The 121896-nt window shown below is 43.5% G+C and overlaps 1 protein-coding gene, 1 non-coding gene and 1 pseudogene across 2 annotated transcripts; 2 read left to right on the top strand and 1 right to left on the bottom strand.

Moving 5' to 3' along the window:
• The first annotated feature begins 12559 nt into the window (after positions 1 to 12559).
• Positions 12560 to 98071, top strand: KCNK13 (potassium two pore domain channel subfamily K member 13). Its single transcript, XM_045562109.1, has 2 exons — positions 12560 to 13069; positions 96391 to 98071. The coding sequence occupies exons 1-2, from the start codon at positions 12736 to 12738 to the stop codon at positions 97281 to 97283; spliced, it is 1227 nt and encodes a 408-aa protein (XP_045418065.1). The 5' UTR covers positions 12560 to 12735; the 3' UTR covers positions 97284 to 98071.
• On the bottom strand, positions 16808 to 17314 carry LOC123645668 (annotated as a pseudogene).
• A 2039-nt stretch (positions 98072 to 100110) lies between the features above and the next one.
• On the top strand, positions 100111 to 100214 carry LOC123631228. The gene has a single exon (XR_006733086.1). It is a non-coding gene; the product is annotated as a U6 spliceosomal RNA (small nuclear RNA).
• The last annotated feature ends 21682 nt before the right edge of the window (positions 100215 to 121896 follow it).

Here is a 121896-nt window from a genome sequence, read left to right as displayed (position 1 = left end):
TACAATGCCTGCTGCCTCCCAGAAAGGTAGGTCAGCTGGTGATTTTTTTTGGGGGGAGGGAGGTATTAGCGCATATTAATGCGAACCCTGAGAGTGAGTTTAGATAGCTGGTAAAGAGGGAGAAGGTGGAGGTGAGAGCCTTCAGTCTGGGGAGGGAACAGCTGGGCTTGCCTTGTAGTCATCATAAAGCCCCCTCATGCTGAGCTGTTCTTATGTCCTGCTGGGACTGGCTGAGCATTCAGTTTAAATGCCAGATGTAAACTCTCTGAGATGCTGAAGGAAGGATCTGAATGGGTGGGGAGGAAGCAAGGAGAGTTACTAGGCCAGCTGCCTTCTGAGGCTCGTCTGCAAGGGAGGGAGGAGCTGTGATGTGCTTGGGGTGGGGGGCTAAGGGAGTAGGGGAGGGCCATCAGGGCGTGAAGGATGGGCAGGCTAGTGGGTGCCCACTGAATGGCTTGGGGAGAAGTTGCTGGGAAGAGGGTCACCTGTGTGGAAGAAGGGGTTGGACAAGTGTTTTCAGGCATGAAAGTGTTTAAATTTGACATGAGTAGCTCCTAAATTTCCAAAGAAAGGATGTGTAACTACCTTCCTTCAATATCAGAAACCACATGGTGGGGATTAAAAATAATTACTTGGCCAAGGGCTTTACCATTTGCCAGATGCATTCATGCAGCAAATATCTGAGTGTCTATTATGTGCCAGGCATGCCCCATTTCACCTCTGGGAGGAAGTCCATTTTATAAGTGATAAAACAGGCTCAAAGAGATATGCAGACCTAAAATTTCATTCCTCTTAAAGACCAAGAGAGCAAGCTTCTGTATCCTGATATCATAACAGGCTCAAGAAATGGGCATCTTTATTAATAATTTGTGCTTGGATTGGCAGAATCTGCCTTTAGTTAAGGGAATGAGCCATGTAGCTTAATGAGCCACCTAATACTTTTCTAGAGACAACCCAGAGATACTTCTGAAGAACCCAGTCTGAGCCCTGTTCCCCTTTTCCATTCTTTCCCTCACTGGTGCCCCAGGACATATCTGGCAGTGAATAGCCTCTCCCCTGGTCTCTAATTCCTGTTATTGGGAGTGGCACCCTGGCTTCTCAGAGGAGAACTGAAGTGGCTTTAAAAAATAAATAAGGGCAGGGCTGGGGAGAAGGGCCTGACTGCATGAAGGGACTTTTGGGGGGCATAAAAAAATGTTTCTTTCATGGTTGTAGCATTGATTACATTTAACAAAACTTGAAATATATACCAAATTGATAATTTTTATTATACATAAATTATAGCTAAAGCTGATTTTTTAAAAATCCAAAAGAATGTACAGCTCTTATGTGTGCATCCATTGTATGTAAATTCTATATCAGAAAAAAAAAACTAGAGTTGTTGAACTCTAGCTAATGATATACATGAAGTATTTAGGGGCAAGTACGCTGATGTCTGTAGTTTAGGTTTTTATAACTTTTTTTTAATGCTTTGCCACACTAAAAAAAAATTTTTCCCTGAGGCCATAGTGTTTCATTAAAACGATCCTTTTAATTTGTTATTTTTTATTGTTTTCTGTGTGTGAGTTATATGCAAGCAATCCATATTTTTAGAATTAAATTGTCAATATTAATTGTAACAATAAGAACATCAACAAATAAGATTTTCACTTGTTGAAAATCTGCAGGGTTTTGCTTCATAAGGCCCCCAGGGTCAAAACTAGCCTGAGTTAAATACAATTCACATGGTAGTCAATGTGTTAAACACCACAGATTTTTACCAATGTAGTTTACTTTGAAATGCATAAAATGTAAGGTGTATTAATGGATGGGTAGATACATGATAAAGCAAGTATAGAAAAATTTGATCATACTATCTAGGTGGTGGATTTACAAGTTGCCACTGTAAAATTCTTCCAACTTTGATGTTTGAAAATTTCATTATAAAATGTTAGGGGGAAACCAAGTAACTTAAGGTTTCTAGTAGAGCCAAATAGTTCCTATTGGACCAACTCTTTAGCAAATAAAAACTATAAGTTCTGGGAAAAACACTTCTTTAAAAACCAACTTGTTAAAGGTACCGAAAGTAACCAAAAGCAGGTAGAAACTGGAGGGGAGTCAATACTGGAGGAAGGGCGCCATACTGGTGATTTCCTGTTTGTTTGTTTGAACCACTTTTAGCCTAAAGTCAGGTCTCAGTCTGCACCGTGCAGGACAGCTAAACCTCCAGTGTAAAATCTACAGTCTTGCTGGCCTGAAGAAAAAATAGAGAGTTCAGAACAACCGTGGCCTCTTGAGAGTAAAGGGAAATAACAGAGAAGAGGGTCAGAAAGGGGATTCCCAAATTCTGTATATAAACTCTGCTCAGATCTCTGGCTGATAACTGAACTATTCATGCACAGGTAGGACTAAAAGAACCCAACTAAAAGTTGAGCTACTCCCCACTGCAAAGGAGACCATCTGGCCATTGAGTTCAACCAAGTTAATTGCCTGTTTAAAAATAATAAATTCTTTTCAGAGGAATATAACAAAATCCAGAGTTTCTACAACACATCATAAATTATACACTAAACATAATGTCTAGGATACAATCCAAAATTATTCAGTATATGAATAAACAAAAAATCATGGCTGATTCTCAAGAGAAAAGACAATCAAAGGAGATCAACCCCAAGCTATGTTTAGCTTTGCTCCAGAGTGTAAAAAATATATATATATATTCTCATAATAAGTGAAAAGATAGAAGAAAATAAGGTACCTAAGAATATATTTAACTAGGGAGGTTAAAGACCTCTACAGGGAGAACTATGAAACCCTGAGGAAAGAGATAGCAGAGCACGTAAACAGGTGGAAAACCATACCGTGCTCATGGATCGGAGGAATCAACATTGTTAAATTGTCAATACTACCCAAAGAGATCTATAGATTCAATGCAATCCCTACTAAATTACCAACATCATTTTTCACAGATACAGAAAAAATAATTTTATGTTTTGTATGGAACCAGAGAAGACTCCATTTAGCAAAAGCAATTTTAGGCAATAAGAACAAAATGGGAGGTATTAATTTACCAGACTTCAAACTATACTACAAGGCTGTGGTTATTAAATCAGCTTGGTATTGGCACAAGAACAGAGACACAGACCAGTGGAAAAGAACTGAGAATCCAAATATAAAACCATCCTCATATAGCCATCTAATCTTTGACAAAGCAGACAAAAACATACACTGGGGAAAAGATTCCTTATTCAATAAATGGTGCTGGGAAAACTGGATAGCCACATGTAGAAGACTGAAACAAGACCCGCACTTTCACCTCTCACAAAAATCAAATCACGGTGGATAACAGACTTAAACCTAAGGTGTGAAACTATTAGAATTCTAGAAGAAAATGTGGGAAAAACTCTTATAGACATTGGCCTAGGCAAAGAATTTATGAAGAAGACCCCAAAGGCAATCACAGCAACAACAAAAATAAATAAATGGGACCTGATTAAATTAAAAAGCTTCTGCACAGCCAAAGAAACTGTCACGATAACAAACAACCTACAGAATGGGAAAAAAATTTCGCATGCTACACATCCAATAAAGGGCTGATAACTAGAATCTATTTAGAACTCAAGAAAACCAGCAAGAAAAAATCAAACAACACTATCAAAAAGTGGGCAAATAACATGAATAGAAATTTTTCAAAAGAAGACAGAAGTATGGCCAACAATCATATGAAAAAATGCTCAACATCTCTAATCATCAGGGAAATGCAAATCAAAACCACAATGAGATATCACTTATCTCCAGTGAGAATGGCCTTTATCAAAAAGTCCCAAAACAATAAATGTTGGCGTGAGTGCAGAGAGATAGGAACACTCATACACTGCTGGTGGGACTGCAAACTAGTGCAACCTCTGTGGAAAGCAATATGGAGATACCTTAAACAGATACAAGTAGACCTACCATTTGATCCAGCAATCCCATTATTAGGCATCTACCCAAAAGAACAAAAGACATTCTATAAAAAAGACATCTGCACCTGAATGTTTATAGCATCACAATTCACAATTGCAAAGATGTGGAAACAACCCAAGTGCTCATCAATACATGAGTGGATTAATAAAATGTGGTATATGTATACCATGGAGTACTACTCAGCTATAAGAAACAATGGTGATATAGCACCTCTTGTATTTTCCTGGATAGAGCTGGAACCCATTCTACTAGGTGACGTATCCCAAGAATGGAAAAATAAGCACCACATATACTCGCCATCAAATTGGTTTCACTGATCATCACCTAAGAGCACATTTAGGAATAACATTAATTGGGTGTTGGGCAGATGTGGGGGGGAGGGGATGGGTGTATCCATACATAATGAGTGCGATGCACACTGTCTGGGGGATGGACACGTTTGAAGCTCTGATTGGGGGGGCGGGGCAAGAGCAATATACGTAACCTAAACTTTTATACCCCCATAATATGCTGAAATAAAAAATAAAAAAATAAAAATAAAGAATGTACTGCCAGGAAAAATAAGAAAAACAAGATTGTTAATGAAATAAGAATAAAATATTTAACCAGGAAGATATAAAAAAGAAAGAAAAAAGGTAGGAGGCTGAGGTGGGAGGATTGCTTGAGACCAGGAATTGGAGACCAGCCTGGCAACATAGCAAGACTATGTCTCTTTAGGGGAAAAAAAAAAAAAAGTGCTATGGCACACACCTGTAATCCCAGCTACTTGGGAGGCTGAAGTGGGAGGATAGCTTGGGCCCAGTGCCATTGCACTCCAGCCCAGGCGACAGAACAAGACCCTCCCCCCACCAGTCTCTAAATGAATGAAGTGGTGGTAAACTGCAGCAGAGTAATAAAAATTATTTTGAAAGAACTGGAAATTTTAGAACTGAATATATCTGAAAAGCTTCACTAGATGACCTTAATAGAATGGATGTAACAGGGGTCAGGGAACTTGAAGATAGGTCAACAGAAATTATCCAGTCTCAAGAACAACAATGAAAAGATTCAAGACAAAATATAACGAAGGCAGTTATGGACCTGTGGGATAATATCAAAAGGTTTAACTTACACATAATTGCGGTCCCAGGAGAAATATTGGACAGAGAAAACAGTTGAAGAAATGTCTCAAAAATTCCCAAATTTGCCAACAGACATAAATGTACAGATTTATGAAGTTCAGTTAATAATAAGCAGATTAATACAAAGAAAACCCCAGCTAGGCATATTATAGTCCTACTAAAGACCAAACTTAGAGAAAATCTTGAAATCAACTAGAGGAAACTAGGGACCAATGATTTGAATGACTGCTGACCTCTCTCATCAGAAACACTGAAGACTAGAAGACGATGCAACATCATCTTTAACATCTGAACAGGAAAAAAAATGTCACCCCAGAAATCTATATCTAGTGAAAATATCCTTCAAGAATGAAGACCAAAAAAACCACATTTTCAGATAAAAGGAAACAAACTACAGACCTGAACTACAAGAAAGGCTGGAGGAAATTCTTCAGGCTAAAGGGAAATTATACCAGAGGAAAACTCAAATCTTTAGGAAGGGATAAAAGCCACTGAAAATAGTAAATACCTGAGTAAATACAAAGGGCTTCTTTTTTTCTCTTCTTTAAACTGTGTATTACTGTTTAAACAATAAAAACTTGTGGGGTTTCAGCATATGGAGATAGTGATTTGAATGACAACCATAGCATAATAGATGTGGAGAAGGTTGGTAGGAAATGAACTTATACAGTTGCAAGCATTCTGTATTTACCCAAAGTGATACAATATTACCTCTGAGAGGGCTGTGAAAACTTTATCCCTAGAGCAACCACTTAAAAAATAATCAAAGAGACAGAGCTAAAAAGTCAATAGATATTAAAAATTTCTGCTCTGAGGAAGACACTGTCAAGCAAATGAAAAGGCAAGCCACAGACTGGGAGAAAATACTTGCAAAACACCTATCTAATAAAGGCCTGTTATCCAAAATAAAGAATTCTTAAAACTCAACAAGAAAACGGTGTGAATAAAAAATGAGCTAACGACCTTAACAGACACCTCACCAAAGAAGATATACAGATGGCAAGAAAGCATATGAAAAGGTGCTCCACATCGTACGAAGTATAAATTAAAACAATGAGATACTAATACACACCTATTAGAGTGGCCAAAATCCAGAACACTGGCGGCACTACCAAATGCTAGCAAGGATATGGAGCAACAGGCATCATCATTGCTGGTGGAAATGCAAAATGTTACAGCCACTTTGTAAGACAGTTTGGCAGTTTCTTACAAAAGTAAATATAGCGACCATATGATCCCGCAGTTGCACTCCTTAATATTTACCCAAAGGAGCTGAAAACTTATGTCCACATAAAATGATTCTAGCTATGTGACATTCTGAAAGAGGCAGGACTATGGTGACAGTAAAAAGATCTGGGGTTGTTGGGGGTGGCAGGATGATTAGGCAGAACACAGAGAATTGTTAGGGCAGTGAAACTGTTCTATGTAATACTATAACGGTGAATACGTGTCATTATATATTTGTCCAAACCCATGGAATGTATAACATCAAAAGTTAAACCTAATATAAACTATGGACTTTGGGTAATAATGTATCAAGGTAGGTAATTAAGAAAAATATGTGTATACACAAACACTTAATTTCCTCTGGATTACAGATAGGGGTCAATAATTGACAACTTCAAGTTACAGTTCCTGAAATTCCAAATCAGTGTCCTTTGCCCACTGCTTCCATAAATAAATGTGTTTTTTTTCTCTCCTTTTTTAGAGACAGGGTCTCTCTGTCAACCAAGCTGGGGTGCAGTGGCCCCATCATAGCTCACTGTTACCTAGAATTCCTGGGCTCATGCAGTCCTCCCACCTCGGCCTCCTAAAGCACTGGGATTACAGGCGTGAGCCACTGTGCCTGGCCATAAATAAATGTGTTTTTTAAAAGTCAATACATAAAGTGGAATTCCAAAAAGTATTCAGTTAATCCAAAAGAAGATAAGAAAGGAGAAACAGAGAAACTAAAAACAGTGGGGACAAACAAAACAAATAGTAAAATGGCAGGGTTAAATCCAGTCATATAAATAACTACATTAAATGGTCTCAACCTACACTGATTGCCACACGTGATACTTAATTAATATTAAATAAAACTTAAAAGTTAGTACCTTAGTTGCACCATCCACATTTCAAGTGCTCAGTTGTCACCTTCATATTTCACTAGCATATTGAACAGCACAGATAAAAAATATTTGCATTATCACATTAGTTCTATTTGACAGTATTGGTCTGGTCAATCCCATTAAAACATGGAGATTGTCAGAACTGGCCCAGCCTCCATAAAAAGACCAAACTGTATGCTGTTCACAAAAATCTACTTCAAGTACATAAAGACACAGATAAGTTAAAAGTAGATGGATAAGAAAAGATACCAAGCAAATGTCAAGCAAAAGGTGGGTGTGGTGACTGGATTAATATCAGATAAAGTAGACTGTAAGGCAATGGGTATTACCAGAGACAAAGAGAGACATTTTATATAAACAAAATGGTCACTACACCAGGAAGATATAATAATTATAAATGCATATGTGTAATAGAGCTTCAAAGTACATGAAACAAAAATTGACATAATTAAAGGGAGAACTAGACAATTACACAATAATAGCTGGTGATTTTAAATACTCTCACCAATCAATAGAACAACTAGAACAAATGTCAGTAAAGACAGAAGATCTCAAAAACATTATCAGTTGTCTGTACCTAATTGACATTTATAGAACACTATAGCCAACAACTGCAGAATATACATTCTTTTCAAGTGCATATGGTACATTCACTAAGATAGACCATCTGGCTGGACCATAAAATAAGTTTCAGCAAATTTAGTAAAATTAAAAACATAATATGGTTCTCTGCAAAGGAAATAAGTTAGAAATAATGTCTTTTTCTTTAATTCCAGATATTTGGAAATTAAGCAGCATACTTCTAAATAATTGATAGGCCAAAGAAGAAAAAAATTAGAAAATATTTTGAACAAAATGATATGAAAATAAACATAACAAAATGTTTAGGATGCAGCTAGCACCAGACTAACAGGAAAATTTATAGCTTTAAAATGCTAACATTAGCAAAGAAGAAAGGTCTAAAATCAGTGATCTAAGCATCCACCAAAAGCAGCTAGAAAAAGAAGCAAAGTAAATCCTAAAAGAAGAAGAGTAAAAATAATAAAGAGTAAAAACCCCAAGTGAAATTTATCCCATAAATGCAAGGTTGGCTTAACATTAGAAAAGCAATCAATGAAATTTAACATGTAATAGAATAAAGGAAAAAACCATGATCATTGCAATAGATGCAGAGAAAGCATTTGACAAAATCCAAACTTTGTCAAGTACTCATTCATGCTTTATTTAAAAAAGAAAAACGTAGAAAAGTAGAAACAAAAATAAAAGGAAACTTCTTCAGCCTGATAAAGGATATCTGTGAGAAACCAACAGCTAACATCATGATAATGGTAAATCAAAGGTTTCCCCTAAGATCGTGAACAAGACAAGGATATCTGCTTCCACCTCTTCTATTCAATAATGTCCTGAGGTCCTAGCCATTGCAGTAAGATAAGAGGAAAAGAAAAAAGATCGGGAAGGAAGAAGCAAAATTCAGATAACATTATTTACATAGAAATTCCTAAAGGAATCAACAAAACAACTTCTACGACTAATAAGTAAATTTACCAAGGTTGCAGGATGCAAGTAAATTTGCAAAAATCATATATATTTTTATATACTACAGCAAACAATTGAAAAGTGAAACTTTGAAATTCCATTTACAATAACATCAAAAGAACATAAAATACATTAGAATGAATTTATAGCTGTGCAAGATCTCCACATGAAAACTTCATAAGAAGACTGAAATAAATGTAGGGATATACCTCATTCATGAAATGTCAAGATAGTCATGATTGTAAGGATCTGTTCTCCCCAAAATAGATTCGATACAATTTGAGATCTCACAAGGCTTTTTATGATTAAGATGATTCTATGATTTTTTAATGGAAATATAAAGGTTTTATAATACCCAAAGCTATCTCAAAAAGGAAGAACAAAGTTAGAGGATTCACACTTCCTGACTTCAAGACCTACTGTATAGTGAGTGGGGCAAAAAAAAAAAACCCTACTGTATAGCTACAAGTAACCTAAATACTGTGGTATTAGCATAAGAGTACACAAAAAAGTGAACAAAATACAGATTCCTGAAATAAAGTTCATTCATATTTATCTCTTCAACAATTGGCATTGGAATAACTGGATATCCACATGGACAAAATGACTAGACTCTTACACCATATGGAAACGAACTTAAAATGGATCATAGACCCAAATATAAAAGCTAAAACTACGAAACTTCTGGGGATTGGTGGGAAGCAGGGACAGGAAACCTATGCAATCTTGAGGGAGGTAATGATTCCTTAATATACAAAGGGTACCAAACATACATTCAGCTTCACCAAAACTAAAAACTTACATCTGTCAGAAAACAGAAAATATCTGTAAGAAAATAAACAGGCAAGCCAGAGGTAGAAAATATTTGCAAGGTAATGTATCTGACAAAGGACTGGTATCCTGCATACATAAAGGATTGCTATAATTCAACAATAGAAAAACCAGTTTTTTTAATGGGCAAAATATTTCAACGGAAAATTTACAAAGGAGGGCACACAAATGGCCAGTAGACTAATGGTATATTAGACATCAGGAAGTGCAAATTAAAATCACAATGAGATATCACTGTACATTCAACAGTATATTTAAATTAAAATGACTGATACTGCCAAATGTTCACAAGGATGTGGAGCATTCAGAACTATTGTACGTTGTCGGTTAGTACAGCTACTTCAGAAAAATGTCAGGCAGTTTCTTATAAAACTAAATATAATACATACCTACCCTATGACCCAGCGATTCCACTCCTAAGTATGTACCCAAGAGATATAAAAACATATCTACAGTTATACAAGAATGTTCCTAATAGTTTTATAACCAGAATATTCTAACAGCCCTGCTTCCTATCAATAGGAGAATGAATAAACAGTATATCCAAACACTGAAAAACTAGCAAAGAGAATAAGATTACTAAGACATATAACATCGATAAATCTCAAAAACATAATGCTTTACACAAAAGAGTGCATAACTGTATGGTTCCAATTATATGGAGATCTAGAACAAAGTAAGTTCTATAAAGGCAAAAGTAACCGATGGTAGAAAAATTCAGACTAGCAGGGAGGCAATACCACCTGTTGATCAGGCAACAGCTCACACCGCTGGAGCTGAGCTGGGCCCCGAGCGATTTCCTCTGAAGGAATGTGGGTGGAGATTTACTGGGAAGGGACCTATGGGAACTCTGACCTGTGGGCGATGTTTGGTTAATAGGTTGGATGGGTAGGTGTTTGATTTGCAGAGGTGTATGAATTTGTCAGAACTCACCTAAGGAGGCACTTAAGATTTGTGCATTTCGTTGTAAATTTCACCCCAAAAGAAAAAAAAATCTGTAAGTAAATATTGGACTCTATGCAATGATAATGCAGGCAGAGTGCCGGGTATGGGGGCGGAAGTGTACTGAGGGCTACACCCTACTTTGTTAATTGTAGAATCTCGGTGATGGGTATTTGGGTGTTCACTGTGAAATTCTTCCAACTTATGTTTGAAATTTTCCATAATATAATGGAAAAAAAGGATTGTGGTACTCATCCTGGGTGTATACACATGCCCTTATTCTCACTACCGCCTAAAGCTCTTGCCCAACACAAGGGTAGATAAAAGACGGGTCTTTGGGGAGTGAATAACGGAGCTGAGAGGAATAACAGCATCAGGGCCCCCGATCATACACACTGGCCAGAGCTGTTTATTCTCGATCAGGGCTTCCAGGTGTTCCTTCTGTGCTCCTGGTGAGCATAGGTGGGCGTGGGGGCTCAGCCTGGGACCGCTCTCTAGAAAGGCGGGGAAATTCGACTTGGTTCTAAGATGCCCACGTATCCATCCCTCTACGCATCCGTGTTCGCTGGCACCTGCCCGGGGCGGGTGATGTCGGAGGGGAGTGTGTGGCTGCGCACACGGGTGGGGGCGAGATGTGTCTGCAGGAGACAGAGCGCCCTCTCCTGGCCCCGGAAAGGCCCACGCAGGTCGGCCAAGCATCCCACCAGCCTCTTCAGCACCCACTCCCCAAATCTGCGGGCCCGGAGTAGAAGCGCTGCAGCCCCCAGGTTGGCCCGCCGAGCGCCGCGCCTCTGCCGACGGAGACCAGTGCAGGAGGTGGCCCAGTGCGGCCAGGAGGTGGGCGACAGGGTGGAGTCGCCGTCGCCGGCAGCCTCGCGGCTCCACCTGTTGCAGCGTCGGAGCGCGCCTGGCAGAGAAGGCAGAGCTTGGCGTGGACCTTTGGTCCCCACGCCGCTCATCAGGGCAGGGCCCGGCTAGAGGGGACAGTCCCTACGGAACGGCGCGCAGGGGGCGCTCCCCCGGAAGGTGAGACCTGAGCGCGGCCGCCAGCGCCCCTTACAAGGTGGGGTCTTGGGCGGGGGCCCCGGCGGTTGCTGGAGAGCTTTGCCGCTGGTCTGCAAGAGGTCGGGGAGAGCATCCTGCGTGGAGCCAGTATCCCTGCAAAAACTTTAGAGCGCACCGAGGCAGCCAAGCCGGGGTGGAAGAGATGGAACTCTCCAGGGGCAGGGTCTCTCGGCCAAGGGGCCCTTCCAGCCCCGGCTCCTTGGCCGCCTCTCCGGAAGCTGGGCTGGCTCGCCTGGCCAGCTTGGTCTGAGCCCAGCCGACACGTGGGGGCAGAGGGCGCCTTAGCGCAGGGCCCAGAGGCCAAGGGCGCTCTGGCGTGGGCAAGGCGAGGGAGGCTGCCAGGGGGGGATGCTAACTTCCTTCGCTCCCCCATTCCTACCTCCCTTTCTGGTCTCCTCTCTCCAGCTGGTCCGCCCGCCGGATGCCATGCAGCGTGGGGGCCGGGCAGGAGGTGGGAGTCGGCAGACGCCGCCCGTCACGGTCCCCTCTCTCTCTGCGCCCGCCCTGGACCCGCCCAGCCTCTCAGCCCTGGCAGCGGGGTCGGTGACTCGGGAGGCCAGAGGCTCGACGCGACACCGCAACTAGGACACACCGCCGCGGATCTATCTGGGGAAGCACCTCCAAAGCCAGCTGACACCCCGCGTCCTGGCCGTCGGCGGCTCGAGAAGTGATGGTCAAGACCGAGAGCCTGGGGATCCGCTTACCCGCTGGTCTCCGGGGCTCCCCGACCTTCGCTTCGGGGGAAGTTCAAGTCCATTGGAGTTTGTCCTGAAGGTACGCCACGCCCCCTCCCCAATCTGAGCCGGGCAGGGCGCGGGGTGGAAACTGCCCGCATCCACGTACCAAGCAGAAGTGGACTCAGCGCCCGGTCACTCGGACCTTCAGCGTTAAGGAGAACTCCAAGGCAGGCGCGGGACTGGGGAAAGGGAGCGGGGGCGACAAAGCGGATTTGAAACCAGTAGTCAAGGCGGACGTGGCGAGCTGGCACCGCCACAGCGGTCCAGGAGGCGGCCCCGGGAGCCGCGCGGCCTGCGGGAACGCCCGGCGGTCATGGGCAAGGCGGCCCGGGGCCGTCCGGGAGCCGGCTGAGCGCCGGGCCGAGGCGCGATCTCGCCGGGGCCGTGGGCGAGAGTCAGTCGGCGCCCTCGGCCGTGGAGCGAGGGGCTGCCCTCGGGGACCAGGCCATGGCCGGCCGGGGTTGCAGCTGGAGTCCGGGCCACCTGAACGAGGACAACGCGCGCTTCCTGCTGCTCGCCGCGCTCATTGTGCTCTACCTGCTGGGTGGCGCCGCCGTCTTCTCGGCGCTGGAGCTGGCGCACGAGCGCCAGGCCAGGCAGCGCTGGGAGGAGCGCCTGGCCAACTTCAGCCGCGGCCACAACCTGAGCCGCGACGAGCTGCGCGGCTTCCTACGCCACTACGAGGAGGCCACCAGGGCCGGCATCCGAGTGGACAACGTCCGCCCGCGTTGGGACTTCACCGGCGCCTTCTACTTCGTGGGCACCGTCGTGTCCACCATAGGTAAGTGTGCCAGCCGGGCTCACTGGCATCCTCTGGAGCCTCCACTGCACCCGCTGGTTGCCGGATGGGCAGAACCGACCCTCTCTGCCTTCGGTTCTTGCAGCTCGGCGCCCAGCTCTGCTCCACCGGTGTGAGCTGTTGCCTGATCAACAGGTGGTATTGCCTCCCTGCTACTCTAAATGTGGTCCGTGGACAGGAAGCATCAGCATCACCGGGAGCTAGTTAGAAATGCAATCTCAGTCCCTCCCCAGACCTCCTGAGTCAGAATCTGTGTGTTAACAAAGTCCCTGGGGCATTTGAATGAGCCTTAAAGTGGAGCCGCTCTGCTGTAGATTTTCAGTCTAATTAAGGAGATAGGGCTTCAGTTCAGGGAACTTTGGGGAGAAAGCTTACGAATAGGGACAGGAACCTAAAAACATTCACTGAGTTAGTGCTATGCACAAGCCACTGGTCAGAGGGGAAGTGCAAAGTTAAAGACTTCGCCTTTGACTTCAAACTTAGAAAAAATCGGATAGAATCCCAGATTGGAAGTGAGGAGGCAAAAGTACTAACGAGTCCAAAGGATGAAAAGTGTTGTCTACCATGAAGAACCAGGGAGGAAGTGACCTGTGGGCTGAGCCAGTTAGTGTTAGGCAGGATTGGGTTTGGGGATTGAAAGTGCACTGCACTCTGGAGGAGGAGAGAATTGCATTCAGGTGCCCCATGAGCCGGCTGGAGTGGTGGAAGGAATGCTAGGGCGGTCTGCTGGCTAATGGGATAGAGGCAGACCTATACTGCCAGACTAAGGAGCTAGAACTTACCTAGAGGCCATTGGGAGCCATTGAGAGTTTTTGAGCGAGGGTATGACATGGAAAAAGATTGAGAGTCTTTGCACCACAGCCCTAAAGACTGTTCACCCTTGAAGCATAATAAGTGATAAGAGGGTTGGGGAAGATGCGGTAGAAATTCTGAGAGGAAAAAAGGAGAGTTGGAGCAGGGAGGGGGGTTGAAAGTCTGGGCAGAGAGAGAGGAAGTGGCATCCACACTGCCGGAGCACCAGGAGCAGCAGAAAAAGCTCGAAGTGCCCACAGCACAGGGTGCGTGTGCTGGGTGCTCTGCAGTTGTGACCTCTGTGCTCTGTAGAAGAGCTTGCCAGTGATGCAGGGTGACAAGACCCGCCTCCTGGAGGCTCCCACACATGGTTGTGTCACATAGACGTTGTGCTGGGAGAAGAAGCACAAAGTACAGATGAGATCGGCCTCAGGCTAGACTAGCCAAGAAAGACTTCTCAAGGCTGGTCCAGGAACCCAGGGCTTCAGCTGGCAGGCGGGAGGCGAGGCAGAGGGGACCAGCATGCTCAGGGGCACACAGGCTCCATCCGAAGTGCTTTGTGCTAAACTGCCCAGCTGACAATGCCCAGCCCTTCCCAGGTGGCCCTGCCCCTCAGCGGGCCTTGATGTCACCACAATACTGGGCATCTGGCAAGAAAAGCTCTCACAGCAGCCCAGAACCTGGGCCCTGGGGACAGTGGAGGAGGAATGACACCCACCATGGCTCTCTGCTGGACTTTTTTAGCAGCATTCCACAAGCCCTTCATCCCATCACCTCCCGTGTCTCAGAAGACAGTTCCAAAATTTCTATGTGAGGGAGTCTTGGAGTGAACAAACTGATTAGGAGGTGTCACTTTGGAACTTACCTTGAATCTACTGTGTTTACTTAGCAAGTACAGGACTTTTACTTAGATTGAATGATTATTTGGGATGCTTTTGATGGGAGATTGGAGGGCAGAACCCTTCCCACCAGCATCAAAAACCACTTCTTGGCTCACGGTGTGGTGTGTGAGGCGTGAGGTGTGGTGGCTCATGCTGGTAATCCCAGCACTTTGGAAGGCTGAGGCGGAAGAATCTCTTGAGGCCAAGAGCTTGAGATCAGCCTGAGCAACATAGTGAGACCCCACCTCTACAAAAAATTTGGAAATTAGCTGGGTGTGCCAGTTCGTGTCTGTATTCCCAGCTACTTTGGAGGCTGAGGCAGGAGGATCACTTGAACCCAGGAGTTTGAGGTTGCAGCGAGCTATGATGAGGCCCTGGCAATAAAGCAAGACACTGTCTCAAAAAAAAACAAACAACAACAACAAAAAACCTGCCTCTTGGCACTCCCCATGGGCATGGAGGGAAGGAGCAGAATATGCATGTGGTCTGGTGAACGTGGGTACAGTAGGAACTGGGATTGTCATGGGCAGGTAGGTACCTAGGAACACAGGCTTCTGAGATGCAAATAGGACAATGTAGCATGGTAGAGTAGGAACCTGCATTAAAAGTCAGAGTTGGAGCTTTTGGTCCTGCCTCTGTATCTTGGGCAAGTTTCTTAACCACTGTGAGCCCCACCTTCCCAGCTAAGGTGTCTGCCCAGTGCCCACCTTGGTGTCTGGTGCATCCTAGAGGTTTGGTGAATATTAGTCCTGCTTACTGCCCACTCCCACCCCTCAAACAGAGTTCTTGTGAGGGACAATGAGATCATGTAAGTGAATGCATGTTAAAAAGTAAAAAACATTATATAACTGTGGGCTTACTTTTACTTCCTCATTTCTAACATTTTTTTTAAATTGTTTCATTAAGTGCTGTTGTAATAACAGCACATGCTACCCTTGATTTGCCACATTAGACACATATTGCGATGGTGTGATTATAATGTGAATGTGATGCAGCTTATTGCTGCATGACATCCACACTTGGGTCAACACAACTCCATGAGGCAGGTGTGATTATCCCCATTTTATAGATGAGGAAACTAAAGCTTCATGTTTTTTTATAAAATAAAATATAAAAAAGAAAAAGTTAAGCCATCTGCACTAATATCACCCAAATTAACCATTGTTAACATTTTGGTGCATTTCTTTCTAGTCTTTTTTTCTCTAGACACCTACATTTAATACAAATGTGTTTTTAAAAATTAGAATCATATTCTAGAAGCTATCATATATTGCATTTTGTATTATAATATTGTAATATTATATGATGATGTTATTCTTCTAAAAATTGATCCCACCATGCTCTATTCTGCAAAGACTTTGAGGTAGTAGACAACAAGAAAGTGTACAGTAAAATAATAATAAAATGAAACTAAAACTTCAGAACCAGGGAGAAGAAAAACAGAAATATGGAAAGCAAGTGGAGCTATGACATTGGTGGGAGCTTTGTCTTAGTTCAGATTCCCTTAGAAGCAGATCTTGAGCCAAGAATTTGCATGCAAGCAGTTTATTGGGCAGTGCAAGGACTACAGGTAGCTGAAAGAGGAAGTGAAACAACGAAGGGAAGTCAGTCAGTCCAGGGTATGCTATCAAGGCAGGTACCATAGTGGGCAACTGGTACTTAATCCCAAATGGAAGCTTGGAAACAATACAGACCTCAGAATTTTCCCAGGCAAAGAAGCTGGGTTATTTATTAACCCATACCTCTCAGTAATTGGTTTAAAGCTGTCTGGGGAGGGTTGGGGCGGCAGCACAGGTATGTAATTCCCAGGTACTTCTGGTCTCATTTTGAGGACAGCCCAAGGATACCCTCTGACAATGATATGCACACTGGATATTCAAAATCAGGCCAGTGTGCCCAGAAGTCGTAAAGGGACCCCAAGGAATGTAGGCAGAGAACCAACAGTGACTATTCAAGCTTTAAATATGGTTGCAAGCTTCATGGCAGACAGACCCATGCTAGAATTCTTTTTTTTTTAACTGTTATTTGCATTTATTTTATGTTGCATCTATTCCTGTACCATAAGTTTTTGTTTCTTCAGTTTCTTCTATGACATCTTTTTCTTCTTTGCGACCTCCTCTTCTGGTTTTGGAACAATTTGTTCCTTTTCAGTGAGGACCATCTCTACATGTGTTAGTCCAACCATGAGCTCTGTAAGTTCAGCGCCGCATTTTGGGTGCTTTGTTCACCAGGATATGATCAATGACCAGAGAATCTACATCTAAACCCTTAAGTTCAGCATTACTCTGTGCATTTTTAAGCATGTGCAGCAAAAATTCAGCACTCTTCTTGGGCCACTGTTTGGCCTGGGCACACCTACCACCTCCACCATTGTAACGTTGGAATGGTAAACATTGTTTCTTAGAGTGAAATTTTTCAGATACTTGGTGGCTTTTCATATATGCATACGCTTGATGGCCTGGGAAGTTTCACAAGTGTTCTTCAAGTGAACATGAAGATCTGAACCTCTTGCAGCTTTTGTGGAGTTTTCAGGGTCAAGTGAATAGTGAACCATTTTCACAGATCACCTCAGGCCACTTAGGAGAAGAGACCATGCTAGAATTCTTAATATGAGAAAGGAGGAAACATAAGCCTTTCCCCAGTACCTAATTCTCAAAAATATTTCCCTCTTAGGATTTTATATAGGCAATATTGTAGTTGTACAGGACAATAAGTGATGTCTAGAAACAATATTTTCCTGGAAAATGCAATTGAGGGTTTCATGCAACTGTTGTCTAATTGAGACCTATAACTTATAAGTGAAAGCAGAATGGAAAACAGTTTGGCAGTTTCTCAAAAGGTTAAACACAGAACTAACATATGACCCAGCAATTCCACTCCTAAGTGTATATCCCCCCAAAAATGAATGTAGGGATTCAAACAGATATTTGTACACCAATGTTCATCGCTGCATTATTCACAATAGCCAAAAGGTGGAAACGACCCAAGTATCCATCAGCAGATGAGCAGATAAACCAAATGTGGTATACGTGCAATGGAATGTTATTCAGCCATAAAAAGGAATGAAATTTTGATATAAGCTACAACATAGACCTTGAAAACAATTGCACTTAGTGATATAAGCCAGACACAGGAGGACAAATATTATATGATTCCAATTATATATGAGGTACCTAGGATAGGCAAATTCATAGAGACAAATTAAAATAGAGGTTACCAGCAGATAAGGGAAGGAGAGAAGGGGAAGTTATTGTTTAATGGATAGAATTTCAGTTTAGGATGATGAAAAAGTTTTGCCTAAAGATACTGGTGATGGTTACATAACATTATGAATATATTTAATGCTATTGAATTGTACACTTAAGAATGGTTAAAATAATAAATATGATGGCTGGCCATGGTGGCTCACGCCTGTAATCCTAGCACTTCGGGAGGCTGAGGCAGGAAAATTGCTTGACAGTAGGAGTTTGAGACCAGGCTGAGCAAGAGCAAGACCCCATTTCTACAAAAAATAGAAAAATTATCCCAGCATGGTGGCACGTGCCTGTAATCCCAGCTATGCAAGGCTGAGGCAAGAGGATTGCTTGAGCCCAGGAGTTTGAGGTTTCAGTGAGCTGTGATGACACCACTGTACTCTATCCTGGGAAACAGAGAGAGACTCTGTCTCAAAAAAAAAGTCAAAGCAGAATATTAAAACACAGTTCAGCAATGCTGACTCTGAAAGGGCTGGTGATCAGACTTGAAACAAGCATAAATTTAAAGTACTCAGAAAAGTAGATTGATGGTGTATCTTGTAAATGATATTTTGTAAATATCTCCTCTCTCAAACAGGCTTTTGTTAGGAGTCTGTTGGCCAATGTACTTAATAACTTAGCTTCTGTCCAGAAAGGTGGTTAGGTAGTTTGCATAGGATATAGTCAGCATAGGCTTAGGTTATGCTGCAGTAAAAAGCTACCCCCAAAACTCACTAGCTTAGTACAACAAACGTTTACTTCCTTTTTACACCAAGTCCACTGTGGGCCCAGGTGACTCTGCAGGGCAGTTGGCTCCTGTGATGCCTCGGCATGTGTGTCCAGGATTGCCCAGGAAGGGGAAGACAAGACTGAGGAGTTGACACCAGCAATTAAATGGCCGCCACCAGGAAGTGGCACATATCCCTTCCACTCACCTGTCATTGGGCAAATCAAGTCACATGGCCACACCCAACTTCAAGAGGTTGGGGAAACAGTCCTCCCATGAGCCCAGCAGTGGATAAGACCGGGCATTGGCAAGCAGCACTGAGGGCTACCACACATACACCTGTGCTGCAGTAGACATGGATGCTAACGGATTGGAAACATTGGGGAGGTGGGAAAACATGAGTAGGATGGGGAAATTAAGCCACACATTTTAATACACAGAATTATGTGTCAAAAGGAACTGTGGAATTGAGAAAAGTGAACCCCAAATTTGACTCCAAGTTTTCTAGTTGTTGAAATTAAGAGGCAAGGACAACCGTCAAATGGTTCCCCCTTATCCAAGTGGGCTGCTTGGCAGACCAGCTCTTGTAGAAATAAATATTTCTCCTGTGGCTTGTCATGAAGGGGACAACACAATGTGTCAAGTAAGCCCTTCCACCACATCTCAGCCGTAATATGAAAGAGAGCTGTGTGCTCCTGCAGGGCGCGGCTTCCCTCCGTGCAGGAAGCAGTTCAGCAAGAGCCGGATCCAAAGCGACGCAGGGCAGGCGCACAGCTCTCGATGCCCTGATCCAAGAAGGACGTTTGGAATATTCTGTTGGTGGTTCCCAAGCTTAAGTGTCCATAAACACTCACCTGAGGGGACTGTGGAGTGTGTTAAAATGCGGGTGCTTGGGCCCCGCTTTCAGAGATTCTGTTGCGGATGTGCATTTTAAGAAAGTTCTCCAGAGGACTGTGACGTAGGCAGTCCAGGGAGCACACTTAGAGGACTCTGCATCGTGAGGCGTGTTGATGGGAGTTGGTGTAGGGTTGAAAACTGAGTCCTTGCTATTCAAAGAGCAGTCCCTGAGTCAGCCGTGTCAGCATCACCTAGAAGCTTGTAAGACCTGCAGAGTCTCAGGCCAACCCCAGACCTACAGAATCAGAGTCTGCTCTTTAACAAAACACTCAGGTGAGTCCTAGGCACATTAAAATTTGAGAAGTCTGGCATCTAGAGGGATGTTAATTTGTACTATTGCTGACTAGGGCAGGCCCCGCTCCACCCTCACCCCTGTGCTTTAGAACACAGAGAACTGGTGGCCAGGCTGCTATGGCGAGGAGATGTGCGCACCTGTTGCCTTGGGGGACCACTGAGGGCGAGGTCATCAAGCATCATCCAGATGCAGGGATGCGCTGGGCTCAGGCTGAGACGGTGACCCCCGGCTCATGCAGATCAGAGACGTGCAGACGCAGAGCTGCTTAGCCCCGCCTTGGTGGGGTACTGCTCAGGGATGACTAGGTTCTCAACAGTAGTTTGTATTCATTTTAATTAAACAGAAATAATTCTGCTGGCACCCCTTTTAGGTCCTGGATATGGCTTGTGTTTAGCGGTGGTGCAGCAGTATCCTACCAGGCTCTCCGGGGTTCCAGAGCCAAGCTGGCAGGGATGCTATTTGGCCTGGTCAGTGTGTAAATCTATGTGGCACGGAACTGAATATTGTGTCAGGAATCTTTTTTTTTCCCCCACATGGGAACAAGGCTGAGGAAAGAGCTTTTGAAATCAAATTATATAGGGTCAAACAAAACAGTATTGAGAATCTCTATTTTACAGTATAAAGTTACCAACTAACATCAAAGATAAAAGGGCATTCAGAAAGAATAAAAATATCCCATGAATATGTTAATGGATATCACACATTAATAAATGGCATGTGCATGTCAAGATTTAAATCATACACAGAATGGGCACTTTACATGCTACAAACCTTGTAAGGCACACAGGGAAGTTATTATTTATTCCATTTTGCAAATAAGGAAACCGAGGTACAGAGAAGCATGAATATCTTGCTTAGGACCACACAGCTATAAAGTGGCAGAGTCAGAATTAGAACCAAGTTTTGTTTTGTTCAGTGTCCAGTGATAAATACATATTCATTTTAGACAACTGGAAATATATGGGAAAGTATAAAAAAGTAGGAATCACCCATAATTCCACCATCTAACAAGAACCACTATTAATATTCTGGTGAATCATATTATACTGAACCCAAAATGCTATTTTGTTAATCTTAGGTGCATCATTATTTTATGTACCAGCCAATTAAATCCTGACATGCTAGCAGTTGTGGGATGCATCCCAATTTCAGAGATATTAAAATGTTGGGGAATGGTGCATCTTAAAATCACCTTAATGTATTGTATCTCATTACTTTCTGTATAGCCATCATCACATGAGCATATTGTTGTAATTAGGTAAAAATGAATCTCCCTATAATTAAAATTTCTTTGATTTATATGAAAGTTGATTGATCTTACAGTTCATCTTCTCTGAATCAACTAGCTAATTTTCCCCCATTTTTTTGTTGGGCAGAGGGGGATATGTTAATCCATGTGTATGTGGCTTTATATTTTAAGGATTTTAGCCCTGTATCTAAGGGCTAAATGTTTGTATCATAGCACTCATCTTTTGTTTTCTGTTCAATATGTATTATTTATTATTTAGATAGAGAAATGTTTTTAATTTCTGTTCAGTTTCATATTCCAGTCTTTTTCTTGTGCTACCTTCCATTGTCTTTGTGTTCAGAAAATCTTTTCCCATCGAGATCCCATAAGAATGCAAGCTTCTGTTCATTATTTTTGCAACTACTCTGTTTCCCATCACAGTAGTAGCTTTTAAAGCACTTGAACGTATTATTTCACATGAAAAATGGCGAGCGCATTTTAAAATGACAGTGATGCATGGCTGTGGGGAAGAGTGGCTGGTAAGAGTTTGCATTCACCAAGGTAGGGTGAGAGGGCCACATCTCTTGAGATCCATCTTCTGAAATTTCACAGGGAAGCTCAGCCTGTCCATTCTGAGAATCCTGGATTTGTTCATTGTTTCCTACTTGGAAAATTTCAGTATCTTGAAATCAGAGCTATGTTACAGGACACTGCTCTCACTCTCCACATTTAGTACTTGTAGATCCTAATCTCAGCCTTAGAAAGTCTTGTTAATATTATGAAATATGAAGACTTCCATTTTTTTATTTCAGCGTATTACAGGGGTTCAAATGTTTAGGTTACATGTATTGCCTTTGCCCTACCTGAGTCAGAGCGTTAGCATTTCCATCCCCCAGACGGTGCACACCACACCCATTAGGTGTGAATATCCCCTTTCTTTCCTCCCCCCCCACCTGCCCGACACCCAGTGAATGTTACTTACTATATGTGCATATAAGTGTTGGATTTCCTTTTCTTTTATCCTGAATTCCATCCTGTTTTCTCTTTCCCTCCATGGCTTTTTCTATGGAGAGATGGGTTTGAGATGATGTAACCCAAATAATTCTTGGGCTCGTTGGGGTCCCAGGGTCGTGTTCTATTCAAAGAAGCCTGGTCTGTTAGCCAAAAGTAATGAAAAAATAAATTCAATCTTTGCCTGCCTGTCTAAAGAACCTTAAAGAGCCTCCAATTGATAACACAAAGGAAACTCCCCTCTTCCCTCCTCTGCAATCTCTCATATCTCAAAGGAGTTCTGGAGCCTCTTATCCCCAACCCCTCCCAAGTTCTCCCGGCCATCAGCCTCTGTCTGTCTGTTCCCCTGGTCTGCTCTCCCCACACCTCTCTCTGCTCTCTGTTACCAAGATTGACTTAACCTCTGCAGTGTCGTTTAGCTTTCTCTCCGTTATCCTGGATTCTCCTCCATAAAAGATAGTCCTGGGAGCTGACCCAGCCGGCAACACTCCTTTCACCTTAGAAGCAAGGAGAGAAGAGCAGGGGAAGATAGCTGCTAGCACATGGGGAGCATGTGAGGAATTAGAGGAGGACATCACCACAACTGTGCTATGACTGTTCAATATTTAACTGCTCCTCTTACTATAGGACATGTATGTTGTTTCTAATTATTTGCTAGTACAACAGCTCTATAAGATATATTTTTAATGCTAACATTTAAATTTTAAATTGTAAATATGTATAGGTACTGTCAAATTTTTGAGAATTTGAAAATTTAAATATTCTCTTAACCAATTTGCAAGAATCTTGTTATTCTCACAGCTAACATGTACTGTATTCTTCCCCTTCATTGGTACTGTACTCGGAGCTCTACATACATGATCTTTCACCTGTGAAGTAGGACTATTATTTTCCCCCATTCTGTAGATGAGAAAACTGAAGCATAGAGATTAAATAGCTTGCCCAAGGTCACATAGCTAGTAAGTGGTAGAACTTTGACTCAAACTTTGTTCAGCCATGATTTAAATTTTGGGTTATGGTGGAGGTGGGGGGCGGGTAGCCTCTAAGATGGTCAGAATTCTAGTGAAACCTGAAATAAAACCAAGGGCCCTGGTTCAGTATTTATTTTGGATGTTTTTGTGTTTTATTTGATTTTACTGATGGATATTTTTTTGTAGGCTTTGTAAAAGGAGGCCATCTGGGTATCTCATGCTGGGTTTGAACAGAGTCTTTTCTCCCTTCTGATGTCCTTAGAACCACACCGAGCACCATATCAAATGTAAAGTTCAGGATTGAGTCCCTACTACGGGGCCAACCCGACTATGGCAGTTCTCAACCTGGCCTGTGGATAGAATTCAGGGTGTCTCTAAATTTGGATGGGAAAATAATTTCATCCTTATGTTTACTAACGTCCAGCTAAGCTCTGACTACTCTCAAGGATTGCCTTCCATAATGAATATCGGTAACAACCCAGAGGTAACATGAACAAGGCCCACGGCTTTGTAACCAACAGAAATCACAGATCTGTTCCCCTCCCTTTACAGTCATGGCGAAGACAGTCATCGTTCACCCTCACCGCTACCTCAAAATCATGGCAGTTATTAGACCTGATCTTGTTATTTCATGATTTAACAACAAAGCACACATGTCACACATTTGTTTCATAACTGTGCTTTAATATGGCTGCTTTTGTAATCCTGTGCACTTTATTTCATTCATTACAAAAGCAACATTTCTCTAAGAAGGGATGAATAGACTTCCCGAGACTGCAAAGGCTCCACGTAACATAAGACAGGAACTGAGAACCAGACCGAGGTTCTTTAGGCAAGTTTTGAATGAAGAGAAAAAGGCAACTTGCCGTAGCTGCAGTCATCGCCCCTCCTGACAGGGCGTTAATGCACTTGTAGTGGTTTGGAAATGGACTTGAAAGGCTCTTGTTGCTCAATCACTGTGCATAATCTCATCTTCCCCGGATGATTCAGATGATGTCTCAGGATGTTGCAGTTGTTGACGGTCATCATTGGGAGTGAACATTAGTCAGCCCCTCAGAGCAGTGGGGAAGAAGCACACATCCACAGATGGCCTATTTATAAAGAACCCTTTTTATAGCATAGTAGACTTTTCTGAGTTCTGTCCCTATTTCTTTACCTCTGTGTTCTCAGCTGGTGATGATGTCCCTTTGACTCTTAGTCCACTGCCAACTCTGTGGTTTCAGCATCACACGTACACTTGATGTAAATGCTGATTTTGGAATATATAGTACTGGCTCATACTTCTTATTTAATGTTTAAATTAGAGAAACTGCTACTGACAGGCCTTGGGCCAAAGGTGACATGCTTTATTTGGCCCACAGATGGTGATGAGTTGATAAATGTTTAACAACCAGCTCAAAAAAAAAAAAGGCCCTGCTTCATAGCATGTGCCTATTTCTGTGGTGTAAATATTCCCACAATGGCTGACTGGAGGCTACAAACGTGAAGCCACTGGAGGAAGGTGGGGTAGAGAAGATGTGCATAATCAGCTCTCAGGAGCCTTTACCAGCCAAACAGCACACTGCTGTGGACCTCAGAGTGTGTGAGAAAATTTAAATGAGTTGTCAACTTTTAAAAATCAGAGTTCACAATCAAAATCTAGAATTTTTATTTCTCTTGGAAAAACAGAAAATCTGGCTATGTCAGGCCCACATTCCTCCAGGCCAACCACTCGCTGAAGAGGAGCTACTGATGCTCCCTGTGGGAAGCTCACTGCACCCCTGTCCCCACCCCCAGGCTGAGTGTCACCTGCCAGGCGTCTCCGAGTTTGACTTCTTTCCTGTCCCCTGGTTCAAGTGCTAAGGTTCCTTTTGTCTCTTTGAGATAGAAGAGCCAAATGATCTTATCCCCTGGCTCTTTATCAAAAACTCAAGAAAGAATTGCAGAGTAGGGCCCCATGTGATATTAATTGTTAAAAATTGCTTCCAGCTTGATCCTAGGGCAGTCAAGATTTTCCTGATGGGGTGCATGGAGATTTTTATTCCATTCTTGTTAATTTCCCTCTGGTCAGCCCAAATCAGTAGGCAAAAGAGCTTTTCCACTTAGGATATTTAATTAATGAAGACTCAAACCAGAAAAGCATGAACTCTGTGGCAGGATAAAGGTTTTCCTATGGGAAATTAAGACCCACTGACTGGAAATGGTGAAAAGTGACAAGTTCAGAGGAAACTCAGTACAGTAATTAAAAATGTATCAAGTCGTGTACAGTAGGCAGTCAACACAGCGCAGTCAAAGAAAAATAGCGTCTCAGAGGTCTTGTTGGAGACTGTCCATGTTGATTTTGGATAATGCCCCAATGTCTGGGGGAAGACTGCTCTTAAACCTGGAATGTAGAACACAGGGGACACCAACCCCACCGGAGTGTTCTGTCATAAATACCTTATTATTTATGAGCATTAAGGGATCCTTAAGGGCATTAGACATCCTGAAACCCTGTTCTTGGTGGAATGCAGTGCTTCGGCAGGTGATTTAGGAATGTGAGGTTTGGAAAAGGGGGTAAGGGGAGAGTCTTGGAATTACCAGTGCTATCAGAGAAGAGGGAGCCCATCAGAAAAGCAGTGGTAGGTATGTTAAGAGTTGCATTATGAACGTACTCAAACGTTAGCAAGAGTGTTGTTCTTTGACAGTGAAATAATTTTTGGAAGGGGGGGGCTCCATTGTTAAAGACACTTTTTCTGGACCTTAACCAGGTGAAACATTTTCAATGACTCCTCAGTAAACACGTCCGTGTTGTTTGGGAGGGAGACAGAAACCCGCTGCTAAGCCACATCATCCACTGAGCCTCTTCTTTCTAACAACTGATATTAAATGAAGAGAGGAGAGGGACTTTTTTCTTTTTCTTTTTTATTTTATTTTTATTTTTTGAGACACAGTCTTGCTGTGTCTCCCAGGCTGGAGTGCAGTGGTGCAATCATAGCCCGCTGTAACCTGGAACTCCTGGGCGCAAGTGATCCTCCCTCCTCAGCCTCCCGAGTAGCTGGGGCTGTAGGTACAGGCCACCACACCTGGCTGGAGAGGGATTTTAATGGATAAATGTCATTTATCAAACACAGATACAGTAAAGGCGCAGTTAAAAAGGAAGAACAATACAGAGGTTTGCAGGCAGGGGATGAGGAAATGTGGCAGACAGAGGTCAAGGGAACATCTTGAAGTAGCAGAAAGACCCGCTGGTGAGTAAGAAGACGGTTGGGATCCAAAGATACAGAAGACTAGCTTTTCAGGATCAAGTGTTTTCATTTCTTTCCCTCCAAAGAAGCATCATGATACTCAGAAAGGGGCAAGGGAAACTAAACACCCACCATTTATTAGGCCCCTGATTTGCACTAGGTGCTCAGTCTCCTCTGGGCATGGGGCACACACTCTAGATACGGGCCCCCATGACAGTAATTAAATGTGCTGAGCCAGGCACTGTGCTGAGCACTGATTTAATTGCATCACCCTGATGAATCCTCACTACAGCACTCCAAGGTAGACAGTGACGCCCCCACGTCATAGATGAGGAAACTGAGACAGGAAATTTGCTCCTCACCGCACAGCCAGCAGAAGGGGGTGCAGCCCCACCTGGCTCCAAAGCCCATGCTTTCTCTCGACGCTGCACCGCCTTCACAAGCATCAGGTTGTGTTGTGAACTAATTAATTAATTGAGCATAGTGCTTCCCAAACACCTAGTGTAGAATTGCTTAATTAATTCACAATAATATCAGTGAACATGGAGTCAGCTCCATTTCCTCTCGGTTTTATTCTTCCTTGATGGTTTTTTGAATAAAAGCCTATTACTATTGCCATGATTTCTCTTTGCCACCTCTGCATTTTAAAAAATTCTAGGGCGAGTCAGAAAGCGGGATGGATGCTTCTGGTGCTATGCTCCTAGGCAGCCCTGGTCCTTCGAGCGTCCCCAGAGTAAATTAGATGTGGTGGAATGTCGCAAAAGGCAGACAGGGCCTGGGGTCGCTTCAGGCTTCCTGTGAGGATGCCCTGTCTCCCGTTCACTTGCAGAGAACACTGTGGGCTATCTCAGTTCCACAGTGGGAGATCACTCCCATCCCTCTTCCCGGAGGACTTGAAGGTCTCATTGTCCACGGGTGGATGTGTGAAATCCTCGTTTGTGGAACTCTGGAATACAGTCCCAAATCTTTCTTGATTCTTGGATTGCCTTTGATTCCCTTTGTGCTGAGATCAAGTGGCTCTTTCTAACAGGGGTACGCAGTAAGATCTAGGAAACTTTTCTAAAAATATGCATAGCTCCCCTGAGTGGAGTTTTGATCCAGTGGGTCTGAGGTGGGGCCTCAGTAGCTCTATTTAAAACAAACACCAAAACATCCTTAAGTGATTCTGATTTGTGCTCTCTTTGGAGCCAGTGTTATAGTTAACATATCTTCTGCTGCTATTAATCAGCTGTCCTATTTTTCTCAGATGTATTTGGGTGAGGACCCAAGAAGGGTTTCTCTCTCCTTTCAACAAGTTGGAGCAATTATTCTCAAGCTTGTTCAGATGGTGAGATACCTGAATTCTCAGTCCTCCTTGCAAAATACGGTGAAATGTTGTGATATATTATTCTCTTGTGAAAACTAGGAACAATTTGGCTGGTCTGAGTGCAGTGGTGTTTACAACTAATTGATCACAACCAGTTACAGATTTCTTTGTTCTTTTTCTACTCCCACTGCTTCACTTGACCAGCCAAATAAAAATAAAAATAAATGTGACTATGTTTTCTGTATTGTCTTAGTCAAGGAAGGCCCTTTTGCTTGTAGATATTAGGAACTCACTTGAATTAGTTCAAGGCAAAATGTGGAACATATTATAAGGATACAGGGGTACCTCATTTTATTGCACTTCACAGATATCATGTTTTTTATAAATTGAAGGTTCATGGCAACCCTGCATTGAGCATGTCTTTTGGTGCCATTTCTCCAACAGCCTGTGCTTACTTTGTCACATTTTGGTAATTCTCACAATATTTCAGACTTTTCCATTATTATTTTATCTGTTATGGTGATCGGTGATCAGTGATCTTTGATGTTATCATTGTAATTGTTTTGGGACACCACAAACAGCACTCATATAAGACAGTGAATTTAATTAATAAATGTTTTATGTGTTCTAACTGTTTCTTCTACTGGCCATTCCCAGCCTCTCTCCCTCTCCTCGGGCCTCCCTATTCTCTGAGACACAACAAAATTGACATTATGCCAGTTAGTAACCTGACAGTGGCCTCTAAGTGTTCACGTGAAAGGGAGAGTGGCAGGTCTCTCATTTTAAATCAAAAGCTAGAAATGATTAAGCTTAGTGAGGAAGGCATGTTGAAAGCAGAGATAGGCCCACAACTAGGCCTCTTGTGATAAACAATTAACCAAGTTGTGAATGCAAAATAAAAGTTCTTGAAGGAAACTAAAAGTGCTACTCCAGTGAACACACGAACAATATGAAGGCCAAACAGCCTTATTGCTGATATGGAAACAGTTTGAGCGGTCTGGATAGAAGATTAAACCAGCCACAACATTCCTGCAAGCCAAAGCCTTATCCAGAGCAAGCCTTTAACTATCTTCAATTCTGTGAAGGCTGAGAGAAGTGAGGAAGCTGCAGAAGAAAAGTTGGAAGCTAGTAGAGGTTGCTTCCTGAGGTTTAAAGAAAGAAGCCAACTCTATAACATAAAAGTGCCAGGTGAAATGGCAAGTGCTGATGTAGAAGCTGCAGCAAGTTATCTGGAAGATCTAGCTAAGATCATTGATGAAGGTGGCTATACTCAACAGACTTTCAATGTAGATGAGACAGCCATCTGTTGGAAGAAGATGCCATCTAGGACCTTCATAGCTAAAGAGGAGAAGTCAATGTCTGGCTTCAAAGTTTCAAAGGACAGGCTGGTCACAGGGGAAGTAGACACATTCAAAGAGAGAAAAGCCAAGGGGCATCCTAGCTTTATAACAACCCACTCTTGGGGAACTAGTCCATTCCCTCAAAAATGAATCCAGTCTCACCAAAGCAAGAACTCGCTCACTGCTGCAAGAACTGTACCAAGTCGTTCTTGAGGAATCTTTCCCCATGACTCAAATACCTCCCACTAGGCCTCATCTGTCCACCACATTGGGTATGAAATTTCAAAATGAGCTTTGGTGCACACAGACTCAAACCATAGCCAAACTATAGCACCAGCCATCTTACTGCCAACCATAAACCATATTCCCCATCCCTGACTGGAGAATATTCAAAGTTCCATTGAGCTGCAGCAAGCAGAGTCACAGTCCCCACATACGAATGCCTACGCTGCCATGTGTGGACTAAGCAATCAGATTAAACCACCCACCACACACCCAGTGTACAGTGCTGGAAGGAAAATAAGACAATCACAATAAAAATTCCCCTGTAGAAAAAGGAATAGGGTGTAGGAACCCCCATGTATCTTGTTCAGTTATTACCCATTGGTAACGAGCATATACAGCACCCTGAGGGCCAGAGGAAGGTGAAATGGGACTCTCAATCTAGACCTACTCAAACCGACCTGAGCAAGTAAGGGGAATTCATCACAAGGATCATATCCCTTTCTCCTTCTCTCTCTCTCAATGTCCCAGGGCAGAAACTTCCCTCGTGGGTGAGGGGGCAACTCAATCTCTCTCTGGGCTTCCTGCCCCTGCTTGATGGTTTTCTCTCTACTGCTCATGTGCCAGGCACTAACCTAGGGGTTCTTCACAGGCTTTCAAATAGGAATTCAGAGGACCTGGATGTTTCCATGGCAGGTTTTCCAAGTACCACTGGGGCTACACATAATTTTAGGTAGCTCATGGAAAACATTGTAGTTTTCTAATGGCTATTTCATTGGCATTTATTCATGTGTTCATTTAATTATTTTTATTTATTTAAATGGCACACAGAAAAATACTGCGCAATTTCTTGGCTCTCACTGGTTGGGATGAAGTTAAAGTTTTAAAGTGCTACAATTTATATAACGATATTAAGTCTATGACCACCCAAGCTGAAGGTCCACATGGCCACATCACAGAGCAGGCCCTGTGTGCAAACCATAAAAACCTCATCCAGATTGTGCTGGGAATGGAATCGTTCTCATTAATTGATTCCTTTTGTCATTAAGGACCACTAGGATCCTACTCCAAATCTTTAGAAAATAAATTTATATTTACTTTTGAAATTAACGAATAAAAATCACCCATTATCTCACTAACCAGAGTGACTGCTTACATTTTTGTGTGATTCTTTCCAAACACCGTGTGTGTGGTTTTAACGTAGTTGGGATAAAATATTTCTAAAATAGGTTAGTCCACTCTGCTTTCTCAGTGAGTAGAGTTTTCTCAGTGCCATTGAACCTTCATTTGAGGAATGTTCAGGATTCTGCGTTGCCTCCGACATTGTCATGAACACTGCAGGGGTAGGGGCCTCAGAAACGAGCTCTCTCCACCCTCACTCGTTACCCCCTTGGTGCCTGATGTGGTTCGGATATTTGACCCCTCCAAATCTCACGTTGAAATTTGATCCCCAGAGTTGAATGGGGGGCCTGGTGGGAAGTGAATCCCTCACGAATGTGCCCTTCCTGCGATAATGAGTGGGTTCTGGCTGTATTAGTTCACGTGAGAGCTGATTGTTTTAAAGAGCCTTGCACCACCTCCTCCCTCTCTTGCTCCTGCTCTTGTCATGTGACACGCTTGCTCCCCCTGCTCCTCCCACCTTAACTGGAAGCTCCCTGAAGCCCCCAGCAGAAGCACAGGGTGGCACAGTGCTTCTTGTACAGTCTGCAGCACTGTGAGCCAAACAAACCTCTTTCCTATATAAATTACCCAGCCTCAGGCATTTCTTCATAGCAGCACAAAACAGACTAACATGGTGGCTTTCTAAATGCCCTAAGTAAATCTCTGATGCACCTTGTTTCTTGTTATTGGCCTCCTTTTTCTACAAGTTGAGTATATGAAAAATTAAAAAAAAAAATAGGATGTCCACTGGTTGGGTTCCAGAAAATTGAGGATTGATTTGTCTGTACAGTGAGTTATTAGAAAGATGTTTCTGGTTCAACAACTGGCTTTGTATGTATCAACACGTTTCCCACTTGGGAAAACCAGGGAGAAAAGTGCTGATTGTTCAGGCAAGTTTTGTGGGCCCTGGATGAAGGTCACTGCTACCGCAGAGCAAAGGATAATAAACCCTGCATAATCAAAGTAGCAGGTCAGTGGTTGGAGAACCTGACCACACAGTGGATAAATGGACAATAGGTGGGCATGACGTTTGCAGAATTCTTCGGAAGGGTTTGGAACATCTGCTTTAGGGAGAAAGTGCCAGAGCCACTTTCTTTCTCCAACCAAACAGGTATAATTTTTCCTTACAGAGGAGACAAGCAGTATAAACAATCCAAAAATTGTGCATATTTAGCTTTGACATATATACATAATATACATCTCCTTCCCTGGTGGGTCCATACAATGGACTAACCATGCAGCTCTGGATTTTTCTTGAACTGCTTTTCTACTAGAACATCACTCAAGGCTTGGATTTCTCTTGCCCTTCCCTTCACGACCCAATATTAAAATTAATTTGCATTTCCTATGTTAGGAAGTACCTAAGGGCCAGAATAAAGTTTCTCTGGAGTTAATCCCACTTTGGCATTACTAGTATAGATAATCTACAGCTGGATAGTTAGAGATTGGCCTCAGTAAAAAAAACTATAGCTTCATGTAGGAAACTTGATGCAAACAAGTGAGTCTAGGCCGGGCATGGAGGCTCACACCTGTAATCCTAGCTCTTTGGGAGGCCAAGGTAGGAGGATGACTTGAAGTCAGGAGTTTGAGACCAGCCTGAGCAAGAGCAAGACCCTGTCTTTACAAAAAATAGGAAAATTAGCTGGGTGCAGTGGTGCGTGCCTGTAGTCCGAGCTACTTGGGAGGCTGAGGCAGGAGAATGCCTTGAGCCCAGGAGTTCAAGGCTGCAGTGAGCTATGATGATGCCACTGCACTCTATCTCAGGCAACAGAGCGAGAAGACCGTATCTCAAAAAAAAAAAAAAAAAAAAAGGAAATGAATCCACCTACCCTAGAAAATCCAAAATATAGCCATGGCTACATTTTTGTGACTTGTTTGTCGTTGGCCAATTCTCAAACCTCAGCAATGCTGGCCCTAATTAAATCTAATGCGGAAGTAGATTCTGCATAATGAAATTACAATCAGTAAACCATTTTCTGGCTACTACTGGTGACCTCCAAGACAAAAGGCTTTCTTCTATTCGCTGGAAAGAAAATTGCCTGCCTAAAGAAGACGAAGGCCTAATCAGCCCCAAGGATGTTAGGCGGACCTCAACGTGTGAAGCGGTAAATTGAACACAGGAAAACAGTAATTTCATCACATTAGTACTGGTTATTTTTATAGCTTCGATTTGTCCACCTGAATCAGTGGAATGATTTTGAAAAACAGTCTGAAGAGCTGCCGCTTTTGAAATTGTATTTGCATCTTGGCATTCGATATTTGAGTCAAGCAGACACTGCCACTTCTTTGCAGCTAAGAGGGCTGCAGCGTACATTATAGATGGCATTGCCCCTTACAAGATGCTTCACTCTCTTGTGCCTCAGTTTCTCCATCTGTAACATGGGGGTGATGGTAACACCTCAGAGGGTTGTTCTGAGGAGTAAAGCAGCTGACACAGGCAAGGTGTGCAGGATGATGCCTGCTTTATGGTGGGTGCTAAATACATATTCGTTCCTTTTGTTCACTGTCTCTGAAATTGCTTCCACACAAACTGGGCAGGAAACTCCATTTTCCCAAAGTCTTGATCAGAAGTTCCGGCACGTCTCTGCCCTGATACCTTAGCCTGGACTGGTGATCCAAGACAGCTGGACCAGTGTCTTGCCCACTTAAGGCAAAATTAATACTTAGACAAGGGGGCAGGGGTGTCACATTCAGTAATCTCCCCACTGAGATGGACTCCTTGGGGTGAATAGGTGCCTCAGTAATTGTTGTTCAGGCAGATGCACAGACCGGTGCAGAACTGGTACCGGTAACAGCCAACATGCAGAAAGCTCATTGGACACAAGACTCAGCTCGTAGCACTCACATTGAGTGGGGCATCTTCATTATGGACGTGAAAACTGAGGCTTAGAAAGGTCTTGTTAGAATCTCGCGTGTGCTGAAATGCCTGGTGGGAAAGGCAGGGTTCAGTCCTGGGTGGTCGGACTCCAGAATCCATCATCTCAACCCTCCCCTATGCAGGAACTTTCAGGACATTGCCTCCTCTCAGCCCCCTTCCCGGTGACTGGGCATCAGTTCCATGGACTGTGTTGTCCCTCATGCGTGGCCCTGCAAAATCCCTCCCGTTATCTCTACGCGGCCTTTGGGAACTGGAGCTTGTCCACACAGCCTCTGACTCAGCCTGACTGTGCTGTCTCAGACGTTGACACTAACTTTCTATCTCTCCGTGTGGTTGCTGTTTTCCAGTCGAATTGGAGAGCTTTAGTCTAAGGCATCAGACATTAGATTTGTGGGAACTGTATTTCCATGAACACTCTGGTGACTTTAAGGGCAATCTGGGATATTTTATCCAGGACCTGTTCCCATGAAAAACGATGCACGTATTTTTGGAGACTGAAAAACACATGAAAACTAGAGCATCCTGTCCACCCCAAAGAGAGGTTTTCTAATCCCTCTTTTGGACCAGAGAGATCTATGAAGCACATCCCCTACTTCTAAAGACTTTGCCTTTTCTTCTTCTGCTCTGCCGAGCTTAGATGAAGCAGGGACCCTGTCTGGACATTTAAGGGCAGCCTCTCCACTCCCCCGTCTTTGTCTCTTTTTTAGGCAGGAGCCAGCCTCTCTGGTCTGTGTGGCATCAACTCTTTTTCTCTCCTGCTGTTTCCCCTCTTCTGACAACTCACTCAGCTCACTCCTCTAACCAACTTTCCTTTGTCATCAATTTTTCTCTCCTTAGCTGATGCTCTTCAAGGACACCTTGGAATATAAGCCTGGGTTGACCCTGCTGCCTTCTCCTGTGCGTGTCTTTTGCCCCTCCCTACGTCCTTGTTGGGTGTCAGGAACTGAATCATTTCTGGGCTTTCTCTCTGGGCCTTTTCTCCTTTAAAGCAGAAACATTTATTATTTTTATAGATACTACTTCAAATCCCTTATTATATAGGCCACTCTTTGATGAGTTTCTGGAAACCTCACTGAAAACACACATTCTCTGAAGATGTTTTTCTCCCTTGGCACAGCAAGCAACCAGATGGCAATAAGACAAATTGTCCTTGTCACAACATGCATTACCATGTTTGGGGACTCTCTGGTTTGTTTGATAATTGTATCTTTTTTTTGTTTCTTTGAAGTCTTTGTGTGATCATCTGAAGAATTCTGCCAGAATTGTCTCACCAGGGGGCTGTGCGTTCTCGGTTTCTCTCCTGGGCCACATGTCCTTAAGGGAGAGCCAGCTTAAGCCCAAGCGAGGCTCTGCCCTCCCCAGGTTTGGCAAGGATAGCGGGAGAGCCCCAGGGAGTTCCTTTCCTTGTGAGGTGTCATTGTCTTGAACTTGGAGATCAAGCACCTTCCAATTCCATTTTGCTGTTTACAAGTTGGGGGCAGGGTGGGTCCGTCTGTAATCCAAGGCATTCTCAACACTGTTTCTCTCATTCACACTGGTCTCCTTTCAGTTCTTCTAATTCTCCAAGTGCCTTCCTGCTCCAGGCCTTTGGTCTGACCTTTTCTTCTCCAATCTCTTTATGAAACTGGGTCACCATCTTTAGCCTCACCCGAAGACATGAGATCTTCTCTTACCACCTCTGGCAAAGTAGCCCTCCCCTCATTTATTTCCTCTGTAGCACTTACCTGAAATTGGGGATTTTAGAGGTAAAAGGGGTCACTTGATCTTCATATACAGGATAAGGCAAGTGGCAGAACAATGAACATTTGAGCAACACAAGTTCCTATGCCGTTTGTGGGGACACTCTGTGTATGTGAATTAAGCACCTCCCACTCCATGGCCCTGACCCTGCAGTGCTGTCATTGGGGGTGTTAGTGTACTCATGGGTTAGAATCCCAGGCTTTGGGTCTTTAGATACAAAATCCATTACCTGCCGAAATCAAGGAAGTTATTATTTTTCTTGACATTTTTCTTGAAGACCCTTACATCCAATTCTAAACAGACAAGGACAGGCAGCAATTTGTATCCAAGAACAAGGGCTCCATTTATTTTGTAGTTTGTAATTTTTTCATCTCCAAGGAAAAGATCCTGGGTAAGAAATTATAATTGAGAGGCCAGTAAAGATTTTGTGCTTCCTTATAAGGCTGCATGATGTTACAAATTATTGTCCAGGCCTTGGCAGGAGCCTTGGCAAGAGCAGGACAAAGAAGGAGGTTTTCTGGGGAGATAAGAGCTCCCCAGAGGCCCAGGAGGGATGAGCTAGTAGTGCTGGGGGCAGGGAGGCCACGTCCTGGTTGGGGTTGGATTCTTGGGTGTCTGCTGTCCTGGTGCTGGTTACCACTGTGACCGCGGGCACTCCACCTCCCTGGGTTTCAATCCTTTGGGAAATGAGGTGATTCCATGAGAATAGTTCGTCTCAGCTCCCATCATACCTATTCACCTCCTTTTTATGTCAAAATTTTTATGATACTGTAATGAAATTTTATCAACAAAATATTCTTTTACTACCCTGAAATAAAATTTTATAGATAAACTATCTGTACATATAATTTCAGGAAGACAGTATACTACCCTAATTATAAAGAAGAAACAACAGAAAACATTTTATAGCAAAATACTGTGTATGTTAAAACAAATTCTAGAGGTCTGACAATAATGAAGTAGTCAGATGTTCGTACCTACACACAGACCGACACAGGTGTGCTGTACTGCACACCACGGCATTACTGTCTGTGAGGAGATTGGCTGAGATGGTGAACAACTCTTGGTTACACTTAAAATAAATGTTGAATCTTCCCTCAATTTATATGGTAGTTGTCTTCTTGGAAATTTCAGTGTATGTTAAAATTATGCAAATGAAAAAAAAAAAAGAATGTGTTTATTTGTAAAACCAGAATTGGGTTCTGGGCTCAGATAAATGCAGACAGGTTTTCTGTACACATGAATAGCCAGTGAGACATTTGGAAGTTGTACAGGATGCCGGATAATTGTTTAATGTGCTGGACATATAGCATGCCTGGCCCCTGCTCACTGAATACCAAATCATTATGACAGCCAAATCACCTGCCAAGCACAAATTTCCCGAATGCCTCATAGGGGCAGCGCCGCCCCGATTGAGAACTCTGTCTTCAGTGAGCCTGGAGGTGTGCTTCTACAACTTGAATGTGCAGGAAATTACCTGGGAGACCTTAATAAAATGCATCTGATTCAAAGCTCTGGCGTGGGACCCAAAAATTCCGCATTCCAGGTGATGCCACTGCTGCTGGTCTGAGACCACACTTTGAGTGGAAGGGACTTAAGGGAACCACACAGTCAGTGCCTCTTGAGCTAAGTCTGTGCATTCAGGGCCTGCCTCTCTACAGTGGGGGTCTTTGAGAACCACATGCTGTTGAATCTCCCAGGGTGCTTGTCAAAAATGCACATCCTAATCAGGACCTCCCCGCCTCTGCATCTTAATACTCAATTCCCTGAGTGTTGCCTTAAAACCACTCAATTAAGAAGCCCCAATACGTTTCTAGATGTCTCTGGATTTTGGGGATCTCTGCCAAACAAAGCTCTATTTCTCCATCCATGTGGTTGATTAGCCCAGGGAAAGGATGAGGGGCTTATTATTTGCTACTCAAGTGCAAGTAGCTTTTATTTCCCAGCTGTGCCCTTTTGTGTGGATTTCGTTGGTTCTAATCTGGAGGAGGGAGAGGGCAGCGTGGAAGACACAGCAAAAATGTTCCCTTTTGTTGTCCTGAGACCACGCAGAGAGATGTTGACCTGCACTTCTTTGGAAAAGGTCATGTGGGGGCATCTGGAGAAGGGGCTGAGTCTTTCCACGTCTAGATGCAGAATGTCCCTCTTGTCCCTCGCTGTGGCATCACTGCCTCAGATGTCTTGGTCACGGCAGTAAAGCCACTTACCCTCTGTACAGCCAGTTGGCTCCCTTAGAGTATTGTGGCTAAACCTTCTAATGTGAACATTTTCACCTAAATAAATAAAGCTGCTGATTTTCTCAGATGATTCGACTTCTCTAGTAATTTCCTGGCCCCACCCTTTCCATGCAGCTGTCACAGGGGGGTCCCTGAGCCACGCTCCAGCCTCTTCAAACAGAATCCACTCTTACCTTGGAAGTCTAAAAAGCCTAGGCCAGGGGTGAGGAACCTGCAGCTTGAAGCCCACATGTGGCCTTCTAGGTCTTTAAGTGTGGCCTTTTGACTGAATCTAAATTTTACAGAACAAATCCTTATATTTTTATTAATATATTTTTGTTCATCTTTTATGTTTTTATTTTATTTTAAAAATGAACTTATTTAAAATGCCAAACAATAAAATAAGTTTCAATGAAATAGTCCTCCCAGATTGACCAGCACAGTCATTAACAGAACATTAGTAAGCCATCAGGGTTAAACTGACGGCTGCTACACTCGTGATTTGGTTCTAACTTCCCCTGCCTGACGGCTCCACTACCGCAAGAGGCTGGTTGTCCACAGTTTATGGGCATCGAGTGCACCAGTCTGTTAACAGCTTTTGACAACAGTGCACTGTGTTTCTATTTGAAGTGGAGTTTGTGAATAGTTGCACAGCTCAACAGTATTTTTTAATTCTGTCTGCTTAACAGCCCATCATGTCAAAGAAGACCAAGAGAATGCTGAAGGAAGAAAACAGATTTTTTTAAATGAGGATTGGGAATTGCAATATCACCTTGTTTCCGCTAAAGATAAGATGATTTGCTTGCTTTGTGATACTGCAATATCAACATTAAAGAAATTCAATGCTCATCAGCATTATAACATTCATAAATACCACAAATACTTTAAATTAGAGGGAGAGGCACAAAAGGTTGTTTTGCAGAAATTAAAAGATGAAAAGCAAAGGCAAAGACAATTCTTTCAAGCAGCAATAAGACCTGGAAATAATGCCACTGAAGCAACTTATAAAGTAGCTTATATACTCAAGAAAAAAGGGAAGCCATGCAGTGATATGGAAATTGTACAAGAATGCATTGTTGAAGTTGTAGGATGATCAGACACTGATAACATTTCAAAATACAAACAACTGCCTCTTTCAAGGAGAACCATAACTGATGGGCAGCATGAATTAGCCTTCAACTTAACAACTTCATGCAATACTTCGCAAGGAAAATATATACTGTTCAGTCACTTTGGATGCATCAACTGATACAACTGACTCGGTTCAGGTTTTACACTTCATTCTAGTCATAACAGAAGATTTTCTTTGCTATGAAGAGTTACTCACTTTGGGCACTCTTGTGAACAGAACACAGGGAATAGATATCTTCAACAACTTTCAGATAAATGTCATGAAGTTGGACTGAATTTGGTAAATTTAGTGAGTGTATGTACAGACAGTGCACTTTCTTTGACAGGAAAACATGAAGGGTTTATTGTACAGATTTAAAAATGTATCAACAGATTCAGCTGTTCTCACTTCTTTTCATTATCTCTTGCATCAGCAAAATCTCTGTGCTAAAGCTACTATTTTAAGTGACCCTTTGCAATAAGTTATAAGTTTTATTTTTGTTTTGTTTTGTTTTTTGAGACAGAGTCTCGCTCTGTTGCCCTGGCTAAAGTGCAGTGGCATCATCCTAGCTCACAGTAACCTCAAACTCCTTGGCTCAAGCGATCCTCCTGCCACAGCCTCCCAAGTAGCTGGGTCTATAGGTATGTGCTACCATGCCCAGCTAATTTTTTCTATTTTTAATAGAGACAGGGTCTCACTCTCACTCAGCCTGGTCTCAAACTCCTGACCTCAAGCAATCCTCCCACCTCAGCCTCCCAAAGTGCTAGGATTACAGGTGTGAGCCACCACGCCCAGCCTAAGTATTGTTAACTACAGGGTGTCCTCCATGCTACAACCAAATATTCCAATGCTTTCCAACAAAAAGCAGACACAAGAAAGTCATTAAAAGATTAGTTAACTTTAAAATTAACAAATAGTTTTCATTTTTTGAAATTATTAAGTACACAGTAGTTAGATTTTTACAAAATAATGTATATTTTTAAGTACATCTAATTGAAGTTTCTTTTATGTGGCCTTATTTGATTACAGCTAAATTAATGCGGCCTTCCAACATGAAAAGGTTTCCAACCCCTGGCCTGGGCTAGTAGTTCAACAGCAAGTCATCCTTGGAGCTGGCCCCACCCTGACCTTGTATCCCAATTCTAGGAACTAGAGCTTCTTCCCTGTGACCAAGCCTCTGACTTAGCCCTATTTCTGGTCCTTGTGTCTTTGCTTGGTGTTCAGCACGACATCCTATTCTTGTTCTGCTTTGTTCTTTCCTTTTGCTCACAATCTTGCGTCTTCCTGCGCAACTCCAAGGATGCCATTTGTGTTGTGTTCCACAGGCAAGGCAGTGCTACTGGTAAGCAGGCATTCAAAAAAAAATTAAGTTTTAAAAGTTTTTAAATGACCAACTGACTCATCATCTGTTCTTGCTTTGCCAGTCTGTGGCGCATGGAGTGAGCACAAACATGCAGAAGAACTAGCTGAGCAATCCAATAGACCAATTCTGGAATGTAGCATTCCTGGAATATCTGAGAAGAACTCAATTCTTCGCTGGTTCAACTAAAAAACTACAAACGATCAATCTCTTATACAAGTCATTGCAAATATTATTGGTACAAATAACCAATGTAAAAGGAAACACAACAGTTAACACTGTATGTGATAAAAACTTGTTACAAACTAAAGTTGTGAAAAGTGCAACAATTGAACTGGAAAAATTAATTATAGAAAAAATGCACACAAAATAAAACCAACAGAAGGAAAAATGCACATGGTAAAATTGATTTTTTGGAAATCAGTAGAAGAATCAAATCTTGGCAAAATGTGAATATGTAAAATTTGACCCAGGAAAATTGATCTTGGTAGAAATGTGATCAAAGAAGACTCAAATTTTCCACAGCTATGATGGGCAGCATTCATATAGACAGATTGACAGCATTCATATAGACAGACATGTAATTGATAAACTGAATATTTTTGGTAAAATATAGAAAAAAATCCTGTTGTGAAGAATTTTTTAAATGGGCAAACATAGTAATGGTTTACCTTCACAGAATGGAAAAATTGTTCAAAGAATTAAAGTGGTTTGTAGGCTGGGTGCGATGGCTCACACCTGTAATCCAGACAGGAGGATTGCTTGAGCTCAGGAGTTCAAGCCCATCCTGAGCAAGAGTGAGACCCATCTCTGCTAAAACTGGAAACATTAGCCAGGCATGATGGTGCGCACCTGTAGTCCCAGCTACTCAGGAGGCTGAGGCATGAGGATCACTTGAGCCTACAAATGTGAGGTTGCAGTGAGCTATGATGACACCACTGCATTCTATCCAGGACAACAGAGTGAGACTCTGTCTCAAAAAAATAAATAAAAATAAAGTGGTTTGTAATGGAATTTACTGAGGAAAATATTGTCTCAATGAAATGTCTTGAAATGAAATTCAGATGAAAATGTACATCTTCACATTCATAAAGACAGAACAAAAATGTGTTTACATTTAAAGAACCAACTGGGTCAAATAAATATTCAGAAATGGTGGAGTGCAAACAAAACATGATAAATAAATACTAGGCACCATCTTTGACTGAGTCTTGGAACAGAAAAGAAATTGGTGAAATCCAAATAAAGCCTGGAGTTCAGTGAACAGTAACGTACTCATGTTGGTTTTTTGAGTTTTGACAAATGTTCATGGTAATGTAAGATGTTAGCATTAGGGGAAACTGGGTGAGGGGTATATAGGGACTTTCTGTATTATCTTCGCAACTTTTCTGTAAGTCTAAAGTTATTCCCCAAAATATGGTGGGGTCCAGAAGCCCTGGACCAAAGAAAAAAGCAAACCAGAATTCCCATGGCAGCTCTTCCTTGAGTACTTGGCTCACTTCCCAGTGGAGCCACTGGTTGTGCCAATTTATTTCCAGTTTCTTTCTAGAGATCATAGCTGTTGCTGCACCTGCCCTTCGCCAGCCTTTTGTGGAATTCTGTGCACTGCCAGCCACCAGCCTCTCCCCACATCTCTCTACTCATATTCCAGACATCGTCCTGTTGCTCATCCCTGCAACCAGGCCTCCTTGGACTTCCCAGAATGTAGACAGGAAGCTCAAACTTGGCTGCACATTGGACTCACCTGAGGAGATTTAACAAACACTGATGCCTGGTTGCCACCCAGAGAGATTCTGATTTAAGTGGTCTGGAGCATGGCCTGGGCTTTGGGAGTTTAAAATCCTTCCCAGGTGATTCTAATGTGCCAAGTTTGAGAAACAGGTGTCAACCTAACTATTAAATATAAATCCTGTTGGTCCTTGAAAAGCCTATTTAAGCCCTGCCTTAATTACAGCATCCCTTCCCCATCCTCAGAACCGTGGAGGCCATCCAAGTTCTGACATAGATACCTGCATGTGTATATTGCACCCATTCTCCTTTCATAAATGCGAGTTGGCACCCTGGAGGGAGGGATTTTGCTCCATGCTTCTTTGTGTCTCCACCACCAGGAGGTGCACGCTGCTGATTCTCTGGATGTTCTTGTGCGTCAGAGTGAGGATTAGATGTCTGGTTTCATTCCTGGAAACAGATGGCCGTGGCTGTCCTGAGGTAGTTCACTGCTACTGGGGACAGCCAGCGCTCACCGTGTGGCAGCCTCACAGTGTGGGTTTCCTCTCCTCTAGGTGGCCCTTGTCTCTGCACGCAGTCTGGTTCACCTCACCTGCTTTGCAAAGCAGACTTTCGGGTGCCCTCCAAATGTGGCCTGGGCAGAGCCCACTCTCTAGTGTGCACTTCAAGCCAAAGTGAGATCAAAATCACTTGACTTCCACCAACCAGTGCAGATTCTGGTGTCCAGGAGGAATTGCTCCTTTGAAATATTGGCGCTGGGACCTGGTCTCATTTCACCTCCTAAATATAAACAAGAAGACTTGTTGGGTTTTTTTCTTTTTGTTTGTTTGTTTATAACAGCAGTAGATGGACCTGTTAACTTAAAAATCACAAGATCTATAAAATTGGGAAGGAGAGGTTTATTTCTTCTAAAGGGTTCCAGCCGGCAGGGCGGCCTTGCCAACAGGCTGGGAAGCATCGCTTCTGGCAAAGACCAGAGACAGGCACTTCAAAGGGTGTGGGGGCAGGGATTTATGCTAAATGGTTGGCCAAATATACATACTCAATAGGTTACAGGAGAAGCTGTGAATATTCATGAAGGTGGTTCTGCTGCATGGGTACTAGATAAACATGCATGTTACATACAACCCATGTTCAATTTGGGGTGGAGACTTAACATGTAAATGTATTACAATTTGGCCCTATACATCAAAAAGTCTTTTCAGGACAAAAAGGGCACAGCCACTATAAAACCCACCAGGGCTGGGTGCAGTGGCTCACACACTGCGGGAGGCCGAGGCAGGAGAATGGCTTGAGCCCAGGAGTTGGAGGCTGCAGTGAGTCATGACTGTGCCACTGCATTCCAGCCTGGGTGACAGAGCAAGACCCTGTCTTAAAAACAAACAAACAAACAAACAAACATAGAAAACAGCCAGAATGGGTCCACGGTCCATGGTGGGTGGTCTTTTATCAGGAGAAAGTTACTGAAATCAGTCTCTTGTCCAACCAAAGCTGTACTTAGGGCTGTGGAGCAGGGGTGGGGGTCAGCGTCTGGCAGCGAAGCTGCAAATTGTTTCAATATTGCTAATCTCAAGGCCAGGACTTGTTTATCTAGGAGAGAAAAAGAAAAACTTGTGGCAGTTAGAACATAGTTCATTCTTCAAGTGTAGGCATGGGTAACTTAACCCTTGCCTGGCATGGCCTCAGGTGCTGTTGATACTATAATTCGTATCTTACTGTTACAAAGAGTCTGTTCTGTCTGTCTTATGAGCTCTATTTTAACAGGAATGCTGGTCCTGCTGTGTCTAAACCCCAAAAGGGAGGGAATATAATGAGATGGGTCTGATCTCCCAACCTGTCATGGCTGGGAACTCAGTTTTTCACGTTTCTCTGGGGTCCCCTTGGCCTAGAGGGGTCCGTTCATTCCGTTGGGGGCTTAGAATTTTATTTTTAGTTTACAGACCCTACCCCAGACCTACTGACTCTTAATCTCTGAAGAGCGCTGCTGGGACTTTGAGTTTTAAAAGTTCCTCAGGTGACTGTGAAGGGGCCAGCCCACTGCTCTGGTCACCGGGCTCCCCTGGGAACTGTCACCACAAAGCTTCGAGGGCACTGGCTCAGAGCTGGGGGCTCCTCAAGATCTCCTGCGGGATTCACAGAGAAGTCATGCCTGAGCCCCCTTTCTGGAGAGTTGGAGTCGGAAGTTTCCAGGCGGTACCGGACATCTATTTGTGTGTTTTATTAACTCCCCAGCTGACTGAGATGTGCAGTCCTGATCTGACGCAGGGCTGGGTAGATTTTTCCGGTAAAGGGCAGCCGGTAAATATTTTAGGCTTGCGGATCATATGGTCTCTGTTGCAGCTGCTCAATTTTGCCATGGTAGAAAGCAGCTATGGATTAAACAAACGTGCATGGTGCATGGCTGCATTCCAATACACTTTATTTACAAAACTGGCAATGGGCTAGTTTAGCTTGTGTGTAGTTTGTCCATCCCTGATAAAACCACCTGGGGAAATATCAAATTTCCTTCCATGCCTGGCCCAATTAAATCAGAATCTCTGTGAGTGGTGCCCAGGCATTGTTATTTATTAAAAGTTCTTCAGGTGATTTTCAATCAGCCAGGATTAAAAACTATTGCTATAATGCACTATCATTGCACAACTCACTCTAAATAGCCCTGGCTTGCTCTGCTACAATGTTTAACCTGCTCCTGAAGGTTCTTTATTTCCTTGTGTGTTTGTTTGCTTGCTTTTTTTCCATTCAGTGGAGGGATTCTAAATATATTGTTCTATGCCTGCCTTCCAAAAAAAACTTTTATTGAGATATGACACATATACAGTCAAGTGTACAAATCGTTAATGTACAGCTTGATGGATTTTGACTTATTGTTTGCATTCATCTGCACATGTGTTGTATCCATGTAACCACCACTCAGATCTAAACCCGGAACATTCAGAGGAACCCTTGTTCCCCTTCCCAGTCAATAGCTTCCTGAAGTTTTTTGAAGCTTGGCTTTAAATCTGTCTTCTCTTTGAATAGATGTCCCTAAGTCACCAAGTATTTGACAACTTGCTTTGGCATTGTGGGAGCAAAAGCAAGCGTGGAATGTGGTTGGAATTTTCTGTTGCACACTTAGCTGCTGTGACACACTGCACCCTCGAAAAGGAAGCTCCACACACCCCGTTTGCCCACACACATCAGACAATGAGCCCCTTCAAGCAGCAAGCAGTCCCTTAGCCTCAGGAAGGAAACAACAGGCCCAGGTGGATGTAGACAGTTTATTACAACACAGGCACCATGAGCTCCGTGTGAGCTTGGGTTCGCCTTGCCCCCCAGGTCCCATGCAGACAAGAGCCAGGTGAATGCTGCACACCCCAGGGATGTGGCACAACGGAGGAACCCTAAGCTCAGGAAATCCCCAATCTCATGGCAAATGTGCTCAACCTTTCTCCCACAGGGAGATAGTACCCTTCTTTTTTGTTGGGATGAAATTCACATACATAAGTTAACCATTTTAAAGCACAGTAGTCCTCCCCTTATTCATAGGGGATACATTCCAAAACCCCCAGTGGATGCCTGAAACTTCGGATATCACTGAACTCTGTGTAATACTATGTTTTTCCTACACAAACATACCTGTGATGAAGCTTAATATATACGTTAGGCACAGTAAGAGATTAATAAGAATAACTAATAATAAGATAGAACGATCATAAAAATATGCCAGCATCACTGCTCTTGTGCCTTGGGGCCATTGTTAAGTAAAATAAGGGCTACTTGAACACAAGCACCACGATTCTGCAACAGTCGATCTGATAACACATACAGCTACTAAGTGACTAGCAAGCAGCTGGTGTATACAGCTGGAAAAAGTGATGATTCATGTCCGGGGCAGGACAGAGTGGGATGGTGTGAGATTTCATCATGGTACTCAGACCGGTGCACAATTTAAAACTTAGGAATTGTTTAATTCTGGAATTGTACTTAATATTTTCAGACCATGGTTGACCATAGGTAACAGAAACCAGGAAAAGCAAAAGCTAAGGGGAGACTACTGTATACATTAAGTGATGTTTAGCACATTCACAATGTTGTGCAACCTTTACCTCTATCCAGTTCCAAAACATTTTCATCACCCCAAAAGAGAACCCCAAACCCCTAAACAGTCACTCCTCATTTGCCTTCCCCTCAGCCCCTGGCAACCCCAATCTGCTTTCTTAGATAGTTTGCATAAATGGGATCATTCGATATGCGACCTTTTGTGTCTGGCTTCTTTTATTAGCATGTTCTTGAAGTTCATGCACATTGTAGCATGTGTCAGTGCTTTATAGTTGATGGACATTTGGGTTTCTGGCTTTTGGCTATTATGAATAGTGCTGCTACAAACATTTGTATACAAGCATTTGTCTGAGTATTTGTTTTCAATATTTTTGGATATATATCTAGGAGTGGAATTGCTGGGTTATATGATAGTTCCATGTTGAACTTTTTGAAGAACTGCCATACTGTTTTCCACAATAGCTGCAACATTTTACAGTTCCACCAGAAATGTACAAGGGTTCCAATTTCTCTGCATTCAGGCCAATACTTATTTTCATTTTTTAAAATTATAGCTGTCCTCATGGGTGTGAACTGGTATCTCCTTGTGGTTTTAATTTGCATTTTCCTAATAATTAATGATGTTGAGCAGCTTTTCATCTGCTCACTAACCACTTGTATATCTTCTTTGAAGAAATGTCTATTCAAATCTTTTGCCTATTTTTTAATTGGGTTGTTTGTCTTTTTGTGTTTGAGTTGGATGTGTGTGTGTGTGTGTGTGTGTGTGTGTGTGTGTGTGTGTGTTGTGCATGTGTCTGCACCATTCCATTGAAGATGGCCAAGTCATCCATCTTGGCCAAGAGTTTACTTTGAGTTTCATCTATTCCTTGTTTACCCAAAATAATAATACTAATTAAATATATATAGATATATATATAGTTGACCCTTGAACAACATGGGTTTGAACCATGAAGGTCCGCTTTTATGTAAATTTTCTTCAATAAATATATTGGAAATGTTTTGGAGATTTACGACAATTTGAAAAAACTTGAAGATGAACTGTGTGGCCTAGAAATATTGAAAAAATGAGGAAAAAATAGATATGTCATGAATCTATAAAATATATGTAGATACTAGTCTATTTTACCATTTACTACTATAAAATATACACTAATCTGTTATATAAAGTTAAAGTTTATCAAAACTTACGCAAACACTTAGAGACCATACATAGCGCCATTCACAGTGGAGAGGAATATAAGCAAATGCAAAGATCAGTATTAATCATAACTGCATAAAATTAACTCTAGTGCACACTGTACTACTGTAATAATTTCATAGCCACCTCCTATTGCTATTGCAGTGAGCTCATGTGTTGCAAGTAACCCTTAAGACACAAGTGTGACGCTCATCATCCCCATGTGAGCAGTCGTCTCTCCAGTAAATTGCATATTGCAGTACAAAGTGATCTTTCTGGGTTCTCATGTATTTTTCATCATGTTTAATGCAATACTTGCCTAACACTGTGGAATCCATACCAAGTGCCACTAGTGACGCTGGAAGTGCTCCCAAGAAATGGAGAAAAGTCCTGACATTATAACAAAAAGTTGAATTGCTTGATGTGTACCATAGATTGAGGCCTGCAGCTGCAGTTGCCCACCATTTAAGACAGAGGATTCATCTTGTAAACAGATGGCATACACTTATGGTATCGATAAGTACAGTTTAGTACTGTAAATGTATTTTCCCTGTGATTTTCTTAATATTTTCTTTTCTATAGCTTACTTTACTGTGAGAATACAGTATATAATACATATGACATACAAAATATGTGTTCATCTACTGTTTATGTTATTGATAAGGCTTTTGGTCAACGGTAGGCTATTAGTAAAGTTTTGGGGAAGTCAAAAGTTATTTGAGGATTTTTGATTGCGTGGGAGGTCAGCACCACTAACCCTCACATTGTTCATGGGTCAATTATATGTGTGTGACATATATATATATATATATTATACTCATAAAAGTAGTCCCATAACAAGCTGTGAGTATGGGTGACTGGAGTCTTTCTTGTTTTTCTGATGGTAGAGTCGGCAGTATCTACATTTAGCCCTGTGGCGACTTCTGGTCAGAACTTAGCATTTGGAGCCAGTAAGAGGCCTCTTCTCACCACCAGGCACTTCATGTGGGCAACCAGGGTATGAGGTTGCTGGGCCTAATTAATTGCAAAGGAGTACCTCAGGCTGGGCAGAGTAGGGGAGGGGGTGCACGAGCAGGTGAAAAGGGGAGTCTGGTATGTTTCCTGGTGGGGTTGATGCAGCTGGTGTAGCCATTGAGAGAGCCTCTTTGTCCAAGGGCCAAGGAAACTTCCCAGCATTGTGGTTCAAGGAAAACCCTCGTCAGGGCCCTGAGGGAGTGCTGGTTCATGCCCCATAAGCAATTGTCTTCAAAGTTTTTGTTCATTTACCTCCTAAAAGAATTTTGGGAAACACACATTTTTAAGTTGGCATCTAGAATTTCATCATGAATGTAAACGGTAAAGATGGATTTTTAGACATATTATAAGTATTGATATTTCAAACAAGACTATATCTTTTTTTTTTTTTTTTTTTTTGAGACAGAGTCTCACTTTGTTGCCCAGGCTAGAGTGAGTGCCGTGGCATCAGCCTAGCTCACAGCAACCTCAAACTCCTGGGCTTAAGCGATCCCACTGCCTCAGCCTCCCGAGTAGCTGGGACTACAGGCATGCGCCACCATGCCCGGCTAATTTTTTCTATATAGATTTTTAGTTGTCCAGATAATTTCTTTCTATTTTTTTCTAGTAGAGACGGGGTCTCGCTCTTGCTCAGGCTGGTCTCGAACTCCTGACCTCGAGCAATCCACCTGCCTCGGCCTCCCAGAGGGCTAGGATTACAAGCGTGAGCCACTGCGCCCGGCCCTCAAACAAGATTATATCTTTCTTGGAAATGTACTCAATGGAATCTAAATGCCACAGCAATTTGATAGCTACCAACCACCATCCATTTTAAAACTATGTGAACAAGACTTTCTTTAACAGTCAGAAATTTTACATTGTTTCATTTTCTTTTGGAACCTGTGTATCCATTCATTCCATTGCCCCAGAAATTTATACTAATACAATATATTTTACACTGAAATCTCTCGTTGATCACCCTTCTCCTACAGCAAAAATATATGAATTGAATTTTAATTTTTTAATTTTCCTGTGGTCATAAGGCTTAGTTTCCTTAAAATTTTCTTCCTGATTGAGTTATTTTCCAATTATTAGTAGTAAACAATTGATCAAAACCACATAAATATGTAACAAATTTGTATAAATATTAAATATAAGAATGAAGTTCTGTTGAAAATTCCTAAATGAGATGAATGGAACTTTATAATTTTTTTCAATTAATGTATCAGCAAATGAATGTTACTTACTATTAGAAAGAGTTGGGTTCAGAATAAATTCTATTCCTATTTTTCATTTCAATGTAAGCACCCAAGAAGCCTTGTTTATATAAACAAGAAAGTGAGAACGGAGGGAAATTTTGTTTAACAATATTGCTCAATTCTGTGAATGCCTTCTGAGTTATATGCCAGAAATTACATATGCATGTTGATCAAAAATTGTATTTAATGACTATGATAGGCTAAATAATGACCCCCACCAAAATATATCCACATCCTAATCTCCGGAACCTGTGAATGTCACCCAGTACGTGAAAGGGACCGTGCAGATGTTGTCAGCTTAAGGATCCTGAAACAGGGAGGAGCTAACCCTGGCTCATCTGGTGAGAGGACACAGGAGGGGTCAGAGTCAGAAGAAGGTGACGTGATGACAGAAGCAGGGAGAGATTTGAAGATGCTTCACTGCTGGCTCTGAAGGTGGAAGCAGCGCCCATAAGCCAAAGAATATAAGGAGTGTAGGTCCAGAACCAAGAGGACAAGGAAAGGTATCCTTTCTTCAGAGCCTCCAGAAGGAATTAGCCCTGCTGATACCCCAACTATAGCTCAGTGAAACTGATTTTGGAGTTCTGACCTCTGGAACTATAAGAGAATAAATTTGTGTTGTTTTGAGCCATAAGTTTGTGATAATTTGTTACAGCATCGGTAGGAATCTAATACAATGACCTGTCCGCCGATGGCTCAGTTACGTCCTCCCAGTAAGGAAAGAATTGGAAACCACATGAGGAGGTGCTGGTCAAGGGGCACAAAGTTTCAGCTAGACAGCAGGGTGAGTATAGTCAATAGTAATGTATTATATATTTCAAAATAACTACGGGAGTAAATTTCAAATGTATCACCACAAAAAAATGTTAAAATGGGAGATAGCTATATTTATTAGATGGATTTAATCATTCCACATGGTATATACATAAATATATATATCAAAACATCACATTATACTCCATAAATGCAATACAATTATGTTTTGTCAATTAATGATAATATTAATTTTTAAAACTAATTAGTTTTTTTTAAAAAAAGGAATTGGAAACCATGACCACCATGTCCTCATTCCAGCCCACAGGGAGCAGGGGTTAGGGTGAGGGGGAAGAGGAGGGCACACATAATCCAGAAGTTGCCACACACTTTTAGCCACACGGCCTCACCTAATTGCGAGGAAACTGGGAAACGTAGTTTTTTTCTAAGCAGCCATGTGCCCAATTCTTTCGGGAGGTTCTATGAGTATAGAAGGAGGAGGATGAATTTAGAAGGAAAGACAGTCTCTGGCTTGGAAGGTCATTGCAGTTGTTGAGGTGGCAGTGGCACTGGCCACAGAGAGAAATGGACTAAGTACAGGGTGATTTGGAGTCCGTTGTCACTGGGTCTTGAAGGGTTGGATGTGACAGTGAGGGTGAGGGAGGTGACAAGTCAGCGCCTGGATTTCTGGCTCCGTCCAGAGGTAGAGACTGCTGCAGACGGAAGAATAATATATGTGCCTTATCAGAATTGCAGGTTTGTGTAAATATTGACTTTCATTGACAGGTTTCTGTTAAATTAATTAAGGAGACTGTTTTGTTAAAGGGAATAGAGTTGCTGAAGCAGCACTTGGCAGCCTCCTGTCCTCGGCTCCCTTAAGCACTGTGACTTCCTTAGGATGTGTTGTACACCCACACCAGGAAAACCTTCTGGGGAGGGGCCTCGTCATGCCACAGCCATGCCATTAGCTAAATGGTGTTTGATCATGTGCATGCACTGTAATGGGGTAGCTAATCCCTAAGCAAAATGGGTCTCCTGGGGCCTGTTTCTGTTGTTTATTGCTGGTTGTTTTATATTAACGCTATTTTATTTTGTCCATGATAAATGTAGTATATGCGTATCATAGAAAAAAGTCAGGAACTCCAGAGCAGTAAGAGGCAGGAGAGCACCCGTAGTCCCAGCGTCTAAGGCACCCATTTCACCAGCACCTTGCTGGATTTCCTTTCAGCCTTACCTCTGTGCTTTTTTCTTTTTAAACAGGGTCTCACTCTGTTGCCCAGGCTACGGTACAAGCGATCCTCCTGCCTTAGCCACCTGGGTAGCTGGGACTACAGGCACACACCACCACACTGGGTTGATTTTTGTATTTTTTGTAGAGACAGGGTCTTGCTCTTGCTCAGGCTGGCCTTGAACTCCTGGCCTCAAGCAATCCTCCCACCTCGGCCTCCCAGAGTGCCAGGATTACAGGCGTGAGCCACCACTCGGGCCCACAATGTTGTTTTAAAGTTGCGGTCTGAATGCCTGTGGTCGTGCTGCTTTGGGAGCCACTGTTTGGTTGACCACATCAGCACAGTGTGTGTATATCGCAGGCGTTCAACTCACCACTGATGAACGAAAGCACAGAACACTGCAAGCCGCGTGCACATGCCCTGGAGACGCACAGTTCAGCTGCTGCTCCGAGACTGTGCTGACTAGAAGGTATTCTATACATATAAAGTGAATTGTTTGCTGAGCAGAAAGCGTGACAGTTAGGATAATGAAGGCAACTCAGGTCTCCCTTTTGTATTCAATTAAACATGGTCTGGGTCCTGGGTGCACATGAGAATCACCAAGGAGATTTAAAAAAATATCTATGCCAGAGCCCTCCACAGACCAATTAAGTGAGAACTTCTGAGGGCTTTGCTGTTTGTGAAAAACTTGCCAGGTGATTCTAAAGTGCAGCTGAGGTTGAGAGTCACTGCCTTAGAATAGCCACCTCTCAGAACTGAGGGCTTGCGACCTTTCTGATTCTATTTCCTTTTGTTGTGGACTAATTTGTGTTTCCCTAAAATCCCTATATTGAAGTCCTAACCTCCCAGTATTTCAGAATGTGACTGTATTTGGAGATATGGTTTTAAAAGAGATACTTAAGTTAAAATGAGGTCATTAGGGTGGGCCCTAATCTGACTGCGTCCTTATACGAAGAGGAGATTAGGACACAGACATTCACCAAGGGAAGACTATGTGAAGACACAGGGAGACCAGGGCCATCTGCAAGCCAGGGAGAGAGGCCTCAGAGGAAATCAATCCTGCTGACACCTTGATCTTGACTTCCAGCCTTCAGAACTGTAAGAAAATAAATGTCTGCTGTTTAAGCCACCCAGTCTTGGTACTTTGTTACAGCTGCCCCGGCAAACTGACACAGACCCGGAACCTGTGAATAGGGAGAGTATCCCGGATTATCCAGCTGGGCTCCACTTAATCATATGAGGTCTTAAAAGCAGAGAATCAGCCAGGTGCTACTGCTCCTGCCTACAGTCCCAGCTACTCGGGAGGCTGAGGCAGGAGATCACTCGAGCCCAGGAGTGTGAGGCTGCAGTGCGCATGATCACACCACTGCACTCCAGCCTGGGCGACAGAGTGAGACCCTGTCTCTAAAAAAAAAAAGTGGCAGAGAATCTTTCCTGGCAGAGGTCAGAGAAATAAGAGCAGAAGAGATTTGAAGCATGGGATGGACTTCATCCACTGCTGCTGCCCTTGAAGATGGAGAAATGTGGCCCCTGGCCAGGGAACTTGGGCAGCCTCAATAACTGGGAAACTGTGGAGCTGGCAACAGCCTTCAGCTGACAGCCAGCAAGGAAACAGCGACCTCAGTCCTGCAACCACAAGGAATTGAATTCTATCAATAGCCTGAATGAACAAGGCAACAGTTCTCCCCTAGGGTCTCCAGGAAAGGACGCAGCCCTGCAGACAGCTTGTTTTTAGCTTGGTGAGACCCAAGTGAAACTTCGGACAACAGAAGTATGAGATGATAAATTTATATTGTTTTAAGCCATTAAATTTGTGGTGATTTTTTATAGCAGCAATAGAAAACTAATACAGCTAAACTCTGAAAAATAAAATAAGACATCCTCCCTGTTGTCATGGAGTTTAGCAACTCAAATTTGCAGAATTTGTAAAAGGAAAAACAAATCAAGTTTTTAGTAACTCAAATCTTAGGCCAACAAGTTATTGAACTGGGGTCCCTGAGTATTAGGTGATGTGTGAGACCCAAGTTCTGTGCTTTTTGATGGAAGTTCTGGTTAAAAGGAGAATGAGGAAACTGTTACTGTAGATTGAAGGAAAAGGGACATTTCTGTAATGAAAATATAGAAAGGACTGGTCATCTAGCAAGGACAGGATTTTGTCAAGGAAATAGGAGTAATAGTAACTCCTCAGACTTCAGAGGAATTCCTATCCTTCTCCACCCTCAACCCCAAATCTACTTAATTTTAGAATGAAAGCTCACGGTAAAGTCATGTGCTCCAGGTAAGGAAGTACTTAAAAAAACAATGACAGGGGTGTGTCAAAGGAACACAGGAGCCAAATGCAAGGGCTCCCAGTGCTCCAAGCTGTAATGATTTGAGCAACAAAATAAATTAGTATTAGAATCAGATAATAACCCAAATATAAAGTAAATATCCCTGAGTGTATGCTGATTCAAGTAAATGATTCAATAAATAAATGGGAGAGTGGAGACAAATCTGCCCTGAAGAAGAATTCCATGTAAGTGATGTAGGGACTCCATTCTCAAGGAGGCGGAACACTAACTTCCCACTCCTGAGTGTGGTCTGCCTGTAGTGACTGCCTCCCAAAGAGTACGGTACGGAGAAGGCAGGGGGGTGGTGTCTAATCTTATGGTGGAGAAACCTGCCAAACACTACTTCAGCTAGGGAGATCAAGGCTTTAGCATCATGAGTGATAAGTCATGTTGGTAGTGTATACCCTTGATATGATATGATGAGAGTAGCACTTCCCCTCTCTGGTCCTCCTCCTCAAACCCATTACTCCAGTCTAATCATGAGAAAACATCAGATAAATTGAGGAACATTCTACAAAATACCCAACCAGTACACTGTCAAAACTGTCAAGATCATCAAACAAGGAAAATCTAAGATGTCACAGACCCCTGGAGCCTAAGGAGACATGACAACTAAATGTAACGTAGTATCCTTAATAGGATCCTAGAGCAGAAAAAGGACATTAGGGGAAAAGAAAATCTGAAAAATGGAAAAGAAAATCTGAATAAAGTATGGAGTTTAATTAATAATGTATCAATGTTGGTTCATTAATTGTAACAAATGTACCATGTTCATGGATGATGTTAATAATAGGGTACACACATGTACTCACCATCAAATTGGTTTCACTGATCATGACCTAAGAGAACATTCAGGAACAACATTAATCAGGTGTTGGGCAAATGTGGGTGGGGGAGGGGATGGGTGTATACATACATAATGAGTGCGATGTGCACTGTCTAGGGGATGGACATGTTTGAAGCTCTGACTCGGGGGGGTGGGAGAGCAAGGGCAATATACGTAACCGAAACTTTTGTACCCCCACAATATGCTGAAATAATAATAAAAAATAAAATTAAAATTAAAAAGAAAGCTCCCCTCACAAAGCTTCTAAACTGGTAGAACCTTGGTAAAAAGTTGTTTTAATAGAAGTTAGAGTGATTATGAAGAAGAGAGGAGCTACTCTAGGTCACAGTAAGCCTCTCTGAGGATGTGACTTTGTGGCCAGGGTCAAAGTGGACCCCTGTCATTTACTATCAGTAATCCTTCTGAGAACCTCCCAGGCAGAGATCCATATTCTACAAATGAAAAAATTAGAGCTCAAGGTAGTTGAATGGCTTTTCCAAGTTTATGAATGACTTCACAATCCACAGTGCCCTTTCCACTACACAAAGGTTTAAAAATAATTATAATAGGGTACAAGGTATAATATTAGAACTCTGTGCTATCTTTAAAATTTTTCTGTGATTCTAAAACTATTATACATGTAAAAATTTATTTTTAAAAAGTGAAAAAAAATATGCCCCTTACCAGAAAAATCACATGTACCTTACAACTGTTTCTTCCACGGTACCCTATATGTTCCATGGAATAAGGAGAACAATTCTGCTTTTCCTGAAGGGAATAAGGAAACCTATGTGTATGGATCCGGGCCAGCCCCCAGGGTGGTCCTGTTTGGGGCAGGGGACATTGCTCTTCGGGTAGTTTAAAGGCAGAAGTACTCACCATACTTTATTTTTTTGTGCACTGGTTTCTCTGCTTCACGTACAACTCACTCATCGTAGTATATTAAAGTCATCTAATGTTCCAAGGGTACGTTTCATTTAACAAAGCACATTCTGTGACCAATCTGAGTGTACTTTTGGGAAATAAGGAAAAGTATGTATTGTAGAAAACAAATGGAGCTTTGGTAGTTGCTCGAGTTGAAGACAAACCTGGCTTGACCCTGGGCCTGTGGGAATCCAACTCTTGCCCATGTTAAAAATGGCCATTTAGGATAGCTTTCCATGTTAGAATTGGGAGGCAATTTTAAGTCGTTCTGCACATGGAAATAAAAATAGGTGCTTTACCCTCTAGTCCATAGAGGAAGAACAGGAATGGTGTATCTCATCTTTAACAAGATTGATGGCACAAATATTTAAGTACTTTATGAGGTGGTTAAGTACTCTAACTTCAAATAAAATTTATTCTTTTGTTCAGGGAAAGTTTTACAATTTTCCAAGCTGCAATTTACTTGCAGTCCCAGAGAGGATTCAATTGGTGGTAAAACAATAGTAAAAACACCTATATATATTTCGTTCTGGACTTTCCAGGGGCCTCTGTATCCAGACCCGGGGCTCCTAGGCCAGGTGCTCCCCTTGGTTCCTCTCCTCACTGCCTTTCAGCTCATCCGCTGTCACCTGCTTCTCGCTTTGCGGCACATGGTGGGGTCCCAAGTGTCTGGTGAATGAGTAATCCAGACAAGGATGGTGGCAGAAGCAAAGAGCCAGCACTCAGCACATTCCTGTCCTGGAGACAGAGTTTGGCAAGGAGGCAAGATAAGGGAATCTCTGTGCATGTCGGTCTCCTTCACCATCCTATCGGTTTCTCTGTGGCCACCAATGCTTCCGAGCTGGTTCCACTCGGGAGAATTTTCTCGAACATTCTGTCTCTTATAGAATACTTTCCTGAGCATGATTCTCCTCATCAGGCAAGAGATAGTGTGGAACTTGGCAGAATTCATCTCCATTCATATTTGATGCATACCGAAGAATATGTGTAACAGTGAATCCTACTAATAAAATAAGTGGATACCCATGAACCCACCATCCAACCTGAGGACAGGGTGTTATCAACACTGTCCCATCCCTGTGCGTACATCTTCCCCCCCATCCCCCTCCCCTCCCATGTAGGGGCCACTACCCTGAACCGTGTGGTTTTCCTTCTTCTGGTTTTTAGAAATTTATACTTTTATCCCATAAGCATATAACCCTAAGCAATGCATTGTTTCATTCTTGGCTTTCAGATTTACAAAAGAAGCATCATAGTGATTGTAGTCAACTACAACTTTTCTTTTTCGCCTCGATATTATGTTTCTAAGGGTCATCTACCTTGTGTGTAGCCTGGAACTGTGTTCATTTATTTTGCTTCTATATAGTACACTATCATAGAAATATTCCACAATTTACGTATTCATACTCCTGGTTTGGGGCATTGGTGTTTTTTTTCCCCAAGTTTTTGTCGTTGCAATCAATGCCGTAGTGAACGTTCTTGGTGGATGTCTGTTTGATGCACATGTGTGAGCATTCTTTAGTGCCGTAGTTCTCAAGTGCGAGAGTGCATCAGAATTCCTTAGAGGGAACACGGATTGCTGGGCCCCATTCCCAGAGCTTCTGATTCAGTAGGACCAGGGCTGGGGCCAGAGATTTTGCATTTCTAATAGGTTTCCAATTTGGGAACCACCCTCCTAAGGTAAATACCTATGAGTGGGATGGCTGGGCTGTCGGGTGTGCACCTGTTCCACATTGTAAGATAATGTCCAATTGTTTTGCTACCTAGTCGTAACATTTTATTTTCTCATGGAGAGTTTGAAAAGATTGAGTCCATTTTCACCAACCTCCTTTATCTTCTTCATCTCCCTTATTTGCATTCAATGTGCCTGAAACTGTGGGAGGGAAAGGATTTATACACTGAGACAAGTATTTTTGACATTTTATTTAAAGAAGATAGGGAAGTTCAACCTGAGAAAGCTAATAAGAAAAATAAATAACAATAAAGAAGGTAAGGGCTTTACATAATCTGGGTATATTTCCTTGAGCTTAACAAGCAGAAGAATTGACTCTAACAGGTTTTCCAAGGAGAGTAAACAGTGAATAATTCACATAACTTTAATAGAACATCTCTTACCTGAGTCCGGGAGAGCCAGATGGTTTACTCAAATAGGTTCATTTCAAGCAGCCAAAACAAAACTGGAGACAGTCCCTAACATGACAGCCAAAACAATCAACAGAGCCGATTTTTGTCTATTCATTCACTGGAGTGAATGTTATTGTTTAATCAAAAGGTACTTTATTTTGTAAAGATGAAGACTCAGGGGAGATGTGATTGCAATTTCATGATACTGTGGCAGGTAAGATGATCATGGATTGATTTGTCACATGCCAGAACTGGAAGAAGATAGAGAAGGGCATTTAAAATAAATAAGGGGACAGACTGCCCTGTGCAAGAAATCATACAGTTACTTTGCTCGTGAGGTGGCACCGTGGAGCATGGTAGAAAGATTATCAGCTTTTGTCAGCCAGACTTGAGTTTGAATTCCAGCTCCTCTAGCGAAGCCCTAGTGTGAGAACTGGCACATGTTCCTTGGTCTCTCCTGAACCTCAGTTTCTTCATCTGTAAATATGAATCACTCCTGTCTACCTGGCAGAGCTGTAGAGGTTTACATGAGATAATATATCGAAAGTGCTTGGCACGTGGGAGGGCATTCATTCGGTAGGTGAGATCCTCATGTTGTGCTTGTCCACTTTTCCTGCCTCACCTCTGTCGGCATTCGTGTTTACGTTCTGCCTTTCTCACCGTGCACCATTTGAAGTTGGAGCAGCTGTGTGCATGAGCCATAGTTCCGTGGCTCATCTGAACGTATGGATGACCGGAGCATCACAGACAGGGGATGTCTGACCTGTCCTCCTCCTTGGCCCTGCAAGGAAACAGCTGCAGGAAGAGAGCTCACAATGTTGGGTACTGACTGTACCAGACACTCCACAGGCTTGCGCTCCTTTGCACTTCACAGAAAAATCTACCTCTGAGATAGATTCAATTATTACTCTCATTTCATACATGAAAAATCAGGCACGGGCCTCAGAAACATTGTGCTGAGTGAAAGAAGCCAGTCCCAAAGACCACGTACCGTACGACTGCATTTATGTGAAACGTCGCAAACAGGCAAATCCATAGAGACGGAGGGTAGATCGGTGGTTGCCAGGGGGTGGGAGTTTTGGGGAAATGGGCAGTCACTGCTAGTGAGTGTGAGGTTTCCTTTTGGGGTGCTGAAAATGTTCTATTGTGGAGATTGTGGAGATGGTTGCGCAACCCTAAAAAACATACCCGAAATAATATTGCTCCTCACTGAATATCCTAAAAAACATTGAATTATGCACTTGAAATAAGTTAATTGTGTGGCGTGTGAGCTATATCCTAATAAAGCTGATTTTAAAAATCTTATTTAGAACAAAAACAAAACAGGCACAGAGCAGTCAAGGAAACTGCCCAACTTCACAGAGCTGGGATCTGAACCGGGCAGGCTGAAGTCAGGGTCCACACTTCTGGGCTTCCCTCTCCCCTTTGTCTGCCTGAGAAACTCCTACTGCTCCTTCAAGACTCAGCCCAACTCTACCTCTTCTGCATGGCTTTCCAGGCGGCCGCCATGGGCCTCTCTGGGGCCTTGCTGTCCTGAAAACGACTCTACTTCTCACAGTGGGCGGGGAGGCAGGTGCCCGCTTGCTTTCTCAGTGTTACTACGTGTGCGTCTGGAGAGGAGAGACTGGGTCCTTTCCATCGTGTATTCCCAGGGCCTACCATGTGTCTGGCACCAATTACGTGTGTCAAGTCCTGACCGTGTGGCTGAACTCACGGGGCGCAGGCCAGGCCTCTCCACAAAGCGTCATTTGGCACTATCATCAAAGAAGATTCCAGAGGGAAATTGCCCCATGGGGAATATTTACATACAGAGCCGGGTTTGGCGAATGTGACTGATGAGCTCCCCACGCTAATGAGGCCACGGCGGCCAGTCTAATCTCCGTGCGGGTCACCGAGCAGTGCTTTCTTTTCTGTGGTTGCCGATTGAACCCCTCACCCGAGGCAGCCACCTTGTACACCCTGTGAGGTTGATAAGACGGGAGATTAGGTCAGGACGTGTGTGATTTGGGAAAAACACATTATTGCCTCTAGAAAAATATCCGCAAGTTCATGCCCAAGTGGTAGAAATAAACATCGTTCCTTTGTACGCAGAGGTAACACTTCTTGACTTTTCTTCATTTCTGTTAATTGTTGACTGTCCATCTTTCTTCCCATGATAGATCATGGAATGTAGCCTTAGAAGATTAGTCAGAACCCAGCTGAAATTGGACATAGGTAGGAATTTTTTAAAAAATTAATTCTCCATAAGAAAGACCAAAATTTATGAAATGCTGATGTTTGTAGACACTCACACACTCACACAAAGATTGAAGAAAATACATCAACGTGTTAACAATAACAGCAGCTCACATTATAAGTATACTCTATTCATAAGGGTATCATGTGCTAAGTATTTTACATTATAATCTCATTTAATGCTCATACTATTATACTATTTTTTGTCTCCCATTTTATTGGTGGAGAATTTCTGAATTTTCTACAATGAATATATGTTATCATGAATAACACATATGAAATGTTACTATAAACAAATGTTATTAAAAACAAACCATAAGAGTCAGGAACTGCTGATAAGAAAACACTTTCCTGAATGATGAGACTACCGGATTTGGGAATCGTGGAACTCAGGGTAGCCCACTAATCGTGGACGTGACCGATTTGAGACTTTCTACCCTGCCTCCGGGACTCACTAACATCGCCCTACTCACTTGCAAGGTCATCCGTGGATCCCTTACACTGCACATTGTTAAATCGCAGAGAATGGGGTCTCATTTTGGGGACTCACACCTCCACACTGCTGACCTCGGGCTTCTAATAAAAACACACCAATCTCTGCCCAAGCCTACAACTGGGACTCATTCGAAAAGAAAACAAAGATAAGGATAAAGTGGGTTTCGTGAAAGAAAACTCTTCGTGTGCTTGATGACTTCTTGGCAAAAGAAAGAGGGGAAGTGTGCTGCCGCCAGGCTTCTCCTTGGGCCGCCTCGGGGCTGGGCTGGCTCGCCGTGGCGTGAGCTCAACGTTTGTCTCACTGGGAACCAAGGGAAGGGAGGTGCTGAGGTTCACCGACATCTCACACTGGTTCGGGGCTGATAAAGGATGCTACATAAGTGATTTTTCAGATTTCCAAAACATAAAGATGTTGAGGTTCCATTGTTTTCCACTTGATGGCCGCTGCCCAGAGTCAGGTCTTGAGAAAACCTTTCCCACCTTCCTTTCCACATGGTGGGCGATTTCCTGAGCCCCACGGATGGACATCAGAGAGAAGACAGCCTGTAACGTAGTCAGTAAGATGTGGGCCCCGCGCCATCGTTGTCCATGGGAACCGTCTGGCCTTGGCGGAAGCTTGGAGGGCATTTGGCCGGCTTGTCAGCTTCGGGTTGTGCCGGTGGCCTCTTCAAGAAAAGGAAGCTTTTTTGCAACGTGTTTAAGTTTTCATTTCTGGTTGAGTGTAGGGACCTGGCATTGTTCATGGCGTATTGAAGAAGTTTCTCAAAGAGCCTGAAATGACTTATCAGAAGAGTCCACCTTCACCATGACAACCGAGGATGCTGTTAAACCACTTTCTTCCTCCACAGAGGTGAGAACATGCATCCAGCTGTCGCCACCCCCCTGGGCATGAAGGGAACCCGCTCCACAGGTTCTAGGAGCACCAGGGCATGCCTTGGGCCAGCTGCTGCCCTCACATGACATCTGCAGGACACGCACACCTGGCCTGGGCAGCAGCACGGTGGACAGACCCACAGATGGTGTCCAGAGATAAAAACATGTTACCCAAGAGGGAGGTTGGCTGAGAGTTGTGAAAGTGACCAGAAAGTGAATGCGGGCAGATGGGACAAGCAGAAGGCTGAATGTCAAGGACACACTGGGTGTGCACACTTCATGTCTCTCGTCTGCTGTTTGTGCATTTCCTGCAAAATGAAGTCGATGGAGATGAGCCCTGATCTATTTTGCAGGTCTCCCGTGTCTCATCATGGTCACTTCTAAGTGAGAACAGGCAGCTGGGAGCAGGGAATCTAGCGACTCTCGTGGCGAATCAATCCTGAGCCCAGGTGAGAAGGCAGACTCCTTGAATAAGGACCTCAGGGAAGACATAACAGAGCCTCGCTCTTGGGGCAGAGACACACACTCATTAATTTGGGTGGGGGAGGCAGTTTAAAAAAAATCTCAGCAAAACCTGAGCTAAGGTTTCAGTGAAAATAAAATAGTCAATACCAGTGACAGTTATTATAATAAAGACAGCACACAGCATCGTGTAATAAAATGGTCCCTTACTCGGCTATTTCTCCAACTAAGTTTTGAGCTATTTGAGAACAGGAGTCCTTCATCCCAGGCCTCAGTGTCTGGCTGGAATAGATGTTAAATGAGTGGAGAGTGCCCGGAGACAGAGGGAAGGCACTCAGTCCCCCCGCCCCTCCTACCAGGCTGAACTGAGGGGGACCTACAGACCTACAGACCTAGTCCGTGTTTAAATGGCACTTGGGACGTGGAAAGGCCACCCCCAGGAAGACCTGTAAAGACTCCAGGCAACTTTCGTTAGCATCTTCGTGTGTGTTCCTCTGGCTAAGATGAACAATGAAAGAGAAATGAAAAGAAGAACAAAGCAACGGTCACTAAATCACACAACAGGCAGTGAAAGTATAGTTTATAGAAGGCATTGCCCACAGGTCATGGAGCAGTGCAGTGAATGGTTCTGATTCCTAGTTCTTCATTTTATGTGTGTGCTCATTTAAAAAGAGCCAAAGTAAACACACAGAAAAGTGATAAACCTTCCCCTGCCTTCGTGGCCTTTCGTTTCCTTTCTCCTGGCCGCAGTGGGGCTGCTGGCTACTGCGTCCCATTTGCATTTCCTGCGAGTAGCAAGGTACACAATGAACTTGGCAGCTGCCTTCTCTTGCAGCTTTTCTGCCTTGTGGCCATGCTCCTATTCTTGTTTAAAAATGACACACTGGGAACAAATGAAAGAAAACTATTAGTTGTAAAGTTATTTCTAAAAATGGAGAAAATAAATGAATTGTAAAAATGTGAACAATATAATTGACTCCCAGCTGCGTGTTTATCACATTGGAACTTGCAAATGCCAGAATTCATTTTCCCACTCAGTGGTTTGACAAAATGGTAATGAGTTGCTTATACACACGATTATGCGTTTAAAAAGCCTGGAGCTTCTTATAATTAGAGATTGATTTCACCGTTAGCCTGGCAAGCGGTTTCGTTTTTACTGTGAAGACAGGATCAGTTCTGCCTCTGAGGAGTTGCTGTCATGCGCGGTGGAGAGGGGTTATTCCCGGGCTGTTTATTCAGCCATTTGGCAGCATCTCCTCCTCTGACCTAAGTCATTTTGGGTCATTTTCCTGCTTAGCTGCACCCATAACAGCGAGTAAAATGTGGGGTAAAAGAATCCGAAATGTAAAGCAATTAACTTGACTTTTTACTTACAGCTTTTTATTCCATGCTGTTTTTTTCCAAAATGGAAATAGCTTTATTATTATTTTCTGCTTGTAAAAGCGATAATATGTGCTCATTGTAAAAAAAAAAAAAATTGTAAATAATTCAGAAATATATCAAGCGTAAAGTCCCATTGCAAATCCTACTCCCCCAAAATAAGTAATATTAAGAGATTTCTATCTATCCATCCATATTTCTCTGTGGATAAATAAAAATTATTTTCTAATGGGATCACATTTCGATGGAATTCTGTAACTTATTTTTTCTTTTCACAGTGTGCTGACGTCATGTAGTTGATAAAATGTGACAATGTGCTTAAAGTGTTTAGCCAGCACCTGGCACATAGTTAGGGTTCACCAAGCAGTGAGATTTATTCAAATGAGATTTAGGGGTCCTCTTTGGCTTTCACATTTCCATTCTCTATTTACCATAGATAACTGAGAGTATATATAAAATGTCAGAGAACAGAGACTTAAGGAAGGAAGCTAAAAATCCATCCTATAGGGCTTGACATGAGATCTCTTTTTTTTTTTTTTTTTTTGAGACAGAGTCTCACTTTTATTGCCCGGGCTAGAGTGAGTGCCATGGCGTCAGCCTAGCTCACAGCAACCTCACACTCCTGGGCTTAAGCGATCCTACTGCCTCAGCCTCCCGAGTAGCTGGGACTACAGACATGCACCACCATGCCCGGCCAATTTTTATGTATATATATTTTTAGTTGGCCAGATAATTTCTTTCTATTTTTAGTAGAGTCGGGGTCTCGCTCTTGCTCAGGCTGGTCTCGAACTCCTGAGCTCAAATGATCCGCCCGCCTCGGCCTCCCAGAGTGCTAGGATTACAGGCGTGAGCCACCGCGCCCGGCCATGAGATCTCTGAGATCTCAAAAATGCCATCCATGTACAGCCGTGTGATGCGTGCACTGCACAAAGGCCCCCCGGCTGAGGAGGCAAGTGAGAGCTAAAACCCATCCTGCATGCACTCCACACCCTGCACCCATGAGGCTTTTTCTTCTCAGAGGGGAGCCTCTTTCTGATTTGCATACAAATTCCTATCCAGCTAGGGGCATCTCTTTGACAGCTAGTAAAGGGTTGCTTCTGGGGTTAATTTGCTGTTATATGCCCCAGGAGAAGGGGCAAAGGTTAGGGTCAAGGCCAGAAAGAAACACATCCAGGCAGGCAGTGTCTAGAAGGCAATGGCGGGGCTCCAGGGAAGCTGGTAAGGTCCAGCAAGACATAGTGTTTGGTTCCATTAATCAAGTAGAGTGTGGCTCAGAGGACTGTGGAAGGATAAAAACACATGGGACCAGTGTGGCTTAGGCATCACTTGGCACTGGAGATACAGCAGAGAGTGAGACAACGAGGTCCATCCGCTCATGGAGCTTTCATTCTGTTATTATAACAAGTACTTACATACATAAAGAGGTAATTTGAGATAGGGGCAAGTGCTCTCAAAACCAAACAAAAACAGATGGAGATCTGAGGTCTGGGGAGGTGACACTGAAGTGCAGACCTTCAGTCAACAGTGTGAATGAGGAGCTGGGGAAGAGTGTTCCAGGCAGAGACAATGGCAGATGCAAAGGCCCTGTGGCAGGCCAGCGTAGCCAGTGAGCAGCGGCAGAGTGTGATGAAATGAGGTTGGAGATGAGGCAAGATTCAGAGCACACAGGACCCTGTAAGCTGTGGTGGGGAGCTAGAGTTCCTTCCTTTCATGTAACAGGTATCCTTAAAGGATTTTAAGCAAGGGAGTGACAAGATCCAATTTATATTTTTAAATGATCACTCTCATAATGAAAAAGTAACTTAACAATTTACCCTGATGCTGGGAGGAAACAGTGTTTTAGGTGAGCAAGAAAAGAATTAGGAGCTGAACACAGTGGCTCATGCCTATAATCCCAACACTTTGGGAGGCTGAGGCAGGAGGATCGCTTGAGCCCAGGAGTTTGTGACCAGCCTGGGCAACCCAGCCAGACCTCATTTATACAAAAAATTAAAAAAAAAAAATTAGCCGGGCATGGTGGTGCTCACCTGTAGTCCCAGCTACTTGGGAGGCTGAGGCAGGAAAATCTCTTGAGCCCAGGAATTCAAGGTTACAGTGAGCTATGATCAGGCCACTGCACTCCAGCCTGCACAGCAGAGCAAGACCCTGACTGTGGCGTAGCCGTGCAGATGGGGAGTGGCCAGATTTGAGATATCAGGGAGCATGACCCACTGTCTCAGGGGGGCTAGGGAAGTTATCATGAGAGAGTGGAGAAGGGTTAAGACAGGCCCCCTGGCTTTGGGGTCCGAGGCTAAAGGGTGGTTATAAGAACAAGCAAGAAACCACACCCCGAGAGCCTCTGAGCCATCACGTAAGGCTGCTTACATTCAATAGTTAGATTCTCCCAGGGCCTGGTCTTAATTGCAGAGTCAAAGACGTAAGAGACTTGTTCATTTCTTCTAGTTCTTGAAGCCCCACCACCCATCAAGAACATTCTGATTCTTGGAGGCCCATTGAGAAGCAATGAACTTAAACATTTTAACATCCCGTAGCACAAGCAGTGATTTAGTTACCGGAAAGAGGGAGACAGGGATGGTGCTGTCAATCGATAAACACTGGTGGAGGGTGGGGCACTGAGTCATCACCCCTTCCGTACCAGCCCCACTCTCTGAAGAGATACATGTGGTCCTAAAACTGGACAAGCACCGAAATAAACTGAAACTCATTTCATTTTAATATTGTTCCCTTGAAAATCCCGCAGGATTGCCTGCAAGATCCTGATGTACCTCCGAATTATCTGGGGAAGATTAATCCTGCCCAATAGAGTTTGAGGGTTAAGGATTTGGTTGGGAACAGAGGGTAAATGAGCCAGTGACTTCTATAGGTTTTAGGTTTCATGATGAGAAATCAATCAGCAAAGATCATTCTCTCCTTGGGGCAGTGGATTTTTTATGATCATTCCTCTGCCTACTTCTGGCAGAGTTCAGACATTTCCTGGGAAATAAGTAAGTAAATGATGGCAACTTAAAAGTGGCACATAAGCCCCCCAAGCTCTCAGCCACCCATCTCTTACATTAGGGGAAGGCATGTCATTTCCCAGCTGACCTTTATAAACTCCGACCAACAATGAATGAGAGGGGGGGTATCACTCCGCCACCTGCCACCTCCTCCCCTAGAGATGGGGGTCCTCCTGGACATCATAGCTTCTCCGGGTCAGAACCAAGAGAGCTGGACCCTGCCGGCAGCCCCCTGGGGCTCTCCCTCTGCATCCTTGTCTCTTCCCCAGGAGGTAACTCTAAGACTGATCACATTCCTAGGAGTTTTCCCCCAATCCAAACACACACAAGGAAGTAGCATCACACTGCAAGGCTTGATAATATAGCTAGAGCTATTTGTTTTAGGCCATAGCTTTTGTTTCTTGCAGCTTTATTGAAAATAATTGACTTACAATAATCCACACACGTTTAATTTGTGCAGTTTGATGAGTACACGAATGCATACAACCGTATGCATCCTTGAACCCATCTGAACAATTTAGATGAGGAACAATCCGTCATTCCCAAGTATCTTTATGTCCTCTTGCAATTGACCCCTTCCTTCCCCATCCGGAGGTAACACCGATCTCGCTTTCTGTCACTATGAATCACGTTGCATTTTCCAGAATTGTATATAATTGGAAGTGCATAATTATGTGTTCTTTTTTTGATCAGCTTCTTTCATGGAGCATTATCATTTTGAGGCTTATCTATTTTATTGTATGTGTCAATAATTTGTTCCCTTGTTATTGGCTGTCCAATTTTTTAAGCATCATTTGTTAAGACCATTTTTCATTCCCACTTGAATTACCTTGGCACCGTAAGGGAAGAAAAATACATTTTCCCTCTCCACTCCCAGGTTCTCAAGCTGGCCCTGTAAATTAGACTGAGGAAAGACAGACTAACAAGAGAAAACAAACAGAAGAATATTATTAGCTTGCATGTGGGAGCACACAGTGATGAGTAACTGTCAGGGCTTGCATAGTACTGGAACAAAAGAACAATACAGTTTTACAGAAGCGAGAAGACAAAAGGAAAAGGACTTTGGGTTTCTAGCTAGGCAGATTGTGGGAAGGTTGATCTATGGGGTATCTAATGGAAGATAAGGGTTAGTTATAAGGTTTGTTATGTAGATTCCTCTGGTGCCAGTCTCTGGGCTGCTAAGGGTCTAGAATTGTCTTCCATGATTAACTTCTGTCCTTCCTGGTAGAGAGGGGAGAGGGGACACCTTTACAAATTTATGTCCTGCCTTTAGGCAGGTAGGGGGAGGGCAGAGAGCTTTTCTTAGATCTGCTTCTTCTCAATTGCCTTCAGCTCAGAATAATCCTCATGCCAAAGTGGCATATTTGGGGATGGCATATTCTGCTACCCTTTAGCATGTGTGTAAAAAACCAATTGACCATGTATGTATGGGTTTATTTCTGTTGAGTTCCATTGATCTATATGTCTATCTTTACACAAATACCATATTATCTACATTATTGTAGCTATATAATAAGTCTTGAAATCAGGTAGTGTAAGTCTCATTAACAGAAAGACTTCAAGCGAATTAAATGTAACCGAATTTAATTTGGGAATTGGGCAGCTCCTACCTAGAACCAAGACAGGTTCAGTGAGGCCCCGGGGCTGCAACGAGGCTGGATAACATTTATAGACAGAAAAAGGGAAGTGACGTTCAGAAAAGGGAAGTGAGGGACAGAGAAAGAAAACTGGATTGGTTCCAGCTTGGCGTTTGCCTTGTTTGAACATGATTCGAACAGTTGGCTGGAACTCAACCTCTTGTTACAAAGGCAAATCCCTGTTAGGTTTTCAGTTTGTTTAGGCACTAAGTTAGGTTGCAGTTCCTTATGTAGGACTCATACAGAAGCTTCTTAAAGCCCAGATTTAGTTTAACAATCTCTAACATTGTTCTTTTTCAAAGTTGCTTTGGCATTCCAGGTTCTTTGCATTGCCATATAATTTTTTTTTTTTTTTTTGAAACAAGGTCTTGCTCTGTCATCCAGGCCAGAGTGCAGTGGCATCATCACAGCTCACTGCAACCTCAAACTCCTAGGTTCAAGCGATCCTCCTGCCTCAGCCTCCCAAAGTGCTAGGATTTCAGGTGTGAACCAGGATACCAGGTCCATTTTACTTCTTTCTTTACAATCTACCTTTTATCCCTTTTGCTTGCCTGATTGCACTAGAACCTCCAGCACAATGTTAAGTAGAAATGGTGAGAGCAGACATCCTAGCCTTGTTCCTGATCATAGCAGGAAGCACTGTCTCTCACCAGTAAAGATAATGTTAGCGGTAGGGATTTTGCATTTACTCTTCTCACAGTGATGGAGTTGCTATTCACTCCTAGTTTGCTGGGACTCGTCATCATGAATGGATGTTGGATTCTGTCAATGATTGTTCTGTATCTACTGAGTGATTATGTGTTCTTTATTTAGTTTATTAATATGGTAAATTACATTGATTTTCAAATATTAAACTAACGGAACTTTCCTGGGATAAATTCTCCTTAATTATCTTATATTATTGTTTTTATATATTGTTGGATTTGATTTGCTAAAATTGTGTTAAGAATTATTGTGTTGGCCAGGCACGGTGGCTCACGCCTGTAATCCTAGCACTTTGGGAGGTCGAGGCAGGAGGATCTCTCAAAGTCAGGAGTTTGAAACCAGCCTGAGCAAGAGCGAGACCCCGTCTCTACTAAAAAAATAGAAAGAAATTATCTGGACAACTAAAAATATATAGAAAAAATCAGCCCCGCATGGTGGCGCATGCCTGTAGTCCAGCTACTAGGGAGGCTGAGGCAGCAGGATTGCTTGAGCCCAGGAGTCTGAGGTTGCTGTGAGCTAGGCTGACGCCACGGCACTCTAGCCCAGATGACAGAGCAAGAACTTGTCTCAAAAAAAAAAGAATTATTGTGTCTAAGTTCATGAGAGATACTGGTGTGCAGTTTTCTTGTTATGTCTTTTTTTTTCTTTAGTTAGAGTAATGCTGAACTCAGACTGAAATGGAAAGTATTACTTCCTCTTCTATTTTCTGGAAGTTTGTGTAGAATTGGTATTATTGATTTCTTAAATGTTTAATCGTATTCTCCAGTGGAGCCATCGGGGTTTGGAGTTTTCTTTATGGGAAGATTTTTAAACACTCATGCAATTTCCTTAGGGCTAGCGGACTTCACACTCTCCGTTTCTTCTTGAGTGAGATTTGCTAGTTTGAATCTTTCAAGGAACTGGATTATTTTATCTAAGTTGCTGTATTTATTGACCGTAAGTTGTTCATAATATTCCCTTATTATTTTTTAATGTCCTTAGGATCAGCAGCAATGTCCCCTCTCTTGTTCCTGATATTGGAGATTTGTGTTTACTTTCTTTTTTTCTTGATTGGTCTATAAGTTTATTAGCTTTATTGATCTGCTCAAAGAACCTGCTTTGGTTTCATTGATTTTCTCCATTGTTCTCCCTTTTTAATTTTTAAAAATTTCTGCTCTTTTTGTGTTCTTTCTTCTCCAAACTGGATTTAATTTGTACTTGTTTTTCTAGTTTCTTAAGGTGGAAGTAAAGGTTGATTTGAGGCCTTGCCTCTTTTCTAATATAAGCATTTAGTACTGTAAATTCCCTTCTAAGAACTGTTTTAGATACATCTCACAACTTTCAGTTTTTCATATGCTTATTTTCATTCCATTCAAAATACTTTCCAGTTTCTATTCTTTTCTTCTTTGATCCATGGGTTATTTAGAGGTATGTTGATTAATTTCTAAATAATTGGAGATTTATACCTATCTTTCTCATATTATTTTCTACTTTAAGCTAATTTCAGTCCTTAACATACTTTTTATAACTTGAATGCTTTTAAATTTATTGAGTTTTGTTTTATGGCTAACAAAGCTAACAATATTATCTAGCTTGATAAAAGTTCCATTGCACTTGAAAAGAATGTGTAGTCTGCTATTGCTGGGTGAGCATTCTATGAATGTCAATCAGGTCTACTTGGTTGATAGTGTTGTTCAACTCTTCTACATCGTTACTGATTTTCTGTCTACTTGTTATGTCATTTATTGAGAGATGGTTGTTGAAATCTTCAACTGTAATTGTGGATTTGTGCAGTTCTAGCAAGTTTTGCTTCATGTATTTTGGAGCTCTGCTATTAGGTACATAAACATTTAGGATTTCTATGTCCTCTTGATGAATTTGTCCCTTTATCCATTATAGAAGATCTCCTTAGAAATAATCCTCTTCATCCTGTTAATATTCTTTGCTCTAACCTACACCTCATCTTTTACGAATATAACCATTCCAGCTTTCTTTTGGTTAGTGTTAATTTGGAATATCGTTTTTCTTTCTTTTACATGTAATCCCTTTGTGTCTTTATACTTAAAATGGGTTTCTTGTAGGTGGTGTATAGTTGAGTGTTGATTTCTCTTCTGTCTAATCTGACAATAAGTGCCTTCAAATTAGATATTTAAAGATTTTCATTTAATGTAGTCTTTGATATGATTGGGTTTAAATCTACCATTTTGCTATTTATTTTTATTTGTTCTATCCTTTGCTCTCTTTTTCTCATTTTCTGCTTTCCTCTGGAATAGCTGAGTATTTTTATGATTCCATTTTATCCTCTCTGTTGGCTTATTAGTTAAATGCTTTGATGTATTACTTTAATGGTTGCTTAAGGTTTATAATATACATGTTTAACCTATCACAGTCTCCATTCCAGCATTATCATGCTACTTCATATATATAGTATAAATACCTTAAAATAGTGCATTTCCATTTTTATGTGGTACCTGCTGTTCAATGTCTACAAACTGTTGTTTTATATGTTTGTACATTGTTTTTAGTTTTTTAAGGCAGGAGGGCAGATCTAGTCCCTGTTATTGCATCGTAGTCAGAAGCAGAAGTCCTGAGAGTATTTCAGCTATATCTTTTTGATTTGTAAGTAAATGGTTTTTCATCTCTGTCTTATTGTGGAAATTATGGGAATTTTCAGAGAATACTAAAGAGAAAATATTACCTGTAAGATCATCACCCGAAAATAACCCCTACTAATATTTTATCATACAGGATCTTTTTTTTTCACATTTTCACATAATTGAGCCTATATATATTCTTATAATGATGGGGAGGTGCATTTTCTTAAATCATTTAAAACTTTTCACCAACATCACGTTACTGGCTGCCTCCTAGTTCACCGTCTATTGGCTGTTCACGAACTTATTTCACTGTTCTCCAATGTGCGATACTTACGTTGCCACTATCATTTCCTGTTACGAATAATGTTGCATTGGACATCTTTAAAACCATACTCCGATTTTTTCATTTGTCTAGAACTGAAAGTATATTTGCAGTATATAAGGGTGACTACCTCTTGGCATTTACACATTGACTGCCCCACTAGAAAAAAAAAAATGTTTTCCCTGGAGCCACGGTGTTTTATTAAAACAAAATGATCCTTTCTAATTTGTTAGTTTTTGTTTTTTTCTGAGTGTGAGTTATATGCAACACAATCCACATTTTTAGAATTAAATCGTCAATATTAACTGTAACAATAAGAACATCAACAAGTAAGATTTTCACAAACCAACTGCAGGGTTTTGCTTCACAAGGCCCCGGGGTCAAAACTAGCCTGAGTTAAATACAACTCACGTGGCAGTCAACGTGTTAAAAAAAAATCTTCAATTGGACAGACAAAAATGTTTCAATTTACATTTATTTGATGACTAAGTGAAAATTATTTATTTCATAAGTCTCAACATTTGTATATCCTTTTTGAGAAGTATTTGTACATATCTTTTGCTGTATTCCTGAACAGTCATGTTTTTCTTAGCAGTTTGTATACACTTAATATTTGAAAGATATTAATACTTTATTTATGGCAGATAAATTGTCTTAGATTGTCACTTGCTTTTTTTTAATGTATAAGGTATTTTAAAATTGATATGTAGTCAGAGCATATTACATTATTTTCCTCTGGGATTTCTTCTATTGTGTTGTGACTTAGAAAGTCTCCCACCGTTACGTCAATGAGATATTTATGTTTAGTTTTCTCTAGTATTTTTAGAGCTTGATATTTTTACATTTAACAGTTTGATAGACCTGTGCCTTAATTAATTATACACTGTGAGGTTAGGCTATACTTGATTCTTTTTAAAAATATCTAATTTTCCCAGCCTCACTGACTGAATAAGCCTTCCTTTCTCTCCTGGTCTGTGAAGCTATTTTTGCCACACCTAAGTCTTAGATTCACAGGGATCTCTTTGGGAGCTGTTATTCGCTTTTACAGATGTGCCTGCCCATTCTTGCCCTAGTACGACACTATAAATCCCATAAAACACAAATGCCATAAAACACAAAGTATTCAATCAGGGGCCCTTTCTAGGGCTCGCTCTATGTTACAGGTGCCGCCCTAAGCCGTGAGGCTGCCATGAGTGATCTCCTCTCCCTGCACCCACGGGCCTTGCCACTCCTCTTGTCCAGGACGGGCAGAATAACTATAAACAGTCGGGAAAGGAGAATTAACTGTCAGGACAAGCTGAGCAAGGCTTCATAGAGAAAGGGGCCTTTGAACTAGGTCTTGGACGGGAAGAAGAGGGTAAGGGAAGGCAAGGGATACACGTAGGCAGAGGTGCAGAGGTGCAGAGTGACCTTGTGCCTTTGGAGACAGCTGTGCAGTGGGAGGGAGCAGGAAATGACGGGGAAGGCCCTGAGGGACCAGATTCTGGCAGGCCCTGGGGCCCTGCTAAGCAATTTCTGTTTTATCCCACCGAGCAACAGGGAGCTAATGGAGGTTGTTAGGAAAAGGAGTAATCTAGAAATTATATTTGCTCTACTGAGTATCACCCAACTTATAAGATGCTGGGGAGACGCAAATGAATGAATGAATGAATGACTACACACAGTCCTTGCTTTCCAGCAGCTCCCCAGTCAAATATGGGAGGCCAATAGTTTGTCTTTAATTGCAAATACATTGTAAAAGAGCTAGCACAGTGATGAGTGCGGTTGTGCCTCCCTGAGAGATGAATGAGATCAGGGAAGGGTTTATATTTAGGTCATTAAATATGAAATGTCCGATTTCGAATAAAAAGTGTAGTTTATAATATCTCAACCAGCAAGCAGTACAGTTAATCAAAGTGTGGTCCTAAACCATCGACACAATTTTGCCATCTTGACGGTAGCTTGTTTATGCCAGCAGCAAAGAAGCCTGGAGAGCACATAGCAACAAAATCACAAAAGGCATTTTCCACAGCTTGTTGAGGGTTGAATATTTTCCCTTGCAAGAAGTGGTCCAAAGCCTGGAAGAAGTGGTAGTCAGTTGGTGCAAGGTCTGGTGAATACGGTGGATGTCAGAGAGTTTCCAAGTCCAGCTTCGGTAGTTAGAGCAGCATTGTTTGTGCGACATGTGATCTAGCGTTTGTCTTGCAAACCCTTTCCATGTGGGATATTGCATTGGAAAACTTAGGTGGGAATGATTGCAAAATCTGTGCAGCAAGAGCATAAGTTAGGCCGGACGCGGTGGTTCACGCCTGTGATCCTAGCTAGCACTCTGGGAGGCCGAGGGGGGTGGATGGCTCCAGCTCAGGAGTTCGAGACCAGCTTCAGCAAGAGCGAGACCCTGTCTCTACTAAAAAATAGAAAGAAATTATATAGACAACTAAAAATATATATAGAAAAAATTAGCCAGAAATAGTGGCGCATGCCTGTAGTCCCAGCTACTCGGGAGGCTGAGGCAGGAGGATTGCTTGAGCCGAGGAGTTTGAGGTTGCTGTGAGCTAGGCTGATGCCACAGCACTCTAGCCTGAGCAACAGAGTGAGACTCTGTCTCAAAAAAAAAAAAAAAAAAGAGCATAAGTTGATTAGGCCAGGTACTGTACGAACAACTGAAAAGAACTTGTGCTGAGCTGTGGTTCAGGTGTCATCCTAGACTCTGGGGAGACAACAGTGAACAAAATGGACAAAAATCTCTGTCCTAGTAGAACTTACATTCTAGTGGGGAGAGACAAGAAACAAATAAATATGTAAAATATGCAGTATATCAGCTGGTGATATGTGCCATAGGAAAAAATAATAAAACAGGAAAGAGGGATGGGAGTTCCGAGTTCGGGTGGTTGGGGAAGGCCTCACTGAGACAGTGGCATTTGAGAAAACACCTGAAGAGGTGAAAGGATGAGCCTTGCAGCTGTGCAGGGGAAATGCAGAGGAAGCGACAGGTGTAGGAGCTGTAGCAGCGGGCCTGGGGTAGAGGAGGAGTGGCAAGGCGGTCACGTGACTGAAGAGGGTACGTGAACGGTGGAGGGATGGGGAGGAAGTTAGAGGTGGAACTGGGGAGGGGAAGACTGGGTCAGCTTTGCAGACTTTTGAAAGAACTTTGGTTTTCATGCCAGATGAGTGGTGCTCACTGGAGGGTCTGGGGCTAAGGGCACTCTGACTTACTTCAGGACGACGGCTCCAGCTGCTGTGGGCTGGACAAAGATAGCAGCAAGGAGACCAGTCAGGATGCTACAACAAGAATCCAGGGGAAGGATTGGCACGGTGGCTCACACCTGTAATCCCAGCACTTTGGGAGGCCAAGACAGGAGAATCGCTTGAGACCTTAAATTCAAGACCAGCCTGGGCAACACAGCAAGACCCTGTCTCTACAAAATAAAAAAAAGAATCCAGGGAAGACAATATCAGGATGGTAGTAGGGAAGGTGTTGAGAAATGGTTAAGTTCTGAATATATTTTGGTAGGTAGAACAAATAGGATTTCTTAATGGATTGGATGTGAGGTGTCAGGAAAAGAGAGGAGTCCAAGATGACTGCTTTGGGCCTGAACAACTAGAAGGAGAAAGTTACTATTTATTGAAGTAGGAAAGACTGTGGGTGGATCCGGCTGCAGGGGACAGTCAGGAATTCCATTTTGGACCTGTTAATTTAGAGATGACTGTTCCATAGCCAAGTGGAAACATAAAATAGGCATCTGGGTATGTGAGTCTGGAGTTCAGGGGAAAGGTTTAAACTAGACATAAAATCTGGAAGACACCAGCATATGGATGGTATTTAAAATCATGACACCAGATGAAATCATCAAGGAAGTGAATAGAGAATGGAGAAGAGGCCCAAAGATTGAGGGCTGGGGTGCCCCAAAAGACAGAAAGATGAAGGAGATCTAGCAGAGGAGACTGAGAAGAAGCCAGTGAGTTAGGAAGAGAGCAGAGGAGACTTGTGTCTTGGAAACCAAATGAAAACAGTGATTCAGTGGGCCAAAGGGCAAGGTCCAGGGATGGCGAGGCCATGCCAGGGTGTTGCAAGGAGCATTGACTCTATGTGAATACCGAAACCACACAGAATTGTGACAGGAGTAGCATTGAAGAGATTGACAACTGTGAGCCAGGGACTAAACTATTCAAGGAACACGGGAAAGCACTTGGGGGTCCGAAACAAGGAGAAGCAGAGGGTGTATTATATACTTCATTTCACTGAATCTGACCAGTGAAATGGTCCTGTGAGGTTGGTGTTATTATCATCATCCCATTTTGCAGATGAGGAGACTGAGGCATAGGAAAGGCGAAATATCATCTCCAAGGTCACCTGGCTCAAGCATGGCAGAGGCCGTACGTGAGTCCATGCTCTTCACCATGGTGCTCTCCTGCCCCACACGCAGGACACCACCCCCTCTCATCTTTCTCCAAGCTGGATCCTTCCAGTCCTGACCATGTGATCTGAGGGCATCTTTCCAGTTAGCTGTATTGGGCTCTAGTCCTGGGGTTGTGCTTTTTCAAGTTGCATAAATGCATGTTTGCATTCTGGATAAACCAGAGTTTATTCTACATGCAAATAAATGTAGAAAACACACTTATTGGAATTCAAGCAGCAAGAAATCTGATAAAATTGGGCACTCCCATCAGTGCTATTTCAAAATAATTTGTGCTCATTTTGATGATTCTGATGTACCACAAGAATCTGAAATGCCATCTGGACCATCAAAGATAGTTTTAAATATAATCTGGCAGAATTTGTGTGATGAGCACAGTTTGATATACTTTGATAACTGCACATTTGTGTCTGTTATCTATTGTAATCCTCAGTTAACCAGAATATCGATAGAACCGAAGCTCATTCTGGATAAACAATCTGCTATTCTCGTGCCGGCCTTTTCCATCCCATTAAAGTTGTCCTGCCTTAGTAGTCAGGCACAGGGTAACCAAGAAAAAAGTTGTTGTCATTTATTTTTGCCAAGGATCAGATGGTGCTGGTGAGGTTTGGTCCCATTCCCTGGACTAGGCTGAACAAGCCTTCAGGCTGACTGCAGGTCAGGAGGGAGGTGACCACAGCCAGAGCAGACCCATCAGTGGCCTGGAGTGATGGTTGCCCAGAGCACCAGGGGCCTTCTGTGAGCAGCTGTAGGAAGATACTAAGGCTGTGCTGGAAGTAGTCCATCTGCACTGGCATGACATGGCCCTACGGACCACGAGTAGACTGTGGAAAATGCCCCCATCAATATGTTCTCCCACCCAGTGTCCACCAGGGAAAGAGTTGGGAGAACCAAGGTTATTTATGAGCTGTCTCTGATAGAGAGAGAGAGGAAAAAAAGTGGGCTAAGTCAAAGTTCCTAAAAGGCAGGCCTGGCATGGTGGCTCACGCCTGTAATCCTAACACCCTGGGAGGCCAAGGAGGGAGGATCGCTTGAGGTCAGGAGTTTGAGACTAGCCTCAGCAAGAGCGAGACCCTGTCTCTACTGAAAATAGAAAGAAATTAACCGGACAACTAAATATAGGAAAAAAAAACTTACCCGGGTGTGGTGGCGCATGCCTATAGTCTCAGCTACTTGGGAGGCTGAGGCAGGAGGATCGCTTGAGCCCAGGAGTTTGAGGTTGCTATGAGCTAGGTTGACACCACGGCACTCTAGCCTGGGTGACAGAGCGAGACTCTGTCAAAAAAAAAAAAAAAAAAAATTCCTAAAAGGCAGCATTCATGACTTGACCCAGGCCTTGACCTGTAAATGTGGCCAATGCCAGGCCAGGCAGAGGGGCAGAGAGGTAACACAAGGATGGGCACAGTCCCACTTTTGAAAAATTTACAGTCTTATTTTCATGTTTGTTTTTCTTGGCTCCCAATAACCAGAGAAAAAATATATAAGAGTCAGGGGAGGCTTCCTGGAACACAGTGTTTGAGGCGTGTTGGGTAGGTGGGGTGGAGGAGGGAGAAGGTGTTTTCCTCCCTTCCTGCCCACTTGCCTTCTTTCTTTCCAAATATTTGACAAATGCTATCCTCTGCCTGCTCTGGGCTGAGTGCTGAGGATGGAGCAGGATCTCAGACGTCTCGAGGGCATCTTCCAGTTGGCTGTATTGGGCTCCAGGCCAGTGCTTGTGCTTTTGCAAATTGCACAAATGCGTATGCATGTGTTTGGAGGTCCCTGTCCTCATACAGCGTGTGCTTTCTTGGCAAAGACAAGCAAACAGCCTAAGAAGCAGGATAACCACAGACTGGGGCAGGCTGTAAAAGGAAGGCCTCCTTAAAACTTGACAATGGAGTTTTTTCAGCTGGGCTTGTGGGATCAGTGGGCGCCTGGTCTGAAGAATGCACACTTGGGCGCTCTGGAACCCCTCAACCAGCACAGCTTGTTCTTAATCCATGTGTGCTGCCATATCAGAGTCCCACAGACTGGGCTATTTATAATGAACATAAATTTATTGGCTTAGGGTTCTGCAGCTGGGAAGTCCAAGATTGAGTGGCTGGCAAGGGCCTTCTTGCTTCATCATCCCATAGTGGAAGAGCAAAGAGAGGGTGAGAGAGAGAGTAAGAGATTGAGCTCGCAACCTCAAGCCCTTGTATTAATATAAACGGCACTAATCCATTCATGAGGGTGGAGCCCTCATGACCTGAACACTTCCCATTAGGCCCCACCTCCCAGTGCTATTGCATTGGGGATTAAGTTTCCAGCACGTGTTTTGCGGGGGACATATTCAAACCATAACAATAGCCTTTCTGCTCTAGTTAGAAATAAAAAATGGGGCCCAGGACTCAGCGCCTGGCCCTCTTCTCTTCCCAGGAGCCTGCAGTTCTCAGGACCTTGAGCACAGCCAATCAGGTGGATGTCATGGGTCTGTCTGTTATTGCCAGCTGGCTCTTGTCAAATGCAAATGCAAAAGCTGTTTCAGATGGAGGAAGGCAGGGTTTGATTAAATAAGAAATCTTCCCAAGGTGCACCATGGAAGACCAGTTCACAGAAAGCATTACTCGGCAAACACTGCTCGACTCCACAGGTGTCAACAACACCTGCCCCTTGAAGGGGCTAACTGGTAGGACTCTGAGGTTCCCTTCTAGCATTTTACCTGTATTAGGTCATTTAATCTTCATGAAAATCCTGTGAGGATGCTACTGTTATTATCCTGTTTTATAGGTGAAGAAAGTGATGCACAGAAGAGATTAAATAATTTGCTTAAAGTTAGGATAATAATCAAAAACTGCTGGGGTTCAGATTCCCCCTGTATCCCTTTCTAGGTAGGTGTCCTTGGGTAAGTGACAAGGCTGACAGTTGAACCCAGATAGCCTGCCACTGACTTGGTATTCTTGATCATTGTGTGTGTGTTTGTGTGTGTGTGTGTGTGTGTGTGTGTGTGTGTGTGTGTGTGTGTTTATGCAGGGGGCCACAGACAAGCCTCTACTTTTTTTTTTTTTTTTGAGACAGAGTCTCACTCTGTTGCCCTGGCTAGAAAGTGCAATGGTGTCATCATAGCTCTCTGCAATCTCATACTCCTGGGCTCAAACAATTCTCTTGCCTCAGTCTTGAGTAGCTGAGACTACAGGTGCGTGCCACCACACCCGGCTAATTTTTCTTTTCTTTCTTTCTTTTTTTTTTTTTTGGAGAGACGGGGATCTCATTCTTGCTCAGGCTGGTCTCGAACTCCTGGTCTCAAGTGATCCTCCTGTCTTGGCCTCCCAAAGTGCTAGTATTATAGGGGTGAGCCACTGCACCTGGCTGTAGCCTCTGCTTTTAAGGAGGTTAAAACCTAACTGAGACTATAAAGGTTTACTCATCAGGAACCCAACTCGGGACTTCAGGCTATAGTAAAGTAAGAATACGATTAGAAAGAGAAATTACTTTTCTTGTGAGGAAAGCAAAAGAGCAATATGTTCTAAGTGCATTGCCAGGCCTGCAATAGATACCTAGACATTGACAGAACAACCTTGTGCTTCAGATAAATTCACCTGCTTTTGTGGCCTTGAGACCACTTCTGCAAGGTTAAGAGTCCTTCTATTGTGCCTACTCTAACCACCCCCTTTTGCTTTCGCAAAGAAACTCATCCAGAAGACTCAAAAGCACAAAGAGCCGATTTTTCATGAGCAATTACAAAAATGTTGGGTACCTGGTATGTGCTGAGCTCACAGCCTAGGAAGCGGGGAGGGTTCATGCACAGCCATCACCGTGAGGTCAGGGCCGGGAGGAACAGGAAGGGCATTTAGCAAGGGCCTTGAAGGATGAGTACATATGTTTTGGGTTGGTTTTTTATGTTTGTTTTGGGGCAGATAGGTGATGTTGATATTTTTTTTCTAATTAGAAATTTAGTACCTTTCTGCTGCTGTATGCCACTAATAATCCATTGTGAAACATATTAAATATTCTTTTTTAGTATATAGCCAAAGGAATTAACAGCAGAGACTCAAACAGATCTTTTGACACCCACGTTCATAGCAGCATTATTCACAGCAGCCAAGAGGAAGAAACAACCCAAGTGTCCACTGATGGATGAATGGTCAAACAAAATGTGGCACATACATACAATAGAATGTTATTCAGCCAAAAAAACGAATGAAATTCTGATACATGCTACAACATGGATGAACCTTGAAAACATCATGCTAAATGAGAGAAGCCAGACACAAAAGGACAATATTATATGATTCTACTTATCTGAGATACTTAGAATAAGCAAATTCATAGACAGAAAGTAGAATACAGGTTGCCCAGGGGCTGGGTGGAGGAGGGAGCGGGGAGTTATTGTTTAGTGGGTACAGAGGCTCAGCTTGGGATGACAAAAAAGTTCTGGAAATGGATGGTGATGACGGTTGTGCAACATTGTGAATGTACTTAATGCCACTGAATTGTACACTTACAATGGTTAAAATGGTACATGTTATGTATATTTTGCTACAATAAAAAGCATCAATAATAAGACAACAAACAACCAAAAAATATGCATGGTGGGAGGAAAGATTCCATCCGCAACATCTACCAAAGCTATGAGACAGGAATCAGCATGACAAGATTTGTGCAGAATTCACATGAAGTAATTACAAAACTCGACTAAGACTCATTTTTAAAGGGTTTCTATAAATGCAGAGAGATACACTGTGTTCCTGGTAGAAAAACTCAATTTGGTAAAAATGTCATTTCTCCACAAATGAATCTCTAAATATAAGGCAACCCCAATCAAAATCTAAATATCTCTTCTGGAACTTAACCAAATGATTCTGAAACTCATCAGGAAAATTGAACATGAAATAAGCAAGGGCAGGTTTGAAAAGAAAAAGGGAAAAGGGAGAAGAGAGAAGAAGGGCAAAGGGGGAGGGAAGGGTCCTCCCAACATTTAGGAAAGGAGAACTGTTTATGTTTCTGGTATCAGCCCCATCATAGACAATGGATCGATGGAACAAGATATAAAATCTAGACACAAATAAATATAAGATTTTTGCCTCTGATAAGAGGGACATTTCAAGAGAGTGGAAAAAGAACAGACTATTCAAAAATGGTGCTGAGGAGCCCACACCTGTGACAAAACTGTATAGAACTAAATACACACTCATACCCGAGCACAGGGCAATTGGAGGCAATAGGAAACAGACCAGTGGGTTGTGTCAGCGTCAATATCCTGGTTGTGATATTACTGGATAGTTTTGCAAAATGTTACCATTGGGGAAAACTGGGTAAAGCATAAACAGAATCTCTTTGTATTATTTCTTTTTTTAATTTCAAAATATTAAGGGGGTACAAGTGTTTTTGTTACATGGATACCTTTTATAATGCTTAAGGTGGGGCTTTTAGTGTGCCCATCACCAAAATAGTGTTCATTATACCCGATTTGTAGGTTGGTAGGTTTTTACTTCTCCCCTCCCCATTTCTTGATTTCCAATGACCTTTTACTTCTCTTTGTGCCCATGTGTGCCTATCAATTAGCTCCCAATTATTACAGAGTACATGTGGTATTTGGTTTTCCATTCCTGAGATACTTCACTTAGGATAATAGTCTCAGTTCCATCCAAGTTGCTGCAAAAGACATTATTTCATTCCTTTTTATGGTTGAGTAGTACTCCATGGTGTGTGTGTGTGTATACATACATACATATATATATATGTGTATATATACACACATTTTCTGAATCCACTCATGAATTGATGGGCGCTTAGGTTGATTCCACATCTTTGCCATTGTGAATTGTGCTGCAGTAAACATTCAAGTGCAGGTGTCTTTTTGATAAAATGACTTCTTTTCCTTTGGGTAGATACCCAGTAGTAGGATTGCTGGGTCAAATGTTAAGTCTTCATTTATTTCTTTGAGGAATCTCCAAACTGTTTTCCATAGAGGTTGTGCTAATTTACAGTCCCTCTCTATATTACTTCTTACAACTGCATGTCAGTCTGCAATTATCTCAATAAAAATTTCAATTAAAGATGGTGCTGAGAAAAACAAACTATTTTTAAAATGTTAGAGCCCTGCAATTAAAGAAGAATTAAATATTACATTGTTTTTAAAAACTAGAACCATAAGTGAATACTGGCATATTCCTAGGGTAAGGGAGGACTTTTCCCTTCACGATCCCCCAAAGCCAAAAGCCACAATAGAAGAAACTGATTGATTTGCATACATGAAAATTAAATTTCAGCATAGCAATGAAATACTTATGCAGAAATGAAAGAGAAATACAAATTGGGAAAAATATTTGCAACATATACAAAAGACACAGTTAACTTCCTTAGAAATACATGGAGAGCTTTTACAAATCAATAGGAAAAACAATAGATACTCTAATAGGAAAATGGAAAGACATAAGTAGACAATACACAAAAGAAGAAATACAAACGGCCAATAAACATGCCAAAAATGTAGGCAAGGAAGCTGAAACTGCTGGAGAAAGAAAGTGCAAATTCTGGAAGAAATATAGTTGAAAGAAGTTGAGAGGTGATGTCTTATTTACTGATAACAGTTAACTCAGTGTCAGGCACATAGTAGATAATGTTTGTTGAATGAATGAATGAATACGTAGAAATAAAGGACACAAGGGAAGGAACATTTCAGATGCAGTTAGGAGAGAAAAGTAGAGGTACAAGTACTTTAAGGCAGGTTAGGTCAGTTCTTATTGTGGAGCTTATTTTGCCAGTAAAACTAGAAATGATGTAATCAGAACAAAATCCCTCTGCCTGAACTCCCAAAAGCCTCCAGTGAGAACGGAGAGCCTCCCACTGAGCTGGGAGAATCTCTAAGATGAGTTTAGGCTTTAAACCATTTTCTTCAGTGCCCTTTCTCTGCATCTGCAGTTCCTCATTCCTTTTCCTGTTCCCCAGTGGATAACCATGACTTTGCCCTTTCTAGCCACATGCTTTAGCCCCAAACCTGACCCCACTGAGCATAAACGGTGTAATTGACAAGTGCATTGGGTTCAGGGTGAGCCTGAGTTCTGGTTTGCACTGGGTGCTTTGTACTTGTTCTTTGAGTCAGCAGTTCCATCTAACTTTACTTTTCCAGTTTTAAAAAGAAACTTACTAAAGACCTTGGCATTTGAGTTAATAGCCTAAAGGTCTTGGGAGGTGTTCGTCTTCAGCGTTTGTTGCCTCCGTGGAAAAATAAATCCTAATGAATCAGCCCTTTCTTTTCCCATGGCTGGCTAAATACCATTGTGTTATAAAATTTCTGAACAGTTCCTCTGGCAGTTAAATTATTATACTGATCCCATTTGTGCCACAAACATCACAATACCTGAAAAAAATGGGTCTAAACTGGCTTTGGGCAAAGGAAAGTTACAACTGCTTTCTGGAACTAATAATGTCAAAATTAAGCATTTTTAAGGGAAGGCCCCAAAAGAACCCTCTCAAAGAATAGTTTTTTATTCTATTTTATTTTAGAGGCACCAGCCTGGAAGGTGCTTCTAAAAGGAATGAGGTTTGAGTTGTGTATCTCTAAAGACTCTTTTAAAGAAATGGAAAACAGGGAAGAGGAGAGGGAGGAAGGAAGGGAGGAAGGAGACTGAAAAAGAAGGAAAGAAGGGAGAAAAGGGAAGATAAACTTAATTTTCTATAGGTGCATTTGGTTCCCTAGAGCTACTTTCATAGCAAATGTGAGGTGTTTGCCAATCATTTTTAGGAAATTCTAGGTAATGCAGTGTACCTAGCGGTACAGTGGTAAAACAGGAAATTTCCTGAGTTTGTAGGGAAGAGGTACAGACTGCAGAAGAAGGTATATTATGATATGGTAGATAACACATGTATTTCAAGTCTTACATGATTCTGTCATGGAGCTTTCTGGGCTGTGCTTCACTCTTGACACTTAAGTAAAACCACAAAAGGTAAGAGAGCTACCAGTGCTCTGCAGGTCTTTGGCTTTCAAACTGGGTTTCTGGAAGCACGAGGGTCCCACCAAGGGGTCCAAGAAGCTGCTGTGGGGGAGGGAGGGTGCTGAGTGGGGTGGGGCTGGGACCCTTCCCAGGCCAAGTAGAACAGCTCAGCCTCATCTGCTTTGCACACTGATACCACCTCTCCTCTGCAGCCAGCGATTCAAAAGGGCGGGCAGGTTCACTGATACTTTATCCAGAAGCCCATCAGAATAAAGGTATCATCGTCATAACTCCTCAACATGTCTTGGAGCCAGATTTTCTCTCTCGTGTCAAAGAAAAGGCACCTTTCATCAGTTACATGGCCTGCGTTGGTAACATTCTACTTAATTGAACCATTTCTTGTTAGTCTGAGGGAGGGCAATTTAGTTCAAGAGAGAACATAATTATGCCTGCTTGCTTTTAAGGAGAAGTTTCACGATGTGAAAGTTAGGAAGTGCTGGAATTGGGACACCTGGAGATAAGTAAATCACGTGATTCTTCCCCTTAAATGAAGGTAAAAAGAGACATAATGACAGCATTTACAGCTTCCAGCATTCATTCCAGCTATCATACTGGGTAAATGTGAAAAGGAGCTTGAGAAAGCCTAAAACACAGAGCTAAATGCCCCCGTGCACAAGTGTCTCTCGCGGGGAAATGAAATTTTCAAAATCCCTCTTTAGGAGCTAATGGATTTTGATTCCCATGCGGCCAATCATTGTTACTTCTGAGTACAAAAACCACCCTGATTTGTAGTAATGCAAATGATCTGAAGAATCCTTATTTATCACACGCCAGTTTTCAGCTTTTATAGTTAGAATAGCAGTCATTTCTTTTTTACTTGTAAACTACTTAATGCTGAAGAGTCTTAGAACATCCCCTGGCTCAGAAGTTACCTGGAAAATAGTTTAAATGGTGCTACATCGATTTCATAATCTTTTGTCAAAGATGCTTTACTGTTAATGGAACGAGAGAGGAGTCATAACCCTAAAAATGTCAAATTCCAAAATTATCCTTAAGTTTAGAAAGAACTGGTTACTTCTGCATCAATAGCAGTCATTGCTGCAAAACCATAGCTCAGGTGTGGTGTGGAAATGCCGCTTCCCTCTGGCTTACTTGGCACCTTAGGAAATGCTTTAAATCAGCCTGTGCCATCTCTGTTAGTTGAGAAATGTTACAGATAGAAATCTTTTCTGGGAAACTCTATGAATCTACCTGCCTGCAGCACAGAAGGAGAGTTGCAGATGCCCAAGGTGAATCTTCCGCAGAACCCTGGGAGGATGGAACAAACAGAATGAGCTCAGATTCATGCCCTGCACATCCAATCACAGAATATTGGAACCTGAAGGTCCTTAGAGCTTATCCAGGCCACCCTACCTTCATTTTACCAGTGGGACAACCAGAATAAGTTGTGGGCATGACGCAGTTAGGTTATTGATAGTCTGGACTAGAACCCAGGCCCTAACTAGCCAGCTACATGACGGTGAGCAAGTTACTGAACCTCTGTGAACTTCAGATTCCTCCAGTGTAAAAGGGGGAAGAATAGCTCCTACCTGGCAAGGCTGGTGTGAGGATGGTGTGAAGTCCCATGCACAGGGCCTGGCTCAGACCCAGCGCTCCGTGGGTGTGAACTGTCGCCATGGCTATCTTCCTCCTCCTCGGGACACTATTCTGACAGTCAAACAGCTTGGTGCTCAGGGACCCAGACAGGTTTAACTTTCATACAACACTCATGAACCAATAGGCCCTAGAGTGATGGAAGAAATTCCTGAAATCAATCTATTTTCATTGCCTTTCTCACCACTGGGTAGCACGGAAATAAAGACTGCAATGGTCAACTTCCTGAAAGCAGAACGTTTATTGAATTACTTAATTGCCAGTTCTCCTTTGGTCTGTTAGGTCACTGAGCATCCCTGTCTTGAATGGAAAACTCAAGAACAGTGATTCTCTGGCCCTACAGTCATCATTATCCTTGCAGGGAGCCGGGCTCAGCCCCAGACATGCGAATCCGGTAGGTAAGACTCCAAATCTGCGCTTAAACAAGCTCCTGGGCAGTGTTGATACCAGTGGTTCAGGCACCACGCTAGAGAGACACCACCTGGAACACAGAACGCAGGCCTGTTCACCTACCCGGGCCTTGGTGGGCTACCAAGCCTGTTTAGAATGAGTGACCGCCTCAACCCTCGGTCACGCTGCCGCATCTCCCCCTCCCTCTTCCAGTCCCCATCCCTGGCCAATAATCCAAAACCTCATTTTACAGAGATAAACCAGGACTACCGCCTGCCTGGTTCATACTGCAGAAGGTGTACTGGCTGGGAAGTGCCACTTCCTTCTGTGCCTTCGCTTTGTCACCATAGCTAATGTGGGAAGTGGAAAGTCCCTGAGTACTTTGGAAGTCATTTCAGTCCAAAGGAAGACAGGAGCGGCTCCCATTGTGTCTGCCACGAGGCCCCGCAGTCGGCCCAGAACTCTGCACTGAGCTCACGCTGACATCGTGTGCCATCTGGGACGTGGCCTGTGTTGTGTATTAATATACAGAAGCAGCAAGGGCCGTCTTTGCCTCCAGGCTCCCAGAATTGCATCCTTCACTGGGTTTTGGTGGGAGGTTGGGGGGCCTTCTTTAGCATCTTCCCCAGGCAGACCCGACTTTCGTTGCCTTCCACAAACCCACCCTGTCTCCCCCAGTGCAGTGACCCCGGCTAGTGGACATTTCCACGAGTGGGACCTGTGGTCCTTGCATCGGAATCACTGTGGCCACTGGTTTAAAATGCAGGTTTTCTGGTCCCACTCGACCTCCTGAATCAGAAGAGCTAGGAGCGAGGCCTGGAAATCGCAGTCCCTAACAAACTCCTCGGGGGATTTTCAGGTGAACTCATATTTGGTACCTCTGTCCCAGGTGACCTTAGTTTCCTTCTACCTTATTCACCTCTCAGTTCATTTTTATCCGGCAAATAAAAGTGTGATCAGACCTCCTGTCCTCCCTGCAGTTTGACAGAAGTTTTCCATCTGTCTTTTATGTCATCTGCAGGTGATTCAGAAAAGGAGTTTACCTGATTTTATATGCCACCTCGTGTGGATTTCCTTCTTGTGTGTTTCTAGTACTTCATTTCCTGGGCCGGGTTTCACGATCCTGGAAGGTAGAAACCGTCTTCTCATTGCTTCCCCTTCCTCTTGCTCTTACCACGGTGTTCAAAACCTAATCGATCGATCCTGAAACGCTGGCAACGCTCGCCTTCCCTGGCCCTCTCCTCTACAACGAGAAGCAAGATTTCCCGCAGGAAGTCGCTGCGATTGTGAGCACTTGGCCCCAGGCGTCTAAACATCTGTCTGAGCGTTTTCTTTAGGAGACTCAGAACTTTATTCACAGACGTGCTCTGGGAGTACAGATGACCTCCGCTCCTGCGTGGACACATAGCTTTCACACACCTCATACCTCTCCTTGCGTACGCGTCCTAAGCTGCTTGCTTGTCCCCGTTTCTCTGGACCTTAAGTTTCCTTTAAGGGACCCTCATCACCACTCTGGCACTCCCAAAAGTCTGGGTTTTTTCTATTACTAACATGTTACTCTCTGCTCGGGGCCAGTCCAATCTTCCAAACATTTAGCATAAGGAGGAGGTAAGACAAGGTTTTATTAGCATTTATTATAGTAAATACCAGTTTATTTGCCTAATCTGCTCACCTGTCCCTCCAGCTCATTGCCAGCGAGGTGGGGGAAGAGACAGGGCTGAAGGCCAGCATGTGATGTCATTGAAGGGCTGCTGTCCCCCTGCTTGGGAAGGCTCTTCCCTGCCAGAGTGAGGCCGCGTGAGCAGTCCTGCTTTACTGTGCACACGAGCCACAGGGCACGTTGGTAGACTGTGAAGGCAACCCATGGAAGCCAGAGAAGGCTGGTAATTCTCTGGAGGTGTTTGTGAAGGATGATGCAGGGGGTGTCCTAGTGAAGGGAGGAAGCCCCTGAACTCTCCAGGCAGGTTCTTGGCTTTGCCCGGGAATGAATTCGAGCACCAGCCAACCAGCACAGAAAGTTTACTGAGAGAGACAGACAACAGATCCTACCCCACAGACAGGGTAGGGGTCCTCTCCCGAGTAGGAGGGGGACACCTTATGGGGCAATGGTAACATTTTTAAATCTTAAAAAAAAAAAAAACCCATATGTGACCAGCAGCATTGCCTTGAGGTCAGGCCATGAAGGTTAATCATAAACTTCTGTCACAGAAACGTAAGCGCAGTTTATAAGGCATCTGGCTTAGTAATTCATCCATCCTCAGTAGTCAAGGGCTAGCAACTTGCTGGCAGCTTCCTTGTTCAGGGTGGTTAGGGTCTGGTCTCGACCAGAATGGGTACACTCAGGCTCTCTCGACCTTCCTGTCTGCCTCACCCCTACACTAAAGGAGCTATGCCAAAGGGAGACATTCTCACCTTGATTTTAATAATTAATAGGGACCGCTTTTTTTGATTCATATAAGGAAGATTACGGTGAACACAAAATGGCGCAGTATGAAATCCTACGGAGACAAAAGTGAGTTCTGTGTATTGGCATAATTCTATCCTGCAGAAGTCAGTGGACAGTATTCTGGGCGGCAAAAAGGTGACTTTAAAAAGTTTTAAAAGGACTTGAAAGAGGATTTTGAGTTATCAACTTGTACCTTTGCTTTAGATTTGTAGGTGTGCAGGGTTACTAAAGTGTGGGGTGAGTGGAAATCCTATAGAGTGTGTCAGCCTTTGGTGCCCAACTATAGCCTCCAATTATGAGGGTCAAAGCCTGGTACGTCAAATTTAAATCCTGGCAGGGTATTAACATGAACATTTTCTGGTGTCACTGTATTGTCTGAGTGGTCACTTACCATAAAACACTTCAGCATAAACAGGCAAGTGTGTGTTTGTATATAAGTTCACTCCAGTTTATACCCCAGAGGCAGTTAGCCATCAATGTAAGTGCGTATTCTCCATTCATCCTCAAGAGGTGACTATTCAGCACAGTAAATATTGTCATCAGAATCTGCACATAGGGTGTATTGCCAGGGTAAAAGGGTTAGAAATAATTCTCCATCAGAGGGACGAGTGCTGTTCAAGGTGTGAGGTTCGCCAACCAGATTGCAAGACCCACGCCCTTGCAGGGCTGTGGCACAAAACTCGCCCAGCAAAGCTGCCCCCTCCAAGCAGCACTCCAGGCCTAGAGCTTCATTGTTCCTATGTCACCTCGAAATCAATAATAGAAATGGCCAAAATAAGTGAGCAGATCCCAAAGAGGACATCCAAATGACCACAAAACTTATGAAAAGGCACCCAACTTGATGAGACATCAAGGAAATGTGAATTAAACCACTGCACATCCACCAGAATGGTTAACATGAATATTGGCAAGAATGTCAAGACTGTGAACTAAAATTTAAACATTAATGAGGAGAGGGCAAATGGATACATCCACTTTTCTGAACATGTTCATGCCCTGTGGGTCATCAGTTCCACTCCTAGGTTTGTGTATTTGAGAGAAATGTGGACATCTGTTCACCAAAAGACATACAAAAATGTTTGTAGAAACACCATGCATATAGCCCAACACTGGCAACAGCCCCGATATTTATGGACAGTCAAATGCTCTCTTCCTCCTGCCTCTGCAATGCCCTCAGCTGGAGACTGTTCCTAAAGAACAAACAGGTTCAACAGCCTGCTTGATTTACAAGTTGAATTCCCATTAAATTCCAAATCCCCTGCAGGCTTCCTCCTGAAGCTCCTTCAAGTCCCTCACCACCAATTTTCAGTGGAGAATGGGGTGAGGGGCGGAGGGGAGGGGCAGAAGGAGAGGAAGGAGATAGAGGGAAAGAGGCGTCTGTTGAAAACACTGCAAGGCCCAGAGAGAAGACATTTTGTTATCCATTGCTATGTGGTAGACCTCCCCAAATTAGTGGCTTAAACAACATCTTTGGCTGGGCGCGGTGGCTCACGCCTGTAATCCTAGCACTCTGGGAGGCCAAGGCGGGAGGGTCGCTCAAGGTCAGGAGTTCAAGACCAGCCTGAGCAAGAGTGAGACCCCATCTCTACTTAAAAAAACAATAGAAAGAAATTAGCTGGACAACTAAAAACACACAGAAGAAATTAGGGCATGGTGGCACATGCTTGTAGTCCCGGCTACTTGGGAGGCTGAGGCAGATGGATTGCTTGAGCCCAGGAGTTTGAGGTTGCTGTGAGCTAGGATGATGCCATGGCACTCTAGTCTGGGCAACAGAGTGAGACTCTATCTCAAAAAAAAAAAAAAAAAAACTAACATCCTTGGACATTTCTCATAATTCTGTGAATTTCTTGGGCTCAGCTGGTGGTTCTTTGGCTCCACTTGGTATCGACTGTTGACCCATTCGACTGCATTCTCCTGTGAGCTCGACTGTGCTTTACTCCAGGTCCGGAGCTTCATCTGGGAACGGCTGGGGGTAGCTGGGCCTCGCTCTAGCTGAGCAGTCACCCTTCTTACATGGTGTCTAGGGGTCCAGAGAGAGGAAGCTGAAGCTGCTGGGCTTCTTACAACCTCAGCCTGGAACTGCTACAGCATCACTCCCACCATATTCTACTGGTCAGAGCAAGTCTCAAGGTCATCCGAGATTCAAGGGGAGAAGAATGAGGCTTCATCTCTTAATGGGAGGAACAGCAAGTGCTTACAGGGATGGGAGCAATTTGTTTGAACTCATCTTGGGAAATTACTGACCTCAGGCAACAAGTGGAGAGGAGAGAAGTCTGCATGGCAGTGGGGGACCTGAATTCAGCCAAGCCTCCACCCCTTGTGAAGATTACCTGGCTTATTGGTGCCTCAGTTTCCCTACCTGTAATGTGAAACCTCGGACTTTTCCAAGGCTGTGAAGCCCCTTCCAGCCCTAACAGTTGTGGTCCCATAATCCACATAAATACAGTGTACCCAATGAGGACCCAGAGCCTCCTCTGACCCTCTACGTCTTCCGTCATTGAACCCACTTCCCATCCTCTACTTCTCCCAACCCCAAGAATAATCCATGGGGTCTGTTCTTGCCTCCTTTTTCTATCCCAGTTGAAGTCGAGGGTGTTTTTGTTTTTTTTTTTTTTCACCAAAAAGGGCCTGCAAATTCTTATGTAGTTTCATCCCACACAAAGAGACTTACAATTTTAGAATCAAAAAGTTTACGAAAAAGTATCTGCAAGTCAACCTTTGATTGCTCAGTGTATTGAGAAGAACGCACCGAGGTCTACTTCTTCCGGGGAGGTGTTTGCCGGCAACTTGAGAAGAGCTGCCGGAATACTTTCACATATTTTCTCAGTTTAAAAGTAACGGAAGGGCCGGGCGCGGTGGCTCACGCCTGTAATCCTAGCACTCTGGGAGGCCGAGGCGGGTGGATCGCTCGAGGTCAGGAGTTCGAGACCAGCCTGAGCAAGAGTGAGACACCGCCCCCCCCCGCCCCCGTCTCTACTAAAAATAGAAAGAAATTATCTGGCCAACTAAAAATCTGTATAGAAAAAATTAGCCGAGCATAGTGGTGCATGCCTGTAGTCCCAGCTACTAGGGAGGCTGAGGCAGGAGGATCGCTTAAGCCCAGGAGTCTGAGGTTGCTGCAAGCTAGGCTGACCCCACGGCACTCATTCTAGCCTGGGCAACAAAGCGAGACTCTGTCTCAAAAAAAAAAAGTAATGGAAGAAGATATAAAACACTAGAAAACAATTAGATCACCCCTATTATCACCACCTTGAAATAACCTGATTAATAATTGTGCATATTTCCCTTTATGTTGGGCTTTTTTTTTTTTCCTGTGTATGTTTGTGGCAGACATTGTCATCTCTTCCCCCAAGGGACTCAGGTAAATCCCGACCAGTCTGAGGAAATCCCTTCCTCTGGTAGATAATTGGTTTTGGGAGTGGGCCTGTGACTTGGGCTGGTCAGTGGTATATAATGGTAGATAGTGGGATGTAACGGGAATTCTGCCAGAGGGCTTCTAGGAGGAATTCTCTGCTTCTATAAAGACATACACAAGGTAGGAAAACAACAGTTTCTGACTCTGGACGCTGAGGTGTGAGGAGGTGATGCCAGTAGCTATTGACATGAAGGGCATGAACTGACATGTTGGTGGCCAGAGCTGCAAAGGTGACTTGGTCTTGATCCATACATCATGTTCTAAAGCCACCAAATGAACCATCTCTGGAGCTTCCCTGTCTCTAAACAGCATGTTCCGTGAGATAATAGATCCCCTTCATGTTTAAGCCTCCTCTATGTATGATTTGCTGTTACTGGCAGCCAAAAGCATTTTCACTGCTTTGATATATAGAGCTACATAAATATATTTTATAAAGTTTATTCCTTCAACCTACAAATATTTAATGAGGATGCCCCATATGCCAGGCGTGAGTCATTCTGCAGACACACTTTGGCTCTGCTTTTCCCACTTAACGTTTCCTCCAGTCATTAAGAACTCTTTGGATACACAATTTTAATGGCTACATTATTTAGTCATTTCTCCATTATCCGACATTTAGGTTGCTACGGATTTTCATTATTAAAAGTAAAGACACAGTGAACATCCATGTGCATTATTAGTCACATTTCTGATAATTTGGAGGATATATTCCTAAAAAAAAAAAGAGAGAGAAAGATATTTTTAAAGCACCTGATACATATTCACAAACTGCTTTCCAGTTTGTGCCCATTTATATGTCCCCATGTGGCATTTGAGAGTTGCTGCTGCGTACAGGGCATTCTCGTAACACACAATGCTTTTCCCCCCCTCAATTATTTCTAGAACAAATTCTGATGAAATTCTACAGGACATATTTACCCAATGAATCAACGGCATACACAATGCGAGGGGAGATTGTTAACGAATAAAAGAGACTTGGTGTGTGCCCATGTTAGGATCCTGATTCATACGATCTGTAAAAAAATAATTTTGACAAATTTGAATATGGACTAAGTATTATTTGATGTTAAGGAATTAGTGTTAATTTTATTAGGTATGGTAATGGCAGGGGGTTATGTTGGGAAAAATAAAGTCCTTGGCAGTCACAGATGCGTCTTGATTAAGGAATGAAATGGCGTGTCATCTGGGATTTACTTAAAATACTCTAGCAAATAATTCCTGAAACTGAGAAATGAGGGTTTATTATGCTATTCTCTCTACCTTTGTGTACATTTGAAAAATATCATGATTCAAAGCTTTTAAATTTTTTACCTTAATTGAATTTTTTAAAAAGAATACATAGTTGACTGTGTACATAAAAGGCTGGAGATGCAGGCCTGCCCTCCTCTCTCCATGGGCTCAGTGAAGGGCTCTGCTGGGGTTGACTGGGACCTTGGCAGTCCCTGATAGCTTTATTCTTAGCCGCAAGGACAACAGGGAGCCTGGTTTGGGCCTGGAATCTGCCCTAGAGGTTATGGTCACATTAACACAGGTCTGAAATGGATTAAGGGAACTAGACCCAAGTAGACTGTGGGCTTCATTGGTCTCCAAGCCAACCTCATGGTCCTTTGTCCTCGATCAGCTCATCTGCTCCCAGAATCAGGGCTTGAACACAAATCAGGTGACCTCAGGCCTAAAGCCCAGGGAATACATTACATATTGAAAAGCATAGCTTATGAAAATCAGTTTCATTTGTGTGCCTATGAAATGTAGGGAGATTGAAATGCATGGGGCATAACAGGTTTTTAAACTAATTTATTAATTATTTGTTGGAAGAGACACACATACATTCAGAAATGTGTGTTCTAGTATGTGAAAATTATGGCGTTTAAGCTTCTGATGCCAGCCAGTTCCCCCTGGTCTTGGTAGCAGATCTGGCAGCCACTGTGGTCTGGGTGTCTATATAAAGCATAGAACTATGGGCACTTGGTTAATTTCCTTTTCTCAATCCTACTTATGACTTGTACCCCTGGCAGTGGCCTGCACTCAATTAGAATAGTCAGTTAGGAAAAAATGCAGGCCCAGGAGACAAGATAATCCAGGTTCTAATTCTGGCTTTATGACTTTAGGCAAATTACTTTAGCTTTTGTAGTCATCTTTCAACTGTCAAATGGGACTAGGAGACCAGTACCTCCCAGCTCCCCTGCATGGGTGTGAGGAGTAGTGACAAGCACACTGCCACCAACAGAGGGAAGGCCTTTGATGATAATGCCTAAGCCCTTTTCCTCCACCAAGAAGGACCCCAGGGATGTTATTCACCATCCAAGCATCCTCAGCGCTCAGTATTGTGGGGTGCAAAAGAGGGAGGCTTTCTATGAAAAAGCCTGCATTATTAGCTCACTCACACACTTTTAAGCTCCGAGAGGAGTAAAAGCCACAGAAACTCCTCCAACTGCAGATATAAGGAATCCGTCTCCCCTTGCTTCTGTGAACACCACTTATGCCATTTTCTGTTATTTTTGGTGATTAGAGAAATGGCAGTGATCAATCAAATACAGTAGGTAACCAAAAGTCATGATTATCTCTTTTTTAAAATAAAATTGAGTGCTTTGAAACCAAATAAGACAGAATGGAGAAATTTTAAATCCCTGGAACATGTCACAAAATCACCAGAAGCCTCATTCATTGGAAAAATCAGCTCATCAGGCTTGTCGGCTGGCTCCAGCAATGCACCTGAATGTGCCTGAGTCACTCACCCCAAAGCGAGGCTGCATTCAGGACCCTGAAGCACAGATAACTCTGTCATACTTCTGTGTTGGCCCTTGACTCACTGTGGCTTGTTTTGTAGACAGCAGTTTATGTGTCCCAGCCCTGGATGCTGGGGTTATCTTGTGAGGCCATCTTAGTCTGTTTGGGCTGCTATAAAAAAGTACCAGAGATGGGGGCTGGGGGGGTGCCGGGGGTACAGGGCTTATCAACAACAGAAATTGATTTCTCGCAGTTCTGGAGGCTATGAAATCCAAGATCAAGGCACCAGCAGATTTGGTATCTGGTGAGAGCCCACTTCTTCACAGACGGCACTTTCTCGCTGTGTCTTCCCATGGGGAAGGGATGAGCAAGCTTTCTTTGGCCTCTTTTATAAAGGCACTAGTTCCATTCATGAGGCGTCCACCCCCATGACTTAGTCACCTCCCAAAGGCCCCACCTTCCGATACCATCACCTTGGGAGTGAGGATCTCAACATACGAATTTTCAGGGACATAAACACTCAGACCATAGCAGTTGCCCAACCACGTAGTGCACGGCCTTGCACTTAATAGCTGCTCAGTAAATTACTACTAGTACCTTGTAGCTGGGAGCTGATGCATAACAACTCCTGTTGCTCTGCTTTCCAAGGGCAAAATAACCAAATCATCTCTAGGACAGGAAAGGAATATACACGAGAAAGTTCTCTTCTAATTGCTTGTAACTGCTCCCCTAAAACACACACACACACACACACACACACACACACACACACACAGTCTCTCTCTCTTATTTTTTCTGACCCTTCTCCATTTTCACTGATTTCATCCAATTTCTGGAATATTATCAGGTCAATAAATAGCCCCAAATAAATGTTTCCCCCTTTTTCTGCATGTTTCTTGTGTTTAGTTAACTGTGTTCAGTGACTACAGCAGCAATATTCTCTGGTCTTACAGCTATGGGGCCTACACTGAAACCTGCAACCTATACTGCCAAGAGTTGCTGAGGGGCTTTAATTTTTAAAACAAGAGATCCCAGAAAAGAGATGACAGTCTGGTTTTCTCTCTATCAGGAAGGGCTCTAATTCTCAATGGAACCACTCCCTGTCCTTCCATCCTTCTTAGCCAAATCATCCTGTCCATTCTACTCTGTCCCATCCAGCTAAGAAGCTAAACTCAGTATCTTCCTCTAGTTTCTTCGTTACTTACCATTAATTTCTTACCCAAATGCAGCTCCTCATGTGTTGAGAAAGGAAAATGGAATTTAACTGGAAAACTAAGTGGTAACACAGTATGCACATCTGGGTGTTTGGGAAAGGTGGCCCCTTGGCTTGACCTGAGCAGACCAGGAGGTCCTGATCCCAGAAGCCCACACATTTCAAGGTCTGGTCTGAACACTTCCCAGAGTGCACTGGGAGGCAGCCACTGGCTGAGCTGTAGCAACAAGGAAATGTATCAGCTTGGAGACAAGTGGGGTATTATTAAGAAAAAGTTCTTGTGATGCCAAAAAGGGGACCCAAGTCAGAAAACTGAACTTGAATATAAAGAAAAAATGGAAAGAAAGAGTTTAACTTGAAGAAGAAATTGAACTGAGGGAGGCATGTCAGTATGCATTTTTTTAATGGTGTTCGTATTCAGAGGGACTCTGATGCCTATCCCCTCAAAAAATCAGCTTTCCCATGTTTATTGAATGGAATCCACGTCCCTGCAATGACAGTGGGCTGACCCTCATTGCCCCTTAGGGAGAAAGACTGAGTGTATCCCTGCCCTCTTTTTGATTTTTCTTAGTAACATCCATTGTCCTACAATATGTACTCTTAGCAGTACACCTGTGTGCACAGGTAGAAAGGCTAAGACAGTAGAAATTGTGAACAGTTAAAGGCAAAGGCAAGAGAGACATTTTATATTTTATCAAACCATAACATCCAATATTTCTGTTGTTACTCCAAAAGCATGAGGTGTGTGTTTGAAGAATTTTGTTTAAAAGATAAGAAAATCTTGAGCAAATTTCCCTTTTCTACATATGCGGGCACTGCTGTTTCTAGAACATCCCAACTACCACCACACACATACACCCTTCTCCTTGCCTGCCTAACTCCTCTTTAGCTTTCAGCTCTCCCTGCTTAATTGTCCCCAAACCCCAAGTCTGAGATGGGCCCCCCTCTTAGCGGCCCATGGAACCCCATACTCCAGCATACCACTAATCACACAACACAGTAATCATCTCACTGGACTAGGTACGGCTCCATGAGGACAGGGACCAGATCTGTCTTTCCCACAGTTCTATCCTTAAGTTAATAAATATTTGTAGAATAAGCGAATTCTGATTAGTCTGTATGAACCTTTTCTTTGTATGAGCCTTTGCTTATTTCTCTGAACAAGACCTGTTGAGTATGGTTGTTCGGGTTGTGTACTGTACAAGGACATCTAGCAGAGGGTAGAAGGGAGGCTGATATCCGGCCCACAATCTCATCACCAAGCCATTTTTTGTTGGCTGTATCCACTCAGAGGAGGAAGTGCTTTTTCCTGATTTGCGCAATAGCACCATGTGGGCATTCAGCAGCCCAGCTCTTAACGCTTGTCTTCAGAAGGCGGTGGGAACTCTTCCTGCTCGTTCCCGGAAAGGCTAGGAATGAGTGATTTTACGAAAACTGTTTCTTTAGGTCCTTTTCCATCAGTCAAAGCCAAGACCCAGACCCCATTCACAGCCTCTCACTCTTCTCTCCTCTGCTTTTTGTCTCCTGCAGGGTTTGGGATGACGACCCCAGCGACAGTAGGAGGAAAAATCTTTCTGATCTTTTACGGCCTCGTTGGGTGCTCAAGCACCATCTTGTTCTTCAACCTCTTCCTGGAGCGCCTCATCACGGTCATCGCCTACATCATGAAGTCGTGCCACCAGCGGCAGCTCCGGCGACGCGGGGCCCTGGCCCAGGACAGCCTCAAGGGCCCGGGAAGGCGCGAGGCGGACAGCCTGGCGGGCTGGAAGCCCTCGGTGTACTACGTCATGCTGATCCTGTGCACGGCCTCGGTCCTCATCTCCTGCTGCGCCTCGGCCATGTACACCCCCATCGAAGGGTGGAGCTACTTCGACTCGCTCTACTTCTGCTTCGTGGCCTTCAGCACCATCGGCTTTGGGGACCTCGTCAGCAGCCAGAACGCCCAGTACGAGCGCCAAGGCCTCTACCGCTTCGCCAACTTCGTCTTCATCCTCATGGGCGTCTGCTGCCTCTACTCCCTGTTCAACGTCATCTCCATCCTCATCAAACAGTCGGTGAACTGGCTCCTGCGCAAGATGGACGGCGGGTGCTGCCCCACATGCAGAAGGAGGTTCCTGCGGTCGCGGCGGAACGCGGTGATGCCGGGCACGGTGCGCAAGCGCGGCGCCGTCTCCATGGAAACGGACGCGGTGGCGGAGAGCGAGGCGGACGCGCGCCGCCTGTCTGGCGAGATGATCTCCGTCAAGGACTTCCTGGCGGCCAACAAGGTGTCGCTGGCCATCCTGCAGAAGCAGCTGTCGGAAACGGCCAACGGCTGCCCCCACCAGGCCAGCACGCTGTCCCGGGACGATGAGTTCTCGGGGGGCGTGGGGGCCTTTGCGATAATGAACAACAGGTTGGCAGAGACGAGCGGGGACAGGTAGAAGCCCGAGTGGCTGCTGGACAGGGAGCCCCGGGGAGAGGAGGGGACGGCAGGCTGTCCCCCAAGGACCAGCTCGCTGCACCCAGGCTCGGCTGCTCCTGGGAGCTGCTCCCGGGAGCCCCCGCAAGCCCAGTTTGAGAACTCTGATCTTGGCTCCAACCAACAGCCACCCTCCAGGGCTGGGGGGACCTGAAGCCTCAATGCCTTTCTCCTTCTCTTTTTTCTTTAAGTCGGAACTCAGTCCTTTTTAAATGAACCACAAAAGCAGCCTAAGACGTTGCATTGTTTCTTTACTTTTCTTGTTTCAGAGTTTTAGCTGCTTGGGGAGATAGATTGTACTTAAGCCTTGATTTCCCACCGCTGTGTTCTTCACTTGGAAAGGAAAATCCTGAAGACCCCAGCTTTTCTCTGGAACTCTGAATGGAGAAAAAATATTTGGGAATGTGTCTGGGCTTTCTTTTTTGCTGGGCTTCCTTCAGAGCAGATTTGTCAGTGGTGCCATGAGTAGGGAAGATTTCTGTACTCTTTATACTTGCTTCTCTGTTTTTTGTTTTCCCTTTCTTTTTATTTTTAAGATCTTAATGCCTGGCTAAGGTGTCCTTGGGCCCTCAGTGTGATGAGAAACCGAAATTCAGCTTCAGGCCTTTAAACTGCAGCAAGGTGGGGGCAGGGGGAAGGAGAGAGAGACTCACTTTTGTAACTAAAAAACATAACTTAACATTTTCTTTTTGCATGGTCACATAGACCATTTCATTTTTACCAGGGGTTGGGGCCCACTGCAAAGGTAAGACTGACTATTTATTAAAACTGAAAATTTAATAAATCCTCATTTTATTACCTAAGATTCCATGAGTGCTCATTGTGGACGGTGGAGGACAAGTGCCTAATTAAACAGGAATTTACTGTGCTCTGAGGAGAAGGACATGGGAAATTGACCTTTAGGGATGTGAGTATCATCTTGGAGTCTTGACTGGAGAAAGATTCTGGGCTGGGTAATGAAATTTGGCTTTTCTCATCTATTTCATTTCCATTCTGCCTTCTGGGACTGTAACAAGTCTAGTTATAGAAACTCCCAAGCAGTTAAAACATCCATCCTAGGAACAAAGACTGTTGACCTTATTCGGATAGGCAGGAGAGTTCATTCTGAGGGTGACAGCAGCATGGAAAAGAGACAGCTGTTGTTTTTATAAGGTAAGAGTGGTGCACACGCAGCACTTTCAGAAATGATGTGGAGAGACGGACCCTGTAAAGAAAACAAAGCTGAAAACCTGCGCCTCGTGGAACTGAAATGCTCAGCAAAGAACACTAGAGCCGGGAGGACCTTTAGGAACCACCTCATCCAACCTCCTTGTTTTTGACACCGGGAAACAGAGGCACAAGGAATTGCTCCTTGCCTGAGATCTGACAGCTGGACAATGTACAGCAGGGGAAGGAACCCAGGTCTCCTGAGGTGGAGTTGTGGTCCCGACTCCAGACAGCCTTTGATCCATCCTTCAAGGGGTCCCTCTTCAGGCGTGGTTGCCTTTTCTTCCAGCCAGCAAACCCAGATATTTCCTTTAGGATACCTGAAGTGCCTGATAGTAGAAATCCAGTAAGCAGCCACCCTGGCTTTGAACTTAGGACTGCACGACTCCAAAGTCAGAGATCTTAAGCTATTTCCTATATCACTCTTACAGAGGAAGCACCGTGGAGCTACTGCAAAACTGCTTGTTAGGAATCTGTGACTGCAAACAGAGCTCCTCATGGGCTCTGCACTGGTGCTGTGGAGATGGGGAAGGCGCCCTGAGGGGATTTCTTGATCTCCATATTTCTGATCCAGGGACTGGCATAAAGCAAGTCCTTGCATCTCCAACACAGGTCCCCGGAGCCCTTGAAGGCGTGCCAGGAGGCCAAGGAGCATCCGTATACACAAGGCTCCCGAGGGTCAGCTTTACTAAAGAATTTTTGCAGAGAGATGTGTATCAAAACTCGTGCTTTTCTTTAAGTAAGATCCAAAATTGGAACTTTGAAGCTAAATATGAAAACAAAATTTGAGCTTATGATGAGCTTCCTGAGGCACCGCCTCAGGGTATCAGAGAATAAGTTTGTTCTCCTCAGGGTTGATGGTTTCCTGTTGGAAACACCTAAGAACCAGTGCGAGGAGAGAAGTGCAGTATGTTGGATGGATGGATGGACGGATGGAGGGATGGTAGTAAGGTATGCAGAAAACTTTGCAAAACTAGGGATCCTTATTAAGTCTCTCTACCGTTACCTTAGGCATGAAATGATCAACAAGAGAATTTCTAAATAGTCATTAAAAGCTGAGTTCAAAACCTGGAGCCCACAAATCCCCTAATATTGTTACGTATCCACGCACAGCTGTGAAAGGCCCACACATGGGCATACAGGTGCATTTTCCTGGCTAGTGGGAGTCATGGTTTTCATCATGTTTCCAAAGGGGTCCTCATGTCTTCTATAGAATAAGAACATTTACTGCTACTTTCTCTTGTCCTTTTTGTCCCCACTCAGCATGTCTCCAGCCCTCCTCACCAGTTCTCTCTATTCTGTCCTCTCTGAACTGTCACTGTGTAGCCTCCCCCACCAGAAATCATGCCGTGCTACATGCGTGGCAACTTACTGGCCCAGAGGAAAGGGACAGTGTGCAGAAAGCATCAAGGCCAGCCAGACTCCTCAGTTTAAGAACCCAGAGTCTCCCCAGAGTGGCAAAGGGACTCATTGACATGACATCTAGATTGTGTCCATGAGCAGCCACTGCACTGTACCCTGAGAACACAGTGAGACCCCGTATGTAAAAAAAAAAAAAAAGCTACCTCTCAAAAAAGACCCAAGTGCTCAATTTGGGCACACATATAGTAAAATTGGAACAATACAATAATTAGCATGGCCCCTGGGCAAGGAAAACATGAAAATTCGTGAAGCTTCCATAAGAAAAAACTAAAAGCACCTAAGAGGATCGTCTTATTCTTCCCAGAAAGATGCATTCCACAGGAAGCCGATGGGAAACCCTCATTCATGGGTGGGCCCCACCTCGAGAATCCAGATGGTTGCAAGAGGTGGCACGAGATTCTCCAAATTAGGGCCTCTTGTCTCTCAGGCACAGCAAGCACTGTGTCTTGGGCTCACAATACTAGTAGGGACTTATAAAATGCTTTAATCCTTTTTAAATCAGAAGAAAATATGAATATAATCTACCCTTGATAATATTTGTCTTTATACCAATACAATCATAAAATATAATTTTTAATATGTTTTATAGAGGAAAGAGAACACAAAAATCATACCACGGCCCTGTTCCAAGTGCAAGTGATTGCAATTTCACTCTCGGTGACCTCTGGATTAAATGCAGGTCCCTGAGGACCTGGGAGTTCCGGCTCCCCTGGGCTGAACGTTTAGCAGCCAGTGTTCCTAATACGAGCGAGCGGAAAGACACAGCCAGAGAGCCCCAGGTGCCTGCAGAGGAGGGGGCAAGGAGTGCTTGAAGGCAGAGTCCCCATTGTTGCTAAGGGCTGGACTTGACCTTGAGCACCCTTGTTCTATTAGTTCCACTGGAACCTCGTCTTCATTCCATGCTAATGGGATTAGCGGTAAATGGTAGAAATGAATGGATATATAAGCGAACAGGTTAAATTAGCTTAAACCAGAAATGAAATCAAATGCACTGAGCCCCAATCTCTGGGGGAAGAGGAAGGATGATTGTTAATGGAGAACAGCTGAACACGGCCCGCGTGTCCAGGGGGCTCACTGCCTAGGGAGAAAGACGTGGAATTAAACAAATATCACAAACTAATATTACATTAAAGGAAAAGTGGAAATACAGAAGAGGAAAAATTATGCCTTATGCCTCAGAGAGCCAGGGATGACTTCATGAAGAGTTTACACTTACACTGGGTCTTGAGGGATGCATAGGAGTCCTCCGGATGAAGGATCAATGTGAGATGGTGAAAGAACGTGGGCTTTGGAGTCAAGCAGACCAAGGCTCCAATCCCAGCCCTAGGCTTTACTCTCCACGTGACCCGAGACAAGATATATAACCTGTCTGAGATTCCGTTTTCTTATCTCTAAGGTACCTACCCTGAGGAGTTCTTTGGTTAAAGACAGCAATGTACATACAGCACCTAGGCGCTGGCTGGCACCTGACAGGCTTTCTGTAGATAGTAGCCACCAAGGGAGAAGGTGCATTTGAAGCTGAGGCTGTGTACAAGGGCACTGTATGAGCATGAGTCACAGAATTTGGGGAGAGGGTGTGCTGGGAGGCAGTTGGGTTGGAATTTCTTCCAGTCCTTGCGTGTCAGCTGCATGAGCCTGGGCGAGTTATTTAGCTTCCCCGCAACTGTAAAATGGGGATAGTAACAGCACAGCCTCGTAGGGCTGTTGTGACGACGCCGTGAGCTAATGCAGGTAAAACGTCCAGCACAGAGTGAGCCAGCAGCAAAGGGCAGCTATTATTGCTGCTGTCACCATCACCGTTGTTCTTTTGTCGTCACTGGGTAGAGGAAGTGAGGGAGTGGAGCAGAGAACAGACAGATGATCATACTATACTATATTAACAGGTTTTATGTTATATATACTGATAGATTTATGTCTTTGTTGCCTCTCCCCAGGAGAACAGGAGTGCCAGTGGGGGTGGGCTCTTTGTCTCATCCACTGCTGTGTGCCCAGTGTCTAGCAGAGTGCCTGACACACGGTGCTGTCAGCCCCCATATGCACGGATGCGACCAACCTCAGACAAAAATATTCAGAAAAAAAGTCCACAAAATTCCAAAAAGCAGGATTTGAATTTGCCATGCATCAAGTACTACACGAAACCATTCGAATGAAGTGACGTGTGGGCAGTGCATTAGGCATGATAAGTAATCTAGAGACGGCTTAGTGTATGCTGTGCGTAGGTTATATGCAAATACTACACCACTTTATATAAGAGACTTGTGCGTCCTCCGGTATCAGCAGAGAGCCCTGGAACCACTCTCTCATGGACATTGAGAAACAACTGTATACGCTCCATAAACATGTAGGATGGATGGATGTATGGAAGGAAGGAAGGAAGGAAGGAAGGAAGGAGGGAGGGAGGGAGGGAGGGAGGGATACATACATGGTTGGTTGCTTGGTTTGGGAAAAACATTAGGCACATTTCAGGGAAGACCCAGAGCAGGGCTGTGACTACCCCTGAGCTCCTACTGCTACTGTTAGAGCTCCGGAGAGGTCTGCAGCCGTGTCCCCGCGAGAGTGGAGCAGGAAGGAGGCAGGGGGGAGCCCTTGCAGGTGGATGGGAGAAGTCGGCACAGGTGGAGGGCACCTCAGCTCCTGAACACAAGTGCAGGCTCGGCTGGACCTTCGAGGGGATCCTGGCCAGCCCTCAGCCGCTGGTCCTGGGGGTCCTGGAATAGTTGTACGATCATCTGTGCTTCAGTTTCCTCATCTGGCACCCGGGCATGAGAAGACCTATCTTCCAAATCGTCGCAAGGATCAGACACAAATGAAGTGAAGTACTCAGCAGTGCCTGGGACAGCGGAGGCACTCAACAGAGGTGGCTGCTATTATTATTACTATTGTTAGTAATGTTAATAAAAAGGTACTTCTTAAATCATTATAATTGCAACTACACCCCAAAGGAACCACTCAGCTTTTTGCATCTCAGCTGCAAAGTTCTGCCTGAGGCTATGGCCCATGACAATCACCTGTGTGCCATTCTTCTTCCTGGCTCCCAGGGAGCTCCTGGGACACCTGCACACTGGCTCTGTCCCTGTCTCTCTGTCTCTGTTTCTCTCTTCCTCACCCCATCCCCTGTCCTCTCTCTCCTATCTTTCCTGAGGTTCACCCAACCCCACCCACCACCACTACCATAAACCTAAAGTGGCCCTCTCCTCCTTCCCTCTTCCCTGAGTCCTCCACGGAGCTTTACACAGAGCCTCAGTATCCTCATCCATAAAAATGGGCACAACACCAGCCATCTCCTGGGGCTGTGGGAGGATTCAGTGAGATGAAGCAGAGAAATGGCTTAGCCCAGTGCCTGGCACATAGTGAGTGCTCAGTAAAAGAGTGGCCATATAATTATTTTCTTACTTCTATATTTGCACCTCATATCCTTTTCGATTTTTGTTCTCTTAGAGACATGGTCTCTGTGTCACCCAGGCTGGAGTGCAGTGTCTACTCACAGGCACCATCATAGTGCACTGCAGCCTCCAACTCCTGGGCTCAAGGGATCCTCCCGCCTCAGCCTCCCGAGTAGCTGGGACTACAGGCATGTGCCATGGCACCTGGCTAATTATTCATTGTGAGTTTTGGAGTCAGGGGTTGAGCTCTGGAATGATCTTTGGATAATTCCTGACATGTATTGCAGGGTCAGTTTGGAGAAGGAGCAAAGTAATGAGGAAGATACAAAGTAGTGAGGAAGATACAGAAACATTTCAAAGGGAACACCTGCTGGCGTTGCTGGTGTTTAAAACAAAACCTGGTTCACACGCCCTCTTCCTTCTCACAGGACGGAGCTGCCAGAGGGACGTGCTTCTGCAGGTGGGTCCAGCAGGGACGTTCAGGTAGGTGGGATTGGGTAAGACCCAGGAAGAAAGAGACCGTGGCAAGTGTTAATGACAGGAGGGGCCCTTACGACATTTGCCCCTCACCCCAGATGATCCCTCCGAGGCAGGTATAATTGCAGCATTTTACAGGTGGGAAGACAGAGGCCCGGAGAGCTTAATTAACTTGCCAAAGGTCATGCTCTTCCTCTCCCGTGCAGCAGGGACTCAAATGCAGCCCCTGTCCCCCACGTCTCACTGCTCTTTAACCTCTTGGTGTCACACAGAACAACACTTGCATCGTGAATGGGGGCAGGTGGTAGATCCCAGACTCTTTGAGGACTTGGATGAAGGCATCGGGACATGTAGGCAAACGGCCTTATGTGGGAACATCTGAGGATGGACAGGAAGACACATCTCCATACCCGCAGGCGGAGGTCTAATCAGTATGAGGCCTGCGACCACTCCCTTTGCTAAGGACTAACGTCTACTGAGACCTACCACGTGCTGGTACTATGCACGAACTTTCATATATATTTTATTTCATTTAATGCTCACAGCAATCGTAAAGGCAACATCTTTTTATTCCCATTTTACAGATGAAAATCTGAGACAGAGAGCTGTCTAAGGCCACACAATCATGAGATGCCCTTCATGTGACCATCTTCTCAATCTCAAATCCCCATGGAGACTCATGGAACACCCTCACTGCTGTTTGGGTCTCACTGTGTGTCATAGCTCTCGCTGGCTACAGTGTCATTTGCAGACCTGGATATAAAGCAGGAAGTCCTTCGGGGGTTGTTTTGGTTTGCTTTTGCTACAGTAAGACCACAGAACAAACAATCTCAGCACCTCAACAGCATACAACAATGAGCACTGATTTCACTCATGAGTGCAGCTGGGGACTGGCTGATCTGGGCTGGGCGCAGTTGGGGTGGCTGTGAGCCAGGTGTCTCTCACCCCCATCATCCCACTGGAGCCAGGTGTCTCTCATCCCCCCATCAGCCCACTGGAGCCAGGCGTCTCTCATCCCCCATCATCCCACTGGAGCCAGGTGTCTCTCATCCCCCATCATCCCACTGGAGCCAGGTGTCTCTCACCCTCCATCACCCCACTGGAGCCAGGTGTCTCTCATCCCCCCATCATCCCACTGGAGCCAGGCGTCTCTCATCCCCCCCTGGACTCAGCGAGCTGCCGGGAACGTTCTCCTCATGACTGTGGCAGAGGCACAAGCGGGCAGGTAGGAGCGTGAAAGATTAAGCTTCCATCTCATTCTACTAATCCGCACAAGTCACATGGGCCAGCCAAAGTCAAGGGCGGGGAAATATAAGCCACCATGGACATGACTTCGCCACGTGACTGCAAAGGTCACATGCAAAGGTGTGGATTCAGGGAAAGTGGAGACTGTGGTCATTCTCTCTCCCTCTTCCCTTGAACCTGGCAGCATCTAGGGACACAAATGAAGCCCAGGAAAATCTCAGGTTCTCTCCAGAGGATGAGATTTGCTGACTTCCCACCTCCCGCTCATGAGGGTGTTGCTTCGACTAAACACACTTCACTGGGTTGTGAAAAAATATTAGCTATATTTTTTCTTTACTTCATTGTCTCTGATGATAATATTAAGGATAATACAATTTACAGTTGTCTGGGTCTTAAAGATTACCAGGCATGTATTATCTTACTGCTTCTCACATCAATCCTGAGAAGCATGCAGAGAAGGGAGAGCCCATGATAATGTATAATTAATCACAGCAGCAACAATAGCAGCTGGAAATTCTTCAGCTCGCGCTCTGTCCCAGGCACTGAGTAACACAGCTGACTCATGTAGCAGAGTAAATCACTGGGCCTCTGGAATCAGAATCTGCTTTGGGATCTCAGCAGGTCTGCTTCCCAGCTGTGTGGCCTTGGGCAACTTACTTAACCTCTCGGTATTAACTTCCTAAAGCTGTTGCAACAAGTTACCAAGAACTAGGTAGGTTAAAATAACAGACATGGATTCTCTCCCAGTTTCGAAAGCTGTGCTATCAAAACCAGAAGGGGGTTTCGGCCTAAGTCCAGTTGCTTGTTGCACAAAGATCCAATTATTGAGACAACAAGGATTGCAAGGAAGAAAGGAATTTTTTAATACAAAAGATATTCGAGAGAAGTTGCCTCCGATCTCTGACTGAAAGCGTTTAAAGGAGGGGCCGTGTGCCTCAGGGGAGGACGTCTGTCCAGGGCCCTTCAGAATCTCAGCTCCTTTGCAGAAAATCCACCATCTCTGGGAAACAACTCAGAAGGTCAAGTAGTTACCTAAGGGAGAGGATTTAAAAAAAAAAACCAAAAACATATGGGGGTCATTGAAATTTGTTCTTAGAACTGGTTACAGCTAGAAGTCCTCTCTTTGTAAGGACATCTGTCACTGTGGAGTAAGTGCCCACGCTACTTTAATATTAACCCACCAGAGTTAACGAATTATGTCTGAAATGACCCGATTTCAAATAAAGTCACATTCTGAGGTGTGTGAATTAGGGGGGGAATAACCAACCCAGCACACTCCCTAAGTGTTTTTCTTTTCCGTCTATAAAATGGTGGCATTAGTAGGTTCTACATATTAGAGGACTATTGTGAGGATTGGGTCAGATACAGCCAGAAAGCTCTTAGCACAGAGCCTGGTACACTTGTGAACTAAAATAAAATCTTTAGCCCCCTCTGGCTGAAATGACCCCCTTTTGGCCAACGGGACCTCAGAAAAAGGACCTCTAAAGCTGAGTTGCTGGCCAGGAGAAGGGAGGTCACGCATGTCAGGTCATGCCCCCCTCTATTTTTGGAGATACGCTCTGTAACAAAGAGATGCTAAGTCACTAACAGGCCTGAGGCTATTCAAGACAAAACTTAAACCACACCTGCAGGCCATCAATTTACTCAACAGATCACCTGAGTTTCAGTGAATGTCCAGTGGCTTGTCTCTCGTTAACAGACATCCTTATCTTAAGTTAAAATATCCCAAGCCTTTAGACAAAGCTTTATTTCTTTAACCAATTACAAATCAAAGAACCTTTAAACCCACCTATAACCGCCCCCTCTTTGAGATGTCCTGCCTTTCTGGGCCAATCCGACGTATACCCTCCACGTATTGATTTAGGATTTCACGTGTAATTCCTGTCTCCGTGAATTTATAAAGCCAAACTGTAACCCCGCTATGGCAGGTGCATTTTCTCAGGACCTCTGGAGGCCATGCACTCTGGGCCGGTCATACATATTTGGCTCAGAATAAACCTCTTTAAATTATTTTACAGAGTTCGAGCCTTTTTCTGTTAACACACTGAAAGTGCTCATTAAATAGAAGCTGCCGTCATCACTGTCACCATCACTGTCTCCACTTTGCAGATGAGGCAATGAGGTCCAGAGAGGGAAAGTTGACTGTCCTCCACCACATGGCAGAGCCAGGTTTTCTAATTCCTGAGTCAGTATGCCATACATACAGTAGATACTCAATACATGCTTCATGACAACAATCTGAAATGCAAGGGGCATATGCTAGCCATGGCCCCATGGTCACTCAGGTCTGGAACCTAGAGGGCTGGGACCCAAACCCTCTGACTGTCAGAGTTTCCTACCCCTCCCTTGGCTCCCTGGCTCTTTAAAACCAGCTCTTAATTCCTCTGCTCTCTGTCTAGGGGGTTGGGGTTGGCATACCTGGGTAATGATGTTTACCATTAATATTGCAAATGGGATTCCATAAATTAGCCAACCTGCTGCTGGCAGCTGCCGGGCTGGAATTCTTTCAGCAGCTGGCTTTTCAGCTGTGAAAATGCCGCAGGGACTTCTGGCTCGCTGCAGTTCCCCAGGGAGTCTGCCCTGTCAAAAAGGCCTTGCCAAGACAGAGAAAGCCAAGTTTTGAACACTCCTGTTAACAAATTGCACCTAATCGTACCTCCATGTGGGCTTCCCTAGGCTCACAGCCAATTTGTCCTGGGAACTGGGGGCTCTGCTGGCATGATGTGGGCAAGTTCCAGCAGAGCCAGACCCAGGCAGTTTGTGGTAGACGGATCAGTGCAGATGTGGGGCTGCTCAGCTCCTGTCCCAGGACGCACTCGTACCGACCCCCATGACCTCACTTCCATTCTCTGGGAAGCCCCTTGCATTTCCCCCATGCACAAGCCACTGAACCAGACACAGACCCCAGGAAACAGATGCAAAACAGACATGGTCCCTGAAATCTAGGCTCAGGAAGGAGATGAGGCGCACAAACCTCCCTAATTAAGTCAGTGAATGAAAAGACCTTCAGAAAGGAGGGCAGGAGCACAATCTTCTGAGAGGATCAGGAAAAGCTTTATTGACAGGTAGTATCTGAGTGGGCCTTGAAGGTTGAATAGAAGTTCAACAGCTAGTGGCAGAGTTATAAGTATGAGTAACAGCAGGGAGGTGGGAATCCCAGGGCATGTACAAGAAACATTGATTTCAGCCAGTTTATGTCAGACAAAATAGACGTTAAATCAAAAACTGTAAAAAGAGACAAGGACATTACATATGACAAAGGGGTCAATTGTTCAAGAGGATGTAGCAATTATGTGCCCAACATTGGGTACCTAAATAAACAAAGCAAATATTAAAGGATCTTAAGAGAGATATATCTCAATACAGTAATATTAATAGTAAGGGATTTTAAAATACCACTTCCAACAATGGATGGATCCTACAGACAGACAATTAATGAGGAAACACCGGACCTGAGCTACATTTTAGACTAAATGGACCTAACAGACATATGCAGAACATTCCACCCAACAGCAAGAGCATACACATTCTTCTCAAGGGCATAAAACAAATCTAAACAAATTTAAGAGGATTGAAATCATATCAGGTATATTTTTCAATCACAATGGTATGAAACTAGAAATCAGTAACAGGAAAAATCTTGAAAAATTCACAAATGTATTAAAATGAAACAAGATGCTCCTGAGCAAGCAGTGGGTCAAGGAAGAAGTCAAAAAAGAAATTAAAAAATATCATGAGACAAATGAAAATGGAAACACAACATACCAGAACATGGGATGCAGCAAAAGCAGTTCCAAGAGGGAAATTTGTAGAAATAAACACCTATATCAAAAAAGAAGAAAGATCTCAAATAAACAACCTAATGTGTCACCTCAGTAACTAGAAAAAGAACAAACTAAGCCCAAAGCCAGTGAAAGGAAGGATATAACAAAGATCAGAGCAGAATAAATGAAATAGGAACTAGAAAAACAACAGAAAAGAAAATCAATGAAACTAAGAGTTGGTTTTTTGAAAAGAACAAAAATTGACAAATCCTAATTAATTAGACTAAATGAGAAAAAAGAGAGAAGATTCAAATAAATCAGATATGAAAGAGGAGACATTACAGCTGATACCACAAAAATACAAAGGATTATAAGAGATTACTATGAGTAGCTATACACTATCAAATTGGATAACCTAGAAGAAATGGATAAGTTCCTAGACACATACATCCTACCAAGACTGAATTATGAAGAAACAGAAAATCTAAACAGACCAATAACAAGTATGGAGATTGAATCAGTAATAGAAAGTTTCCCATCAAAGAAAGGCCCAGGACCTGATGGCTTCAAGAGTAAATTCTATCAAACATTTAAAGAAGAACTAATTTAAATCCTTTTCAAACATGTTCCAAAAAATCAAAGAGGAGGGAATACTTCCAAACTCATTCTACAAGGCCAGCATTACCCTGATACCAAAGCCACACAAAAGCATTAGAGAAAAGACATTTATAGGCCAATATCCTGATCAACAAAGATGTAAAAGTTCTCAGCAAAATACTAGCAAAAAGAATTCAACAGCACATTAAAAGGATCATTCAGCTTGATCAACTGGGATTTATCCCTGGGGTGCAAGGATGGTTTAACATATGGAAATCAATAAATGTGATGCATCACATTAACAGAATAAAGAACAAAAACCATATAATTCTCCTTCCATCATTCCCCACCTTCTCCCTCCTCCTATTAAAAAAATACATAATCATCTTATCAGATGCAGAAAAAGAATTTGACAAAATTCAACATCCCTTCATGATAAAAACTCTCAGCAAATTAGGTATAGAAGGAATAAACCTCAATACAATAAAAACCATATATGACAACATACAGCTATTATACTCAAAGGTGAAAATGTGTTGTTAAACTATAATTGGTGGTTTTTGTGGACCTTATCTCTGGTGACAATGGTCTCATGATCCTTATCTGGACAGTTCTGCTGAGCCATCTCTTGTGGCTTAAGCTACTAGGAAACAAACAGCAAAAAACATTTTTCTGCCCCTTTGATTACTGACCTCAGGCAGGAATGCAGGTTTTAATTTCCCAAAAGGGTGGGGAGGGGGGTTAAAGAGACAACTCATAAAACATTTAATTGCCCTTTTTCTGACCTTTACCTCTGTTACAGTTGTATGACTTTATACATTTACCAAAACCCATTGAACTACACACTTAACCTGGGTGAATTTTATGGTACATAAATAACACTATAAAGCTAGGTTTTGTTGTTGTTGTTTTTTTTAAGGCAAGATACTCAAATAGGCACTTCACAAAAGAGGCTATCCAAATAGCCGGTGAGCTTGTGAAAAGATGGTCAACATCATTAGTCATCAGGGGAATGCAAATTATAATCACCATGAGATACCACTACATTCCCCCCAGATTGGCTAAAATTAAAAAGGCAGAAAATACCAAGTGATGGAGAAGACTAGGAACAACCAGAACTTTTGTACACTGCCGGTGAGAATGTAGAATTGCCCAGCTACTTTGGAAAGTACTGTCTACTAAAGCATTTCCAGATAGTGGGGTAAGTGCTCAGAAAGGAAAGGGATGAGGGATTACAGCTGAGGTAAGGATCAGAGACCAGGGCTGGGAAGGAGCTGTCCTGGGGTGGATGGTGTTGTTGAAGAAGAAAAACTTTTCCTCAACCCTCTCAGGGTCAGCACCTGGAAACCTGTGAATCAAACTGACAAAAGACAGATTAATAGTAGAAAAAAGAGCATATCCTTATGAACAAGGGAGCTAACAAAAGAAGCTGCTCCCATGCTAAATGGTTAAAGTTAGCGTTAGGGTGGAAAGCCTAGTAGGTGCTCATGGTGCAGGTGGAGAAAGATTTCTCATGCAGAAATGAAGATGTAAAAGTAAAACGAAAATTTAATTTTATCCTTTAGAAAGACGGGATGTGTGTGTGTGTGTGTGTGTGTGTGTGTGTGTGTGAGAGAGAGAGAGAGAGAGAGAGAGAGAGAGAGAGAAGAGGGGAGAGAGAGCAGGGAGACCATGTGGCATCCCAAAGAAAGAGAGGGGAGGTGCCAGCAGCCAGGACAAGTGGCTTGCTGCTTTTATGGGGACAAAGAGAAAAGTAGTAATTGTTGTGGAGTAATTAGCAGACAGTCGCCAGAAGTCGATATGTCAAGTTGTCCATCTTTCTTGTTTCTTCTGCTCCTGGAGACTCGGTTATCTCTGAAATGTAGTCAGGCCTATCAACAGAGACGTGAGTTTGCCACTGAGATATGGTTTTGGGGAGGAAACGAAGGCCTAAAGTTTACCCCGCTGCCGTCTGGTCTTGGGGCTTCTTGGGAACACCTTTAGGCTACAGAAACAAACTCTAAAGGCTGTGAGCAGGTGAATGTAAAAAGAAAGATTTAGGTTTCCTTTCTTTTGTTCTTTTCCAATGTTTTGTGAAAACAGAGTCCCAGCAGGTTGCCTGCCAGGAGACAGAGCTCATAGGATTGATCTTTAGCTGTTATTAGAAAATTACAGGATTAGATATTTTCCTGTTATTTCAGCAAGGCCGTCCTTACAAGTTACAGGCTTATATAAGACAATCTATGATTTACAATAGTTAATTCGACTTACGATATTCTGACTTGACAATGGTATGAAAGTGACACACATTCAGTAAAAACTGTACTATGAATTTTGAATTTTGATCTTTTCCCTGTAATTTTGATTTTGATCCTTTCCCTGGGCTGTCGATATGCAATACCTTCCCACAATGCTGGACAGCGACAGCAAGCCACAGCTCCCAGGAGATCCCGAGGGTAAACCACAGGTACTCAGTGTTGCCCGATGATTGTGCCTAAGCGTAGGCTACTTACTGTAAGTGTTCTGAGCATGTTCAGGGCAGGCTGGGCTAAGCCGTGATGTTCCATGATGCAGGGAGCAAAGGCGCTTGCCACCCTGGGGTTTGCTGAACACTCACTGCCATGAGGCAGATTGATTACTTGGAGAAAAAGGTACAAATTTATTTAACATGTATACATGGGAGCCTTCAGACTGAAAACTCAGCTCCCCAGGGGGGTTTAGAAGCCTGTATGCGTTTCTTGTAAAACGGGTTGTGGAAGCGGGGGAAAGAGAAAGTCTGTTGAGGGGCAATAAAGGATTACTAGGGAGGATAAGTGGACGGGGAACAAAGATTAACTAGTAAATAGTTCTCTTTGGAACTTGAGTGAGTCTGAGAGACAGAAAATTACCTTCTTAAAGAGTCTATTCAGTTGTGGTCACATTCCCGCTCTTACAGGGAGGGGAAGAAAAGAACAATTGTTCTCCTAGGTTGGTCTGGATTTTAGGCAGATAAAAAAAGTTGAAGTTTTTCAACTTTTTGGTGACAGCCCATGGTGTGGGGAAGAGGGGGAAGGTCAGAGAGACTTTGATGTTTCTTCAATCAGTCTAGCATGTCAAAATGCCATATTTTGGGCTCTTAGTTTCCGAGCCCAAACAGTAGGTTAGGTAAGTTAAATGCATTTTCACCTTATGATATTTTCAATTTACGATGGGTTTATCAGGACCTAAACTCATCATTGAGTTGCATCTGTATACCTAACTTAGTAGGGAAATGGAGCGGGGAGAAAGGGCTTCTGTGGGAAGAAGAAATAGGTTTCTTCAGGGTTTTTAGGAGAACACATGGGAACTGGGAAAGTTTGTGATTGTTTATGCAGGAGCAAGTGGTCTTTCCATTTTCTTCGTGGCCATAAAGCTCCCCAGGAAAGGGGTATTTATGGTAGGTTTGCTCTTAGTCTCTCTCCTGGGGGTAGACCCAGCCCTGAAGAAGGAATTTCTGGCCGTTTAATTTCCCAAAAGTTGCTGACTTTACTCAGATAAGGGAAGCTCCAAAAACACTTCTTTCTGTATCTGTTGACTCTCAAATGTCTTCCACTGAAAATAATCTTTATACCAATTCTGGGGTCAGGGTAGGTCCCCACAGCATTTAAGCTGAGACCTGAACCTTAAGTAGAAGGAGGCCAGAAGAGACGTCTCCAAGAGAGGCTGTGGTCCCTGCCCCTGCCCCGGGCCTGGATGAGTCATTGGACACCTGGATGGGAACTTGTGGAATATGAATTTTAAGGTGCATCCCAGTCTTAAAACTCTCTGGATTTTCTCGAGACAAAAAGGAGATGAAAATAAAAGTTGGGGCTCAACACTGGGCTGAGAGTCAGAATGTCTCAGTGAGACCTGCCTGCCCATCTGCTGTGTGGTCTCAGGCAGGTCATTTAACGTCTCTGAGCCCCAATTTCTCATTTGCAAAATGGAAGTAATACACTAACCTCAAAGCGTTGTGAGGTCAGATGAGCCCATGTCTGAGAGGGCGGGCAGTGGGCACTGGGGAAGTGTGGGTGGAACGTGAAGTCTAGCTCTAGTTCATGTCTTGGAGTCAAGCGTGCAGGAGGGCAGAAATGGGGAGGGGGAGGGGACTGGAGTCCGGTGACATGCGGTGGTCTGGTTCCAGTCTCTCCCTGGCGTGGGTGGGCCAGCCAGGCAGGCCCCAAAGAGGGAAGGGAGGGTGAGGCAGCCAGTAGGTTCCAGAAGCGGTGCCTGCGGGCCAGGGTTTGAGCACCATAGGGGCCAAATACCAGGCTTCTCGGCCAAAGGGCTCAAGGCCATGGTGAGAAAGAGGGTGGCCAGCCCGGGGAGGGGTGAGCCGGGAGCGTCGCGGGGGCCAGGGCCAGGGCCACGTGGGGCGGAGGGGCAGAGACATGGGCCGCAGAGCCCACCTTATCCGCTGGGAGGAACCGGCCCCTGCGCAGTATTTGGTTGTGCGGCGCCCTCTACTGGTGCGTCTCTGAACTGCACGCACCTGTCACAGACACCCGGAAAATCCGCCGCCACCACTCGTTCCCCTGCACCGAGCACAGGACACCCCCAGACAGAAACAGGCAGGCTGGGCACTAAAGCTGGGCTTTGATTCTGGTGGCGGATATCAAACTTCAGGTCATTTTACCCAAACGCTCAATCTGAAAAAATAAATTATTTAACGAATTTATGTAGTGCTTACTACCTGCTAGGCACTGTTTTAATGCCACCTAATTGACTATTCAAAGTCGTTCTATGAGTAAGGCCTATTAGTATACCCATCTTACAGAGGAGGAAACTGACGCGGGGGTCACACGCTGATGTGCCAGGCAAGTGGCAGGCTGGAGGTCCGCACTGGCAGCCCGGCCTCAGGGTGTGTCGCTTCACCCTCACAGCACACTGCTCCTCTTTCTTCTTAATGTAACAGGTCTATGGAGGTATAATTTACATACCACACAAATTACACATTTAAAGTGTGCGATTTAGTGGGTTTTAGTACGGTCACAGATGTGTGCAATATCACCACAGTAAATTTTAGAGCACTTTCACCACCCCCAAAAGAAGCCCCATATCCCTTAGCAGTCGCTCTCCACCCCGCCCTCCCGTCCCCAGGAAACCCCAGTCTACTTTCTGTCTCTAGGAATTCGCCTAATCTGGATGTTTCTTATGCATGGAAGCAGATAGCATGAGATTCTTTGTGACTGGCATCCCTCACTTAACACTGTTTTCTAGGTTCATCCGTGTTGTGTTTGTATCAGCCCTTCATTGCTTCTAGTCTGGATACTATTCCATTGCATGGATATATCACAGTGTGTTTATCGTTCATCCATTGCTGGACAATTGGGTTGTTCACACTTTTTAGCCATTATGAATAATGCTGCTATGAATTTTCATGTACAAGCTTTGGGGGGACATAGGTTTTCACTCCTCTTGGGTGTGTACCTAGGAGTGGAATTGCTGGGTCATATGGTAACTCTATGTTTAACCTATTCAGGAACATCCAGACTGTCCCCCTCATTATTTTTTTTTAAAAGATGAGAACACCGAGTAAGGCCCAGAGTGGGAGGGGACTCTCCAAGGTCACACAGCAAGGTAAGGAGAGAGCCAGAGAGGAAAAAGTAGTCACTTAGTGGTAGAGGTTCACGGCTGATGCAAAAAGAGCTAGTTTCTGGGCTCTGATCATCATAGACAGGTTTTCCAACTGCACAAATGCCTGGCGGGAAGATATTTGAGACTCGTGCAGAGTGCAGGGTGATGCTTCATTGTGCAGGGCTGTCGCTCTTGCAGGGCATCCCTGCCCATCCTACCCCCAAATGCCAGTTGACTCCCTCATCATCACCACAGCGAAAAGCTGCCCCACGACTTTCCTAAGTGTCCCATCAGGGTGGTCCCACCCCTTGGAAGCCCAGCTTTAAACACCCGCTGCTTCTCCCAGATTCTCTTCCTGCCTTCCCACCCTCCCCCATCCCTACCAGCCTGGGGAGAAGAGCTTCCTGTTCATTCCACGTGGATTCTATTGAATCTACTTTCTATGTCCTGAGATCTCCTTGCAGCTTACCTTTGAAACTCAAGAGTGGAGCCTCCTTGTTCTCTGCTTTGGGCAACCTTCCCATCCCTTCTGGGACAGCCCGGATGGATGGGGAAGATGACAAAGCGTAAAAGATGTGGGAAAAGCAATCTCTGGTTACTATTTAGAGACGATTCTCCCACCATCCACTTCCTGGGGGAACAACGTGAGCAGAGGACAAAGGCAGCCAGTGTGGAGAACACGTATTCTCAGTGTCCTCCAAGAGGCAGGCTTCACCCAGATGGGAACCCGGAAGGGAAGGTGCCTCATGCCTGGGTGCTCAGAGAATGCAGGGGCAGAGGAAGGAGCAGGGACAGGGAAGTCTGAGGGGCCAAGAGAGAACAGGAGAGGTGAGCAAAGAATAAATATGGAGGCCGGCGGTATCACTGCCTTCCCTGCTACCCCCACAGCCTCTCTTCCTGGAGGCCACCTGTGGTCCCCAAACTTCTTTGGTGGCTCACCCATCAGTTTAAAAAAAAAAAAAGTTGAGCACCAAATCTCTTTTGTTTATGCATTTAGTTATTTATTTGTGTAAACAAATCCCCATAAGTCTATTTATTTATTATATGTATACATGCATTGTGTATCTATTACAATAGAAGTCTTCAAATTTGGGTACATAGACCTCTAGAGTTTGGGAATTTATCTCTTGTTCATCAGTTGCCTTGTGTTCTCTTTCCTAAAATTTGATGTGTCTGAGGATAAACTTGCATTCACAAAAGTCTTCTCCCACCTAACAGAAGAAAGCCACCCCCTCGTTCACCCAGATCTCACCAAGGTGAACCTTGGGCAGGGGGTGAGAGGTGTCTCACATGGAAATGATTCAAAATATTGGTTTGGCAAAACCTCCTTTGATGACTAAAACCGAAGCACCATAAATGTCTGGGGCTCCATGTTTTATCCAGGGCATGAAGTTTAGCACTGGGAATGGGGTATCGCAGCCCACGTTGTAGGGGACACTAGCAAGGTGGGAGTATGACAATTTTTATCTCATGGCCTGTCCTCTTTCATAAAATGCATAGACATAAAATGCATCACTCTTGACAGCATCTCTGGAGAGTAAAGCAAACAAGCCTTGGTAAGAGACACCGAGGCTGAAAATAGCTTTTTAAAACGCATTTAAACATGAGCAATTTTTTCAGCTAATCTCAATACTTCCCCCAGGGCAAAATGCAATTTAGAACAGCAGAAGCAATATTGGCTGGTGACACTCTTCAGAGCAACTACAATGTTTGTTGGGGCTACTCAGCATTTCAAAATGCTTTAGATAAAACAAAAACCCATAGATTAAACCTTAATTTCTTTCAGATTGAGTGTATATTATTCTATGAGGTTGCTAACACTTATTTTTATCTAGTCATGTGAAATATTTATTCTGATTGTAGTCAATCCTCCTTTTATCTTTAAAAATGTTTGTTTTCTACTTCCTATTTTTTAAATTTATATGCCAGAAAAATTAAATTTTAACATTCTTATATGTTTCTTTCCTCTTCCCTGAAATACACAGAACATGTTTAATCCTGATGATGTCTTACAAAGTTAATGTAATTATTCTGATTTTTACACTTGATTCTTAAGTAATTATTCTCATAGATTAGACATGAAAATTCAAAAATTCCCCTATATACACATTTACTCAAGAATGCTATACATTTTCTCATAATCCTTACTTCACATATAACTCATATTTTAGCTACATCATTCTGCCTTATTTAAAATTAAGTAAAGAGAAAAAATACTAATTTTTCTTGTTTTATAACTTATTGTAAAATGAATGTATTATTTTAATTTTATCTTAACTGCTTTTGATCATTTGTCTTATGAGATGCACTCCATAATTTATTTCTCAGTCATTTTAAAGATAATATTCCTTAAATTACATATCAAGAGATTTATGTAATTGACAAATGAAGCCTAGGTGTTCTTTTCTCACAGGAAATAAATCTGATTTGGCTGAATGGCTTGAAGCTGAGCACTATTCGCCAATTGGGTATTTTCCAGAAACAGGATGCTCTGAAACTCTGCCGCTCCGTGACCTTGACAAAAATGTATTTAAAAGAGCTTATGTGATAAAAACATCTTATAAAAAATAATATAGGTATAGTGAAATTAATGATATTAAAATTTTCCCGGTCCTTTTTCAGACTAGCAGTTTAAATTCTGAGTGAAGAAGTAACAGGTATCATGAATAATCCTTGGCAAATCATGGTAAGGCTTTAGCCTTTTGGCTCCACTTCCCAGAAACTGAGAAACTGAATGACCCTGACGACTGGTGAACAACTGTTTTGCACGTGCAGTGTTTTCCAAGTCCTTGCAGTCACACTGAGAAAGACCTAGTTCAATGTACCATTAGTAACAGATCTTGCTGATCAGTCACTGTGTGATTTTTAGTTATGCTATGGAAGGATTTAAAAGAATTGAGTGACAAAATTCTTTCCTTTCCTATTTATGTGAACAAGAGTTCTCAGCCCAAACATCTATAAAAATAACAAGTAAGAATAGAATTGGTGCTGAACCTGGTCTCGTTCTGACAATGTCACATCCATCCCTGGGGAGAGAGAGGGCGGGTCTGCCAGCTCGTTACGAAACACATTTCCAATAAAGGTTTACTCTGTAAGTCTCTAAAACTAACTTATCACAAACTGTAATACAATATAGCATTTTGACCCATTATGTACTAGTAATAATTGATAATAAATAACTCAAAATCCAGAAAACACTTTTAGCACATAGTGCCCTAAAGACACAGAAAATAAAACACATTTTAAAACTCTCAGTTAAATACAAATTTTTGCAGAAATGTAGGAGAGGTTGATCAATAAAATATTTTCAATATTTTATTACACTTTTAATGTCATAAAAATACATGACATTAGGATAAAAGTACGTTTGAGAAGTGGAATGGAAATATTAACTTCAAAGGGAAAAGAGAAGGAAGTGAATATTTCAATGTTAAGGAGCCTGTACATAGTTTTGAATGGATTATATTATTGTATCAAACTATCCTGATAGAGTCCATTGTGTACATATTTAAAATGTCAATACTTAAGGATTTCTTTTTTAAGGATTTTTTAACATTTATTTTTCATTTGTATGTATTCATGGGGTACTTGCAACATTGATATACTGCAGTCTGGTGAAGTCAGGGCCTTCAGTGCATCCCTCACCGTAGCAACACACACTCTACCCACCGGGAAACCTCCCATCCTCCACCCTTCTCCCACTGCCCGAACCTCTCCGAGTCTCCATTGTCCACTGTTCCACACTCTGCTTCCACGTGCACACATCATTCGCTCCTGCTTATAAGTGAGAACAGGCAGTGTTTGTCTCTCTGTGTCTGCGTTGCTTCATTTAAGATAATGGCCTCCAGTTCCATCCATGTTGCTGCAAAAGACATGATTTTATTCTTTTTCGTGGCTGAATGCTATTCCACTGTGTATGTACACCACACTTTCCGTACCAGTCCTGCACTGATGGACACTTATGTTGATTCCATATCTTTGCTGTCGTGAATAGTGCTGTGATAAACGTACAAGTGCAGTTGTATTTTTATATATTGACTGCTATTCCTTTGGGTAAATACCCAGTAGTGGGATTGCTGGATTGTATGGTAATTCTATTTTAAGATCTTTGAGAAATTTCTATACTGTTTTCCATAGAGGTTGCACTAATTTACATTCTCACCAACAGTGTCAATACATAAAACTGTCTGGCAAGTGCATCCTTTGCAGTTATATCTTACGATGAAATTTAGATGCTAACTTAGAAATGTGCCCAAAATACATAGTTTTGCAGAATATATTTGATGATGTGTGAGGGAAGGGACTAGTTGAGGATCACTGTACCACTCTACCAATAGGTTATAAATTTAGTGTGGGATATGGGACCATCTGGTAAATGCGCAGAATGAGGGCTCTAGTAGTGATTTGTATATTAAAAATAATAGGACTAATAACAGAAGCCGATACCTAAATAACTGTCCTGTGCCAGGCACTGTTCTAAGCACTTTACATTCATCCTCCAACACCACCACCATGAGGGAGGAACTATGAAGGTCCCTACTTCACAGATGGCAGAACCGAGGCACAAAGGGGCTAAATAACTTGCCTGAGATGACACAGCTCCTTGGTGACAAGGCCAGAAAGGAGACCTTGCAGTGGGGCCCACACTCTAAACCACTGTGCTGATTACCTATTTAATCATTATTACGTTTTAAATTTAAAAAATGGGTATCCTGTGAAGATACATTCTGATGATTTCTTCCAACATGTTAGTGGGCCCTCGTGCCACCGGGGTGTGCCTGCCCTGCTTTGCAGGCCACTGCCCTGCAGCTCTGGCTCTCAAGATGTGGAGTATGAACTGCCTGAGTCAGAATCACCTGGGGTTTCTGTTAAACATGCTGATGGCTGCGCCCTGCCCACAGCCTCCAGGGTCAGTCTGTGGGAGGTGGCCCCAGAGTCTGCCTTTTGCCAGCGTCCAGGCTGGTTCTGGTGCACCTGGGGGCTGGAGAAGGGCTGCCGAGCAGGGGCCACACCAGCCTCTAACACAGGCCCTCTGTTCAGATACTGTCCTACCCAGCCTCCATTTCATCTACTTTTGGCAAAAATCCACTGAGAATCAGAAAACGGAATATCGTCTTTCTCTCTTGGTGCCCTCAGCCTGCGAGGTGGATGTTATCCCACTATACAGATGAGAAAACAGGGTGACTAGCAAGAGCCTCCAGAAGGGAAGCCTCCTGTTGGTACCTTGATTTTAGCCCAGTGAAACTCATGTTGGACTTCTAATCCAGAGAACCTTAAGATAATAAATTTGTCTAGTTTTAAGCCCCTACACTTGTCGTCATTTCTTACAGCTGCAACAAGAAACTAATACAGTTAGTGAGTGATGGGGGCCAGATTCAGGCCCTGGTAGTCTGATGCCAGCATCAGCTGGTCTCTCCACTATGGGTTATGTTGATTTGTTTCTAAGCCCTGAGCTTCCTCTGGGAGTTACATGTCTGTTTCTGACTCCTTCACTACGTGGTGTCTCTAGTCTCCATCCCCTACAGCTCCTACCTCAGGGCCTTTGCATGGGCTGTTCCCTCTGCCTAGAAAGCTCTTCCCCCAGATATCTGAATAGCTTACTCCCTAGTTCCTTCAGATTTCTGCTCAAGTATCATCCTATTTAAAGTTAAAATCACCTTACCACCAACTACCACACACTGCTAATCCTGTTTAATTTCCCCATGGGATTTATCACCTTGTGGTACACTATATATTTTATGTACTTGCTTGTTTATTGTAAAATCTATTAGGCAAAGGATTTTTGTTTGTTCAATCACTGCAGTATCCCTGGAGGAGAGCCTGGAGCATGTATATGCTCAGAAGTTATTTTCTGAATGAATCTTGAGGTAGGACAAAGAGGTACAAGGTACAGATGGAAGGAGAAGTGGGATGTTGAAATGTGGCAGAGGTCAAGTGACAAGACTTGACCACTGAGCTGGCTGGGGATGGGCGAGGGAGAAGAGAGGCTTCTGCTACACATACTCAAACACAAGTGTATGTATAAATATGGTACGTGACTATATACATTTATAAACATATGTATACATTATTGACAAAGTATGAAATCCGATACTGTGTTTAAATTCCTATATATCCTAAAGGGAGGCTAGGCAAATTACCAAAAAGTATATATACTATTTTCATAAGTAAGAAAGATAAAAGTAATAAATGTGACTGTTCATAATCTTCCACTCTCTCCCCAGCACCATTCCCTCCTTCTAATGCAGAAGGGTTCTCCCTGCCTGGGTCAGTTCCTGTGCTCCTTTCTCAGGAGAACCCAAGACATAGGTAAAACATAGATAAAACTAAAGACAGCAGAAAAGTTAAGCTTACCTACATAATGAACCACTAAGAGAACGCATGGAGAGGGTTAGAGAGACTGCTTGGGGCGCTCAGCACTTGGGGAGGTTGGAAGTTGCAAGTGGGAAAGAGGGACAGTTGCAGAGATGGCTGTCAAGGGTGCGGGGAGAGTATTGAGAGTGTCAGCCACAGTTGGAAGAGATGAAGAGAGTTGCTGTGGGTTAGGAAGGCACCTCCTATCATGGAATGTCCTCCAAAATTTGTCTTCTTAAGCTTTGGTTGTCAGCCTGTATTTCTCAGAATGTTGCTGTCTTAGGAACCCTAGACTTCCTCAGGTTATACACCTTGCCTGGACATTCCATGCAGTGCTAGCGTTGCTTTCAGCATTTGTGAAGGGATGGCTGTCTTGAGTCATCCTCTCCTGTGTGTATTCATGTATTGTATCAGATTAGATGCCAGATTTGTTAATGGAGGTAGGCAGTGTCAAGACTTCGATTACAGTGTGTTAGTGATGATGAAAAGGAAGGAAGAAGTGTGCCTGTTGTGTGATAATAAGTGAAATATTTTGTTTCATGACTAAAATGCCTAGATTAATCTGCAGAGAAAA

This window comes from Lemur catta, chromosome 1, assembly GCF_020740605.2.
Source record: "Lemur catta isolate mLemCat1 chromosome 1, mLemCat1.pri, whole genome shotgun sequence".
In the NCBI taxonomy this organism is placed as follows: Eukaryota; Metazoa; Chordata; class Mammalia; order Primates; family Lemuridae; genus Lemur; species Lemur catta.
Note: the sequence above shows the minus strand (reverse complement) of the source record. Positions and strands in the feature narration are given on the sequence as shown.

Bases quoted from the DNA above. Each gene is read 5' to 3' on its own strand.
- KCNK13 (XM_045562109.1), top strand. From the start codon at position 12,736: ATGGCCGGCCGGGGTTGCAGCTGGAGTCCGGGCCACCTGAACGAGGAC. The intron at 13,070-96,390 runs GTAAGTGTGCCA...TGTCTCCTGCAG, and splicing joins CACCGTCGTGTCCACCATAG to GGTTTGGGATGACGACCCCA.